Source organism: Lampris incognitus, chromosome 14, assembly GCF_029633865.1.
Source record: "Lampris incognitus isolate fLamInc1 chromosome 14, fLamInc1.hap2, whole genome shotgun sequence".
NCBI lineage: Eukaryota > Metazoa > Chordata > Actinopteri > Lampriformes > Lampridae > Lampris > Lampris incognitus.
This window is the reverse complement of record NC_079224.1, coordinates 30,342,761-30,463,850: the sequence shown is the minus strand read 5'-3', so window position 1 is coordinate 30,463,850 and position 121,090 is coordinate 30,342,761. Positions and strand designations below refer to the sequence as shown.

The window sequence follows — 121,090 nt, the reverse complement described above, 5'->3', positions numbered from 1 at the left end:
GACTGCGTGAAGACGGTCATGGCAAACGCCGAGAGGAAGGCCGAAAAAAAGTTAGCTTCGCACAGAAATCAAAATTGTTGGAGTGATTGAGACGAGAAAAAATGGGTTGGTTTCGTTTTTCTGTGACATTGTGGGTTTTGCAAATACCAAAAAGGGCAAAAATTAGTGGCGGCATGTGGCGCATGCTATGAATGCTGCCGCCTCAGAAAGTAGAACCATCTCCGAAATAACGTCATAATAGTAATAATAATCATTGCATTTGTATAGCGCGTTTTTAGACACCCAAAGCGCTTCACATTGAAGGGGGTAACTCACCTCAACCACCACCTACTGTGTGTAGCACCCACCTGGCTGCTACACATGCTATCTACTACTACTTTCGGCTGCTCCCGTTAGGGGTCGCTACAGCGGATCATCCGTTTCCATCTCTTCCTGTCCTCTGCATCTATCTTCAGCATCCTCCCAATATACCCGGCATCTCTCCTCCACGCATGTCCAGACCATCATCATCATTACGTTTCTTGCCTCTCTTGCTTTGTCTCCAAACCGGCCAACCTGAGCTGTCCCTCTAATATACATTCCTGGGCGTCTGGGTAGCGTAGCGGTCTATTCCGTTGCCTACCAACACGAGGATCGCCAGTTCGAATCCTTGCGTTACCTCCGGCTTGGTCGGGCGTCTCTACAGACACAATTTGCCGTGTCTGCGGGTGGGAAGCCGGATGTGGGTATGTGTCCTGGTCGCTGCACTAGCGCCTCCTCTGGTCGGTCGGGGCGTCTGTTCGGAGAGGGGGGAACTAGGAGGAATCGCGTGATCCTCCCACGCGCTACTTCCCCCTGGCAAACTGAGGAGAACTTGGAAAGTGAGAGGCTATCTGAGGAGTGGAGAAGATGCATACTTGTACTAGTTTTCAAGAAAAAGGGTGATGTGCAGAACTGTAGCAACTACAGAGGTATAAAGTTGATCAGCCACAGCATGAAGATTTGGGAAAGAGTAATAGAAGCTAGATTAAGAGGAGAGGAGATGATTAGCGAGCAGCAGTATGGTTTCATGCCACGAAAGAGCAACACAGACGCGATGTTTGCTTTGAGAATGTTGATTGAGAAGTACAGAGAAGGCCAGAAGGAGTTACATTGTGTCTGTAGTTAGAGAAAGCATATGACAGGGTGCCGAGAGAGGAGGTGTGGCATTGTATGAGGAAGTCGGGAGTTGCAGAGAAGTTAGTCTCGCGATACCAGACAATCGGAGATCTCCGCCTACCAATCGTCTGGGGATTTCTGTTAAAATTTATTTATGATTTTCTCCCAATTTAGTGGCCAATCCATCCCTATTTTAATTCAAACACCCACCCTCGTACTGCATGCGTTCGCCAACTGCATCTCTCCGGCCGGCAGTCTCGAAGGAGACCGCCTCCCCACTTTCGTGACAAGGCACCTCCAGGCCGAACCACTGTTTTTTCCGACACACGCAGAGACGCATTCACGTGACGAACACAAGCCGACTCCGCCCCCCTCCTGAAGACAGCGTTGCCAATGATTGCTGCTTCATCGAGTCCGGCCATAGTCGGATCTGACGAGACCGGGGCGCGAACCCCAGTCCCCAGTGGGCAACCGTCTGGGGATTTCTAAATGCAAGCTAGTTGCTAGAAAGGTAGAGGCTAGTTCCCATCGATGCAGAGAACGGTCAACTGAGCATGCGCAAGTACTCGTTGCCTCCGTTGTTTGGGTAGGTTAGGGTTAGGGCGGGGTTAGGGTTAAAGTTAGCTAATCAGACGCAGAGTAGGGGTGGGTCTTCCTAGAATCCTAGCGCCGGGATGCTACGCGGGGCGTGTGGAGGCATGGTAGAGGCATTTCGCGCATGCTCAGTTGACCGTTCTCTACTCAATTTCTGTTCTCTGCATCGATGGGAACTAGCCTCTACCTTGCTGGAACGGCGGCGAGAACGGCCGCTAACAAGCCTACGCCTTACTGCTACGCCCGTTACATTTTGTCAAGGCCACGCCATACCGGAAACTATGCGCTCTCCCCATCCTCCTCCGTCGGGAAACAAACTGGAGGTGTAGCGATTCACTTTGTAACGCGGAGAGAGCTTTTTAAAACACTGAAAATGGATGTCCCGAGTAACGTTAGATCATTTGATTCAGTTTTATCGAACGTGTGCTCAGGCCACAAAATTGGTGCAGTTAAGGATTTACAGCGGCTTTGTTTAAAACCTTTAAACCGGGACAAGAAAGACGTGTTTGCTTGTTTACCAACTGGTTACGGGAAAAGCTTGGGTCCAACAAGCCTGGTCAACTGTCTGCGACTTGTCCGCACAGGGGCAGAAATCTACGGTGCTGGTAATACGCCCTCTGCTGTCCATAATGGAGGAGCACGTGCAGTTGTTGAAAGCAAAAGGCATTCCTGCCACATACAAAGCGAGGACATGATGACCAGATCGCCGCCGGTGGTTCCGCCCTTGTGTTTGGCACACCAGAAACTTTTGTCGGCCAAGCGAAGTGGAGACGGCTTCCACAAACACCTTTATTTCGGGAGTGGCTGTTGACAAAGTATACACTGTAGTGCAATGGTGAGTTTGAAACCATAATTAATGTTAGCTGGCTGACTGTGTGTTGTTTGTCTAGTTTTCTTCGGTGACTGCGCCTGAGCCATCCTATAACGCAAGTGCGCTTACTTCTGCATGTCACCGCCCCAATGTGACGGCCCCGTCCTAAAGACTTTGGATTGGTTCTGCAATGAACGTTTTTTTTTAAAACTCTAATTCTTTCCACCCAGTTTTAGCAACGAAAGCTGGGAGAATGTCCTCAGTCTCTAGTTGAGCGAAGCGTTTAGAGACTGACTTGTGAGTCTACAGAGAAGTATGTAGGAGTGGTACGGGATATGTATGAGGGAAGTGTGACAATGGTGAGGTGTGTGGTTGGAATGACAAATGGGTTCAAGGTGGAGGTGGGATTACATCAAGGATCGGCTCTGAGCCCTTTCTTATTTGCAATGGCCAGGTTGACGGAAGAGATCAGGCAGTAGTCTCCGTGAACTATGATGTTTGCGGATGACATTGTGATCTGTAGCGAGAGTAGGGTGCAGGTTGAGGAGAGCCTGGAGAGGTGGAGGTGTGCACTGGAGAGAAGAGGAATGAAAGTCAGTAGGAGTAAGACGGAATACATATATGCCTGAATGAGAGGGAGGACAGTGGGACAGTGGAATGGTGAGGATGCAAGGAGTGGAGGTGACGAAGGCGCATGAGTGTAAATACTTGGAGTCAACTGTTCAAAGTAAACGGGGACTACAGAAGAGAGGTGAAGAAGAGAGTGCAGACAGGATGGAGTGGGTGGAGAAGAGTGTCAGAAGTGATTTGCGACAGAAGTGTACTAGCAAGAGTTAAAGGGAAGGTTTACAAAATGGTAGTGAGACCAGCTATGTTATATGGTTTGGAGACAGTGGCACTGCCGAAAAGACAGGAGGCGGAGCTGGAGGTGGCAGAATTGAAGATGCTAAGATTTTCGTTAGGGGTGACGAAGCAGGACAGGATTAGGTAAATATTGAATATATTAGAGGGGCAGCTCGGTTTGGAGACAAAGCAAGACAGGCAAGCCCGAGATGGTTTGGACATGTGTGGAGGAGAGATCAGTGGCATAACCAGGAATATTTTTGTAGGTGGGCCTGAGTGAAAATGGGTGGACCAAAATTTTCCAGCAATAATCCTTCAAACAAGACGCAAATTCGAACACATTACAGCAGTAAACACATAACACAGGTTTTTAGTACGCGACCAAGAAACATACTAAAACTTTAATAAAAACCCACTTAAACAAATACCACCCCAGTCATTCTCGCCAGGCTCTGCACAACCATTTAAACATCACTGAGGAAAACAGCCCGACTCGGTCTAAAAGATCATGATACAACATGTAAGCTATAGGCCTATAGTACACGTTTTACAGCACAATGTGTAGATGCCGAGGGCGAGCGTTGAAGATCGAGATTATTTCATCATAGTCCAAAGAGTCAGTAAGTTCCCTTTCAAAGGACAACAGGGATAGATTGTTGAGGCGTGCAGTTAGCATGGAAGATCTTAGACATGTTTTGATACGGCCTGTAGTGGAGAAGAGTCTTTCAACAGTACATGCAGTCAGGGGAATGGTGATCATTGTCCTTAACAGTCTGTTAATGTTTGGGAAAACGTCAGAGTTGCAGCTGTCCAGCACTTCAATGAGGGATGGGTAACACTGACCCCTCTCCACTTTACGACGCAGTGCCTGAATGAAAACGGTCCATTCCGAACCCTCAAATTTACCAAGTGCAATACAATGGAGTTTGCTAGCCTGATGTTTCGAGCATGCCTGGCGGAGGTGCTTCCAATCTACAAACCCGCTTCGAAAAAACGTGTTTTCCATATGGGGCTCGGGGAAATGCCTACACATTTTACAGAAAACAGCGTTCCTTGCTGAGCTGTATTCAAGCCACTTAAATTCTTCATACCACTTATGGGAAAAAGAACGTAATTTTCCTGAAATGTTGGTTGCGGGGAACACTAATTTAGGCGGCGTGGGTGGCTCATCCACAGCAGACAAATCTGACGGTGGCATGGTCAAGGGAATCGTCTCACCGTCGTCAGAGGGGGGAGGAGAAGCTGCCTGCAACGGAGAAGCTGTAGCCTCCTCTGTCGTTCTCTCCGGCGGTATCTCACTCTCATTGGGCGGCTCAGTCGGTGCTGGAGCAGGTGTGCTTTCCTCCTCTCCATCCGTGGCTTTTTAAAAAAGCGGAAGATTGAACTTTGTTTCGCCATTCCATAAGTTATGGCTAACTGTTGGCTACTGGCTAGTTAGCAGCAGTGAAAAATACAGAGCGTGATGGTATGCGCGCTCAGATTTTGCAGTTCTACGTACGTAAAAGGGGCCGGCCTACGTGCTTGTAAGCCAGCGTGATTGGGTGGGCCTGGGCTTGAAATGGGTGGGCCTGTGACAGGCCAGGCCCACCCGTGGTTACGCCCCTGGGAGAGATGCTGGGTATATTGGGAGAAGGATGCTGAATATGGAGCTGCCAGGCAAGAGGAAAAGAAGAAGGCCAAAGAGGAGGTTTATGGATGTGGTGAGAGAGGACATGCAGGTAGGTGGCTGGTGCGACAGGAAGATGCAGAGGACAGGAAGAGATGGAAACGGATGGTCCGCTTTGGTGACCCCTAACGGGAGCAGCCGAAAGATGATAATGTATGAAACTATGCACTCGTATCAGCCCGACTGAGGCATCGAAAATGGCATCCATGTAAACGTAATTTGTCCTACTGTTCATCTTATTTATGAGGATAAATTTCATAACTCGCAAGTATTGTTTAATAGTTACAGAACATATTTGTGGAGGGGTTGTTTTACAAAAACAGATATCTGCGTTTGTATTTATTATACTAAATAATGTTCGTGTGTGTGTGTGTGTGTGTGTGTGTGTGTGTGTGTGTGTGTGAGTGTGTGTGTGTGTGTGAGTGACTTATACTCCAGGGAGTATCAGTTCATTGTGAGAATAGCCTTTATCCGTTTCTGCAATTCAACTCTTCATATATGATACGTGAGGGGTAACATTTCCATTTATTTCTAACACAATATCAATTTCACGCCGTTCCCTGCGTTTCATCCTTCCGCCATAGGAGTCGCTGTTTCTCATTTCTTCACTTTCTGTGCGGTACGCATGGCTCAGCGTCCGTGGAGGACCGCGCATTCTCCCGTCCACTTTGTTTTTCGCACGTCCCAAAGTTTGCTTAGAAAGTGGCGTACGCCTTCTTTTGTCCGTACGCAACGTATAAATCAGCCCCTTGGTTTTCATGGCTGCCTTGGTGGTTGTTCTGTGATTGTGTGCATGGGTTTTGTTTTTGTTTTTTTATGTCAGGTATATGACTGCATGACGAGTCAAATCCCGTGTAAGATTTCAATTTTCTTTGAAAAGTAAAATGAGGGCTTGACAGGAGGTGGCCACATGGTGTTCATCTCGCTACACTGTTTGACTCGTCGGTGATCTCAGATTCTCAACCGGCGTTTTCTTTCCTCCCGTGTCCGCAGCGCTAAAGTCAGCCGGCCCCCCTCGAATAACTGAGGGCGTAGATCCGGTCTCTCCTACTCGGAGGAGCCGCTATGCTGCTGTGTTCTGTTGCGCACATAGCCAAACGCGGACAGCCACTGTCAAAGTAAGACGTGCAAGATTCCTGCGCAGTGCATTATATTATAGGCTACGGTGAAGGAGTGGGTGGTTTTTTTTGGGGGGGGGGGTTCTGGGATAAGACACCGCCTTGCGCTGATGACGCTTGCCAACAGGAGACATTTGGACATCCTATGTAACTCACATACCCACCAAGCAACAAATGGTCCGTCTACAGACGCGACCTAGTATCTGTTTCTGGAGTATGCACACGGGGACCGGGCGGCGCTGCTCCTCCGCAGATCCAACGGGAAGAAGGCGAAGAGCGAGCGATGTCATCTGTTGATGGGATCTGGAGTTAAGCGCATTATCATGCGCGACGACCACACGGCCGCCAGAGTACGATTTACAGGTAAGGTGCCGCGTGGCGATGGAGCGGGCGGTGCGCCGCGAGATGTGTTTGCGGGTGACGTTATGTGTCTGCGAGAGATGCTACGTGTGCAGGTTTGAGGGAAGAGGTCGAAGTCATTGGTATGCGGATGTGGTTTTGAGCGGTTGCTTAGAGACGCTGCATCCCGCGCATCTCTCCCCTCTCCCCCTTGGTGTAATTTTTCACGGAACAGTAATTGCAGCCTATAAGGCCTCTTGCCATCCATCACAGGCTGCTGCCTTTCAAATGCAGTTTTAAACACATCTTCAATAAAGCAGCGCTGCATGCTGCCCCCCCCCCGCCCCCGCTTCTTAATAGAGGCTCTGCTCTCTAGGAGTCGCTGTAATTCCACTTGTTGGTCATAGAGCTAAATCAGTTGCTTCTGAGAATGTTGGTCTCGGGTTGGTTATTGACACAATACATGTTGAATAATCACACTATCTTCCAGGTAACCAGCACGTGTGTGTTAAAAGACTATAGCATGTGATGGCTTCTAGTCATTGACGGGTCGTGCCGTGCTCTGCTGTCGCTGTGTTGATCAAAGAATCTTAACGATATGGTGCTCAAAACTGGACGTGATTGACAAAGGCTGCTCGGAGTTGTGTACCTTATGTGAGGCTGGGTCGCTTCATGTTAGCAAAGCATGCGTGGCCCCTTGTCTAAGGCCTTGAAAGGCGTGACTGCAAATGATTTACTGCAGAGCTCTTTTATTTCAGGAGGCCAAATATTGACAGGGCTGTTTGACTGACTGCACAGACTTGATGTTTCCTCCTCCCCTACCCACGTTTCACTGACACAATTAACTGTTAGTATTGACGCCATCACAGGCCTTTATCCATACACACATTAGTAAGCTGGACGCATTAGCTGCTTTGGGAGCCAGTCTGCAACAATCTGCTTAAATACTCCTGGTATTAGCATGGTCATGTCAAGCTGTGCACGTGTCTACCAGTGACTGAGCTTATGTTGGTTGGCTGCATGATGAGAGACTATTCTGTCCTCTTAAATAGAATAGAATAGAATAGAATAGAATAGAAACTAATATGATACAATAGAATAGGAGAGAAGAGGATAGAATAGAATATGATAGTATATAAAATAGAATAGAATATAGAGTAGAATAGGATAAGACTGACTACAATAGAATAGGATAGAAAACATAGAAAAGGATAAAGAGAATAGAATATGATAGAATGTGGAATAGTGCATAATAGATTAGAGTTAGGATAGAATGGAAGAGTAGAGTAGAATAGAATAGGATAGAATCATTTTATGATTCCAAAGGGAACTTCATATTTTGCAGCCAGTTTGAAGAAGATATTATGCTAGTAAGTTGTACAAACATGTTACACTAATAAATTACACTTCTATTATGTTGATTATGCACTAATAAATCATACAAAATGCTAATACAGAATAGGATTATACAAATATACTGATAAGTGATGCTCATAATTGTAATTATCATACATTACTTATAGTTATACTAGTTGATTTTACTACTACCATTATAGTTTTTGTACAAGGGTATTAAACTAATATACTATACTGCTAATATACAAATCTAATTCTAATATTATGTACTAATAAACTCACTTACTTGCTATTAACTATACTATTATACTATTAAATACCTTTTTAATAATATAAGATTATGTGAAAAACATACAAATATACATTCCATAAAAAATAAAAACAAACAGCAGTAACAGTTTGTTTTGTTATCTATTCTCTGTCATTTAGCAACCTCACATGTGTTGTAGCTCAAAGCTGTTGATGGATCTCTCAGTCTTAAATGGTAACAAAGTCAGCCAAGGTAAAAAAAAAGGGGGGGGGGCCTCTGCAGGCCCAGGTCTTTGCTTTGCTCTGTACACCGTGGATGTGGCTTTAACTGACCCAGATCTATTAAATGTAGACATGGGTTTTTTTTGTTTTGGGCGTATAGTTAGGTAGCACTATCACTTTTAATAGGGATCAGCAACAGTGTAGGGCTGGCAGGCAACGGGCCCGAGAGCCGCTTACTGGTGCTGGGGCCACGCCATATGTTTGCTTGGTCGCGTGTAGGAGGCAGTCACCCATGCCCTCGCCCCTCCTGACCCCGGCCATTCTAACTGGTTTCACCGGCTTACTGTGGCTTTAGCATCTGTGCAGTAAATTTAGGGCAGGGATGTTTGCTTGTCTGTCGAGTGGTTTAAACCAGTCAAACCAAGCTGTGATTTTTAGTTGCGCTGGTTCACGGTGCGGTGACACCATCTCCTCATGTCCAAGATGCGGCTGACATCCAGGAGTAGGGAGAGAAGAGAGCGGCAGCAGGATGAGGTAGGATGAAGGCCACGACGCTCTCCGCACAGAGAAGCGCCCTTATTTGGAAATTGCAGTCGGATGAAAGAGGAATTAATATTTGCCAGTCAATTAGTTTAATTTTGTCTTACTATTGGCAAGGCGGTGTTATTTGTATTTGTATGCTCACCTGTGTATTATTAAAACATGTTGGATGTACAGTAGGCATTTATAGATGAGCGCTAAAATATCTTTGCAGTGTTTGCAAGTGATGGATGCTCATATGTAGAAATTGACACAACATAAATGTGGACAAGAGTGATTTTGACGGAATCTGATCCTTCTCGCAGGTGAAATTTGAGGAGTGCGAAATGATTCCAAAATCAGGAAAATCTCCGGCAGACTCGAGGAAAGTTGTCAGCATCCACGAGTTTGCAGCACTTGCCAGATCCTCTTTAAACGGTACTGCTCTCTTGCACCCTTCCATGGGTGTCCACAAGGAGAGAAAAAAATCTGTCCGTCTCTTTCTCTCTGCTTTTTCCTCACAGTTCTGTAGATTATGACCTACCTTTAGATGTTAACGAGATCAGCGGGGGACTACATAACATTCCACCTTTCTGTGTCCAGGTATCTCCCAGGTGGTGAGGGACCATGTAACGAAGCCAACATCCCTCGCTCAGGGCCGGGTAGCACACCTCATAGAGTGGAAGGGTTGGCCAAAAACGTCCAACCCACCCCCGGCCCCCCAGTCCCACTTCAACTCCTACTGCCATCTGACTGAGGGGGAGAAGGAGGCCCGCTTCGCTGCAGGTATCCATCTCTGCGAATTTTGCTATCTGTCAGTTTGTGATGATACTTATCCAACCGTTCAGACAAGAGGTATTGGCAGCTGTTGTGGTAGATTATACTGCACATTTGACCAACTGCAAAAGCAGTGTGGTAGGTTTTCGTCTAAATTTGATTGTGTGTCTATCTGTGCACGTGTGCATGGTCTTGTTTAGCTTTGCTAAGCAACGATATCTTCTCCTGGCTACTGCCTTCTGTCATGCATCTAATCCCTAACCCCCATGTGTCAGAACTCAGATGTTAGCTCCGCCCGTCCTGCTGTCTCCTGAGTGACGGCATGTCATGCTAGCAGATGGTAGTCCATTAGAAACTCTCTAAAAACATTTCCTTGCCCAGTGATGGTGCAACCCCTCCTATTGTTTCACCGTGACTCATCCTCTGACTGCGGGGGATTGTGTACCGTGTCTGTAATGTTCATTGAATTTGGCTCTAGGTTGAAGTTGCCCGTGAACGCTGGTCCCAGACCAGATTCATAACTTACACTATATGTGACCCTAACCTATACCCAAACTTTACCTTCACCTCAACCACTAAAAATTAGTGCCCGACTTTAACCGAAATCAGTAAAACAATGGAAAACTGGTCCGGCGTCCATGGGCAACTTCACTCTTGACCTTGAATTTGTGTATGTCTTTCTGTCAGGAGTGGCTGAACAGTTTGCAATTGCTGAGGCCAAGCTGCGTGCCTGGGCATCTGTGGATGATGATGAGGAAGAGGAGGAAGACTCCAATGAGGAGGATTGCCAGTCCAATGAACAGACACCCACTTTCTCCAGCCAGAACACAGGTAGCGCCCCTACAAGCTGCATTCATTTCCTCCTGTTTACCTCATTACGCTCATTGCTGTCATCTTCTCTACATCCAACATCTAATCACTCAAACAACCCCCTCTTTCTTTCAATCCACCCCGTTCATCCCACCCTACCATTTCTCTCTCCACCGATCCATCTCCAGGTGTTCTGACTATTTCCTCCTCCCTCAGACATCGCCAAATCCAATCCCGTTTCTGGAGCGACATGCCAGGCTGAGATTGACAGTAGCGAGGCTCCACCCTCTGTGAGTCCCGTGAGCTCCAGCAGCAGCTGTGGCAGATCTGCATCTCACAGTGACCCACATTCACCTCAGACTAATTCACCTACTTTGCACGATGATCATATGAGCCCATTCCTGGAGGAGGAGGAAGAGGAGGAGGCAGAGGAGGAGCTGGTCGCTCACAAAGAGCATCTGGTTCCCCTGCAAGAGCATGGTGGCGAGGTCTGCATCCACCACAAATCTGAATGGAGACCCCGAGCCAGGAGCAGCAGGTTCGACTCCTGCTACTCCACCTCTCACTCCGAGTCACCCGGAGAGGAGGACGAAGAGGATGAGGAGGGGGATGGGAGCGTTTTCCACGAGGCTCGGGTGTGGCACTGCAGCCCGAGAGGCTTCTTCTCTGACAGGGCTTCCTCTGGAGTGGCGTCATTCGATGAGGAGGAAGAGAGGGACGAAATGGAAGGGAAGAAGGAAGACGAAGAGCATTTCATGTAATGTGTAAACCATCTTTCCCCCAGCGAGCCGATCCTTAATATAACATGACCTCATCTCCTCTCTCACATTGTGAACTTCTATTCATGTCTCCTTTAAACTGCTATTTCTCATTTTTTCCCCCCTCCCAAAACCTTCTCTCCTCCCTCTCCTCCCATCTTCTCTACTTGGACTCTGCTGTATTTCTGACATAATCAGTGCCACTCATGTGATGCTTCAAGCCTCTTTCCCCCTCCGTCAGCGGTACATATTAGGAAGTGGAGCCAGGTTGTAAAGATGTTGTTCAAACTCAGTTTTGTACATTTTTGTCGAAAAAGTTGCGTCGCTGTTGCATTGGTTTTTTTATTGACATTTTGTAGTGTTGTTTTTCTGGATCACACTGTGTTAATGTGGGGTGGGCTGTGTTTGATACTGAATGTCCTACATATATAAAATATGATTTTAGAAAAAGGATTGAATGCTGTCTTTTTCCAAAACCGTACACAAAAACACACACACACACACACACACACACACACACACACACACACACACACACACACACACACACACAGGGCATCAAGAAACACAACAATTCAACTTATATCTCAAAGATTTTTTTTTAAATTTAATCCTTCAACTGATGTACAAAAACAGTTTTATGTTCTCTGAAAAATAACAATGGCTGTTGATTTCAAATGCATAATTCTCCTATGTACATAGTGGTTATGTAGATTTCATCCTTGTTTTTTCCATATATACAATACGGGCCAGGGCCATATAAAGGGAGATACTACATACTTATTGCTTAACTAGATGCGCTGCAAGTTATCTTATACACGCTCTACATTAAACTCCTTGTACATCATCTTATATGGCGAGCAATACCTCACATCCTATATGCATACAAAATTAAGACAGGAGTAAATTATTGCACAAATGCTTACAGACTAAAATGAGCCATTGTATGCCGAGGTGATACCTCCCAAAACTGAAATATGGCTCAATGTGGTTTTCTGAAACTACTCGCTCCGGCGTAATTTACATCCGTGGGAAATTTGATATAGGTCATACTCAGGTTGTGACGAGGACTCACACACTTTGCTCTACAGCAGGTTTTGGGACTGTGGGCTTTAATGTGCTTCGTTAGATTGGCATTCCTAAACATTGCATTGGAGGCCAGGCTGGATTAAATGTTTTCTGTGCCATATATATAGGAGAAAATGTGTAACACGTTATGAAAATATCCCTTCTCCTGGTGGTAATATCTACAGGCCGTGTGCGTGTGTCTGAAAGTGTGACACACATTTGAGCGTATCAGTAATACACGTGTGTCTGTGTGCATGTGTGTACTTACATGTTATGTACAAATGCCGTGAGTATATCTTCTTCCGTCATGATCTGTTGTTATGCCGTCATCATCATGCTGGAAACAAGTTAAACGGCCCAGTTCACATAGCAGAGGATGTAACGGCATTTCACACATTTTTGATTTTGGCTGTTTGTGCAAACTATAAAATATGACAAGACTAACAACATATCTGCCCTTCAACAATAAGCCCCTTGAAGCCATACAAGGCTACATGTGCAGTACATCATATCAATGGTAATTACAATGTGCTTCGCCAATGTTCAGAGTTGTGTAGTACTGCCAAGTTTGGCTACCAAGTGCACCTCCTTAGAGGATAGGTTCCCGTTTCAGTTTTCACCTAGACCCCATTTAAAGCGCTTCCGGGCATCATCAGGAATAGTATGGACCAAAACGACCCGGATCGTTTTGGTCGATACGAGGGAACTTGACATTTGGCAGAATCTTCTTGCTTTTCAACACTGTTCAATTCGCCAAAAACTAAAATACCGGGTGTCTGGGTGGCGTGGCGCTCTATTCCATTGCCTACCAACATGGGGCTCGCCAGTTCGAATCCCCGTGTTACCTCCTGCTTGGCCGGGCGTCTCTACAGACACAGTTGGCCGTGTCTGCGGATGTAGGCACGTGTCCTGGTTGCTGCACCAGCGCCTCTTCTGTTGGGGCGCCTGTTCGGGGGGGGGGGGGGGATAGTGTGATCCTCCCACGCACTATGTCCCCCTGGTGAAACTCCTCACTGCCAGGTGAAAAGAAGCGGCTGGTGACTCCACATGTATCGGATGAGGCATGTGGTAGTCTGCAGTCCTCCCCGGATCGGCAGAGGGGGTGAAGCAGCGACCGGGACGGCTCGGAAGAGTGGGGTAATTGGCCAGATACAATTGGGGAGAAAAAAAGGGGGGGGGAATCAAACTAAAAACAAACAAACAAACAAACAAACAAAAACAAGAAACAAAATACTGTACATCGCTTTTTGCAGAAAAAACGGGATGCTTACGGTGCACTCATGCGCTTGAATATCTGATTTTGAAAAAATGGCCGCAAACCGTGCTTCCATTCACGTTTGAATGACTATTTTGCATTTCCGCAAAATATGTTTTTCTTGCTAAATGTGGAGCAATTGCTGGAAGTAGCTGACTGTGAGTCACTCCACGGGACCTCGTACAGAAGTGTGGAAGTTCACAAACAGTTGGGATATAATGCATCACACTGTAAAAAAAGAAAAAAGAAGCACAAAACAGACTATTTTCTTATTCAAAAAATATCCAGAACAAACAAAATAAAGGGAGATACCGGTGACTGTACCATGAGTTTCCTGTTTTTGAAAAGGAGCTTTATCATGGTTTGGGGGGGGGGGGGCTTAAACGATTTCCCCGCTGGATCGTGTTTAAAACCCAGTGAGGAAAAATCAGCAAAGTGTAAAATTTCTCAATACTGAGGCGATCAGTGACGTTCAAGTCTGTTTGATTGTAAATCAGGCAACATTTTAATGAGTTCTGGGTCCAAAAACAGGGAACCTATCCTTAAAGCTGCCATGGTCCAAGGCGTGAACCGCTATTTCTCACTTCTTCTTCTTTTTTTTTTTTGTCATGCCTTGTGCTCAGGAGAGCCCCATCCATTAGTTTAAATAGACACATCCTTCTCACCCCTTGTTTATAGGCTTTTCTTTCATTCTATCCTACTGTTCATCTGCCCATCTCCTTATCCTCCCTCTGTTTGGTTAAGGTCATGGTTAGAGGACACGGGTTTGGCATGGAGAATCAAATTAGGTTTAGGCTAAGTGTCCGGACAAGATTTGATTACAATAGGCAAAATGCCACAAGTCTCACTCTCTAACACATGCATGCATGCATGCATGCCGGCACGCACGCACCCATGCATGCACGCACGCGAGTACACACACACACACACACACACACACACACACACACACACACACACGTTTGTACTTCTATAGTTGTAAGGACCCCTCAATGATTACATTCACTACCCAGCCCCCAGCCCAAACCCCTAACCTTAACCCTTACCCTAACCTAATCCTAAATTAACCCCAATCCTGACCCTTAAATAGACCCTTGAGGTAGTGGGGACTAGCTAAAATGTCCTCACAAACATTGGACCTCCCACGTATAGCGATACACACAGCGCACATACCTGCACGCACACACACGTGCATGCACGCACACACACACACATTTTAACAAGTATTACAGTTTCAAACAATATCAAATTATGACATTTAAACTCGCTCACACACACGCACGTGCACACACACACACGTGCGCGCACACACACATTCACATAAATTGCAACAATAGTATAGACATAGATCTCTAGGCTGGAGTTGGAGGTGAGAGTGACCTCTACAAATGTAGAAACTTCAACAATCATGAGACGACTCTGTATGAAATCCTTAAGCGTCCATTGACCACACTGATCATTCCTCTTGATCATCAGTGTGGGAGGGACTTCCCTCGTTCTCATGTTCTGATTGGACCGTCTGGTCCTTGTTTCGGGACGGGCTTTCCTGTTCTTTCGGTGGCTCCGTTGGATCTGGCTCAGGAGAGTGGTTGGAGGGGTCATAGTCACAGGCCAGCTCTGATTCGTCAGTGTGGGACGGGCTGCACTCAAATGTAAATTCTGACTGGTCCTCTGTGAGAGAGGGGCTGTCCTGGAGCACCAATTCCGATGCCAGGTTTGTGGTGTCGCCAGTGCTGCTTTCAAACTCCAAATTCGACGTGTCTGAGATATTGACCGGGACCTCTTCATATGAAAGATCAGGCTGGTTTTCCATGTCGGGAGGAGTGGGTTCCCGTGGCAGCGAAAGTCCCCTGTGGCGGATCCAAAGCTTATGGAGTTCTGTCACCTCGGACACATTTGTGCTGTTCCCGCTGTCGCGGAAACTGGCCAGCGGGGGGCGCACCTTCACTCCCGTCACCGTCACAGAACCTTCTATGGCCTTGCGCAGCTGAAGAGGAGCGCAGGGGAAAAAACAGAAGGAGGCAGCACCGGTGAAATGGAAGAAATAAAGTAACGAGGGAGAACAAAGAGAAATGGATACAGGAAGGGAGAAAAGAAGGTGAACAGATGCGACCACCTTAGCATTCACTGCATACATAATACATTCCCTATCAGTCACCACTAAGGCCACATGAATAAGCAGTACCCACTACAGCAGACTGACTGGCCTTTCGTATGCTGATGTTTGGCCCACAGTATTCTAGTTACCTGACATGTCTCAATTCAAAAATAAAAAGAAAGCTATTCAGTCTTTGTTGATGCTTCTCTTTCACAGGTACACACACAAACACATTCACACACAAACAGTAACACACACAAAAACATTCACAGGCATACACACACACACACGCACAAAATCATGTTCACACACTCACACAAACATATTTACTTCTTTGAGAGACACCACTCCGACAAGGCGTCCGGTGCTGGTCACATAGGCGTGATCCAGACCCAGCAGAGAGAAGATAGTGTGAGTCTGTGGGGAACAAGAGAGATGGGTGAGAGAACGGGGGATACAGTGTACTCACCGCATGCACACAGTCACGAAGCGACAGGACAAGGCCGGGGACAATTCACAGATACATGGGGGCAGATCCGTACGACGGCAGAGCGGGTAAGCTAGCAATTACAGTTCTGATCAGAATCAGTCTATACTTAAAATACAGAACAGTGAAATTATAAACGGATACAGGACATAAACCATTAACATGCCATCTGACAGCCCCTTAAATCCAAAAGACCTTCACAGGTCACCAAGTGACCCTGGCACTGTTAGCAGTGCAAAGGGCTGTCAAATCACATCCGGATCCAATTTTTTCCGTATTTGTTGCCAATGGTGAAAACATGTAGGGTTTTTGGATCATGTTTGGCTATCATTCTGCTTTTAAAATGCATTGGTTACTATCAGTAAAAATGACATGACACGGCTATTACAGATTTCAACACATTAGGGAATTTTTAAGAACTGTTTTACAAACAACCGTGGTATGGATGTTACATCACCGGGCTGCAAGAGCTCACGCCGCTGGTTGAGAGGCAAATACTGCTTATGCTAAGCTAACGATGGCTAGCAGTTTCTAAACGCCGCTTCAAAACAGAGCAAAATCCACACCAATCCAGAAATGCACAAGAAAGCAATCCTCAAAAGTGAAAAGAGTCAACATTAGCGCTGGATGTAGTTAGAGGCAATTATTTTTAACCCTTATGCATTTTTACATTGGACGGAAATAGGGTTGGATCCATCCATTATCCAAACCGCTTATCCTGCTCTCAGGGTCACGGGGACGCAGGAGCCTATCCCAGCAGTCATTGGGCGGCAGGCGGGGAGACACCCTGGACAGGCCGCTAGTCCATCACAGGGAGGGTTGGCTCTGTAATCTCTTATTTGGGCATAACATCTTTCGTTTCTCCCTAGAGGTCTATATTATAAACCTCTAGGGAGAAACGAGTCTTATAGACTCTATAAAACTTGTGGTTTGATGCTACACCTTATGTAGTGACGTCTGCTCCACCAGCTGGAAGGGGGCGGGATCAATCTTGCAGTTCTTGAAATCCACTGGCTCATCCAGCTGCTGCTCCTCCCACTCTGCTATCTGGGGCAGGGGGGGGGGCAGGGGTGTCGTTAGTAACACTAAAACCGCAAACCGTGAAGATGTAATGCTCCGTTGTTGGTATTTTGGTCATCCTAGCTCTCACCTCTGTTGTTGTCATGTCGTCTTCCACTTCAGGGGAATCCTGAAAACAGACACAGACGTTGAGTCACTCACCCAAGTTAAACACACACATCTATCTGGACTATAGATGTTGACACTGGAGTGTAAGCAAATATACTACAAGGCACAAATACAACAACAGATGAAAGCCGCAAGTCGAGATAGCAAGACAGTTATTAAACAGTAAAACAATACGACAATGTACACAGGAGGAAAGAAAGACGTTTTCCTTTGTAAACAAAATGGCTTCCTCGGCATTATGATTCCAACGACAGTGCTTGAAGTGGAAATAAATAAGTGCTGGTGCTCCCCTTATTCACATGTTGGCGTGTGTAGCTGCCAGTGTTAGCAAATCATCATTCTGAAAAAGATACTAGGAGATGTTGCTGATGTTCACAGCATACATTTGTTTAATCGAGGGAGCGGCGCTAATGTTAGCTTGCCACTCGCAGCCTGCATTTAGTAACGTAGGATTTGACTTTCAAAGCTCCGTTGTGCCATCTTCTGACTGTTCATGTTCTCTTTGTGTTGCCCTTTTGCAGCCAGGCCAACATTATTGTAAGGTTAATGTAACATTACTTAGACTAGCTGCCAACGGAGGAAAAACAGGCAGGCAAGAACAGGGAGCGCCACGTAATGCCCCCAGTGCTCCTTGGGTAATGAAGTTTATTTAGGGCCATTATGACTCGCCTAGAGAACCTGATATGGAGAAGACAAAAAGGAGTCCCGGCAGCTTGTGAGAAGTGCCGATGCACAAGAAAAAGTCACAGTAAACCAAAGAGTAAAATGTGGGAGGGCCCACTTCGAGCACTGTGCAACAACAACACAACTGTAAACATCAAAAAATTAGATTTCATGGTCACCAACATGGAGAACCCCCGAAAAATAGATTTTTTTCAAACAAAAAGCATGGCCTGATAAAGCTATGACAGCAGTTTAGATTTAGTTTTGAATGAATGTTAGTTGCTTTACTAACTGTTTCAAAACTATGACCTAACCTCTGTCTCCAGGTTCCCAGCCCAAGCCCACCCCCCAACCCCATTCTCTGCAAAAGCCACAATAATGCTTTGGTTGGTAGCTGATGCACCACAAAGATTTCGGTCCGGCCCTCAACACTCGCGGTTACTAAGCAACAGTCTAGGCGGCAGACAATCTTACCGCCATGGAGATCCTCACTCGTTTAGGCTTGGGCTTTCTGTTTGCAGGGGGAGCCGGCCCAGCCGGGCTCTTACAGCCAGGGAGAGAAGGGATCAACATAATACAACATTAACACAGAATTAGGAAGAGATACCACACAGTCTACCCCTCATGTGGCCTTACTGCAACATTGGATCCCGGTCAGACTTCCACAGACGGAAGTGCCGCTAAAGTGAGCACAATGTTGCTGCGAGGGTAAATTTATTCATGCCAGGGATGAAAGTGAGCGTGATAGAAGCTCCAACAAGACCATCTTCTGATGTTGATGCAACATTGGGGTTCAGAGTGACTCGCCTCCCTGAGAGAGCGGCCGCCACTCGCAAAAGTGTTTACCCTTTATGGGGCAGCCAAATGCACAGTTATGGGCATTTTGGTCTCTATTCTCCAATGGCATGGACATTTTGGGGTCATATTATGCAGAATCTCCTGGAACTGTGGCCAACGTAGCCTCACAAATCTCACAGTGTTCATTTTTGCTACCATCATTGTAATGTTTCCATATCTTTTCCTTAGAATTACAACCATACCAACTCAACATGTATTGTGCAGTACTTCAGCATACGGGAAGTACGAAAGTTTGCCCACATTTCATTTCAAGCATAAAAACGCAAAGCGATTCATTCCGCTGTACTGTATATTTATAATTATTGGATCCACTTTTGCATTGTGAGAAAATGTCCAAGGATTCCCATGTTGATTTCTTCAACCTCCAGTCTGAAGCCTGAGGTCTACATTCACCAGAAAAATACACTGCTCAAAAAAATAAAGGGAACACATAAGCAATGCAATGTAGCTCCAAGTCAATCACACTTTTGAGATATCAACCTGTCCAGTTAGGAAGCAACACTGATTTGTGAATCAATTTCACCTGTTGGTAAATTGTCTAATTTCCACCAGGTGGAAATTAGACAATTTGCAAGACAACCCCTATAAAAGGAATGGATTTGCAGGTGGTGGCCACAGACCATTTGCCTGTCCTCATCTTTTCTGGCCGATCTTTGGTTAGTTTTTAATTTTGCTAGTGCCCTCACCACTAGAGGTGGCATGAGGCGGTATCTGCAACCTACAGAAGTTGCTCAGGTAGTGCAGCTCATCCAGGATGGCACATCAATGCGTGCTGTGGCAAGAAGATTTGATGTGTCTCCCAGCACAGTGTCCAGAGCATGGAGGAGGTACCAGGAGACAGGCCAGTACACCAGGAGACGTGGAGGGGGCCGCAGGAGGACAACAACCCCGCAGCAGGACCGCTATCTGGTCCTTTGTGCAAGGAGGAACAGGAGGAGCATTGCCGGAGCCCTACAAAACGACCTTCAACAGGCCACTAATGTGCAGGTTTCTGCTCAAACAGTGAGAAACAGAATGCATGAGGATGGTATGAGGGCCCGACGTCCACAATTGGGGCCTGTGCTCACAGCCCAACACCGTGCAGCCCGATTGACCTTTGCCAGAGAACATCTTGGTTGGCAGATTCGCCATTGGCGCCCTGTGCTCTTCACAGATGAGAGCAGGTTCACACTGAACACATGTGACAGACGTGAGAGAGTCTGGAGACGCTGTGGAGAACGTTCTGCTGCCTGCAACATCCTCCAGCATGACCGGTTTGGCGGTGGGTCAGTGATGGTCTGGGGAGGCATATCCTTGGAGGGCCGCACAGACCTCTACGTGCTAGCCAGAGGTACCATGACTGCCATTATGTACCGGGATGAGATCCTCAGACCCATTGTCAGACCATATGCTGGTGCAGTGGGCCCTGGGTTCCTGCTCATGCATGACAATGCTCGTCCTCATGTGGCCAGAGTGTGTCAGCAGTTCCTGTATGTCGAGGGCATTGATGCTATGGACTGGCCTGCACGTTCCCCAGACCTGAATCCAATCGAGCACCTCTGGGACATCATGTCTCGTACCATCCGCCAACGCGATGTCGCACCACAGACTGTCCAGGAGTTGACCGATGCCCTGATCCAGGTCTGGGAGGAGATCCCTCAGGAGACCATCCGTCGTCTCATCAGGAGCATGCCCAGACGTTGTAGGGAGTGCATACAGGCACGTGGAGGCCACACACACTACTGAGCCTCATTTTGAATCGTCTTGAAGAATTTCCACAGAAGTTGGATCAGCCTATGTTCTCATTCTCCACTTTGATTTTGAGTATGATTCTGAATCCAGACCTTAATGGGCTAATGATTTTGATTTCCATTGATCATTCTTAGGTTATTTTGCTCTAAACACATTCCTCTGTCTAATAAATAAAGATTTTCAGCTGAAATATTTCATTCATCGAGGTCTATATTGTGTTTTTAGGTGTTCCCTTTATTTTTTTGAGCAGTGTATGTCGTTTTCATGAAATTGTTTTGTTGCTTGCCCGTAAAAGGAGTAAACCAAACAACAACAAAAAACAAAGGCCACAGCGTGAGACAAACACAAAAACCAGCTATGGCACCTGATGGCGAATCCTGGCTGTTAGCACAGAGGGCAAACATACACTGGTGTATATGGTTCACATGTGCACTCTGTAAACCACATGCACACTTAAAACACACACACATTCTTCCTCTCTTTCTGTTAGGCTCACCTCCAGCAGCTCCGTCTCATGGTCAGCACAGGAGAGTGTCTGAGAACCTGGGGGTGAAATTACAAACATATAACCTGAGTTATGTATGTCTGTTTTTAAAATGGCGTACCCAATTTGCGCACTCTTTTTTTGTGTGGATTTTCCCTCCTTTTTCTTCCCAATTGTACTTGGCCAATTACCCAAGTCTTCCGAGTCATCCCAGTTGCTGCTCCACCCCCTCTGCCGATCCGGGAGGGCTGCAGACTACCACATGCCTCCTCTGATACATGTAGATTTGCCAGCCACTTCTTTTCACCTGACAGTGAGGAGTTTCACCAGGGAGACGTAGCACGTGGGAGGATCATGCTATTCCCCCCAGTTCCCCCTTCCCCTGAGCAGGCGCCCTGACCGACCAGAGGAGGCGCTAGTGCAGCGACCAGGACACATATCCACATTCGACTTCCCACCCACAGCCACGGCCAATTGTGTCTGTAGGGACGCCCGACCAAGCCGGAGGTAATGCGGGGATTCGAACAGGCAATCCCCATGTTGGCAGGCAACGGAATAGACTGCTATGCTACCCGGAGGCCCCACTTTGCGCATTCTAGCATCCTGCCATGGCATCCCTCTGTATATAACAGTGTGTGTGTGTGTTTCTGCAGCGAGTGCGAGTACTTACTATCGGGTGTCTCTGTGTCACTGATGGCAGTCACCGTTTTCAGGGCCGATTTCAGAGGAAGCTGAGCGTTGGACACGGTTGGGCTGAAGGAGGACGACTCCTCTGTGGAAATCTACATGGAAACAACATTAACAGAGGCAGCCAGGCACAAACAAAAGCACAAACGCACACGACGCACGCACGACCATGCACACATAGAGAAAAAGACGAGTACAAACAAGTGAAAACACTTCCATGCACATACACCAACATGACGGCACAGGTAAAGGCACAGACAGACACACAAAGGATATGTGTTAATGAGAGTGTCAAAAAAAGAGGGGGTGGTCTACAGTAAAACAAATGCTAAACCACTTACCGCAGTGTTATGCCAAAACCTATCTGTGCCATTACCTGCTGCTACATGCTTCACACATGCGCTGACTCCGCCCCATCCCAAACCCTGTCCCCTGCACCCCTCACACCTGTTGGGTGCTCACCAGGAAGCGGACCCCTTGGCGGGCACTGATGTTGGTGGTGGCGTTGATGTGGGCATGTGCGCAGGGCGAGCTGGGGGTACTGTCCGTGGCCAGGCTCGGCAGGTGATCATGGGTGCCGTTGTCCTGAGCGAGCTGTCGCAGATGCTCCAGCCTCCGCTGGCGCCCCAGCTGCAGGGAGAGCAGAGACTGGAGCTGGGAGCGCTCTATGGAGCCCAAGAGGATCATGGAATCTGACGGGGGTGCAGAGGGAGTGAGAGGAGGAGAAGCAGGTAGAATAAAAAGAAGATGGAGAATAGAAAGTAATGTAGAGAGGAGAGAGAAAAGAGCGACAAGAGGTCTATTAAGTAAGTAATTAGATGAAGGTTGATTGGAGCTCAAAGATGGCACAGCGCCCAAGGCTGGTAGAAAGGAAGTACTATAGGATAGGATAAATAACTGTCTCAACAGAACTGAGAGAATTGTGGAACTATATTTACCTGTTTTGCAGCACGTGCACACGAACACACATGCACACAGATTTGTTTTTCTGTATTTGTCAGGATCCTCTTTGACTACAATCGCTCCTTAGCCCTGAACCCTAATCTTATTCATCGGAACTACATGACTAACCACAACCTTTATCCTAACTTCCACATAATCCTAATTCTAAATCAAACCCAGCCGTAAACCTAAATTAGACCCTTGAAGAAATGAGGAACAGCCAAAATGTCCTCCCTTTTATTTATTTTTTTATTTTTTTGGAATTTTCACCCTCCCCCCCCCCCAATTGCATCCGTTCAATTACCCCACTCTTCCAAGCAATCCCAATCGCTACTCCATGTGGAACTAAGAGCATTTTTTACGTCTCAACCCCGGCTTGATGCATGCTCAATAATCCAGGTAAGAAAATCCAAGAATGTTGAATCAATTCATCTGGATACAACGTTTATAATAAACGTATCCGGATGAACTGATTCAACCTTCGTTGAGTCTCAACCCTGGAACAAATCATTCACTGATATAGGCTCCGTTTTTGCAGTGTACTTACCTCTGGACTCGACCAGGGCCAGCGTTTTGAGCTGACCGGTCAGCAGCACCTCCTGCAGGTCTCTATAGGAGGAGGTAAGGGTGATGAAGCGCACATCCCTGACCATGATGTCCTCCACACGGATATTGTACTTCCTAAAACGTCGAGGAGGGCAGCGTGGCAAGGTGACAGGTGGAGAGGAGATGAGAGGAAAGGTAGAGATTAGAGAGGAAGTGGTTAGGGAAGGAATCGGGGAGGAGGGGGGTGGGCGAACAATGACAAGATTGGAAACGAACAGCGAAAAGGGTAGTGGAAATAGAGAAGGGGAGGACTGTGAAAGTAATGAAAACAGGCAGCAGAGGGTGAAAGACGACTTAAAGGAAGACACGCCCTTTTGTAAAGAAGACAAGCGAACAAACAAGAACACAGGATCAGTCTAAAACGAAAGAGAGCAAAGCAATCCTCAGATTATAGAGAAAAGGGAGAATGGGTGGGAGGACGCATTAATTTACCTTTCATCCTATTGTTCCATCCAACCATCTGTCCATCAATGCACACATCCATCCAACCACGCTTCCATCTGGTGATTCATCTAACAATACTGGCAAGCAGGGGGCTGGTGAGGGCCAGCCAAACAGGTATGGGGACACACACACACACACACACACACACACACACACACACACACACACACACACACACACACACACACACACACACACACACACACACACACACACAAACTCACTCATGATGTCCCATGCCCAGTTCAGGCAAATAAGGCAGTTTCTTGATCCTGATGATGGAGTCGTAGAGGGAGGGTTGGAGGGACTGGGCCACAGCGTTCGCCAGTATCACTGCTATCATCACAGGCAAAATATGGGAGATCTGACCTGTCAGCTCAAACACTATGACTGCAGTGGATACAGTGTGGGTGACCGCTCCAGACAGCGCTGCGGCACCTGTACAGATTTATATATATGGAAATGGAAATACACATACATACCAAAATACACACACACACACAACCACACATACCATTATCAGATATTAGCTTTAGATATGTAACAAAACACATGCTCAACAGAAGTAAAAGAAAAACACGATTTGGTACGTGATAAAAATTTTAAACACTATAAAAAGTGTGTGGTATTAGGATATTTAATGAAACCCCAGATCCAAACAAGATTTTCCACAGGATGTCATTCCAAGTTCTTATCATTTTATACCATCATGCTGCACTAACCAATGAGTCACAGCCTTGGCCGATAATAGTTTTATGTCATTTCAGCCCAAAGTGGAATGTTCGGTATAAGTGGAATCCATTTTCATCAGTCACATTCTATGAGCTAGCATTAAGTGATGAAAACGGCATTAGCGCTGCAATGAGCAGATGGATTTGGAGCAACTGAGGACCACATACTCACCGACTACCGCATAACCACCGGGAACGATGGGATACACACTTCCATCAGCATGAATTCCATCAGGAAACATAGCTGCCATGATCTCTCCGACAAGCCTGCCGAACGCAGCACCTGCCCATCACAGGCAGAGATAGAGCAAGAAGTCATCTTTTTTTCTGTTTTTAGGGGGGGGGTTCCCCCTTTTTCTCCCCAATTGTATCTGGCCAATTACTCCACTCTTCTGAGCCATCCTGGCCGCTGCTCCACTCCCACTCTGCCAATCCGCAGAGGGCTGCAGAGTACCACCCACATGCCTCCTCCGATACATGTGGAGTCGCCAGCCACTTCTTCTCACCTCACAGTGAGGAGTTTCACCAGGTGGATAGCATGTGGGAGGATCACGCTGTTCCCCCCAGTCCCCACTTCCCCCCAAACAGGCGCCCCAGCCAACCAGAGGAGGCGCTAGTGCAGCGACCAGGACACAAACCCACAACCGGCTTCCCACCCACAGGCACAGCCAATTATGTCTGTAGGGACGCCCGACCAAGCTGAAGGTAACAGGGATTCGAACCTGCGATCCCCATGTTGGTAGGCAATGGAATAGACCGCCATGCTATCTGGACGCCCTTGAGAAGTCATTTTTTGGCTTTTGTGCTAGTAGGGCATCAATACTTCAACACAAACAGGGCAGTGGTGTTTTTACTTACCAATGAGGAAAACCGGCATGAAGGCCCCACATGGAACGGGCATGGTTGTAGCCAAAGCAGACATCCAGAACTGATACACAGGAAAAGACCCGTAGACAGAGAGGCAGAAAGAGGACAGTGTGTTGGCATTGGCTACAATTTTATTCAGATTTCACACATCCACTTCCTAAGCATATCAACGTATGACCAGGCCTACCTTCATGATGATGAAGAGGATAAGTGTGATGAAGACGTTGACCTGGGGGTGTTTCCAGGCATGGGAGTGGCTAATGTAGTCAAACTCCTCAGACACACCCTGACGGCACCACGTGTGGTTGTCAAACAAGGCCACCAGAGACTCGTGCTGTGTCAGCTGAGAACAGGAATAAACAGTTCTCTGTATCTCGAAAACATGCAGAAGTATCACGTCAAGTCAGAGCTACTGGGCTAACGATGGTCACATACATGGAATGAGACATGGTATGTTGCTCTAAGTTACAAATAACATAGACACATGCAATCAGCAAGATCAGAGATGTATAAATGATGTATAAGGTTAGAAAGAAGAAGAAAGCCACTTTATTTTTGTCATTGTACTGGTTACAATGAAATGTGTCTTCTACATTTAACCCATCCTATTGTGTAGGAGCAGTGGGCAGCTGCAGCGCCCAGGGACCAACTCCAGTTCTTCTTTCCATTGGCTTGCTCAGGGGTACAGACAGGAGTATTAACCCTAACTACCACAACTGTTGTTGTGGTAGTTGTCTAACCTCTCATACAACTCACCATATGCCTTTTCCTTTGCCTTCGCCACCTCTCTCTTCATGTTACACTGCATCTCCTTGTACTCCTGTCTACTTTCTTCATCTCTCTGTCTATCCCACTTCTTTGCCAACCTCTTCTCTGTATACTTTGCTGTACTTCCTCGTTCCACCACCAAGTCTCCTTGTCTTTCTTCCTCTGCCCTGATGACACACCAAGTACCTTCCTAGCTGTCTACCTCACTATTTCTGCAGTGCTTGCCTAGCCATCTGGTAACTCTACACTACCATCCAGTGCCTGTCTTAACTCCTCCCTGAACTCCACACAACAGTCTTCCTTCTTCAGCTTCCACCATTTGATCCTCATTGGCTCTGCCTTCACTCCCTTCTTCTTCTTGGTCTCCAAAGTCATCCTACAGACCACCATCTAATGCTGCCTAGCTACGTTCTCCCCGGTCACCACCTTGCAGTCGCCAATCCCTTTCAGATCGCGTCTTCTACATAAGATATAGTCCACCTGTGTGCACTTTCCTCCACTCTTGTATGTCACCCTGTGTTCCTCCCTCTTCTTGAAATATGTATTCACCACAGCCATTTCCATCCTTTTTGCAAAATCCACCACCATCCGTCCTTCCACATTTCTCTGCTTGACATCATACCTGCCCATCACCTCCTCATCACCTCTGTTCCCTTCACCAACATGCCCATTGAAGTCCGCTCCAATCACCGCTCTCTCGCCCTTGGGTACACTCTCTACCACTTCATCCAACTCACTCCAGAATTCTTCTTTCTCTTCCATCTCCCACCCAACTTGTGGGGCATATGCGCTGATAACATTAATCTATACATCTTCGATTTCCAGCTTCATACTCATCACTCTGTCCAACACTCTCTTCACCTTCAGCACACACTTGACATACTCTTCCGTCAGAATTACCCCTACCCCATTTCTCCTCACATTCTCAGTATTAACCCTAACATGCATGTCTTTTTGATGGTGGGAGGAAACCGGAGCACCCGGAGGAAACCCACGCAGACAGGGAGAACATGCAAACTCCACACAGAAAGGACCTGGGACGACCTGGGGTTCGAACCCAGGACCTTCTTGCTGTGAGGCAACAGTGCTACCACTGGACCACTGTGCCAATAGCTTAATATAACAGGTAGGAAAAGGTAACATGTAATAGGTATATAAGTAAATAATAAAATATAAAAGTAAAACATATAATAAGCATGATGTATGGGTGCAGAATGGGAAATAAGGGCGACATGCGTGAACTGAAATAAGTATACTGCCAAGCAGCTAATGGTTTAAAACCAGCAACAAATGGCTAGGCAACATTAACTTAACATAACTTTAAAAGGTCTTGTTTTCTGACCTGACCAGCCATGAACTGTCCAAGGCCTGGTGGGAAGGTGAGGGTGGAGACCAGCAGGGTGACCAGTGCAGGGTACACCAGGCGCCTGACAGGAAGAGATGGGCTGTGGGGTCATTAATGGGTGTGTTTGGCTCACCGTATATATGTGCTTGCTTTTGCTCTGCCCATGCACCAGCAGAAAAGGAAGTACACTTTTTTACTATTTTTATTATTCCCCGTGGGGCAATTCTTTCTCTGCATTTAACTCATCCTAGCTGTGTAGATAGGAGCAGTGGGCAGCCACCGTGCAGCACCCTGGGACCAACTCCAGTTCATCTTGCCATGCTTCGGTCAATGCATGTTTTTTTGATGGTGGGAGGAAACCGGAGCACCCGGAGAAAACCCATGTAGACATGGGGAGAACATGCAAACTCCACACAGAGGATAACCTGGGATGACCCCCAAAGTTGGACAACTCCGGGGTTCGAATCCAGGACCTTCTTGCTGTGAGGCAACAGCGCTAACCACTGGGCCACCGTGCCATACACCACAATGATGCTTAGAGTGAAACAGACCCCATTTACAGCAACCGCTTAAATAGGGATTTAGGTAGATTTAAGATAGTTGTAGGGCATGTAGGGCTAATTTTTTGTTGATTGACTTATCAATTAACTGAGTAATCATTTCAACACCAGATAGGTGTAAATTGGCAAATGAGGGATTTTGGCTACAAAGCAGGGCTTGGATTATTCTCATGTACTTCCCTAGATATTCTAGGGAAATCAGTTTCTTTAAATTAGGCGCATTCAATGTAGATAATGCTCGAAATATGTATGATGGTTAGCCTAATCCTGAAAGGAGATATTCTTATTTTATGCGTCTCTATTCTGTAAGCACGCCAACATCCAAGTTGAAATACCAGACAGCAGGTAGCGAGCTGGTAAGGATTTAGTGTTTTGCTCAAGGACACCTCAGCAGGGCGGATGCCTTCTCTGTCCATGACCTTCCTCGTGAAGGAACGTCTTCCTACTCACCACGACTTCCTATTGCAAACATGTGACACTTAAACAGTGTTGAAATGAACCCTTTTGCCCTATCTTGACACACTCACTGCACTGTACTACTTTTTTAATTTTTAATTTTACTAAACAAGGACCATGCACAAAAATCTCAAAATAAGAAAAGATGATTCATGTCAGATTTAGCTATTAGCTATTTTCTATCTGCAGTCCCTGGGCAGGTACACACAGAGCATCACCAGACACTAAAAACATTCATTTACATGCAAAACCATTATATGGTCTTTATCACACTAACAATTACAGAGACAAATCTACAAGCACACATCAACATATGAATACCAGCACATCCATCCAGCACAACTATAAAATTAAAATGCATTGCATCTGAAATTTTAATGACTGGTTTGAACGGGGTCACGGGGCCTCCGCGTGCTCAAGTGTGTATGATTACTTTACGGTGCTTAGATACTCACTTCCTGAGCAAGAACTTGTTAATGGTCTTTTGCTTCCTCATGCTCTCCACAATCAGTCGGTTCAGATAGACAAAGAGAGCGCCGCCGAACCCGCTAGCAATCCTAACGAAAGAAGCAGAACAAAAACTGTTTTTTTTTATTGAGCTACAGAAGGTGTTACCAGATGAGAATTGTGGGCTGACATGATTCCAGCTAACGTGCTAAGCATCTGGTATGACATACATCTAACTGACCTCTGACCAGCTAATTAACACCCACAGCCAGCAAAATGCTTTTTTTTGCTATGGGGCATCCGGGTAGCGTAGTTGTCTATTCCGTTGCCTACCAACACTGGGATCGCTGGTTCGAATCCCCGTGTTACCGCCGGCTTGGTCGCGCATCCCTACAGACACAACTGGCCGTGTCTGCAGATGGGAAGCCGGATGTGGGTATGTGTCCTGGTCGCTGCACTAGCGCCTCCTCTGGTCGGTCAGGGCGTCTGGTCGCGGGAGGGGGGGGGTAACGTGATCCTCCCACGTGCTACGTCCCCTGTCAAAACTCCTCACTGTCAGGTGAAAAGAAGTGGCTGACGACTCCACATGTATAGGAGGAGGCATGTGGTAGTCTGCAGCCCTCCCCGGATCAGCAGAGGGGGGTGGAGCAGCGACCGGAACGGCTCGGAAGAGTGGGGTAATTGGCCAAGTACAATTGGGGAGAAAAAAAGGGGGGGGTCATTTGGGGAAAGTTTAGCTTCATTTTCAAATGGAGTGAGAAGATGCATAAGACTCATGAGGGTTGTTGGCCGGGTACAATTAGGGAGAAAAAAAGAGGGAAATAAAAAAAAAATAAAAAAAACTTTTTGCCATGTCTGGTAATTCTGTCAGTTCTATTCGCAGGCACACAACCTTATGGTCATTCAAATGGGGGAAATCCACCTTTTTAGAGTACTGATTAGGGAGGTTAATTGTGAAGAAAAAAAAACACACAGAAGACTGGAGGATGTAGTTGAATAAAAGATCTCCTCTGTGGCTCAGTGTCCAGACTATTGTTGGGTCATCGATCAGCTTGATGTGGAGACTTGCACCCACTGACAAACACTCACCCCAAGATGGCAAACGCTGGCAACTCCTGAAGATCGAAGGGGAAGTCCAGACGGAAGCGGGTCTTAAACAGGGCTGTAATGGTTTCTGAGGAAAAAATAAAATAAAGATAATTCTCACTGAATCTGTGCTATATATATATAGCTAACGGAAGTCAACTGATTTTTTCAGGGGCTGTTAAAACCTGTTGGTACTTAAGTATGGTAAACCCTTCCTGTTTCTTTACTCAAAGCGGATTAAGGCAAACTCTTATTAAAATCTCTCTCTCTCATCTTTACCTTCCTCCTGGTTCCAAACTGCCAGGACTCTGAATATAAAGGCGCTGAAGGTGGCGGCAAAGAAGCCCCTCCAGTAGTTTCTCACCGCAAAAAATGTGGAGGTGACCTCAATGCTGAACAGGACACCTGCAGCAAATGCACACACACACACACACACACACACACACACACACACACACACACACACACACACACACACACACACACACACACACGCTCAAGAAAACACCTACACATGCATGTAAACGTGGTGTATGAACACACACAAATGAAGCAATACCTCTCACCTAATTGACCTCAGCATGATATTGTTGCACAGTAGTTGTTGTATTGTCTTACCACCAATAGGGGCAGCAAAGCAGCAGCCCACTCCCACTGCGCACGCAGCCGACAGCATCTCTGTGTTCCTCAACTCATTCTGTCCGACCAGAGTTAGACACACACACATACACACATACACATACACACACACACACACACACACACACACACACACACACACACACACACACACACACACACACACACACACACACACACACATATGCAACACCACCAAATACAAAATACACAAGTACTTTTCACAAAAAAAAAAACAATTCACAAACCGTTTACATATGCAAAAGGTTACTTTATCACTATGGTTACATTATTGCTTCTGACATTTGATGAAATGATAAGCAAAGCAGTGGGAAATGAGACGTCATAATCGAAAACCAGGACTTAAAGCTCAAACTGTGGGATGGGTTGTTTGTATGGAGCCATAGGCAACACAGATCGGTGTCTTGGTGTAATGGTTCACTGAACAACAGAATTGAACAGAGCACAGACAAATACGATGGCACCTATCTCTTTGTGCCTCGGTGATGGAAAGGCATGGGTTATTCATGTAGATGGGACTGGCAATAAACGAGCGACCTGACTCGTGCATTCATACCTTGTTTCCCTCAAAGGGTTCTTCCTTTTGCAGTGAAAGTGAAAAGAAAGAAACAACGTGAGTCAAGTTCACCTCCATGACAACATCGAAGTTTCTCTTTCTCCCTGCAGGACATCCAGTTAATTAACATATCCACACAAAATCATGTATGCAGAGAGCAGGCCTTTGGCGAACCAAGTCTTGATTCAACAGGTTGATTATAGCAATGTCCACATAATTGACTCCTTGACTACTTGAGTATTTCTAATGTCGCTGCCATGTCTCGGTCGTCCACTCTCCTCCTCCCGTCTTCCCCCGAATCGTAAGTTGCTGCTGTTTTCCATGCATGGAGGAGAGTTCTTCCACTGAAATAGTTTCTGTATAGTGTCCAGTGCAGTTAGACAGAGGCCCGGGAAGTGTCTCTCATGAGTGGGGGTGAGAGTGTACCCTATGGAATGGGAGAATGTCAAATAAACCCGAAAGACTTGTGCAACAATAATGTGTGTGCGTGTGTGTGTGTGTGTGTGTGTGTGTGTGTGTGTGTGTGTGTGTGTGTGTGTGTGTGTGTGTGTGTGTGTGTGTGTGTGTGTGCGTTCCTCTTTCCCCATATCTGTGTATGTGTGTGTGGTATGTGTGCATGTCGCTCACCATAAAGATCCCACCAAAAAGAGCCGCCATGAATTTACTCAAGAGAGCAGCGCACAGGCTTGCGACATGAACAAATGGGCCCTGAGATGGCGGAAGAGAAAACAGAGATAAAGACACGAGGAAACGAGTCAGTGAACAGCTGCACGAAGGCACGGTTTCATATTGAATGGAGCTCATTTCATTCAAGATTAGAGGACTTCAACCCCGTCACACGCACTACCCCTCTACAGGCCCGTCTAGAGGAACGGTATAAAAATATGTTGTCAAGCACACTCCAAAGGGCCCATAACATCAGTTGATACAAAGTGGCCATTTGGAGACTCAAACTGAGCATTTCTTGAGATCTGTCTATGCGTGTCCATAGTGAAAACAATGTGAAATGCTCAAATTCTGGTACCATACAACCAAATTTGAAGAGGAAACTGGTAACAGAAGTTATTTGAACTCAAATGTTGATTTCTGTTTTAAGTAACGACAAAATTAAATGTAAACTGTGTTTTGGGCATCGGCAACTCCACTTGAGTAACAATTGGGTCAAATGTGACCCTTCAGCAACAAACTACAAAGGGTTAACTTTCTGGAGAGACCATGATTATGCATGTGTTCAGAAGTGTCCAAGAGCTACTGCCATTTTAGTTTGGGTACATCATGTTAGGTCTTGGGCTCAGAAATCAAGCATGCATCTTTTTTTTTTGTTTTCCCCCTTTTTCTCCCACAGCGGATCATCCGTTTCCATCTCTTCCTGTCTTCTGCATCTTCCTCTGTCACACCAGCCACCTGCGTGTCCTCTCTCACCACATCCATAAACCTCCTCTTTGGCCTTCCTCTTTTCCTCTTCCCTAGCAGTTCCATATTCAGCATCCTTCTCCCAATATACCCAGCATCTCTCCTCTGCACATGTCCGAGCCATCTCAATCTTGCCTCTCTTGCTTTGTCTCCAAAGTGTCCCACCTGACCTGTCCCTCTAATATACTCGTTCCTAATCCTGTCCTTCTTCGTCACTGCCAATGAAAATCTTAGCATCTTCAACTCTGCCACCTCCAGCTCCACCTCCTGTCTTTTCATCAGTGCCATTGTCTCCAAACCATATAACATAGCTGGTCTCACAACCATCTTGTAAACCTTCCCTTTAACTCTTGCTGGTACCCTTCTGTCACAAATCACCCCTGACACTCTTCTCCACCCACTCCACCCTGCCTGCACTCTCTTTTTCACCTCTCTTCTGCACTCCCTGTTACTTTGTACAGTTAACCCCAAGTATTTAAACTCATATGCCTTCATCACCTCTACTCCTTGCATCCTCACCATTCCACTGCCTCCCTCTCATTCATGCATAGGTAATCTGTCTTGGTGCTACTGACTTTCATTCCTCTTCTCTCCAGTGCATACCACTTCTCCAGGCTCTCCTCAACCTGCACCCTACTCTTGCTACAGATCACAATGTCATCCGCAAACATCATAGTCCACTGAGACTCCTACCGGATCTCTTCCGTCAACCTGTCCATCACCATTGCAAACAAGAAAGGGCTCAGAGCCGATCCTTGATGTAATCCCACCTCGAACCCATCTGTCATTCCAACCGCACACCTCACCACTGTCACACTTCCCTCATACATATCCTGCACCACTCCTACATACTTCTCTGCAACTCCCGACTTCCTCATACAATACCACACCTCCTCTCTCGGCACCCTGTCATATGCTTTCTCTAAATCCACAAAGACACAATGTAACTCCTGGCCACCTCTATACTTCTCAATCAAGCAAATCATCAAAGCATGATGAAAATAGACGAGGCTAAAGTAAAAGTTGGAGCCTCCTACCTCCTTGCCCAGCGGCATCCCACTGCCCAGGGCACAGGTCAGACCGATGACTTTGGCCACAAACGTCTTAAAGGTCAGGTACTCCTTCAGTACCACCCCTCTTAAGATGGTCTTCATCTCAGGAATCCCTGAACCTATGGAGAAGGCAGAAAAGAAGGGCAAAGAAGGACAGAATAGCTAGCACAGCAAAGTGGAGAGGAAAAGTCAGGCTGGAGGGAGGCAGTTCAAAGAGATTGGGATGAGAAGAGGAAATTAGAAGAGCAAAGAGGTGTATCTGAAGAAACGACAAGCTGTTATAAGCTGATTGACTGTGATGCAGCCCTCTATATGAATATGTCCTTAGGGATTTATTTCATGGATTTCATAGAGGCCTGCTTTACATAGATTAACAATGTAGACTCAGGTATATGCTCAACGTATGTGACCTCTGAATAAATGTCCGTGTCCTTGCGAGCTTTATGAGTCATTACAGAACCAATTACATTATTCAAACATCAAAATGTGTGCATTAATTTCAGTACAGTGTGCATCCATATGAATATGCACGACATGGTAATGAGGTGTATGTGTGTGCGTTTATGTATGCATGTGTGGGTGCATGTGTGTGTGAACAAGTGTAAGTATGTATGTGTGTGTGTGTGTCTCCATGCAAGCATGTGTGTACATGTGTCTTACCCACAGCCTGTGGAGACAATATCTGTGTAAATCCTGCTGAGAATGTGATGAGCACTACAGGATAGGTGACCCAGGCAATGTACTGGAGAAGCATGTTACTGTCCAGTCCACCATACATCCACTTCTGTGCTGCACACACACACACACACACACACACACACACACACACACACACACACACACACACACACACACACACACACACACACACACACACACACACACACACACACACACACACACACACACCACAAATGCAACTACATAAGTAACTATGCCTTGGCACAACACACAAAGATTTGCAGTCATGCCACCTAAAAACCTGTTTTCCGCAGCAATCAAGGTTTATCAGCCATGAACAGATTACCCGGTTTGTCTTCTCATTTGTATTCCTGTCTTCTGTACCTTTCTCCCTTCCCCTGTCACCTTCTCATCATCATTGTCTATGCTTTCCCTTCATCCATCTTCGTTGGCTGAGGTTGGTGGCCGCTGTTATCACCCCAGCTTAGCTCCCTTCCTTTTACACCATATATTTCATATCCAATTATGGATTCACTTCATTACAGAATGGACTTGACACATTCCCATGACTTAGCACATTTCTTTTCTTTTTTTTCTCCGAATTGTACTTACCCCACTCTTCCGAGCTGTCCCGGTCACTGCTCCACCCCCTCTGCCAATCCGGGGAGGGCTGCAGACTACCACATGCCTCTTCCAATACATGTGGAGTCACCAGCCGCTTCTTTTCACCTGACAGTGAGGAGTTTCACCAGGGGGCCATAGCACGTGGGAGGATCACGCTATTCCCCCCAGTTCCCCCTCCGACTGACCAGAGGAGGTGCTAGTGCAGTGAACAGGATACATACCCACATCCCGCTTCCCACCCGTAGACACGGTCAATTGTGTCTGTAGGGACGCCCGACCAAGCCGAAGGTAACGCGGGGATTCGAGCCGTAGATCCCCGTGTTGGTAGGCAACGGAATAGACCGCTACGCTACCCGGACGCCCCCAGCTTAGCACATTCATGTCTGTCATTTCTTTCCACATATGTGCTTTTAGTCAACGTTATACACTATCGAAACGCTTAAATCAGGCTATGCACATCTTCTGGGGTGCACCTTTGGTGAAATGTATGAAATAAGTTGAGCTCTGGTTGAACTCACATTCGAGACCAATGGTAAAATACCCAATAAAAACCACACCTGTGACCACATAACTTGTTAATTAGAAAATCAATGAGCGTCCACTTTGTCAAGACTGTTCCCATTAACTTTACTGCATGTTTAATGAATAAATTATTATTGAAGTTATCCCTTCATTGCCGATTACTCCCTTTGGTGCCTGACAGCACCCTCTGTTTTTTTTAGACAGTTATTGAAACCTGGGATTTGTCATGGCTTCCAGCTTAGATCTTCCACGTTTAGTTTTACTCTTCTCTGCCCCCCCCCCCAACACACAATAAAACCAAGTCTCTCTCTTCTGTCCCTTTGTTCCTTCGTCTCTGTCCTACCTTCTTGGCAGAAGGCGATGGCATAGTCCATGACCCAGCTGACCAGAGCCATGAGTAACCCCAGCAGTATGAGGAAGATCCAGTCCTCCCCGACCCGCGACATCAGGAACTTCTGACAGCGAGATGCACACACTGAGAAACATGGGGAGAGATAAGCGTAAGGACTGAAAACGACCACTGAACTACCAAATGTCATGGCGGGAACAGGAATTGAGGACCCAAATGCAGATGTGGCAATAGGTTAAACAAAATCAAACAACGGTACATCAGTTCATCTGGACCCAACGTTTAGTGAGAGAAACGTTTCATCACTCATCTAAGTGACCTCTTCAGTCTCAACTGACTGCAGGTGTCCCCACCCTTATAAACAATACAGTGGCATAACGACTGAAACCAACGACCAGTTTCATATGCAAATTACCGTGACCATTAACTAGAATTACAATGGCCATGTGTACTATTCATAGAGGATTTGGGAATGTTTGCAATCACAGCATTGTAAGATGGCGACAGATGTACTCTTAAGCCCCCCCGGTTCAGGGATGGTCATTCCCTCTTAACATAGATGGCCTTTTTGACTCCCCATTCAAACCAGCGTTCCTCACTATCAAGGATGTGCACATCCTCATCCCTGAAAGAGTGGTCACTGGCCATAGTCCTGGCCTGATGCATTAGCTCTCCTGTGTTGTGCCATCCTCTTGGCCAGTGTCTGTTTGGTTTCTCCAATGTACAAGTTACGACAATTGTCCTGGCACTTAACAGCGTACACTTTATTGCTCTGTTTGTGCCAGGGGACCTGATCCTCGGGGTGGATCAATTTATGGCGCATCGTATTTTGGGGTTTGAACGCAACTGAGACGTGGTGTTTGGAAAATATGCATCTCAACTGTTCAGAAACTCCCGCCACATATGGAATCACCACTGGTTAGGCAGATGTTGTCTTTCTCATCTCTTCAATCAGCTGGTGCACTGTTTGGGCGTCTTCCTGACTTTGACAAACACCCAGTTAGGATGACCACACTTAACCAGGGCCTGTTTAATGTGGGATTTCTCCCTTTCCCCGGCCGCTGTGTTGGTGGGGATGCTGTCAGCTCAGTGGTACAGCGTCCTGATGACTCCTAGTTTGTGCTCCAGTGGATGATGAGAGTCAAACCTTAAGTACTGCTCAGTATGTGTTGGTTTGTGGTAAACATCAACAAGAAAATGTCCCCCATCACCAATTGCAATTTCACAGTCTAAGAAGGCTAACCTGTCATTTTTAACATCCTCCCTGGTGAACTTGATGTGGTTGTCCACAGTTAATGTGTTCGGTGAAATCTGGTACATCCTGAGATATAATTTTAACCCAGGTGTCATCCACAAATCTGAACCAATGGCTAGGCAGTGTCCCTGGATAGGACGTCAGAGCCCTCTTTTGCACTTCCTCCATATACAAGTTGGCCACTACAGGTGAGACTGGGGAACCCATAGCATACCCATGCCTCTGCCTATGTTATTGCCCCCTGTATGTGAAGTACGTGGACTGAAGACTCAGTTTCAGGAGCAGACACACTTGATCAGTGTGATAGCTGGATAGCTCAGGCTTTCCATGCCGGAGATTGAGGGTTTCAAACCCCGGTTGGGACAAGTATTTAGTAATAGTCAGTGGCTTAGATTCCTAATGCTATATAAGCCAGCTACTTCAGATATGAGTGAGAGTAACATGAATAAAGTTATAACATGCAGAGTGACCAGCCATGCATCTCTCTAGGAGCTGCCCCCTTCCACAGGGAGCGTCAGGGTCTTCCAAGTGTTTGGAGGGGGGGGGTACCTCAGTGCTTTGTCCCACCTGGAGGGAGGCAACTTTGAACGGGAAGAATGGAAGGCTGAGGTCACCTTTATGTAAGCAGGAAGAAAGACAGGCAGACAGACGGACATACCACCCCCCAATATATTGATTTTACCCTCTCACTCATGGCGGGAGGTCTGCGGATTTAAAGATGAGGGGGAACTACTGGAGAGATTACACTCCGGGAGTGGTGGAAATTTGGGTGTGAGGATCCTTTGGGGAAGGGGAGAAATCCCACATTAAACAGGCCCTGGTCAAGTGTGGCTATCCTAACGGGGAAGATGCCCAAACAGTGCACTAGCCGATCGAGGACAACAGCTGTCTAAGCATTAACCAGTGGTGATTCCGTATGTGGCGGGAGTGTTGGAAAAGTTGAGATGTGTGGTGGACACGTATTGGGGATAGAATTCACCCCAGGAACTAAGGGTTAAGTCATGGTTGCCCTGGCAGGTTAACGCAGGGTTAAGTTATGGTTGTTCAGCCAGTTTTCTGATTATTCTTGCCGCCTCCGCTCAGTCGAGCTGTGGTTTTGTTGTCTCTCTGATTTACCGTGGATTAAAGAAAGTTGCCTACATGGCTAAAGTGTGAACCTACGGTCTTCTCCGTTCCTTCGGCTCTACAGATGCATATTTTCCAAACACCACGTCTCAGTTGTCCAAAGGAATTGAATCAAGTGCAACTGGACTTGGTTATGTATCCGTGAAGACGTTTCATGCCTTTCTGACTAGACCAAGCTAGTCTGACTGGCTGGTGATGAAACTCAGATATTTAGCCTAAACATCGGAACACAAAAGAGCCATTGACATCGTTAGCTCTGATAACTACTCCAAAGAGGCTAAATATCTGAGTTTCATCACCAGCCAGTCAGACTAGCTTGGTCTAGTCAGAAAGGCACAAACTGATGAAGCCCCTTGGATGAGAGGCAAAATGTCTTCACGGATATATAACCAAGTCCAGTTGCACTTGATTCAATTCCTTTGGATAACTATGACCTGGATGAATGAGAACATTCATAGACACATCCCAGTTGCTTTCAAACCCCAAAACACGCTGTGCCAGAAATTGGTCCACCCCAAGGATTAGGTCCCCTGGCACAAACAGAGCAATATAGTGTACGCTGTTAAGTGCCAGGAGGATTGCCGTGACTTGCACATCAGGGAAACTAAACAGTCACTGGCCAAGAGGATGGCACAACACAGGAGAGCTAACACGTCAGGCCAGGACTCTGCAGTCTACACCCAACTACAAGCCAGTGGCCACTCTTTCAAGGTTGAGGATGTGCACATCCTTGATGGGGAAGAAAGCTGGTTTCAAAGTCAAAGAGGCCATCTATGTGTGTGTGTGTGTGGGGGGGGGGGGGGCTAAGAACATCTGTTGCCATCTTACCATGTTGTGGTTGCAAACATCCCCAAATCCTCTACACATGGCCATTGTAACTCTAGTTCATGGATGGGCAACATGATCCAGAAAGGGCCAGTTTGGGTACAGGTCTTTGTTTCAACCAAGCAGTTACACACCTGAGTCTACAAATCAAGGCCCTTAGCAAAGACTATAGACCCTTTTACGTGTTTTGCTAGACCTTTCCTGGCAACTCACAATACAACAAGATGACATTTTAAAAACGTAAATATCAATCGATCAAAAATCCACTTGCACTCAGCATTGGTTGGAGATGGAGATGTTGCCTCTTTTGCTGCCAAAATGCATGCATACTATGCGTGATGTAGGTCATAAAAGGGTCTATAGGTTAACTAATAGAATCAGGTGTGTAACTGCTTGGTTGGAACAAAGACCTGCACCCACACCGGCCCTTTCTGGATCATGTTGCCCATCCCTGCTCTAGTTAATGGTCACACCTATTTGCATATGAAACTGATCGTTGTTTTCAGTCATTATGCCACTATTGTTTATAAGGGTAGGGATACCTGCAGTCAGTTTAGACTGAAGAGGTCAATGTTTCTGTCAATTAATGTTGTGTCCAGATGAATTGATTCAACTTTCTTTGATTTTCTTACCTGGATTATTGAGCATGCATAACGACAGATTAAACAAAAGGTTTACTGATAGGAAACTTACCAAGAACATGGTCGAGACACTAACACGGTACAGACGTGCAATGCTCTGACAACCAAACTTAAATGCACAGAAACTTGATTGAATAATCAACGACAACTTTGGGGCATATGGGTAACAGGGGAAAACTGGACAGGACTCGGGACTGGGATGGTGTCGTCAGAGCAGGACAAGACATGAGACAAAACCAGGGCTAGAACCAGGAGCAGCCACGACACCAAAACTAGAGTGGCACGGAGAAAGACTAGGCAAAAAAATACACAAAGCTCAGACTGGGAAGGAGATAGATGAAGGGTTAATGGAGGTCGACAAAAAAAGTGGGGGTGCAGGAGGGACCACAATATGAAAACAGCAACAATTTTGGTTTCACATAACACTAAAGAAGAGTAAAGACTACAAAAAAATCCAACAGGTGAAGCAGATGGAAAAATAATTTCCATCTATCAGGTAGGGCCATTGAGTGAAAGAGCAGTTGCTATCTCAAAGTGGTTTTTATGGGGGGGAGGGGTGACGTTTGTGAGATAGAGTAAGAGAGAGGAAGAAGGACAGAGGCCATGTCATCTATCTTAAATATGGAGAATACAAAACAAAACCAAGCTAGGTCAGGGTTATAAATTCTACCAATACATTACAATCTATAACTCTGAGCTAGGTCAGCTAAAAGAAGCATCAACTGGACTCATTTCTTCTCTCTTGACTGTGGGCACCAAAACCTGGAATTCACTCCAAAATCCAGAGCATCCATAGATGTGTCTGTCCCTTGGGAGGCTAAAAATGTGCTCCTAACACATTTGCCGGATCCATATTTCACAAAAAAAAATTATTTTACATTTGAAGAGCTGCTGAAACATGATGGATTGCATGAGAGGGTTATGGTTGGGGGGGGGGGTAGACAGACAGTAGTTATTCAGGTCACGGGGGGATGCTGAGTTTCCCGGGGGCACTGGGGTACAATTGTGTTTATAACAGGGCAAGCTGCCTGCTAGCCAGGTCACCTGCCGGTTGGCGAGTTGCCCACAGAAACAAACACACAAGTGTGTGTGAGTGCACATGGACAATTCACACAAACATGTCCATGTGTGCCCGAAACGCCACACACGGCGGAAACACACAAGTAGAAATGAATTACTCCACACTTCAAATAGGTTTATTTCAAGACAAACACGAAAGTGGCATGTTTGACTCAACTTCCCTCACACGCTCTCTGATGCATGCAATGCAGCGATACACAGTCATGTGCCACAGAGGAGGGCCATGTGTTTGCAGGTTTTCATTCCTACCCAACACTACACTGTTGGATTTCCCAAATTAGCGCTCCCCGTATAATGGATGGTGTGTTAATTACTGAAATCAGCTAGTGTGGAGTTTAGTTGGATTAAAACACCTGCATACACATTGCCTTCTATCACACATGATATACAGTATTCATTTCTCAGCGTATGGCACATTCCTCTGCACAGCTTCCCTCTTATGTCATCTTCCTCTTTCTCTGCATACACACATTAAAACACACACTCATGCACACACACATACACACACACACAAACGGACCACACACACATACACACACTTTATCTGGCACCTATAAAGCAGTCTTTTGCCCAGTACTTCCATATGCCCCTTGGCTAGCACTCACATCCGCAGGCACAGCGGTGTGTGCACAGATGTCTTGTACCGAGCCCCATAATAAAATCACACTAATTACCAGATATTTTCTTCACCTCTGCTCGTCCTGCACCGCATCACCTGAGGCAAGCTAACAGGAAACCAAATCCCAACACACACGGAGGCATATACCTGTATCTACTATATAGATCTGTGTGGCGCTTTAACCGCACTGCAACCACACAACCACCGAATGAACGGCAAAAGGAGTAAAAAAAAAAGATTTCGCAAAGCACAATAGATCAATACACGCTGTGCTGGGGTTTTTTTAAGCAACTTTAAGACAGAAATCGGAGACAGGTTAGTCATAAACTTCCTGATAAATCAAGGTATGACGCACTCCGCCAGTCATGGAGTGCATGAAGCAACGAGACTGTGGTTCATTACGGTGCAACATTTCTATACGTAAAAGGAAGAAATCAAGAGGAAAAACACCGGCTTCACTGTTACAAACTCCAACCCAGCCCTGCACATATCTCTCCCAATGCATGGGTGGGATACACCCAGGCTCTCTCTCTCTCTCTCTGTCACGATCAGTAGCAAAGCTTTTGACTGTGTGTGTAGGCTGCATCATTCAAAAGCTATGGCTCTGGTTACGGAGCAGAACTGAGCCGCACACTCATCCTCCCACTCCCAGGGGTGATGATGTTCCCACACACAATCACACATGCAAATGCACACACACACACACACACACACACACACACACACACACACTGGTACAAGCACAGACTGATACACGCACACATTCAAGAAACACACTAATACACCCACTTCTACCAGCGGGAGGGTTCTGAGATGCAGGTAAGGGTGAGAATCTGTGGTTGAGTCCCAAACACATTACATAACTAGGTACCAGCAGATTCTAACCCCCATCTGGTCACCTGTGCAAAAAAAAATAATATATATATATATATATATATATATATATATATATTAAAAAAAATCATGTATTGCACACACAAATCTGCACCAACAGAAAAGCAGACACTCGCAGATAGACACGGACGTAGACACGGACACACATAGATACACACATATATAAATAGAACCTAAAAATCATTTTGGCTGATAATCTGAAAGTGATTGTTCTAAATGACTTCCATTACAGCGTGGCGGACAGGCTGGTATGATATAGTGTGGCTTCACCTATGGTGTAATCTATAAAGGTTTAATCAGCGCTCACAAGGGCAAAGAGACAAAGACAGAGAGATCTTGGAAAACAGCCACACTGACTCGCTTATCTGTGCAAGCACACATACAGTATATGCTCTCTCTCTCTCTCTCTCTCTCTCTCTCTCTCTCTCTCTCTCTCTCTCTCTCTGTCTCTCTCTCTGTCTCTCTCTCTCTCTTTCTGAAATTGTCAAAGGTTGTTTTTTTTTGGTAGCTAGCTGAAAGTAGAGACCCTAGCTTGGAAAAGCACACACACACACACACAAACACAGTCACAGTCTGCCTCTCTACTACTGTTGAGCGCATCAGTCTCAAGTGGACCTCTCTCCTGCTGTTGCAACTCTCTTGTTTCCAGTGATCTGGAAAGAGCAGACACAAAATAACGTGACAGCGGAGATCAGAGTTTTAGTCACACAAACACAAACGCACACGTACGCCCCTGAACACACTCACACCTATGAGGAAACACGTACACGCGTGCACACACGCAGACATGCGCTGGCAGCCAGCAGAGGGGGCTGACTCGACATTGAGACCACCCTGTCGGCTGGAGGTCATTGCTCAGATCAGTCGCGTTTCATCTTGTCCACATGTTCTCCTCCTCCCCCGAGTAAGCTAAGCACACCGGGGTACTTTAAAGAGTCCGTGTTTTCACACAAGTGCCACTCTTTGCTTACAACCCCTGCGGTGGGGGGGGGGGGCAGCTTTAGGCTTTACACGCGCACACCGGATCCTCGTTGGTGAGCGTTCATTACCTTTTTTTTGGTCCATTTCCGGTGTGGATTGAGGACCCTTTGTTCACAAACCTACCACTTTAATCACTGGCCATAGCGCAGAGAATTAGGATTCAGTTTGTTTGTTTGTTTTCTCTCCTTTGTTTGTTTGCTCGTTCGACGACCATCACTTACTTTGGCACTTAGCGCAGGGGTCTTTCTCATATTCCAGTAGATCCGCAGCACGGCTGCGGACGCTGGTGTTCCTCCGCAGCCCCCCGCCATCCCGCACTCCTCCATCCCGTAGACGGGCCGCCTCCTCCTTAGCATAGACACCCAGCTCTTGGGTGTACCGCCCATACATCTGTGTGTGTGTGTGTATATATGACAGAAAGAGAGAGGGGGGTTTATAAGGAACGCATTTATAGTGAAACTGCATTGCAATCATGAACAAAAAGTTAAGAATGGTGCAGCATATTAATTTTCCCATGAATTATATTTTTTATGCACCACCCCCACTAGAAATCGTAGGAGACATAGGTTCCAAGTTTGGTTTGTTGTAAATGAAAGAAGAACAAATAATCAATACGTTTACTGGGTGTATCTCACAATATCACAGTCATGTAATGACTTCTCTTCAGACAGATGAACAGCAAATAGGTTCCCCTGCCAGCTATGAACCGATTAATTGTGCTCAGGGCTGGCACACAATTGACTCCTAATGATGATGGGCGGAGCTTTCAGCGAACTGCGCAGAGTCAATCAAGTATAAAGCCTAGCAAGGGGGACATGGTGGTCACTGCCGTGACTCTGCCTGGTGTGTGGACAGCATCAACAGCACAATGGGGCCGCAAAACTCTCTGGTGGCTGTTGTAGTAGTTGCGGTTTTAGCTTCTGTTGTTACTGCACAGCAGAAACTTTCTTCACAGAGACCCAAGCTACATCAGAGGCCAAAACCCCCTTCCCCGCAGATGCCGAAGGCTCCTGTCCTTCCAGTTCCCACGGATAAGTGCCAAGTAGAGGAGGCCGATAGGCTCCAGTGTGGGTACCCTGGCATCACGGCAGAACAGTGCAAGACGATTGATTGTTGTTTTGCCGGGAACCAGTGCTTCTATGGAAAAGCAGGTATGTGCCTTGTTGCAGTAATTCTACATGTACCGAAACAAATGGGCTTGGTATGTGTGAGAGCCAACACGGTTGTTCTTACAATTTGTTTTCCAGTGACCGTACAGTGCACAAGAGATGGCCAATTTATAGTGGTTGTGGCCAGGGATGCCACTGTGCCCTACATCGACATAGATTCAGTCAGCCTGCTCGAATCAACCGATGCCTCCTGTAACCCTGCTGACATCACCGCTGCCTTTGCCATCTTTCAATTCTCTGTAACTGCATGTGGCACGCAAGTGACGGTGAGGTCCCCCCCCCCCCCTTTTTAAACTGGCATGTGTAAAATGGCTGTTTCTGGAAATAAAACTGGAAGGTTCTCTTCCTCTTGCAGGCACAAGAGGATTATGTGGTGTATGAGAACCATGTGTCTTCGTCATATGAAGTGGGAATGGGGCCCAGAGGCTCAATCACTAGGGATAGCCACTTTGAGTAGGTTTCCAGTATTGGGATTATTTGGGTGGCATCATGCTTTCAGAATTGCATGTTCTCCAGTCTTGACATGGAGGTAATTTTGTTTTTTTAATTCTCCAGGCTGTTGTTCCAGTGCATGTACTCCAGCACTGCTGTGGAAGCCCTTATCATGGAGGTGAATACTGTTCCTCCACCACTACCTGTAGCTGCTCTTGGACCCCTCAGAGTGGAACTCAAACTGGCCAATGGACAGTGCCGCAACAAAGGCTGTATAGAAGGTAAACTGCACAACTACTGCTAATTGGTGCCAAGAATACTTTAAATTAACTACTTCTCTCCTTCTAGAGAAGGATGCATATACCTCATTCTACACTGCATCAGACTACCCAGTTACCAAGGTCCTGAGGGAACCACTGTATGTTGAGGTGTCCATCTTGGAACGGACTGATCCCAACATTGTTCTCCTCCTGGAGCACTGCTGGGCCACCTCAACCCCCGATCCTGACGGCCTCCCACAGTGGGACATCCTGGTTGACGGGTAAGTAGGGTGGCTTTTTATTCTGCGTGACTTGCTGTTAATAACTTGAGTAATTTATTCTGACACAATCGCCAGGTGTCCCTACAAGGATGACCGTTACCTTACTACAGTGATACCTGTGGAAAGCTCCCATGGAATTGTGCTCCCCAACCACCACAAACGATTCAGTGTCAAGATGTTTGCATTTGTGGATCAAGACACCTTCACAACTCAAAACGACAAGGTAAAGCTCAGGGGATTTTTTTTTTAAGACTTGGGACTGAATTTTGGTTCACTGCCAATAATCCCTGCAACAATTTTCTTGTAGGTGTTCCTCCACTGTGCTACAGCTGTGTGCCATCCAAGCAGCACCACATCATGTGACCAGACCTGCCACAGGCGCCGGCGACGTGAGTTATTTGCCAGTCCCCCCCCCTACAAACTTCTTGTGTGTGTGTGTGTGTGTATATATAAAATATGCACGCTTGACTAGAATTCCTTGTTCCCCTACAGGACGACATGTTGCTGTAAAAGTTGCCCCAAACCAGACGGCATTGGTGTCGAGTGGGGAAGTGATCTTGACTGCTAAACCTCTCCTGTCATGAACTGGAGGAAACCACAGTCGTGCTAGTGACTATCCATTGATGGATTGAACTTGGATTTTAAAATAAAAAAAACTTTCATGGCATGGTAACAAACGTTTGTGTTAAATCCCCCCCCCCCAAAAAAATCAAGTCTTTAAAGCTATGGTCCATCAAAGATGCTGTTCTGTCTTGTAATACAAAACCCTTGTACCTGGCCAGTGCTGACTTATGAGGAGGCTGCATTACAAATGTTTATGTTCTTCATGCCCTGATGGAAGGCTAGCGACTTAGTTTTAACATGTATGGGGGGGGTAGTCCCAAATGAGCCATGTCGTTCATAATGGCTACTTTTCTGCATTAAAAACGCCTAAGATCTGCACCCCAGTTAAAATGTTTATTTTTGAGTATAGCCTATTGCAACTCCAGCTGCAATGCTCCTGGTTTCTATGTATGCTACAGTTCAAATCCCTCCTCCACTGTTGTGTGCACCAACGCTTCCACCCTCTCGTTGAGATGGGCATCACGATTTCTCCAGACTTTCCTGATTACATGAACGGGTGAAGCACAGAGCAGTTATGGGCTCAATCTGACAGACGAGGAGAGGGCTATGGTGTTGGCCTCTGCCACACTTCATCCTCCACCTGTCAGCAATGCATAAGCAGACAGTAGCAAAAGCAAGTCGTTTTATAGCCACTCGGCAAAATCCCAAAGGAAATGAGCCATGGATATGTGCTGACAAATGGGCAGAAGCTGTAGACAAGCGTGTCAGTGGAACAATGCTTTCGCCAGTTTTGCTGTCAATTGCATCTTTGCTACCACACGTCTTTGTAAAGCGAACTTAACACAATTTTGGCTCGTACAAGCCTGCTTCCTTCCAGAGACGAGATCAGAAATCGATTTGGAGGAAACGGTTTTGACACAGACTGCTACTGACAAATTGGTATACAATATATGCTTATGCTTGGCTCACATACACCAAATTTCTTTTCCTAATTATGTATAGTATATCCAGGTACACGTGCGCACTCGCAAACACTGACGAGGAGTGCTAGTGTTTCTTAGTCCTTCAAGGCGATCAGTTGCCATCTGGAGTACAGCCCCCCGGGATAATGGCAGGTGGGCCCTTGTAAGTTAAATTGGCTGTGATTAGTAACCTGTTTACCTCCCACAATACCATCTGCACCAGCGTTGGTTCACTTCCCACATAAGCTGACCCATCGGTAACCATTTAGTTCCCTCACTTACCCTTTCTACACAACCTCCCACACCGCGATCAGTTTACAATAACACCACGCTGTGCTAAGCATTTCCTGTTCTGTTCCCTGACACTAAAATGCAACTTTCCACTCAGGTTTATCATTCGGATTATAACCAGATCCACGTTTACTTTGGTACCTTACAAATTACCACCAGCTTCAAGGCTGCCATCTTATTTATTTATTTACCCCCCCCCCTTTTCTCCCCAATTGCACTTGGCCAATTACTCTATTTTTCCGAGCCGTCCCGGTCGCTGCTCCACCCTCTCTGCCGGTTCAGGGATGCCGGCTCCGATACATGTGGAGTCGCCAGCCGCTGCTTTTCACCTGACAGGAGTTTCGCCAGGGGAACGTAGCGCGTGGGAGGATCGCGCTAGTCCCCCCCCCCCCATCCGAACAGGCGCCCTGACCGACCAGAGGAGGCGCTGTTTCAGCGACCAGGACACATACCCACATCCGGCTTCCCACCCGCAGACACGGCCAATTGTGTTTGTAGGGACGCCCGACCAAGCCGGAGGTAACACGGGGATTCGAACCGGCGACGGAATAGAGCGCTACGCTACCCCGCCGCCCCAAGGCTGCCATCTTCACCAGCATGTCAGCTATAGCACTTTAACTGCTTTGCAACATTAATCTTCTTCTTTCGGCTTGTTCCGTGCTTCCCAGGGGGTCGCCACATCGGATTTTGTTAGTTTCTATCGGTACCCTGTGAGGGCACAGCACCGATGGCGGTCTTGTCAATCCGCGTAATGATTTGGCAAAATGTTACGTCGGATGCCCTTTCTGACACAACCACCAACCCTGTGGAGGGGGGCACAGGTAAAGCGCTGGATGCCATCCCACTATTCATGGGCCTGTCGCTTTGCTACGCTAATAGCTTACAAAATGTGTTGGCCTAACAATACAAGTGACATTAAAAGTTGTTTTTTTGTGAGCAGACAACAGGGACAAATGTTTCTTATACAGGCTTGAACACGTAAAATGTTCATCCTTGCTTCCTGTTTTTGTATTCATGATGCACATTTATGAGACAGTTTTTGGTAGAGATGGGTGTTGTCAGTCCTGAAACCCCTCAATCATGTGCACTGTACTGTGAAAAGCACACGGGGTGTGCGGAACCAAGGGAATATGGCGAGGGCTAACACAATTTGGCTAATATGAGCCCTCTAGAGACTCCAGGGACCAGATTGGAAATCGAATCAGAGGAGGAAATGAAATATTTGACTCATCCCGCTGTTGCATTACTATAGGTAACGGAAGGCTGGTTTTAGAACAGTTACCTATGAGTCACATCTCGCAAACGCACGTGCACGCGTGTGCGTGTAAGCCGGTGAACAGACCCGTGTGTTATGTATGCACACATCGACAGTGCTGCATTTGATTTGGTGCTGTTCTATTGTGCTGGGATCGATTGGTGATGCCTGCGGGCTCTGGGTTGTTTGATCGGGTCTGCCTTTGATGCTGTGTCAGTCTAAATAAAGAATGCCACGGAGAGGTTGTGTCGAGCGACAGCGCTGTGTCCTGACGTGATTTCTAAACTTAATATTGGCGACGAGGATGGCTGATATCTCCCACCCACCACCTGCCCCCTTCCTGGCATTACCTGGCGAGCCTCCGGTACCATGGACTCGCTGGCTACGTAGTTTTGAAAATTACATCATCGCCTCAGGGCTCGACGACGTGAGCCAGGCTAGGAAGACGGCTCTGTTGCTACACTGCTTGGGAGCAGAGGGTCATCGTGTGCTCGGGTCTCTGGGGAACGTCACAAGCTTTGCCGAAGCTGTGGGACTTATGAGCACCTATTTCGCTGCTCCACAGAGTGCCCTCCTTCGGCGATTTATATTCCGTCAGCGACACCAACTGCCTGGTGAGTCTGTGCGGCAGTACGTGGCTAATTTGCGAGGGCTAGCTAGCTCATGCAAGTTTGGCGCGCTTCAGGACGAGATGGTTCGCGACCAGCTAATCGAACACACCAACAACGCAAAGGTGCGTGAGACTCTCCTGCTGGAAAAAGACGATCTGCTGCTGTCCAGAGCAATTACCATCGCACTACAGGTTGAGGGAGCAGCTGAGTGTGCTGCTATGCTAAATACACAGCAAGTGGCCACCTCCAGTCAAGCTGCCAACGACTCCTCCCTCTACTCACGGCTGCCCCTCGGGACGCAACCCAGCCAGAGCGAGGCGGGCGCCGACTCCACTGGGGACGTCTTGCAACTGCAACGACGGCGTTCTCGGCCCCGCCCTCAACAGTCCTGTGGTAACTGTGGATCTCGGTCTCATGTTTCAAGGGCTCAGAACTGCCCTGCCCGTGGCCAGACATGCCGTAGCTGCGGTAAGCACAATCACTTTGCCAACGTCTGTCGATCTTCCCCGGCTGGGTCAGAGGGCCACACCCCCCAGTCTTCAACCGCCGTCATTCACAAGGTGAGCTCTGCGCCAGTGTCATTCAAATCATGCACAGTCAACATTAATGATGTGTGCATTCCCCTGCTGTTGGACACCGGTGCAAGTGTGTCTCTCCTGAATGTTGATACCTACAGTCAATTTTTCGGTTCACTGCCACTGTCCGCACCCTCAGCTGTCCTCTGTGGGTATGGTGACTCCAAAATCGATCTGGTTGGCTCTCTCCAACTGACTGTCCGCTATGGAACCAAGCTGGTGCCTAATGCAGTTTTTCATGTGGCACGCCGTGGGGCCAACCTGATGGGCCTGGACCTGTTCTCCGCTCTGGGGTTCTCCCTCTTAGACACAAGGGGGGCAGCAATCCTGACTGTCGCCACACCTTGGCAGCAGAAGTGGCCATCGCTGTTTATGGGGCTGGGCTGCCTCTCCGCCTTCACCCATCAACCTCTCCTCAACCCTGCTGTGAAATCTGTCATCCAACCACTGCGCCGCATCCCGTTGGCTCTCCGTGATGGGGTCTCCGCCGAGCTGCAACAACTGCTGGAAGCTGGCATCATTGAACCGGTGGACGCGTCACCTTGGGTCTCAAACCTCGTGGTGGCTAAGAAGAAGTCGGGGGGCCTGCGTGTCTGCGTCGATCTACGTGCAGTAAATAAGGCAGTGGTCCCTGATAAGTATCCACTGCCCACCTCAGAAGAACTCACTGCTCAGTTCTATGGCTCTGAGGTGTTCTCCAAGCTCGACCTCAGACAGGGGTACTTACAGGTGCCCCTCCACCCCAGCAGCCGAAACCTCACAGCCTTTGTGACACATGCAGGAGTGTTTCGCTACACCAGGATGCCTTTCGGTCTCAGCTCCGCCCCTAGCTGCTTCCAGAAAATCATGGTCTCCGTGCTGGCTGGCATACTGGGCGTGGCCATTTATCTGGACGATATAGTGGTACACGGGCCCACCAGTGAAATCCACGACAAGCGCCTTAACATGGTCTTCGCAGCCCTGTCCAAGCACAAGCTAACTCTCAATGCTGAGAAATGTGTCCTCTCTGTGCCAGCCATCGACTTCGTGGGGTTCCGGCTGTCAGCGAGCGGTGTAACTCCACTACAATCCAACGTGGACGCCATTCAGGCCATCCCTGAGCCCAGCTCGGCCGCCCAGGTCGCCCCTTCCTGGGTATGACAAGTTACTACCTGAGGTTTCTTCCCCAGTACTCTGCGACCACAGCCCCCCTGCGCCAGCTGCTGTGTAAGGACGAGCCATGGGTGTGGTCAAAGGCATGCAGTGACGCTGTGCGTGATCTCAAGACTCAACTGACTTCACCACCAGTGTTGGCTCACTTCACCATCTCCAGCTCCACCTTTGTGACCTGTGACGCATCAGCCACAGCGATAGGGGCTGTGCTGTCTCAAACCCAGAACAGTGTGGAGAAGCCCATTGCCTTCGCCTCCCGTGCCCTCAACCTGACCGAGCAGCGGTACTCCGTGGGTGAGCGTGAGGCGTTAGCCTGTATCTGGGCTTGTGAAAGGTGGCACCTCTACCTCTATGGCCGCTCCTTCACCCTCAGGACAGATCACCAGGCCCTGACAGCGCTGCTGTCCACATCTGGGACAGGCCACAAACCCCTGAGGCTGCACCGCTGGTCTGACCGCCTCCGCCAGTACAACTTCAGCCTGCAGTTCACCCCAGGCAGAGACAATGTTGTCGCCGACCTGCTCTCTCGCTCTGTCTCCACCCCAGCTCCACAGACGGACACTGACTGTGTGGAAAAGGACATTGTCCAAATGCTACACACACCCCTCCAGGCCACTGTCTCTCTGCAGGAGCTGAGGGCAGCCTCCGAACAGGACCCTGTCCTCTCCCAGCTCCGCACCTACATCCAGAACGGCTGGCCTCACAAGGTCCCAGAGGAGCTGGCTGCGTTCGCCCGAGTCAGACAGGAGCTCTCCTGCTGGAACGACACCTGCGTGGCACGTGGGTTTTGCACAGTGGTCCCAGCTGCTCTCCGTGCACGTGTTTTGAATACGGCGCATGAAGGCCACCTGGGCATTGTGAAACTGAAACAGCGCTGACGAGACCTGGTGTGGTGGCCGGGGATAGACAGAGATATTGAGGCTCTGGTGAAGGACTGTTCTGCCTGCCTTGTGAGTGGCAAGACTGGCCACCAGGCTCCCCCACCCCTGCAACCTCTCGCCTGGCCCTCTCAGCCCTGGGAACACCTGCAGTTGGACATTTGTGGTGAGATCCATGGAGTTCCCCACCACCAACGCTTCATGGTGGTCGCCTACGATCTACACTCAAAATGGCCTGAACTCACCACTTCCGGCACTGTGACCTCACAGATCATCATCGACTTCCTGGACTCTCTTTTCTCTCGCTGGGGCCTCCCAAAGGCCATCACCACTGACAACGGCCCTCAGCTGGTCTCTGCTGAGTTCACTGCTTATCTCGAAAGCAAGGGCATCCGTCATATACGCACTGCGTACTACCACCCCCAGGCCAATGGCGGCGTTGAACGTTTTCACCAGTCACTGAAGAACGGCCTCAGAGCACACATGGCCCAAGGGTGCTCTTTCACGCAGGCCATCCGTCACACTCTGCTGCACTATCGGGCCACACAGCACTCGACCACAGGCGTCTCCCCAGCCTCTCTCATGCTAGGCCGGGAACTGTGCATGCCCCTTGACAGGCTCCGCCCCTCCACACCTCAGGCACCTCCCTCTGGGGTCAGAGCCTCAGTAACTCGTCAGCAGACGCGGATGAAGCAACGGTTTGACCAGTCAAAACGAACCAGGGTGCCAGACATCAATGTGTCAGACTGGGTCAGGGTCCGCAGGCCCCACAGGGACAATAAAATGGCTTCATACTGGTCCTCTCCTCTCCAAGTCACCCGTCAGCTGGGCCCAGCCACTTACCTCCTCAGCGATGGCACTCGGTGGCACTCCAGTCGTCTACGGAAGGTGTCAGCTCCGCCACACACAGCTGGTGACACAACCATAGCCATTCCCTCAGCATGGCGAGACGCCCCGGGGCTTCATGCAGCTCCTACACGGGCCCCAGACATTTCTGGGCCTCAGCTCCCACTGCCATCTCCCTCCCCACCTCGGCCTGCCCAGCCTCAGGCCGCCCCGCGACCTGTTCGCACACGTTTACGCCCTGGCCACCTAGAGGACTTTGTGTCAACCTTTCATGTTTGAAATCCTGCCGGGGGGGGGGGGAATGTTATGTATGCACACATCGACAGTGCTGCATTTGATTTGGTGCTGTTCTATTGTGCTGGGATCGATTGGTGATGCCTGCGGGCTCTGGGTTGTTTGATCGGGTCTGCCTTTGATGCTGTGTCAGTCTAAATAAAGAATGCCACGGAGAGGTTGTGTCGAGCGACAGCGCTGTGTCCTGACGTGATTTCTAAACTTAATACCGTGCACTGGCACAAACCATACGCACGTACACACACTCGGGCCAAAATGATCCCGCGATCCAGCCAGCACCCCCAGCACCCTCACACCATGTTACGGCAACAGAGTCAGGCAAGACCAGGTACCAGGGAGTCTGAAGAATCGTCCTGACAGACTGTCATCCTGTCAAGTGCAGATTACAGGCCACTGCCGCTTGTTCTGCCTAATCTTAGACAAGCGCATGAGCAAGATATTTCTGTAGAAAAATATCCCTCAACGTGTGGGAGATTAAAAGAAACCTGAGTCACATCCCTAGCCAGTGAAATACCCAGCACACTGGAATGACTGTTTTTGTCTTCCTAACATAAATCATTTTCAGTACATTCAAGAAACAGTAAAAATAAAATAAAAAAATACATAGCAGGTGATTTAAATTCTCGGTATACACATTTACACGATCTGAAATGCTACGTAATGAGCAAGATTCCTGAGATAGCCAATAACTGCGGTGAATATACAAAACTGCTTTTGCGGTAACAATGTGTCACATTTATCAAATGGCAGATGACTAATTTTCAAAAAATTAAACTGTTAAAGGCATCACGTGAAATAGGGATGTTCAACTGCACGTGTCAGTTGAATTCTATGCTTTTCCCCTGCAGTGGCCCAGTGCAAGGTTTGCAGGTAATAGCCCTATTTGGAAGTGACAGGACCTGAAATGGACCCAAGCCCAGCTCCATGTAGGGGAGGGAAAAGAATGCTGACTACTAGGAACTAAACCCCCCTGAAGAGACAGAGCTTTTTCTACATGTCTCTGTTCGTATGTGTGTGTGTGTGTGTGTGAGTGAGAGAGAGAGAGAGAGAGAGAGAGAGAGAGAGAGAGAGAGAGAGAGAGAGAGAGAGAGAGAGAGAGAGAGAGAGAGAGAGAGAGAGAGAGAGAGAGTTTCTGTATGAGTGAGGGTGTGAGAAAGTCAGAGAGGTCTGGAAGGATAGATAGATAGATAGATAGATAGATAGATAGATAGATAGATAGATAGATAGATAGATAGATAGATAGATAGATAGATAGATAGATAGATCTATCTAGACCAGTGGTTCTCAACCTTTTTGGGGTCCTGGACCCCCTGCGTATTTTTGATCTACCCTGAGGACCCCTCCACCTGATCTTGGGGGAGGGGGGTTGCAATTTGATAGAAACAGTAGAAACTGCATTTTAAATTGCATTATAGCATTTATTCACTCTTTGGGGCAAAAATAAGAGCTTTCAGTTGTAACTTAGATATAGTTAACAAAACAGAATTCTTATGCAGTAACTTTCAGATATATGTAACAAAACAGAATATGTATTCAGTAACTTTCAGATATATGTAACAACAGAATTTTTATGCAGTAACTTTTAACAATGCAAACGGGAGCGAGATCTCTTATTAAAATACAATAAATTACACTTGTGAAACAGATGTAATTAGAGAAAAAAGTCCTGTTACCCTTTATAGTTTAGGTAGATAAAGGTCTCAGTCACATTTGAGTAAAATAAACCTATTTCTATAAATGCCATAGGATCTTTTTTTTAAAGATATTTTATTTTCACGGACCCCTTGCAATTACACCACGGACCACTAGGGGTCCGCGGACCCCCGGTTGAGAAACACTGATCTAGACCACTTCGCTTTGCTGCCTCGGGACGCCTGCTTGCCCCGTCGCTCAGAGGCCCCTGCTGCCGACCGACCCGGTCAGGGCTCTTTTCTGTCCTGGCCCCACAGTGGTGGAATGAACTCCCCACTGATGTCAGGACAGCGGAGTTGCTGCCCGTCTTTCAGCGCAGGTTGAAAACTCACCTCTTCAAGAACTACTACCCTGTTACTTGCTCTTAGCACTTATTATATTCCCTCATTTAAAAAAAAATTATTGTGCTTTTACTTTAGCACTGGTTTTGCTCTTGGCTGCTTGTTTAGAGAGAAGATGCACTTATGACCTCTGATGACTAGCAGTTCTCCTGATTTCCTACGTTAAATGCACTTATTGTAAGTCGCTTTGGATAAAAGCATCGGCTAAATGACTGTAATGTAATGTAATGTAATGTAATGTAATATAATAGATAGATACATAGATACATAGATACATAGATACATAGATAGGTGCGCCCACACCAATCAGCCAAAACTTTAAAACCACCTGAGGCCGCTGCCATCAGGGAATACCGTTTCCATGAAGGGGTGTACTTCGTCTGCAACAATGTGTAGGTAGGTGGTACATGTCAAAGAAACATCCACATGCATGACGGGACCCAAGATTTCCCAGCACAACATTGCACAGAGCATCACACTGCCTCCACCGGCTCGTCTTCTTCCCATAATGCATCCTGGTGCCACCTCTTCCCCAGGTAAACGACGCACATGCACCTGTTCATCCACATGATACAAAAGAAAACGTGATTCATCAGACCAGGCCCCCTTCTTCCATTGCTCCACGGTCCAGTTCTGATGTGCCCATTGTAGATACTTTCGGCGGTGGTCAGGGGTCATAATGGGCACTCTGACCGGTCTACAGCTACACAGCCCCATACACAGCAAATTGTGTAATTCTGTAAATTGTGTAAACACAACATCCATTGCACGTTGTCCATCTTGAGAGAGAGAGATCCCTCCTCTGTTAGTCTCCCTGAGGTTTCTTCCTATTTTTTCTCCTGTTGAAGGTTTTTTTTAGGGAGTTGTTCCTTATCCGACGTGAGGGTCTAAGGAAAGGATGTTGTGTTGCTGTAAAGCCCCTTGAGGCAAATTTGTAATTTGTGATATTGGGCTGTACAAATGAAATTGACTTGACTTGACTTGACAGCAAGCTGTGAAGTACTGTGTGTTCTGACACCTGTCTATCATAGCCAGCATTAACTTTTTCAGCAATTTGAGCTACATTAGCTCTTCTGTGGGATGGACCAGACGGGCTAGCCTTCACTCCCCATGTGCATCAGTGAACCTTGGGCACCCATGACCCTGTCGCTGGTTCAACAGTTGTTCCTCCTTGGACCACTTGTTGTAGGTACCAGTAGCAAACCATGGGGTCTGGCAGTGGGCCTTGAACGGCACAATGATATTGTCCATCCATCCATCCATTATCTGAACCGCTTATCCTGCTCTCAGGGCCACGGAGATGCTAGAGCCTATCCCAGCAGTCATTGGGCGGCAGGCGGGGAGACACCCTAGACAGGCCGCCAGGCCATCACACAGGGCCAACACTCACACACAGACGTTCATATCTAGGGACGATTTAGTATGGCCGATTCACCTGACCTACATGTCTTTGGACTATGGGAGAAAACCGGAGCTCCCAGAGGAAACCCACACAGACACGGTGAGAACATGCAAACTCCACAAAGAGGACGATCCGGGATGACCCCCAAGGTTGGACTACCCGGGGCTCGAACCCAGGACCTTCTTGCTGTGAGGCAACCGCGCTAACCACTGTGCCACCGTGCCACCAACACAACGCCAATGATATTGAAATCAGCCAAATTTTTGGGGTATTTTTTAATATGTGAACAGCTCCGACATACAGCTCTAACATATACACACACACACATACACACACATGCACGCACGCACGCACACGCACACACACACACACACACACATACACACAGCCAGTAACTCAGTGCCTCAAGATCCACCAAAATCAAATCCATTGGATATCAGATAGCCTTTGTCTCTCTCCATACCATGGACCTCCACACCATGGACAGCACTAGCATGTAGCATCATAAAACCTCTTCTTTACAAACTGACCACACCAAGTCAAAGCAATTCATGAGCAAAGAATAGAAATAACAATAAAATCAACCTTGCCATGAACAAAGTCGCAATACAACATATGCAAAATATGCCAAACCTTACGCCATAATATTGAGTATATTAGGCCTAACGTTACATGAGCAAAGTGTGGTATTAACCAGCGTACCATCACAATATGTAAAATGAATACACCAGCTTTGATTGAAGTAAATAATTAGGCAGCTGACCTTAGTCCATCTGTCAGTCCTTCTTTGTGAAGTGGGCAATGGCAGCATCATGCAGTTTGTCCTTGGATTTAAGTTCCATCAGAAGGCCTTTTTCTATGGACTTCAGTGCTAAAGCGCCCAGTCGATCCTGTTTCTGGTGTGCGTCTTGATGCACTGCAGAGCCGAGAAAGACCGCTCAACTGAAGAGGTGGATACGGGGATGGTCAACACCAGACAGGTGAGCTGATGAAGCATAGGCGAGAGAAGAGTGGGAGTTGGCCTTCCATTTCCAATCACTTGTTGCTTTCCCCGAAAGCACGTCTTGAGAAGGGTAATGCTAACAAGCTAGCTACAACATCGCTCTCGTCTCCTCCTGTAGCCATGCTTCGTAAACTTTGTCACAGCCGTCTGATACACAGACTAACGTTAGTGATGTGCGGTTCGATTGGTTTAAGCGAGCCAATAGATTTGGATCACCATGTGAGAGAGTCGGTCAATCACAAGTAATGACTCCTCAGCAATTGCACATCATTCTTTTATATGAGTGAGTCCGTATCTAGAAGTCCTAGGGCGATATTTTTTTGTCCCACCCACTACAACAGCAAAATATGATTGGCCGATTCACCTGTCACCTTCTAAAGAAACACACAAGCACAGGACTTCTAGCAGTCCTAACCAATGAGGGAGCCAGCCAGCTAACCCTTTTTCTGCCAAGAGACAACAGCAACAAAATCTGATGGGATAACTCGACTTTCATGGTTTCAGGGCAGTATCCCATACTGAAGCAAACTTGATAGAAACTAGGGGTAAAATTGGAATTAGAAGACAGAATTTTTATTAAATGAAAGATTTTAAATACAGCATTTAAAATGCTGATATGTTGGGCCCTCTCTGAAGCCCCAGAAGTCCCTAAGGGTTCCCCTCTGGGAGGTACTGACTACTGCATACCAGGAACACCCCACAAGACCTGCCGTTTTGGAGATGCTCTTACCCAGTCATCTAGCCATCACAATTTGGTCCTTGTCAAAGTCGCTCAGATCCTTACGCTTGCCCATTTTTCCTGCTTCCAACACATCAACTCTAAGAACTGACTGTTCACTTGCTGCCTATGATATCCCACCCCTTGACAGGTGCCATTGTAATGAGATAATCAATGTTATTCATGTACCTGTCAGTGGTTTTAATGTTTTGGCTGATTGGTGTGTACAGAGAGAAAGTGAGTGAGAGAGAAACAGAGGTTAAGGCAAAGACAGTTATTTCTCAAAGGCTTCCATAGCCACTGCAGCAATTGCTTGCCGACATACAGACACACATACACACAAACATCATGCGTATCGTATTTAAATGGTTATGCGGTGCCCTGCCGGGCGCACCCCCTCTTCAGGCTGATTGATCATGACTGTGATCCTTGAGGCAGCCAAATCCTGTGCTACCTGCTGTTTAGAGGACACGAGCACGTTGTCGCTAACATCTGCCCTGACAGAGTCTTACTACACACTCATGTAAGTACAACCACATGTGCACAAGTCAATAAACACCCACCCAACAATGCACATTAAGACCTGTGGAACAAACATGCCCACGCTCATGAGACAAAACGATCTGCGCACGCGCGCGCGCGCGCGCACACACACACACACACACACACACACACACACACACACACACACACACACACACACACACACACACACACACACACACAAATCTATGACACATACAGACAGACCTCCTACACCACTCCAAAAAGCTTTATTTGAAAAGCCAGCAGATGGAAAGCTCCAACACTAAGTGTTGATTGTGAGTCAACATAACACCGCCTGTCTCTCTCTCCTCTCTATCTGTTTTTCCTTTGTCTCTGCTCTGTCCTCTACCTGTTGCATCCCTCCATACCACAAGTCACTGAGGAGGCAGACAGCCACTGCCAGCTTTCCTAGCACGCACCGCATCCGTCAGCGGTTGCAGTCGGCTGTGACCCCCGCCCCCGTCCCGGCCTGCTCGCCGACTGTCAGCTGCCACTCACTTCTACTTTCATGTTGCATGTAGCTCATGTAGAAACAAATGTATAAAATGTATATTAAAGAAAAAGTCGTCACTTACCAGGGTGAAAACGGGAAGAAATGAAAGAAAGAAAAAAAAAGATACTCACTGGTATAGATAGCGTGTTGATGATTTTTGATTTGACTATACCCATCAGACAAAGGGTTCAAACGTTTAGTTAAGACTATAAAGGCATTTTAGTGATGACTGAAATAATATCAACAACAGCGCTACATTCAATATACTTGGAAAACACTGACAACAATGACTAGACTCTTTCAATGAACGACTGTATCAGTGATCGATGTTTAGATCATTCACCCCAGCATGATGTATTTGACTAACAAAATTCACGCCGATGCTCAAGTGATTTCAAAACTCCATCCATCCATCAATCCATCCATCCATCTATTATCCAAGCTGCTTATCCCAACCGGGGTCGCGGGATGCTGGAGCCTATTCCAGCAGTCATTGGGCAGCAGGCGGGGAGACCCCCTGGACAGGCCGCCAGTCCATCACAGGGCCCGCCCGCACACACACACACACACACACACACAATTTAGTACGGCCGATTCACCTGACCTACATGTCTTTGGACTATGGGAGGAAACTGAAGCACCCGGAGGAAACCCATGCAGACAAGGACCCCCAAGGTTGGACTACCCCGGGGCTCGAACCCAAGACCTTCTTGCTGTGAGGCGACTGCGCTAACCACTGCGCCACCTAGCCGCCAATTTTAAAACTCTTGCACCAAATATAGCAATAAGCTAAAGGGTTATTTTTGTCGCATTGTCTTGGCGAACACCACAGTGTGTCAGCTGCTGATTCTATAAAGGGGTTATTGTGAGAAATATATAAATAATGGAAGCAAATAGCATTTGAGACACAATAGCTGTCAAAGAAGAGATGACATTTCTGCGCTGTCACATGCTGGAGAAGTTATCAGGCAGGGCTTTACTGTTCTCTGTCTGGTCCAGGCCATCTCGTGTGTTCTACCGCGGCCCCTGCACTGCCAAACCCCGGAGTACACCCCTGCCAAACCCCGGTGCTCACCAGACCCAGTCTGACTGCACCGCCCGCAGCAATCTGAAAACCAATAAGACGTGGGGGTCATTTGTCAACCCTGGGATCCCATTGGAGACCACAGCTCGTTTGTTCCTTTTCTTTGATTTAAAAAAAAACCCTACACACTTCATCATTTGTCTGGTTGATATTTTGAGCTCTACGTGTGTGTGATATTGCGCAGCCCACAAGAGACAACAGATGGCTGCCTCTCAGCTCCGGTCAGGTACGTGATGATGAATAGAGGCGGTGCTGCTCGATATTTAGACAGTGTAAAGCGACAGAACGTACAAGGCACAGTAACACGTTTAGGTCTCTCTCTCTCTCTCTCTCTCTCTCTCTCTCTCTCTCTCTCACACACACACACACACACACACACACACACACACACACACACACACACACACACACACACACACACACGTGCCATCCAGTGGTAGACGATGGAGTGCGTTGCAGGCAGTGGACAATGAAGCCAAGCCATTGATCACAACACCGTTTCCACTGCGGTCAGAGGAGGAGGAGAGGGCAGACGGCACGTTTCTCAAAGAGATTCTGGCTGCCATCTTACATTACTATTGATCTTTTCACCGAGATGCAGAGCACACTGATCTTCACACCGAGAACAGCCCTGAGTCCCCTGAGACCAGCATACAGTGGTGCAAAGACCGACCGACACAGACAGGCAGACAAATCTCACACATTCACGGATGCACACATGCACACACACACACAGACACTTTTGACTCACGCTCTCTCTCTCTCTCTCTCTCTCTCTCTCTCTCTCTCTCTCTCTCTCTCTCTCTCTCTCTCTCCCTCTCCCTCTATCTCTGAATATAGATATCCTTGCATGTGTGAAGTGCTCGAGGGTATCACTGTCAATCCTGATATGGCATGAGTGGGGGAAACTGGTGCATGAGGCAATTAATATTCAGAAAGTCTCCACTTTTAGTTCGGAAGTAAAAGGGGCCGAGCTGGGAGAGAGAGAGAGAGAGAGAGAGAGAGAGAGAGAGAGAGAGAGAGAGAGAGAGAGAGAGAGAGAGAGAGAGAGAGAGAGAGAGCGCGAGAGAGAGAGAGAGATGGCAGAGTAATCGATGAGGGGCACGAGAAGGGACAAGATCCGCAGGATAGACCGGATAAGGAACAACATATTGCGTGATCGACATACATCGCGCTTCAGCAGTGGAATGGTTTATCCCACGCGCCTAGCTTTAATAATTTCTTAATGTTAGTCAATTAAGTTGCACAAACGCGATCTGTAGAGTGCAGCAAATGAATCTGAATGATAAAATAAAATCTAAACGAATCCGAAATAAAAACCCGAAAGGGGGGGATGGACAGCGACAGAGGCTATGCCATGATCGGTGAGTGACGCAACACCTGTGGATCAATGGTGGAATCCGTTAATAGATGGACACACGCAGAGACACACACGCGCGCGCGCGCGCGTGTGTGTCCACGTCCCCATATTGACTTTTGGCTTTTTGACTTTTGAATACATGTATAATCTAATTCATCCTCTGAAAGACAGAGGCAAAACGCACTGCAGCCATATTCATACTTGGGGAAAAAAAACAAATGCGCATAAAATGTTTACATGTCCTCCTACACTCGCCGCTGCAATCTATGACTCTTTTTTTGGTTTTTGTTTTTGCTTTATGGCTCTTATGCAACTCACCAAAGTTTGCTGATACTGGAGAGTCCGGTTTTCGGCTTTGTCCTTCACCATTGCCGCAATATCCTCGTGGAGCCGATACGGGACTCGCGGGAGTGCCGCTATCCTGGCGCTCAGATCGGTGGGAAGGAAGCGATGGCGTTATCGCAGCCCGGCGGAGCATGTGCTCACGGCGCTGACGCGTTTCTTAACATGTGCTACTCCTGCACCGCCACGGAGATCTGTGCCAGATGAGGAGCAAGCCGTCGCCTCCACGCACCGGTGCGGTGTGCTAACCCCCCCCCCCCCAACATCCTCCCCTTACACTTTGGTACAGTCGGTACAGTCGGAAGTTGACAGAGTTGGTGATATTGGATACCTCTTGCGGAGGTGTCTCTCAGTTTTCAGCTAAATAGCCCACTACGAACGACTGGCTGTCAGATGATCTCGGCGTTCCAGCAGACCTCTGCTGTCCAAGACACGACCTGTTTAGCAAGGTACGACGAGTTCACTACTCCTGTCTCACGGGTGACGCCAATTGTTCCGTCACCTTAACCACGCTTCCCTATTCGGCTGAACTACACACATGCACCGGTTTGAAATGTTGGAACATTGTTATGTGGTGGTTGCAGTCTCTGTGGACGAGGACGACGACAACCTTGGCGTTGTATGCGCGGAACAGATAGGGAGTCAGTGTCACGAAACACAAAATGGGGTCTGGGCTTTTCTGTGGAGGGGCTGTGGTTGTTTCCAGACTGTGCCTTATCAGGGTTTCCATACTGTGAATGATGTTGTGAGGGAATCCTTAAGGGGGAAAGTGTGTGTGTGTGTGTGCGCGCGCATACGTGCGCGTGTCTACTGATGGTCTGGTGAGAAGACTTCCCAGTACAACCCAGGTCCTGTATACGGCCTGACTTAATGGTACCCCATTTGTCATTTTGAGGATGAGAGGATGTCAGTGATATCTCTCCCCCACCCATTCATTTGAACACTCCTCTGATCTGCAGTTGCTGTGCGTGGCGTATGTGTTTGCACACACGTATGTGTATGCTTAGGCGCATGCTTTGTGTACATGATTGAATAAGCAATAAGCATGGCTTACAGAGCTTCCATAGAGTTTAGTTAAATTCGTTAGCACACAGAAACAGTATTGCACCGCAAGAGCACAAGAGAGATCAGGTGACTCTTTACACTCAGGCCACATATCATCTCCTTGCTTGCACCACAGACAGTCTGGTAGCATTAGCTAAACTGGCAGTCAAATAAATCACACTGAGAAACATGGCGCATGGCGCTGCCCTGGATCTTGTATAGGTGCTGTTCAAAAATCGAACATTACCAAACACCCATGTCCCTTATGGTTGCCAATATTCCTTGAGGTGAAAGGCCTGTGTTGTGTTTTTGTACTTCTCAAATCCAAAGAAAATCGTGCAAAGAAAACCACAAAAAAAACGACCCTCATCATTGCTTTCAGAAATAGCAAAAGTGTAGTGACATCACATTGCATATTTCAGCCGGTCAAATGCATGCAGGCCTTTGGGTATTAATGGCTTTGATTTTTGCAGGTTAAAAGACTTGACCCCCTGAAAGGAAAGCCTTTGATTGGCTGACAGATTAAAAAAAAAATCCTGCACAAGGCTGTACAGTCGTTCTCAACCCTTTTGGGGCCAGCGCCCCCCTATCCATTATCCAGGTCCCTTCCTGCCCCCCATCAATTAAAACGTAGGCTAATTGTCTTCCCCGAATAATAACGTTGATTATTATTCTGTGTTATAACATTAAAAAAGCATATCATTGATGCCAAATAACAGATTTGATTTAACTGGAAAATTGGAATATCATTACCAGGGAAGTCATGTGAATAGAAATTATATTTATGAGGGTTAAACAAATGCTGAAAAACAGGGAACAAGACGAACGAACAAGAGACAGAAGAAGAAGAAGGGTTTTTTTCTTTTTTTAGACACCCCCCCTTTTTTCCCTCCCCAGTTGTACTTGGCCAACTACCCTACTCTTCACATCCGCTTCCCACCCGCAGACACGGCAAAGAAGAAGAAGGTAGGGGTTCTGGCAGGGGAGTGCAGCAGCTACTGGTATAACAACGCTCGACGCTCGTCCGCCAGGGGAAATCGTCCTCGTCCACCGAGCGCGGAGCTTCGGGAGGGACGCACATGGAGCGATGAGGGAGGAAGGGGACACCCGCCTAGCCTGCCAGATCCGCCGAATCAACCCTAGCGATCAATGGGGTGACAGACGTCGCAGCCAGATCGCCCTCACATCCGAAGAACAAGGTGTTAAACAAATGCAACGGTTAGCCACCTTACTCCTAGCCCCCATGATACCTTGCGTAAATTATGGGCGCGATTTTCGGCGCGTCCTATCACTGAACCGGAACCGGCGTTTCCCATGGTTACGTTATGTTAACCGTCTTAGAGCGATTTGTACAGTGTCTCATTCATTCATGAAGATCTAACCAGCCAAATTAGCTAATGACGTGGGAACACAACCTCACGGAGCTCAAAAAGGGTGAAATAAGAATACCATTGCCGTCCGTAATAGATGGTTGGGAAGATGACGTGAAGAACTGGCCTCGTATCAAGTGCGGTAGCATTTTTTTTTAGCTATTTTGATGAGTCCGTTGCCTGTGATGGTAAGGCGATCAGCAATTTAAAAAGCTTGGAGGCGTATCAATATCGACACAGCAATAGGCACTTTTCCATAGGAAGAATTACACGAACTCCCAGGCTGGTGCGAACTACAGGTGGAACAACCCCGTAGTCGGCCCTTTCGAGTGTCGTCGTGTTTCCATAGCGATGTAGCAACCACCGGGCTCCAGAGTTGACGTCAACATTTTGCGACAGCTTTCACCGCGACGTAATTACAGCGTTGAACCTCGTCGGTGGCGTAGTAAGCTCGTCTGTGCATTTTTCGGCTGACTTCTCCATTTCGCTTGATCGACATTCTCTAGTGTTGCGCTTACTACCACACAGGTTCGTTGCTGGCTTATAAAAATGGCGCTTGTTGAACGCTGAAGTAGTAGGCTGGTTGCTTCCGACGTTCAACCAATCAGCGTCGAGCCCCGCCCAGCAGGTTTTCATGGCCGCTCAGAAGTACCTACCCCAGAGCAGGGACTACAGACGTTCCCGTAAAAGTCCCAGTAAGAGTCCCGGTCAGGGGTAGTTCCTCCAGTCTAGTGGAAACACGAGCAAAGCTACCGGCTCTCTAAAAGGTTCGGGTAGTTCCGCTGGTGGAAAATGACCTAAAGTCGGCCGGGTGTTATTTATTTAAGGATGTTGGAAACGACCTTGTCTACCTAAAAGCAGACATGGAGCCCAGTCAGAGCCTGCACGTATCTAATCATAAGGCCTGGGTGCCAGCATCAGCGACAGGCGACATCAGCGGGTTGCTCATGTATTGCAGGTCCAGGACGCTCTTGTAGTCATGCAGCAGCAATTCTATGGAAGGTCAGTAAAGTAATGACATGAAAAGACATGAAAAATTTGATTTTATTGTGATATTTTTACAAATTACTGAACCGAAAATTGTACTGTAATTAAATTAATTCACTGCTTAATATGTTGTTGTTGTGGCACACAACCTCAACTATCACAACTATGTAAATTTAGTCAAGTACTGTGCTTGAATACAATTTTGAGGTACTTATACGTCACTTGAGTATTTACATTTTATACTATACTATAGTATACTTAGTGCCACCTCAACCAACTACAACATTAAATGGTGTTGATGTTGATGGTGTTGTTGTCAAGCCACATGGGTTGGTTGCTCCTTTGGAGTAGCTGTGGTCCTCCATTACTGGGTCTGTCCACTGTGTTTGGGCATCATAAAAAGTCTTTGAAATAGGACCTGGCTCCTCAGAAACCTCCATCGCACCAAACTCATCTGCAGGTAATACATAAAGTGCATATTTGAGTCACAATATTTTTTTTTATTTAACCTTTATTTATACAGGCAATCCCGTCGATACAACGGGGTCTCATTTTCAAGAGAGACCTGCCCTGGAACAAACACAAACAATACAATACAACACTGACTTACAGACAGACAGGTTGATCAGAACAAAACGAAAAAAAACGAGATGTATTGCTTCAGTATCAATTCAAGCAGATTGAAAAGTACACAAAGATTGACAGAAATTAAATGTACACAAATTTAAAGTACAATGTTCAGATAATATGAACTAATGATTAGTTTATTGAATTATTTCTGAAGGATCTGTAAAGACAAATAATAATAACAAATTAGGGCCACTTTAAGCTTTAAACACTGTGCCTTACTTGTAGCTGTTCTCAGACTTCTCTTCTGCAAATAAGCACTCTAAACCAAGTGGTGTTGTATGGGGGAATAGGGTTGGCTAATCAGAATCTAACTTACACACAGACATCAGGATACATAGCCTAGATTTAATATTTTCAAAGTAAATATTCTGTATTTGTTGGTTAAAACAGGGAATGAAATTAGCACCTGCCAAATAAAGGGTAACGTTAAATATCCTTGACAAGTGAAAATGTCAGGTCACCTGCCTGCCACCATGGCAGACAGGTTTTTCTTATACTAATAATCTTTTTTTAAAACCATGCTTAAGTTAAGAATAGTCAGGGATAGTCAGATTCTGAAAATTGAAAAAACATGGTGTATCACATTAACTTACCTGTTGTTGTGACATGATGAGTCCTGAGCCGGCGTCTCTTCTTCTGAGGTGGCCTCTCGTAACCCAGAAAAAGTGTTGGTTAAGGGTTATCCAGCGTTGGCTTCTTATCAACAAAGTGAAACGAGCAAACATAAAGCGTTTGAGGGGGCTTTTTTGAGTTTAAGTTCTTCAGCCAATTTCTTTTTGCCTCGTCGTCTTGTGGGAGGCAATGGAAAGTGTACCATTGCTGACAGGAACAGTCTGATTTAGTTTTAGGCTTATGGTCGAAGCACTTCCGGTTTAAGCCACTCATGAAGTTTCTTCTGGTTGTACGTACAACCACGAACAGCACATGTTGTCCCCGAGCTCCGTAACGACATTGTATATGTAGGTTTGCAACTTTTATCGTCTTTTTTTAAACACGAACAGCAATAGCTAACGCTTCTTCAGCCAAATCTGCCGCCGGTCTACGATACTGCTTCCGCCGAACACCGGAAGTATTACCCATAATCGTTTCCACAGGGACCCCCCCCAGAAAACTCGTGGAGAAATTTGATGTTCAAACTTTAATTAGGTATCGTTATTGATCACATCCATCCATTTCATTCCATCCACCCATTTCCATCCATCCATCCATTATCCAAACCGCTTATCCTGCTGTCAGGGTCGCGGGGGTGCTGGAGCCTATCCCAGCAGTCATTGGGCGACAGGTAGGGAGACACTCTGGACAGGCCGCCAGGCCATCACATGGCTCACACACACACACACACACACACACACACACACACACACACACACACACACACACACACACACACACACACACACACACACACACAAATTGTTATTGATCAATTTTGTTATTTGTGACTATTTGTGACAAATTTGTTATTGATCACAAACAGCAGCAAATCAACAAGCAGTAATTTTGCGCCGGTGCGAAGCATCTTTATTGATTAACACGGTGTATCCTCTGGACTCTGAAGAAACGAATGCTTTCAAGAGGAAGAAACTCTTTAAGTTTCCTCCACGGGGGAATACCGAGGAAGAGAGCACCCATTTTAACTGAGTTGACACAGTAAACGCGGTGTTGGTGAAATTTTATCGATGATGCTCTGACGTCCCGTAAATTAGAGTTGTTGCTATGGAAACGATACACCGTTTCTTCTAGTCTGGGTGGAAACTGGCAGGTTCTAGAATGTTGCAGACCAAATTCTTCTGCAAGTAGTTGCAAGTTTCAACTCTTCTCGTGAATCTTTGGCGCAAACTCGCCTTAAACACCCCCCCCCCAAGAACGCCTCAATCTCAGTGCCCCCCTTTCAAAATATTGCTTCCCCCCGACGTTCTCTGAATGCCCCTGTTAAGAAACGCTACTGTAGATGAGATGATAAGCTGCTGGGAAAGCACCCAGTCCCAAGCAGACCATAGCCACTGGAATAGCTCGCTTTCACTTGAGGTGTGAATATCAATTGCATCCTTACTCATGCACCTCAAGTTCTACTGTATACCCCTTGGACATGAAGCTGGGTATCGCATGTCCATGTTATAACTGGGGTTAAGTCGTGTCATAGACTTGGCTGACTTCATTTTATCATTACTGTGAATGAAGCTGGCAGTCGCAGAAAGGCAGTGGTATTGTTGCCCCTACAGCGGAAGAACTGGGTGCTCTGCAGCCCCAAGCGAAGCACCAGCACACTGACCCACATCTCTCCATCTCAGCTGGGGTTTTCCAAAATAAACACCCACCTCTGACAGTAGCTTATTACATACATGAGAAAATATCAGAAAAAGTAGAAAAAACATCACTATCAGACTTCATCATGGTGTGTTGGTGTGTGTGCGTGTGTGTGTGTGTGTGTGTGTGTGTGTGTGTGTGTGTGTGTGTGTGTGTGTGTGTGTGTGTGTGTGTGTGTGTGTGTGTGTGTGTGTGTGTGTGTGTTTGTGTGTGCGTAGACCAGATTTTTCTAATGGGAACCAATGTCCCCATTTGTCATCATAAGTGTAATGATGTAAAAAATGTTTGTGTGTGTGCCTACATCTGCGTGCACGGATAAATACAGGCGAGTGCCAAGCGCCTTTAATGACTTTCAAGAAGGTCAAGAAAATCAAGACCCAATCTATTCCATCGTTTTGCACATAAAACTCAGCTGCTACTCGTGTGGAGAGGGTATAAAATAATTCAGTTGGCTTTCATGAGGAATATATGGGCATACCATTCCCGCAATGGAGACCATATAAAGACCTTGAGTCGCAATGATGTTCGGAGGCGCAACATCGATTCCTCCATACCGACCACCTGTGCCACCTTTCTGCGTTTGTTTCACAAGTTTTTTGGTTTTAAATGTCACAGCTGCTGACAGAACGGACAAAAACACTCGAGTTCTCGAGAAATGACCTCAGAGGGTGGCACTCTCCATCGGCGAATAATTGATCATCCAATCAGACCATCAATAAACATTTGCCCTTGAGCAAGAAGACACGGCCAAAGTTCAACCTCGAGAGACGAACGAGAGAGAGAGAGAGATGCATACTTACGGTTTCCCCCCCGGGCCGTGTCGCTCCTCTTCTTCTTCTTCTGTCCTCGTCGAGGCTTAGATCCCAAACCGTCAGCTGTGTCCCTCCATTGTGCCTTCGCGGAATAATGACTGAAAAGAGGATGCACAGCTAGCTACAGGTTGCAACACACACACACACACTCTCTTGGTGGGGGTGATCTGTTCCGGCGGGCAGGGTACACGGATCACAGCGGGATTCGCTCCATGCAGGTTAACGGAAGTCTCTGTCGTCAATTACCGGCCTGTTGCTGGTGATTTGTTGCGTGCAATCCATAACACAAAACACGGTGCCCAAAGTTGTTGACACCGCCTGTGCCTCTGGACAGACGGCAGCTGGCTGCCTCTGAGGACCGGGAGCGACACGGTCCCCCGTCTGCGTGTGTGACTGGGATTTTGGAGGCATACAAACTCTATATTAAGACGCCACAGTCCTCCCCCTCTCCCACCCCCACTTCAGGGTACCCGTTGTCGTGTCCGTGATGCAATGCGGGTATATAGCCTACTGTCAGTGCCCCGGTCCCCCTGTGTTCTCCTTGAGAGCAGAAAACAGGAGCTCAACGTACGCGGCGGATTTGTCTTCGTTAACGACGACCGAACTGTCAGCAGATAAAACACGATGCACGGAGAGAAGAAGAAGATCCGTGTCCACGGGCTCTCGCTCTCCCATTTCTTACCCCCCCCTCTCTCTCTCCCTCTCGCTCCCTCTCCCCCTCTCTCTGTCTGACTGTCTGTCTGTCTCTCAGACTCCCGTGGAATATCAGCGACACAAACGCACGCACCATACACGCGTGGAGGTGCACGCGCACACACGCACGCACACGCACACACTTTAGGTGACCTGAGGCGTAATCCGTTTTGAAGAATGCACAGGATTGATCATAAATGGGGGATCGTTGAATGGCCGTGTGTCGAGAGCACGGGTTTCTGAAATAAGAACAATTCCCTCTTGTCCTCTTGTCCGCGGTTGACAGCTAGCTGCTATGTGACGTTCTTCACCCGGCATTTTACACTGACTTGTATTACATTAGCGCGTCAATGCATGCTGCACCTGCGGCTCCAAGCCAATTCCACCCGATGGATGACCGTATCCGGAGTGACGAACATCACTTTTCCACCCGCAGAATTATTACACTGAGAAGACGCCCGCAGGTCACCTAATCAGGATGGCAATCCTTTCACCTTGTCGTCAGTTGTGTCATCGCACGTGTGGAGTAATTTACCCCCAAATAAAACTGAGATAATTTTCCGTTCATTATCTTAATGTAAAGCGCCTTGGATGTCCAAAAAAGCGCTATATAAATGTAATGATGATGATGATTATTATTATTATTGTTAAATCATAACTGCAAAAACACCCAACCCTTTTTCTTTTGGTCCAGTGAAAATAAACGCGGGAAAATACCAATGTTGACGTCAGCTAATACAAAAATATGATAAAGGAAGAGGTGCAACAGCTGAAATCAAACAAAGCTGGTTTATCTATCGCTCTCTTATTTCCTCTCTCTGTTGGTCATCGGCTACCCGTAAGCTGCTCGGTTTACTTAACGAAGGGGGGGGGGAATTGGGGCATGTGTGGGTCCTTTAAAAAAAAACTTGAAAAAAAGTTATCCCAAGTGAAGCCCTGCGAGATGACGGTCGATCGGTCCAATGAGAGCCATCGAAGTATTAAGAATCTAAAATTAACAGTTAAAACTATTTGGTAGCCTATATTCACTTGACTCTACGACAGCTGTGTAAATTGAGTATTACACAATGATGAATCATTAACCGGTCGCTCGGCGTGTTGTCTTTGGGCAGCTCTGCGGATCAGGAGCCCTGCTGATATGTCGGGTGCCGTCCGCCGATGACAACAACCAGACATGTACAGACACGGAGACGTTGACGTCTAATGGTGAGAGGACAACGAGACCAGGCGTTGCCTAGTAACAGCTGGACACCAAGTAAGTTGAAACGGGGGTGGGGGGGGGTGTATGGCAACGGTGGTTGTACTGCGGTTACTACGGTAGCGTGCTACCTTTGCCTTGGCGGGGACTCTACGACGAAGACTTTGTTTAGCGAGTAAACCGGTATTCAAACGGATGCAACAACGCTACAGCAATAAGAAAAGAAAAGAAAAGAAAAGAATGACACAGCTATGGCGGTGCAAGACACGGAGATTTCGTGGGCCCGTCGGTGATGATAAACGAAAGTATTCGGTTCTAAATCAATGTAAGCCCACATGATCTTTTTGCCACCCTTTCGCACCTGTACAAGGCAGGGAGGCGTCTCCTTTATTCCAGCAGTGGCGACGAGCCAAGATTGGTGGCGTTGTTTATTGCAGAAATGTGTGTCACACATATTTCGCAGTTTAATTGTAAAAGTGTAGTCAGGTTGTGTCATAAAAGGCAAGGTCCATTTAGCATACAGAGGAAGTTGTTGATTCAACATTAGTTTATGAATGAAAAATGAAAGCCACTTTATTCGACATTGTATTTTTACAATGAATTACAACCCATCCTATAGGAGCAGTGGGCAGCTGCAGCGCCCAGGGATCAACTCCACTTCTTCTTTCCATTGCCTTGCTCAGGGGCACAGACAGGCGTATTAACCCTAACATGCATGTCTTTTTGATGGTGAGAGGAAACCAGAGAACTTAGAGGAAACCCACGCAGACACGGGGAGAACATGCAAACTCCACACAAAAAGGACCTGGGATGGCCTGGGGTTTGAACCCAGGACCTTTTTGCTGCAAGGCAAGTCAGGCAACAGTACTAGTCACTGGGTCACCATGCTGCCGGTGTCGTACAAAAATACAGAAGGATGTAAAGTAGCTACAGAGGGGTGTGCACACATGTGCCACACAGCAGTGGTGTTAAAATCACAAGGAACAAATGTAGCTGGAGAGAGTAGTACATTGTGTTGGGATGAGTATAGCATGTTGGTTTGCAGAAGCATGGAGTGTCATGTCATAGTTTTTTTTCTGTGCATGTAGCGCAAACCTGTAATCACACTGAGCAATAGTTTGCATGATATTTTCATGTACATAAACAGATGTGGAATGTATGGCGATACAGAATAACTGTGGATTTAGAATTCAAAGCCGCGTGCCGTATTGTTTTTGCTGGTACAGCGGGGGGGGGGGCTGACTTGTGGAATATGTTTTGCTTATGACAGTCTCAGGGGCAGAATTGGACAAGGGCAATATGTGTCCTGAAAACACAAGCAGAGATTGCAAAGAACTATCAAGGCCAAAAAGAGTAGCAAAGATTCACTGTGTAGTATACACTACACATACTATATGAAGGGTTAAATTCTAGTGTAGCATTCACACAGTATATTAAAAAGGGTTAAACATTCATGATATACAGAGTATAGTGTGTACCACATTGCAGTGAAATGAAATGAAAATAAGAGAGAATTTGGCATTTAACAACAAGCTTTTGACTATAGGTGAATGTTGAGCAAGATAGCAATATGCATCTTTTTAATGAAATACTGTATCTATGCAAGCAAATAGTAAATGTCTATTTTATGCATATTTGGTCCAGGCATATACCATGCATGTGGTTGTCTTCATGGGTGGTTTATTGAAGGTCTAATTGGGCAGCACTGTTGCCCAGTGCCTCACAGCAAGAAGGACCTTGGGTTGAACCCCACGCTGTCCCAGGCCCTTTCTGTGTGGAGTTTGCATGTTCTCCCTTTGCACGGGTTTCCTCCAGTTGCTCTGGTTTCTTCACGCCATCCAAAAGACATGCATGTTAGGGTTAATACTCCTGTTTGTGTCCCTGACCAAGGCAATGATAAGAAGAACTGGAGTTGGTCCCCGGGCGCTGCAGCTGCCCACTGCTCCTAGCTACAGTGTGTGTTGAGATGGGTTAAATGCAGAGGATGAATTTCCCCACGGGGATTAATAAAGTACATCTTATCTTATCTAAGGCTTTATTCTTTAAAGGTCCACTAAGTTGTCCCCTATAGATTCCCCCAGACAGTTCTTCCTCTTTTAAAACAGACACTATGACACTGTTCTTGCATTTTACTGACACCCATCACTGTAGTTACCTGTCCAACAGAAAACAGGAAATTTGGGCGTCACTTGAAAATCCTCAGTCCAATTTCAGACCTTTCTGTCTTGAGGAGACCATGTCAATATTCACCCTCGTTTTTACGCCATCGCCTGTCTGGAAGTCTTTTTCTTTCGTCTTTTGTCCTCCCTTTTTAAGCCTGTTTGTGTCAGACTCTCATTGTGTCTGTCGGTAAGGTATATCGATGAGCCTCCATACTTGACTCGCAACGAGCAGACAAGGGACCTCCGTAAAGCTTCGACCAATGAGCAAAAAGCTCTTTGCCTTCTATGGCAGGTAAGCGTTTCTGATCACGTGGTCTGAACATGGCAGCGAACTTGGCAGCCTTCATTATTGGGGGACCCGTGCTGTATATGTATGTTGAATACAATTGGGGGACCCGTGCTGTATATGTATGTTGAATACAATGGCTTATTCTAGCTTATTTTAAACCTATGAAACATTTTGAGTCTTGGTCTACTGTGAGCCTACAATGTTTAAAACACATTTAATGAATATATATATAAATTTATTTTTAATATATCTATTCCTTTTTTGGCCTAACAATTTGCTTAGTGGTCCTTTAAGGATTTTTTTTTTTGGACAGGGTGGTTAGCACCGTCTCTCTGGCAGAAATTCATGTCATCCATTACAATATAGGCTCTCGGATTATCTTCTATCGATGTTGCCAGGCATGTCAAGAAGTCTTGAGTAGCATTTGCTGATCTGTATACATTGGTGATTGCTAATGTGTTTGAGGTAATGGAGGTTATTTGGAAGGTTGCATCGTTTGAAGTGACAAATCTTAAATATTCTAGAGGAAAGTATATTGTTTGGATTTTTCCACATCCTCTGCTTGTTGAAGTGTTTTTTGTTTTTTTTGTTTTTAATTTTTGCCCACTATCTTGTAGAACTGTGTAGGATTTTGAAGAGATGTGTTCCAGGACTCTTGCAACAATTTAACCTGGGCAAATATGAGATCCTTTTGAACTGTCATGTTCCTGATTATATCTATGGTTGAAGCAGACATGCACTTTGATTTGATCATGTCAATTTCTTCTCTGTCTATCCAGGTGTTGAAATGCATCTTACCATGGAGCAATTGTTTTCTTAGGAAGATATTTTAAAATGTGCATTTGAAAAATACATCAAACAATGTCACGGCATCACATTTTCAGGTTGGAAAAGACAATTTAAGGAAAAAAAATCTGCTTTTCAGGCTTTTTCATTGTGTGGTCCTGAGTTTTGAGTGCTGTGTAGGCCATACCAGTCTTAAAGGCAAATTGATTGCTGTGGCTGCTTAAAGTACAATGGCATGCTGTTCAGCATATTCATGGTTGAAGTTTAGACTTTTCTTTTTTCTTTTTCACAGTAATTATAATCAAACTTGACCATTTTGTAGCTAATTTCAACTGTATGGGTCTCATTTGAATCCAAGTACCTTACAAAATGCCCCATTGGTAAGGCTATCTGCAATATCTATATTGTATTTCAAGCATCATCTTTGACACCAATTTTTGAGTCTGAAGTTATAATGGTGTATTTTTGATGATACATGAGTAATCTTCCCTTGACTGAGAATTTGCCCAAATTCTGTTCAATACCGTGGCATTAGCATAGTTGACCTCATGGACAATTTTGTTTTCCCTGTCATTGTTTTCTGGTAGTTCAGAGCTGCCTGTGAGATATACACACAGGATCAATAGCATGTAGCATCTCCCATTTCACTTGTCTGGGAAAATTGAAGGCAAAAGGTCCAAGAGGAGGTTTATTTGAAGAGTGTCACCAAATACAATACCACTAACACCTCTAAGGGAAATATTACTTTGGAAAAAATCATTAAGTAGCCTGAAATGGAGCTGATATAGCATATCAGATTTGGCAAAGCTAATTTCATCAGTTAATATAAGCTGCATGTTTTCTAGCTGTTTTCTTCTTAAATATCTAGTTTTGTCTTAAATGGAGGAAAGCTTATTGTAGAAAGAGAGCTGGAAACAGACAGAATAGTTTGGCATTTGGTAATTAAAGCAACATTGTCTCTGAGAACCAGCTTTGTCATCTCTGCTGCTCATAAAAATCTTCTCCAGCATTTGCGATTGCACATCAGTGGTGTGGCTTTTTCCACTTCCTGCTCCACCATGGACTATCAGTAGTGGGGTAGTCTGCCAACAGTTATCATGTTTTCTTGCTCTCCGGTATTTCCGTGTGAATTCCAGGCCTTTGTCGAGCATAACTCTGTTTGTTGGCCAAAAGCTCTGATTTTGGCTTGGGCCCATCATTAGTTTGGAGGCCAAGCCTTCTGAAGGTCTTGTCACAAGTTGACTTGGGATTTCACACGTTGCTTTGGGACACCCCCCCCCCCATTCAGCTTCCTTGTTCTCTTGTTCACCAGTGCATCTAGACTTATTGTTGCCATTATTTGAAAAGAAAGATTCTGCTTCTTCTATGGTTTCTATTACTGCACCCAGATGTGGAATGGCTTTACCTTTAACATATTTATTTGCTTCTTGTTTTTTTCTTGTAGGAAGCATGGCATTTGCCAAAGTCATTTGGGGAAAGGTTAGCTTCATTTTCGAACGGGGTGAAAAGATGCATAAGACTCATGAGGGTTGTTGGTTTTATATTGATGAAACTGACAGACTTTTTTTTGGCCCTCAGTTTCATCCATTTGCAATGTGCTGGTATAGAGGTGTGCAGAAGGAAGTGCCTTTGAAAGATCTTCATCCGACTGGAGAGCTGATATTCATGAATGAAATTTTCTTCCTCTTAAGCGCTATACTCTTCTTCACCGCCAGAGGCAGACATCAGGCTGTGGTTTAGCATTAGTGCTCCATCTCAGGGGCTATATACATTGTCTCCTGTTTCTGCTATAAGCGGTTCAGATAATGGATGGATGGATGGATGGATGGATGGATGGATGTTTTGCTCGTCTTAAAATTCTTGGGGAGCTGATTTCCAGGGGTCACATCTTGGCACAAATTGAACATAATGTAATAGGCGGTAGAGTTCAATAACTCTATTTGTATATTTTTCTACAAGGGATTCTTTCCCAATTTAATATCCCCCTTCTTTTCCCTCAACCTCAATAGCTCCACCTATGAATGATGCCATCGCTTCTGAAATTTGATTCAAATATCTCCTTCTGTTTGGTGGAAAACCACTTGTAATAAAGGCTGTTGAATGATCTTGTTAACATCAACACTTTGCTCAAGATGACTGTTTTCATTAACTTTTTCTTTTGTAATTGAACCTTTACAATGCCAGTTTCATTTGGGGTCTGAGGTAACGTTTCTATGTTGCCCATAATATCTTGGGACGTTAGGATTTTAAGAATTTGTCCTATAAATTGAAGTCCATTTGGTCTTGGTGAGTTGGGAGGGCATTTGAAATTGAATGTTTCTTACATGAGAGTATTTTCCCATTTATTATTTAGGTCCACCAGGCCAAGCTTTTTCAAATGAGTAATGGCCACAATTTTTGTTTTGCATGATTCATGACATATTCAAAAATCTCTCTCAACACCTTGGGAGGATTAGTGTCAGGATCACCAATGATTTGTTGTAGAATGGCATGGGGATTGGCTTTTTGTTATTTTCAAGTTGTTTAGTATACCTTTGGACTTGCTTGTAAAACCTAATGCAGCTACATCAAACACAAACACCCCCACTGTGGCTCTAAGCTGCCAATTTATAACCAATTCTGATCTATTTACATTATGTGACACCAGTTTACTGTGGGGGTTTCTTTATTCAGGTTTATGTTTTTTGCTTCGGCCTCTATCCGGCTATGGGGTAGCAGTCTTGTTTTTTCTTTTTTCTTTTTAGAAAATAATAGAATCACTTTATTTTTCCAGTGGGAAATTCATATGTAGAGTTAGTAGCCAGACTGAAACAGATAAACAAAATATGCTAACACATTTTACATATCTATTATACTAATGAATAATATTAAGCTATAAATGAAAGCCATTTTATTCGACATTGTATTCTTACAATGAATTCTATTCTTACAATGAATTTGTTCTCTGCATTAATCCATCCTATTGTATAGGAGCAGTGGGTAGGACCAAATCCAGTTCTTCTTTCCATTGCCTTGGTCATGGGCTCAGACAGGAGTATTAACCCTAACATGCATGGCTTTTTGATAAGAGAGACAATTAATTGAATTTTGCAGGACAAAACTATCTTCCACCAGATGCAATGGATAATCCTTGGTGGAAAACAGAAGAGCTGAGAGAGAACTGAGAGCTGAGAGCTCACTTGCTTGAGGGACATGATCTTGCCAATAAATTAAGACTCTGGCACTGGCTGCCCAATAACAGAAATGGACAAACCCCCCAGTTTCTTGAACTTTTGTAAAGGAGTCTTGGAGATACGATGGGTTTTATGCCCCCAAATGAGTGGTTTTATTATTGAATCAATTTTTTTAAAGAATGACAATGAAAGCTTAATTGGAATATTTTGAAACAAGTACAAAAGCCTGGGAGTGACACCGTTTTAATCGCATTTATGTGCCATATAAGAGAAAGTTGCAAAGACCTCCAAAAATCAATCTCTTTCTTCAGCTTGTCTAACTGAACACAAAAATTGTTCTCAATTAAGAGCTTAGGATTTACGGGAATAGACAAGTCCAAGTAAGTGAAATGGTCTTTGGCAGATTTAAAGGGAAGAGTAGATCCAAATTTTCTGTAAGAGGAATGAATGCACTTTTCCTCCAATTACCCAAATATCAAGACAAGCTACCAAAACAACTGATTAAAGAGAAGATTGGATGGAGGGATGAAGAGGGGTCCAACAAGGAAATCAACAAATCGTCCTTGTAAAGAGATAATTTACATTGACTATCCCCACCTTAATTCCCTTGATAGCAGCATGCTGCTTTATACTAATAGCCAGAGGCTCAAGTGTTACATTGAACAACAGAGGACTGGCACGGCAGCCATGCCTCGTCCCACACTTAAGGTTAAAATATAATGAACCATTACCATTAGTAAGAATGACAGATGTAGGGCAAGGATAGAGCATCTAAATGAGTGATAAAAAAAATCACCAAAACCATAATGTGTAGTATTGATGATGATGATGATGATATGTAATGAGGGGGGTAGTGTAACGACCATGGATGTGTAGACTCGCCCTTAGCTAATGGGCCGGACCCTTTAGTTGACTGGTTAGCGCAGTCATCTGTGGTGTGGACGACCCGAGTTCGTGTCCCGGCTGCGACAGATTTCCGGCTGCCCCCTGAATTCGCTACAAATATATCTCCATTCAATCTGATCAAATGCCCTTTCTGCATCAAGTGAGATAACCCATGGCTTATCGTTTACTTTATGTTTTGCATACATTATATTAAATAATCTCCGGATGTTCAAAAGTGAAAATCTACCAGAATTTTGATCAGAAGGTATCAGGCCTTGTGGCTAGCATCTTTGCTACTACATTCTGATGAAAAGACTGAGGGGTCTGTAAGCCAGTTGATCTGAATCATCCCCCCTTTCTTAAGTAATAGACAAATATTGGCCTCATAAAATGATTGTGGAAAAATCTTGTTAACAACAGAATGTTTAATCATTCTGAATAACAAGGGGGTGATGAAATCACTGCAGGACTTAAAAAAACTCTGCACCGAACCCATCTGGGGCTGCAGTCTTATCGCATGGGAATGATTTTCCATCCATCCATTATCCAAACCACTTATCCTGCTCTCAGGGTCACGGGGATGCTGGAGCCTATCCCAGCAGTCATTGGGCTGCAGGTGAGGAGACACCCTGGACAGGCCGCCAAGCCATCACTGCCTCTTTAGTTTCTCGAACAGTAAAGTTGGTATCTAGATCAACCTTAGCAGATTCACTTACTTTAGGTCATTCAACAGAATCTAAGAATATCTCTATATCATCATCAGATGCTTTACAATTAGATGTATATAACTTTACACAGAGATCTCGGAAATAGCAATTTGTAGATAGCTTGAGGATTGGTTCAGATTTCCCCAGAGGAAGACTTAACTTTGAAAATGGACCTACTCGCCCGTGCCCCCCGCCACTGCCTGGCCAACAGTTTGCCCGGCTTGTTGTTCAATTCAAATCGCTTTTGTCTCAGCCCAAGTATTTGCTTATTGACCTGATCACTCAAGATGGTGTTATATCCGTTCCTTAATTCCATGACACAGCACAAATTCTTCATAGGCGGAGAGGATGTGTATGCCTTCTCTGCTTCAGAAAGCTGTACCTCTAGTTTGGCGGAGCATTTATGACTTTGCTTCATCTGGGAAGCTTTGTCAGCAATGATTTTGCCTCTTACCACGACTTTAAAAGATTCCCACAAAATAGAATCAGAAACATCACCGTTATCATGAACTGAGAGAAAGTCCTCCGTGGCTGCTTTCGTGAAATCTACTGTCTTGCAATAATGGAGGATTAAAGCGCCAGGAATAAAAATCTTTGGATAAAGACTAATCAGGAGACATGGTAGGAGGACTATGATCAGAAATGAAGATTCCCTGGTATGTCGTTTGTAATACATTTGAGGTCATTAATGAAATAATCACTCCGAGTGTATGTTTTATAACCATGTGAGGTGCTGTATTCTCCATACACCAACTAAGTTAAAGGATTTAATCAATCAGTCAAGTTACATTTTTATAGCGCTTTTCTAGCTGCAACAGCCCCTCAAAGTGCTTTACAATTAATTGATTCACACACATACACACACACACACACACACACACACACACACACACACACACACACACACACACACACACACACACACACACACACACAACTATATAGCTATAATTATAAACTATAACGCTTTTTTTCATGTAATAAATTAAACCCTAAAAGTTTTTGCAGTGCTGTGAATGATTCAAAGTGCCTACTGAGTTCATAGACGGAGGAGGATGTGTAGGTCGGCGGTCAAGATAGGGAACTAGAAAACGATTATAGCCACCTTCTAATCAAACTGGTAGAATTCAAATCTGGAAATAAATTGAAAACCTTCTGAAGGAGTCAGTCGTCCATTTTAGGACCATAAATGTAAAGACAGGTCATGTTAATGTTCCCTGAGACTGTCAGGTACCGACCCACCTACCAGAAGGGTCAGTACTGTGATGAGATAATTGAAATGGTACAGATTTTCTACACGGAACATTTGAGCTGAGTCTACTTTAATCAGAGGACGTATTATGTGGTTCATGTAAAAATACAACGTCAGTGGCGTCCGGGTGGCGTGGTGGTCTATTCCGTTGCCTCCCAACACGGAGATCGTCGGTTCGAATCCCCGTGTCACCTCCGGCGTGGTCGGGTGTCCCTGTGGACACAAGTGGCCGTGTCTGCGAGTGGGAAGCCGGATGTGGATATGTGTCCTGGTCGCTGCACTAGCGCCTCCTCTGGTCTGTTGGGGCACCTGTTTGGGGGGAGTGGGAACTGTGGGGAATAGCGTGATCCTCCCCACATACCACGTCCCCCCCGGTGAAACTCCTCACTGTCAGGTGAAAAGAAGCGGTTAGCGACTCCACATGTATCGGAGGAGGCATGTGGTAGTATGCAGCCTTCCCCGGATCGGCAGAGGGGGTGGAGCAGCGACCGGGACGGCTCGGAAGAATGGGTTCCAGGTTTTTCTTGGTGCTGGCATACAGTTTTATCCTTTGTGTGTTATTTTTTGCCCTGCTTTGTGTGTCCCTGTTTAACACATTGGATAGAAAACACACAACTCTACACCAGCAGTGTTTCCATCGATTTCAAGAATACCGCTGTTGATATCATATGTGTATCATATGTGTTCTTGTGCTCCAGCTTAGTTTTAGTCCCATTCGTTTGATCTTGATCTTCGTCAGTCTTCTTGGGGAAATGTGCGGTACTGAAGTTACACACGTCGCACAGAGGTTGTCACATTTCATGTTGGTTATCTTTATATGTATCCAGCAATTCCAGTGTCTCACTAAAGAATTAGACTCCCCTATTGATAGCCGTGCTCAGTGACGTGTGTGCGTAATTGCCATAAGCATTCCACAGTTTCCATGGAGCATCATTATCTTTTTTGAATGAATTGGCACAAATGGAAATAGCTACGTCACCCATATAATCCATATCCCAATTATCCGTTGTTTGGAAGGCGAGCCATTCATTTTCCAGTACCTTTTTTGTAGGTAAAATATTCACGAAATACGTTGACAATTGAATTTTTTGGGCTCACGCGTTATATTCTAAACTCTTCTTTAATCCTTTGGCATTCCTGTAGTTTGTGTCAGTTTATGGTATCAGTTATCGACAGAAAGGATTGGTCCTGTATGTATGGACAATTACCAAAACTGTTTCACGCTGTAGCAACGCGAGAATTCGTGTTCTCGCGTGGTTACACAGAGAGGGCGAGAGAGAGAGAGAGAGAGAAAGAAAGAGAGAGAGAGAGAGAGAGAGAGAGAGAGAGAGAGAGAGAGAGAGAGAGAGAAGAGAGAGAGAGAGAGAGAGAGAGAGAGAGAGAGAGAGAGAGAGAGAGAGAGTAGTCTATTATATGTGCGCTCCTCAGAGCCAGTCTTCATTATGTGCGCGTGTCTAAGATTGGAAAGAAAAAAACTAGAAATCTGTCAATGTCGGTGGTTAAATGAACTGCCTTTTCTTTGTGCACTAGCTCTTAAATTGTCCTGTAGTGTGTCCCCTGCAACCACAGAGATGCGGAGCTCTTTGTGAGAGCATTCCTTCACAGTGGATATATGTTCCATCAGTTGTCGTTTTTTTTTAATGGAACAAATGAACACAAATCCGGAGCAGCCGAGCGGGGCATGGCTTTAAGTGAGTAGGTCTTCTTTTTTTCCAATTTTTCCTCACTGAATATTCCGTTGATACCGATGCACGCCAAATAAACCAGTATTGGCGCAACACGGATTTTACAGCTACATTTTCTAATTTAACAAACACCGTCACAAGTGAATTACAAGAGTCAGCAGTTGGTATAGATATATTCGTGTGTCGACCCAGAGAATTAAATAGCAACCATATCACTGCCGAGACTTGTCAGTTGCAATTAGTATAAATGCGCAACGGGTAAATTATCGATAGTGCCGTGCGTAATGAGGGGATTCCAGTTTGCCTGGACAATACCAGAAACAACACCACATTCATACTTAGTGTCTAACTATGGATTAAGATAAGAAAGGTAAAGTTTTAGGGCCTTTCTCAAATGAAATAAGCAAGTCAGCTGTCCTAATGGAAGACGGGGAGGTTCGTCCCACCATTTTGGGGCCAGGTGCAGAAAAATGTGTGCTCAGAGTTCAGTCTAGTTGAAGTGACCGAGTAGAACCTGTTCATATGGGTTTGCAAAGGTGCAGCTCCTTGGACGGCCCATAAAGCCAGCAGCAAGACTTTAAACTGTATGCGAGCAACAACTTGGAGCTCATGTAAAGACAGGCGAGATGTGTGCGCGTCGGTACCGGTTGAAAACCAACCAACCAGACGTAATGAAAGCGATAATCAACGTGCGTCAATTGATGCGCTTTATTTGACGCTCCTATGGCGCAGACGGAGACCTCCAGTTTCAAGAGAGGAAACCCACAAAAAAAGCAGATGCGTTTTAGTCGCTGGGTCCTCTGGCGACGCTACAAAATCGAAACAAGTTCGGAACAGGAGCGTCAACACAGTTTGATGCGTCAGTTGCGCTGCAGGCCCGGCTCCAGAACAAAATGACTTAGAGTGCACCTGAAATTAGTGGGAGTGCACTAGTAGCTACGGTACGGGCCTGCAACAGCAATGGAAAAATAGTGTAGGTGTTACGGGTCCCGGGCGTGGTCCCCGATGAACAGATTATGCTGGAACACAGCTGGAAAAAGTTGTAAACAGTAGTAAGTGAATACAGCGTGTTGTTCCTTTTTCAGCAACAGGTTGCTTTCCAGTCAAAATGGCACCCGTACCCTCAAACTCCGGTCCCCATCCAAGCGTAGACCTGTGCAGTCGCAGACCTGCACAATTTCAATCACGGTCTTGCTGAGTGATCATGCAATACACTCAGAAAGATTTTTTTCTTTTCCTTTTTTCCCCAGCGGCAGGGTGACCTTAGCTTGCTCTCAGCTGCTACCAGGAGTTTTTAAATGACTGTTTAGTCTCAGTTGAGTAAGAGTTGCCAACTTTGATAACCTGGCCGGAGTGAGATTTTGCGCATGCTTTCGTTGCTTTCATTCTTCTCTCTGCCGTACAATTAATGTTAGACTGCTAACGTTTAGCTGTTTAGAGAGCATTTATTCAACACGGCGATAAGCATCACGCAACAATCAGAGAATAATTAAAGATGCATCCCCAGCAAACAAAGAAACGTCCCCAGCACGTCCCCTAAAGGTCCTCTCCGAACGTCCGGTAAATGTCATTATGTAGGATTTTCATTACCTCACGGGGACGTTATTGCAGGATCTCGAGTACATCACTGGGACGTTAGGGTGCACGTTAGTCCTCTAGACGTCCCCGGGACGTCACGGGGAGGTTATTGTGGGACGTTCAAAGAATGTCGCAGGGACATTACAGGGACATTAGAGGAAGGTCATCTAGACTTCCCCGGGACGTTAGGGGAAAGTCATTGTGGGGCGTTCAAAGGACGTCCCGATGACCTCACAGGGACGTTAGGAGAAAGTCTTTTAGACGTCCCCGGGATGTCACGCGGGACGCTCAAAGGATGTCCCGAGGACCTTACAGGGACGGTAGGGGAAAGTCTTATAGACGTCCCCGGGACGTCACGGGGATGTTATTGAGGGACATTCAAAGGACGTCCCGAGGACCTACAGGGACGTTATGGGAAAGTCTTTTAGACGTCCCAGTGATTGCGGGACGTTCAAAGGACGTCATGAGAACCTTACAGGGACATTAGGGGAAAGTCTTCTAGACGTCCCCGTGACGTAATTAAAACCCTACACAATGACATTTACCGGACGTTCGGAGAGGACCTTTAGGTGACGTGCTGGGGACGTTTTTTTTTGTTTTTTTTTGCTGGGTCTCCATGAAAACACCCACATAAAAGACCCAGTGTTTGAATACTCAGCTGTCTTCTAGAGTCAATGTCATTCGCTTGGTTTAACCATACCAGAAAGACTTTTACGTTCATCTCTGTTGCTGTCGCAATGTTTTGGCGCGAGATTTGCCTGAAAGTGTGAGACTCACACCAGATGTTGGCAATCCTGGACTTGAGTTTTGATGCTTCCTTATGACCGACATAAACAAATGAGACCATCAGTGAGAAGATTGGATATTTTTATTGAATGAGTCCAAATATTTGTGTCTAGGTCGGATTCCCCACAAAATGTGACAAAATCTGGATGCTTAGCAGTGGCGGCTGGTGTTAAAAAAAATGAGGGGGGGCGCAATTTACCTTGGCGCAGCACACTTGACATGTGCTTTAATGTCCACACAGTCACAGAGTTATTAAGAAGGACAATGTAGCCTATAGATTTTATCAGGGTTCGTAGACGGTGGATGATTGACAGTCGAGATGAGGCGTCGTGGTGGGTGTGGACATGATTGACACCACGAGAACTGTCCGATCACATTAGATCAAAAAACATTAAAACAATACCAATTCGCTGCCAATAAAAGTGGGAGTGTCTGGGGCGCACAGAACTGCGCCGAATGGAAAGTCTGAATAAACCAATTAGACAGCAGCCTCAGGTCACCTGCTCGCCAAAAGTTTGAGAGCTTACATCGTTTGGCCGGCGCCCCTCACCCAGGAAGTACATGTATTTAGACAGAAATCAACCAAATACCATTTGGAACCAATATTTAATGGCTGCTGACAGGCACTCACAGAATGAAAAACACTTTTATTTCACTATCATTTGCATTATCCAACTGAATTACATTTAACATGTTTAAGTAGATTTTCATGTCTTGATATTTGAAGGGGCGGCGCCCCAGCGCCCTGTACTGGTCAGCCGCCACTGATACTTAGCCACAATTAGAGATGCACCAGCCAATTGAAGGGAGAAGGACAACAGTTGCCTAGGCGTAAACTATAGTGGTGAGTCCGTATGTGGCGGGACAGTTGAGACGCGTATTTTCCAAACCCCGCGTCTCAGTTGCTTTCAAACCCCAAAACACGCTGCGCCAGAAACTGGTCCACCCCAGGGATTGGATCTCCCGGCACAAAGAGAGCAATATGGTGTACGTTGTTAAGTGCCGGAAGGATTGCCGTGACTTGTAAGTCAAGTCAAGTCAATTTTATTTGTATAGCCCAATATCACAAATTACAAATTTGCCAAACAGACGCTGACCAAGAGGATGGCACAACACAGGAGAGCTAACGCATCAGGCCAGGACTCAGCAGTCTACACCCATCTACAGGCTAGTGGCCGCTCTTTCAGGGATGAGGATGTGCACATCCTTTAGGGAGGGACGCTGGTTTGAACGGAGAGTCAAAGAGGCCATCTATGTCAAGAGAGAACAACCATCCGTGAACCGAGGGGGGTGGTAGGGGCTAAGAGTACATCTGTCGCCATCTTACAAGGCTATGATTGCAATCATTCCCCAGTCCTATGTGAATAGTACACCTGGCCATTGAAACTCTAGTTAATGCTCACGCCTATTGACATACATTTACATACATCTCGCAGCGGGCGGAAATATGCTCGGTTACACTGGTGGCAGCGGTGGGATCCGGAAGCGTGCAGATCCACATAAATCTGTTTGGAGCGCGGGAATAAAGAAGCGCGAGGGCGCACTTCCGGGAGAGGGTGACTACTGTAAACTACTAAAACGAGTCAGTGGGTGATATATTGCCCAGCAGGATCGGTCTCTTTTAGTCGAGCGGTTAGCGATATCGCTTCGTGGCGCAGTACAACTCTGGTTCGAATCCCGCAGCGGGCGAAAAATGTGTTAGGGTATTTACAGGTGTTGAACAGCGGCGGTTTTAAATTGTTTGAAAAATAGTATTAAACTTGTGAAAATGTTAATTTTGGTGTCAGTCGGTTCTTAACAGACATACTAACATATGCATTGCATTAATATCTCAACTGGGTATTCATCTTGACAGAAATAGAGTTTAAAAAACCATGGCCCATGGTCGTTCTACTAGTTTTTTAAGGTCCGGTCTACTAGTTTTTAAGTCCCGGTCGTTGTTTGAGGCTGTTTCAATGGTTGTTTTCAGTTCGTTTTTTACATACTGTGCTTCTTTGTGCAGGACTCCTGCTGCTCTGTATGGTAGCTTCTGAGGTGTGGGATGCTGCGACTAGACCCATAGACTTTGTGTGTGATAGAGAGTCCAGGAGGGCGATGAATGCTGTGACAGAGATTGAGACTGCACTGGTAAGGGCTGCAAACATTACTTGTTAAAGAGTCTGAACACCGCTGTTAAGGTCATTTTTCAACGCTCGTCTCGCTGTCTGTTATCGTGTCTCTCTACCCGCCTGTCTGCCAATCTCTCTGTCTCTCCTATATGCCCATACGCCTTGTCACATAATCCGTCTCCGCCTATGTGTGTGTCCTCTCCCCGCAGAGTTTTTGTGATGGTTTGATTACCCTCTCCTCACCATTTCAGCTGCCCTGCATCAAGGTCCACAAAGCATCATGGGAAAACAAATCTGTACGTCTTCACGCATGAGCTGAAAAAACAGCCATAGCTCTAGCACTTCTTGTTGACTCGTATCTTAGTATTTAATCTTTGTTTTTAATTAGTTCTTCTGCGTGCGTGCGTGCGTGTTTGTGCGCGCGCGTGTATGTTACAACAGCGTCAGGAGAAGAGAGGAGACATAGTTGCATCGTTGGAGCTTCTTCTCAGAGGTGTGGAAGCCGCGAGGAAACAGAGTCACTCGGGATGCGCCTTCTCTCTCCTGCAGCGGCTGGAGCACAGCATCAACAACTACTTGCGCATTCTCACACACTTGGAGCTGAACGTAAGAACCTCATCCGGTGATTAATTGACAGCTACATGCGGACGTGCGCTCCTGATCTTGTTCTGCCCCTCTCCTCTCTCTCTCCCTCTCTCTCCCTCTCGCATGCACACATACATGCACACACAAACAAAGATATCCTTAGTATTAGATTTAGTTAGAATAAATCACTAGGCTAACTGGCGCGATTCCAACCAATAATATGTTATAGGGGAAGGCTTGTTTATGTGTGGGGTTTTTTTGTGTTTTTTTTTTTGTCACTGCAGCCCTCATTTTGAGACAGTTTCCTATGAAGTATCCTGATTTCCCGTAACTCACTTGTCCACTGTCTGGTATATCTCTGCTTGGTAGCAGTGACCTTGTGTGACAACATGCCTTCCTTCCTCAGGACAAATAGAAGATAGGAGAGCATACTTACCCAATGAAACAGTCCTTAACAATTCGTGTAAGCAGCTAGTCAAACAAAAATACAATAGAGCTTCTGTTGGTAATACACAATCTCTGTGGCACATAATATTAACTATTTTTTTGTAAGTCAATGGAATTTGTTTTTGTCTTTGCTTTAGATGTAACTCTCTGACTGGCAGTGTGTATTCTTCTCGTGCCAGTTAATTTCTAACCCCCTCTATGCTCTTTTCTGATTCTTATTTTACTCTTTTTTATCTTTACTTTATTTCACTGTGTTTTATACAAGCATTGTATCATCCATAAGTAATCACAAAACACAAGTGTCAATTTACAGGTCATGGTACAGGTAGATTATCTTTTGGTAGTTACGAGTTTTTAAGTCCAATTAAGTCCTTCGTATGTATCTGGCCTCTCTCTCTCGCTCTCTCTCTCTCTCTCTCTCTCTCTCTCTCTCTCTCTCTCTCTCTCTCTCTCTCTCTCTCTCTCTCTCTCTCTCTCTCTCTCTCTCTCTCTCTCTCTCTCTCTCTCTCTCTCTCTCCCATCTTGACCAGCAGGGGACAGGGGAGAGTCCAGTGTTATCCTGCGTTCCTCAGACCACCCAGAGCCTGGCTACAGTCCTGTGGACCTACAGCCGACTGATCACTGGCAAACTGGAGTGGCTCATGGTTAATCTGGCTGACAGATGCTCAGCCCAATGAGAGACAATTTTCTTCCCAAAATGAGGAGATTAGTTCAAATCCATGGCTGTCACAGGTCAATTTAAGTGAAATTGTACTCCACTGAGGCAAAAATAGTAAACGTGGGAAGAATTTCTCCCTCACAAAATGTGTCTTCGGCAGGTTGAATTGTATGAGTAGAATTTAAAGCAGCAGTAGACAACTTTTTGGGGGGGCTTTGACTTATCATTATTAAACAATGTTGATTGCACAACGTTATGGCTATAGAATAATGACACCATCAGCATTTAGATTGGTTCCCTGTAAGCCTTGCTTTCACTATGCAATTCTGTCTGCCACCGGGTACGATCTTAAGGGGAAATGAAGGCTTGATTTGGGGCAAAAAGTGTGTCAACCATTGCGCAACCAAAATAGGAAGAGACATAGTTCTTTTGTTTTCCCCAGTAGTCATCCCCAGCAGCGGAAATAACGGATGGTGGAACAACCGAAGAAGTGACAGTGGAAACTCTACCGGCAAGAGAAAAGGAAACCCGTTGATGGGGGAGGCAAAGAGGTCAAGTGGGAGAGTGATAGACACAGAGGTAAACAAGAGTGAACCTTGGACGGGCATTCACTGAATGGAGAGAGCTGTTGTATTGAACTGTTTCCCCCTAGCCAGACGAAAGCGTTCACATGGAAACAGGTTAGCTATATCAGTTACGATTAGGTTAAAGTAAGCATTAGGTTAAGTTTAGGGTTAGGTTGAGGTTAGGTTAAGTTTAGGATTAGGCTGAGTTTAGGTTAAGATTGAGGTTAGGTTAAGTTTAGGATTGGGTTGAGGCTAGGTTAAGGTTAATAAAGAGTCCCGGTGTTGTATCGAACTCTGGCTAGGGGGAAACAGAGTTTGATACAATACCCGGGACTTGAGAGGGATACTTCCACGGGGAAACTTTGCAAGGGAAAAACATGAACCAAGGGCTGGGATGAGTTCGTAGAGAAAAGGACCGTGGGAGTAGAGTAGCCGCTACTGCGGGGAGGTTACAACACGAACTGTCAACGGGCACATGGGAGGCCACCAAACTTAAGCCCAGCCCTGATGACTAAGCCCGGCCCTGACAAGCCGGTTGGCTGCCGGCGCGGGGTGGGCGGGCCACGGCGCGGGGTGAGCGAGCCATAAGTTTCTTGCTTTGGAAAGTAGCCAGGCTGTTAATAAACGGAAAGTAATCCGGTTGTCTTTGCGACAGTGGTGCAACCAATAATACCACTTAGAAACGCTAGGGGGAGTCGAAAAGTTGTCTACTTCACTTTAAAATCACTCAGCGGAGTAGGCCACACGTGGATTTGTCCAGTAAAAAGTGTAAATACAATTCTCTCTGCTGGTCATTATGAGAAACTACAGCTGCTTCCTTTTGTTCCAGAGACTTGAAAGAGATGGACACAGCCATAAGATGTTAGAATGTTTTTGCAAGAAAATGTATGAGCAGAATGGATGAATTGAATAATGTTTAGTATAATTTCTGTATTGTTCATGAAATGAGACATGCATCAAATCTAGCTGAATCAAAATCATGCTCACCGATACTGAGCCTGAGCCAGCTTAAACAGTAGACCTAATATATCATTAGGTAGAAGTTAAAGCGTGAATGAATGGCACGTGGTTTCCCTTGCCTTGTCCTGAATTAAACAGAAGAATCTTGGTCCAGTTTTTTCAACAGAGGTGTTATATAACTTGGTGACTTTTTACCCACTTAAGTTTTGATTGTATTGTTCATGGTTGAGAAGATGATTTTGTGTTGCTGCCAGTTGGGAAGATTCTTGCTCTCGTAGAGGGTAGGCCTATCAAATGTCCACCCAGGTTTCTTTCATTTCAAGTGTGATTCCGCATTGGTAGTTATCGTAATAATGATGCATATTTGTAAGGGATTTATTGTGAGGAAGTTTAGCAGAAAAGGCACAACTGTCAGAAGTAATTTCTTTATACTGAAGATTAAAGTGAAGTACTAGGCTAAGCCCTCTACTAGGTTTACAGATTTGGTAAGCAGTAATAGACTGTCATTTTAGCTTGCATACTCATTTTACTCTACAGGATTGTAATATTACATCGAATGTGCATTAATACTTTCCCTAGCAAGAGTAGTACTTTTACATGACAATTCCAAAGGATAAAATGCAGAACCTAAATAATAAATCTGTAACTACACCTGTAATGAATGAAAGGTCACGTGTTTAACTTGACCTACTCACGGGTGTACGTGCAGTGCGTGTGACGTATACAGGAAGTGAGAAGCGCATGTTATGAAGGTTGTATGTCGGATGAACGCTAGTAAAAGCTACACAGTTAAGAACCTACGAAGTCGGCTCGTTCTTGAATTATTCTTATGTCAGTAAGACAAGGCGTCTACGGACATTACATGGTGTCAGAATAGTCTGTGTATCGGAACACGAGCGGTCATGCCGAAGTTTAATCCGCCGAGTGAATTCAAGTTTGACTGCCCCGTTGAATGGCCGGAGTGGAGACAACGGTTTTCGCGCTTCAGGCTCGCGACAAAGCTGGATAAAGACGACGGGGAGATTCAAGTGAGTTCGCTGATTTATGCAATGGGCAGCGAGGCTGAAAAGATATTCAGCTCGTTTGACTTCGCGGCGGAGGGTGATAAAGTGGACTATGATGTCGTACTGAAAAAGTTCGACGGCTACTTTATTCCCCGCCGTAACATCATACATGAGAGGGCGTGCTTCTATCAACGTAGCCAGCAGCCAGGAGAGACAGCGGAGATGTACATCCGGACATTGTATGAGTTGTCTGAACACTGCGAGTTTGGGGACAAGAGGGATGAACATATCAGAGATCGTCTGGTAGTGGGCATAAAAGATAAGGTGCTCTCCCGTCAGTTCCAGCTCACAGCGGACCTTAATCTGGTGAAAGTCATTGAACAAGTGCGCCAGGCGGAGGCAATAACAAGGCAGCTCAGCCTCCAAGCTAACCAACCAGAGGCCCAGCTGGCTAACGTCAATGTTGTCCGACGGCGGGACGGACGCCAAAACAAAAAGGGCGGACAGCGTCATGGTGGCGGCAGTCCTGCAACCAACAAAGTAGATGAATGCGGGAGGTGCGGCAAGACGCAGCACACCGATGAGCGGAAGTGTCCGGCAACGAGCAGTAAGTGCAACAAGTGTCATAAAAAGGGACATTGGGAGCGTGTATGTCACTCTAAAGCGGTGAGAGAAGTCACTGAAGAGGTTAAACAGCTGTACTTTCTGGGAGAAGTTGGCAAAGAGAGCAGTCAGGAAGATTGGACTGTTAGTTTAACAATAAGTGATGTACCAATAACCTTTAAAATTGACACGGGGGCTGACGCTACTGTTATCAACCAAGGGACATTTAAAAAGCTGAAGCCAAACATAAAACTGGGACCTCCTGACACATGCTTCATAAGCCCAGGTGGAAACATCAGCTGCATAGGACAGTTTCAAGCCACAACCAACTACAAGGAGAAACAATACTCCTTTCCAGTGTATGTGATCAAGGGGAGAGGCAGCTGTCTGCTGAGTCGTCCAGAGGCAGTGGAGATGGGTCTAGTGAAGCGGATGAATGAGGTCAGTGGAGTTTTCGGTTCAAGTGGACTGCTGAAAACAGACCCAGTGAAAATAGCTCTGGTGGAGGGTGCCCAGCCATACGCGGTGCATACAGCCAGACGGATACCGCTGCCACTTGTACCACTGGTTAAGAAAGAACTGCAGCGCATGGAAAATGAGGGCATTATTGAAAAAGTGACTCAGCCCACAGAATGGTGCGCCGCTATGGTGCCGGTGCTGAAACCGAACAAGAAAGAGGTTCGCTGCTGCGCTGACCTCAGGAGGCTGAATCGAGCGGTGAAACGTGAGAAATACGTGCTGCCCACTATGGAGGAAATAATGCCAAGGCTCGCAGGGTCAAAGTTCTTCACAACGTTGGATGCAGCAAGTGGGTTTTACCAGATCCCCTTGCATGAAGACAGCAGGGGGCTCACCACTTTCATCACCCCATTTGGGAGGTATGCTTTCTGCCGCCTTCCATTTGGTATAACGAGTGCTCCAGAGATTTTCCAGAGAAAGATGGCGGAAACTCTGACCGGGCTAGAGGGCACAGAGGTGTACATGGATGACATCCCTATACATGGAGAGACTGAGGAAATCCATGACCGGCGCCTAGCAGAGGCGCTGGGGGTCATTGAAACAGCAGGTCTCAAACTGAACCAAGCGAAATGCAAGTTCAAACAGAAACAAGTCCGCTTCCTTGGTCATATCATCAACGAGGCAGGCATCAGACCTGACCCGGACAAAGTGGCCGGAATAGAGAACTTTCCTCAGCCCCAGAACGTGACGGAGCTCAAGAGGTTCCTCGGGATGGTGAACTATTTGGCAAAATACGTCCCAGAGCTGTCCACTGTAGGTCAGCCGCTTTATGGACTGCTTAAAGCAACGACAGAGTGGCTGTGGGGACCTGCACAGAACACAGCATTCCAAGACCTTAAAGCAGCACTCGCCACCGCCCCGGTACTCACCTTTTACGACGTCACTAAGGCTACGGTGGTGTCAGCAGATGCCAGCAGCTACGGGCTGGGAGGCGTTCTGCTCCAGCAGCACGGGGAACACTGGAAGCCCGTGGCCTACTGCTCCCGACGGCTGAGTGACGCAGAGACAAGGTACGCACAGATCGAGAAAGAGTGCTTAGCCAGCGTCTGGGCATGTGAAAGGTTCGAGAAGTACTTGTTTGGGCTTGACAATTTCAGACTTGTCACCGATCATAAACCACTAGTGCCTCTCATGAACAGCAAAGACTTGGATAATGTGCCCATTAGGTGCCAGAGACTGTTAATGAGGCTGATGCGTTTCAATGCAGTGGCTGAATACGCACCAGGCAAAACTTTAGCTGTGGCTGATGCACTCTCCAGAGGCCCAGAGCAGTGCTACGGAGATGGTGCTTCTCATGATGATGTTGCAGCGCACATTGATGCCATCGTGTGCCAGGTGCCTGCCACACCTCAAAGGATGCAGGAGATAAAACAGAGCACGGATGGGGATCTGCAGCTCCAGACAGTGTTGGGCTTCATCAGACACGGCTGGCCTGAGTATGTCGATAAAGTGCCGGAGACAGTCAGAGACTTTTATCAGGTGAGAGGGGAGTTATCTGAGGTAGATGGTTTAGTCATCAGAGGCAGTCGTATCGTCATTCCCACAGAGATGAGGGAGGTGATCTTAGACAGAATACACGACGGGCACCAGGGGATAGTTAAGTGCAGAGAGAGAGCTAGCCAGTCAGTGTGGTGGCCCAAAATGACAGAGCACATTACAACAAAGATACAGCAATGTCAATTCTGCAGAGAACACAAGAACACACAGAGAAAAGAGCCTTTAATGTCAAGTGAGCTCCCATCCAGACCATGGCAGAAAGTTGGCATAGACCTGTGTGAGTACAAAAAGCAAAACTACTTGATAGTGTCTGACTATTATTCCAGGTTTTTGGAGATTCTAAATCTACCAACAACTACTAGCAGTCAGGTTGTAGCTAGGCTGAAGGCTACATTTGCACGTTTTGGTATCCCTGAAATTGTAGTTAGTGATAATGGGCCACAGCTAGTTTCAGAAGAGATGAGGAGGTTCAGTGAGGATTATGATTTCATCCATGTGACTTCAAGCCCACACTACCCCCAGAGTAATGGACAGGCAGAGAGGGCTGTTCAGATAGCCAAAAGCATATTAAGGCAGGAAGACCCCCTCCTCGCCCTGTTGACATACAGAGCTACACCCTCTTCTTCCACTGGAGCCAGTCCAGCGGAATTGCTCATGGGTAGGAGACTCAGAACCACCTTACCCACATTGCAGCATAACCTGAAACCGGCCTGGCCTAAAGAGGAACTGATCAAAACCGCTGACGCCGCAGCCAAATCGAGGCAGGCTTTCTACTACAACCGCAGGAACGGCGTGCGGACACTGCGCCCACTGAACTCGGGTGACGCAGTACTCACCAAACTTGATGGACAGAAAACATGGACAATGCCAGCAGTTGTTCACAGTCAGAGCTCCACTCCCAGATCCTACATAGTGGAGACAGCTCAAGGTGAACATTACAGAAGGAACAGGCGCCACCTGTTGGCCACACCCAAAACACTCACCTTTGTCAGCAGGGATCCTGACCATGTCACTCCAGGGGAGAGTGGAAACATGGATGAGTCCCGAGCAGCAGAAATGCCAACTTCCACACCATATGTTACTCGCTCTGGCAGGGTGAGCAAGCCTGCAATCCGGCTGGATTTGTGAGGCGTATGGACTTGTGTACTGTGGGGGATTTTTTATTTTTTTTGTGAAAAGGGGGGTGATATACAGGTTAGAAAATCATCTTAGAGGGGGAGATGTAATGAATGAAAGGTCACGTGTTTAACTTGACCTACTCACGGGTGTACGTGCAGTGCGTGTGACGTATACAGGAAGTGAGAAGCGCATGTTATGAAGGTTGTATGTCGGATGAACGCTAGTAAAAGCTACACAGTTAAGAACCTACGAAGTCGGCTCGTTCTTGAATTATTCTTATGTCAGTAAGACAAGGCGTCTACGGACATTACAACACCCAAAGTTTTTCTTCTGGTACAGACAAAACTACGTTCCGACTGACGTTTGACTAGTGTTTTATTGTCTTCTTTCACAACTTGAAACACCGTGAAAAACTGAAGTGAAATAAATATTACATTTTATCATATTATCAGTGCAAAACGAGTCCTGTTGGCCAATAGCCATTTCTTAGCAAGTGTCCATGAGGATTTAGTTAGCCATGTAGCTTACCAACTAAAACTAGCATCAATGCCCTCTTGAAACTTGCATTCACATTAACTTGTGAAACAATAAATGAATTACACAAAGGTAGGATGATCAACAAACAATCACGTGTGCGTCTTCTGACCATAAATTTGGGAGTCAATACTATATTTTAACGTCGCACTGATATTCTTCTTTTGCAAAGTACTCCGTGTGTAACTTCAGATGGTTCCGGCATTGTACGCATTTCCGCTCAAATTAGTTAACTTGATCACATGACCAGCACCTTGCCTATTCAACGTAGCTCACTTATCTGAACAGTATGTGCCATTATTATCCAAAACATTGTGAAACCAAAAGTTATATTTACAAATATTATTTACAATATGGTTACACAACAACACTTATTCTACTAAACAAACTATTTCCTCTGGAAAGGTTTTTTTTAAGATATTGTAAACTACGGCCGAGCGGTTAGTTATGTCGCCTTGTGGTGCAGTACACCCGTATCGAATCCCGCACTGGGCAAGAAAATAACCGGTTACATTGGTGGCAGCGGTGGGATCCGGAAGTGTGCAGATCCTCAGAAGTCTCTTCGGAGCGCGGAATGACAAAGCGCGAGGGCGCGCTTCCGGGGAGGGTGACCACTGTAAACTACTAATAAGACACGTTAGTCCCTAGCAATCGAGTCTGACCCTTTAGCCGAGCGGTTAGTGATGTAGCCTTGTGGTGCAGTACACACCGTATCAAATCCCGCACCGGGTAAGAATATAACCGGTTACAATATTAAGAAAGGAGCACATTTTCCTGCTACAGCTACAAAATCATTTAGACACGAGGGCCAGTTTACCTACACGAGCCCAACCTAGTCACATCTTGCAGTGGGATCAAATCGTGAAATCGGTGTGGCTCGTTTGCGTCCAGTCGGAGATTTTTTTTTAACATCAGATTTCAACATGGATAATGACGATTAAAACTTTTATAACATATTCCAAGAAATAAACTTGTCTCGTTTCATATATCACACACCGCTTATTTTCTCTAAGAGTGTGTACGAGCCCGAGTTCGTGTATTAAAAATGGTCGACAAATTAGCAGTTGACGCTGATTGGGTGAGCCAAATGTTGGTCCGCCAACGTCATCATTTCAATGGTCATACCTGCGCAAGGTGGGCTGCGTAGATTGGGACCGGGGAGGTGTGCAGGTGGGTGGAATTGGTTTTGAGGAATACTGATCCGGGTCAAATGCTGGCGAGAGGAAGCGTCACTAATTCGGGGTGAGCAGTGCGGCGCTCATCGGTGAAACTGTGATGGTCGTTTGGACACCAGAGAGCTCGTAACAGTAATCGTGGCCAAGTTACAATGGCAGAGAAGACGCCACTTCTCCATTACCGACTCAGCACCCCCTCCGCCGCCACCTCCGCCACCACGGAATCCGACAGCGCGTCCGGTCCGCCAGGAGTCACGGTGGAAAAAGATGGCCGACGCGCAAGGGCTGAACCCGTTAAAAAGCTCGGAGTGGTTTTCGGAGTGGTTATTCCGACTTTACTGTCCATGTTCAGCGTCGTGGTCTTCCTCCGAATTGGTGAGTTATATGGCTGTTTGGCAAACTAGCTCGCAGTGCTATAGCAGTGTTGGGCGGATATGGAAAACATATCACGACAGTCGGAGGGAATCTTTACACGACGTCCTTTATAACACGACATCTGCTTGCATATGTAAAAATACCATGTTTAAAAAGTCGACTGAGGCTCATCGCATTGAATTGTTTGGTAATGTAAAGTGTTATATCCAGTGTCGGCGCTACGGGGGGGGGCACTGGCCGGGCCTCGCCCCCCCAAATGGAAGTTGTGCCCCCCCCCGCCAATTACCCAGTGATGATGTGAAAATTAGTACTTAAACATCATATAAAAATTAAATTCATGCACATAGCACATTTAAATACATAATCAATAATAATAATAATCAATGAAATAAAATGCTTGAATTTCGTGATTGTGGAGGAGTGGGGTTAGCAGGACATCGGAGCGGAACATCACTGTGATTTTGTCCATTCAGGTGGTAATTGCGTGTGACACACAGGGCTGTTTGCTGCGAGTAAGCTCACGCGATCTGCTTGTAGCGTCTGTGCGCGAATGGAAAACAACGGGGGAAAAGAGCAGAGCACAAGTAAGGATTCTAAGCGCACATTCGAAGGTTAATTTAGCAAATAATAATAAAAAATTCACAATCGAAGAATATTCAAATATAGAACGTAAATTTGACAGCCTTAATGCTCATGCCCCCCCGTGAAAACCGTAGGCGCCGACACTAGTTATAATCAAACCACAACTAATCTGCGCGTCCGGGTAGCCTAGCGCTCTATTCTGTTGCCTACCAACATGGGGATCGCCGGTTCGAGTCCCCGTGTTACCACCGGCTTGGTCGGGCGTCATTGGCCGTGTCTTGAGGGTAGGAAGCCGGATGTGGGCGTGTGTCCTGGCCGCTGCACTAGCGCCTCCTGTGGCCGGTCGGGGCGCCTGCTCGGTATGTCCCCTTGGCGAAACTCCTCAATGTCAGGTGAAAAGAAGCATATATCGGAGGAGGCATGTGGTAGTCTGCAGTCCTCCCCGGATCGGCAGAGGGGTTGGAGCAGCGACCGGGACGGCTCGGAAGAGTGGGGTAATTGGCCAGATACAATTGGGGAGAAAGGGGGGGAGGGGAATCCAAAAAAACAAAACCCAAAACTAGTTTTCAAATAATGGTTCGTCGAATATTTCAGACCATATTTTATGAGAAAATTTAGGCCATAGCTTCCCATTCTCGTTGATCTAGACAACAAAATTGTGTATCGCAATATCGGGCTATAATACCCAAATTTCAACACAGTATGCTACAATACCATTGAAAGACAATAAATTAATGAATAGGCAATTGAATGATTGCACAGTGCTACTATACAGTTGAAATAGTGCTGAAGTAGATGTATATCAATATCACTTAACCAGCTCATTTTTGTCTCATGTCATGCAGGTGATACATTTTGCAAGATATTTTTCCTCTTTGTCTTCAAGGGTTTGTGGTAGGCCATGCAGGAATATATGAAGCCATTGCCATGTTCCTGGTGGCATACTTCATCATCATTATGACTGTTCTCTCCGTCTGTGCCATCTCTACCAACGGAGCGCTAGATGCTGGTGGTGCCTACTGTATCCTTCATCAACACATGGCGACTTAACAGATGAGTCACAAAGTCTGTGTCAGATTTGTTTCACCCAGGATTAAGACTGGGTAGTAAATGACCATCCCTGTTTCGTGTGCTCTGCATACTTCTATCCTGATGTTTAATTATGATTTCTCCTCCGTGTTTTCACTTTATGCATGTGGCAGGTGCACAGCTGTCCTGCTGTGACTAAGGAATTTATTGAACTAGTGAGACTTTACCCCGAGCAATATTTGTTCTTTTTCCAATTAGTTATCAATGCAAGCCTAACTTGGTATTTTTTATGTTCCTTAATGGACATCCCCAGACATGATCAGTCGAGCCCTAGGTCCAGAGTTTGGCGGCAGCATTGGGATTATGTTTTTCTTTGCCAATGTCTGTGGCAGTGCCCTCTATGTTCTGGGTCTGGTTGAAGCCATAGTCTCCAACTTTGGCGTACCAGACGGTAGGATATATTGATAACTTTGCAGGAGATCTTAGGGTGTGTGTATGTGTGTTTGCCTATATTTTAATCAAACATTTCCTTTCCATCTCTAGAAGGAGCAGCGATTGTGTCACATTCCCATATGGTGTTACCGACTGGATACTGGTGGTCTCTGCTCTATGGCACTGTCTTGCTTTTCCTTTGTCTCATAGTCTGCCTGGTAGGTCTCCTCACTGGCATTTCTAATTGGGGTACTTTCATCCGACCAATCCCTGTAGAATGTTGTTTTATGAAAATAGAGGTGAATTTGGGCCTTTGGGATTCTGTTTCCGGACAATTGTATTTCACCTTGTTATTTACACTTGCAGTCTCAGAGTGAATTCAGTGATTCCATATCACACATCCTGCATCAAATTAATCGGTTTTCTCATTTCAGGTGGGGGCCCATATCTATGCCAAAGCCACTTTTGTCATCTTCATCATCGTCGTGACCGTCCTGATTTCCATCTTCATTAGTTTCTTCATTGTGGGGCCTAGGGTTGTGACCTTACCTGATGTTTCTGTCATTAACATTACTGGCCCGACCACAGCCAATTACACAGGCCTCCTGCTTCGTACCCTAGAGAGCAACTTATGGCGTAGGTGTTGCATTATCACTTGTGTCATTGTATCGATCGAGGATTTTGGATTTTTGTAAGCTGAGAAACACACAGTTTAAACTAACTGGTGGTAAGAAACCAGTAAACTCGACCTTGATTCTTATATTAAAAGATTCCTCTATTCCAAGTGTCTGTCTGAGGGAACGGTTTTTACTGACCCCAGTATGCTGGATACTCCTGGTGCCTGCCTTTTTTTAATGACCGACCTCCTCCTGCTGCTTTCAGCTGACTACACGGTGGACTATACCACTGGCGCCATGATGAGTTTTGCCACAGTGTTTGCTGTCATGTTCAATGGCTGCACTGGTATCATGGCTGGCTCCAACATGTCGGGTGAGAGCCATGATCAGCTAATATGAGACATTTGGTGAAGGGCAGTAAGAGTTCTAGTCTTCAGAGTGTGTGTGTGGTACTGAGATGACATTATCTCCATTTTTGTGCATCTTGGGAAAGGCATATACTGTTGGTCTGTTTTTGATTTTCTTATTTGATATGGCTGACATTCTTACTCTTATCCTTTTTTACATGTTGCTCAGGAGACCTGAAAAACCCAAGCTATTCCATCCCAAGAGGAACCCTTGCTGCTGTTTTCACAACCTTCATCACATACAATCTCCTCAGTGTGCTGTCGGCTTCAACCTGCGACCGGTTAGCAATACATTGTTTGCTACATGCACAAAACCTCTCAGACGTCAAACAAGGAAGATGTGCCAGTGTCTGAGCATACTGCTCACAATATTATTGGCTCCAAAATTTCATGCTTTTGGTCAGTAAATAACTAGCTATTTTTTAAGGATCAAAAATGAAAATATTGGGCGTCTGGGTAGCATAGCGGTCTATTCCATTGCCTACCAACACGTGGATCGCCAATTCGAATTCCCGTGTTACCTCCGGCTTGGCCGGGCATCCCTACAGACACAATTGGCTGTGTGTGCGGGTGAGAAGCCGGATGTGGGTATGTGTCCTGGTCGGTGCACTAGCGCCTCCTCTGGTTGGTCCGGGCATCTGTTCAGGGGGGAGGGGGAACTGGGGGGATTAGCGTGATCCTCCCATGTGCTATGTCCCCTTGGCGAAACTCCTCACTGTCAGGTGAAAAGAAGCGGCTAGCAACTTCACGTGTATCGGAGGAAGCATGTGGTAGTCTGCAGCCCTCCCCGGATCAGCAGAGGGGGTGGAGCAGCAACCGGGATGGCTCGGAAGAGTGGGGTAATTTGACGGGTACAATTGGGGAGAAAAAGGGGGGAAAATCCACAAAAAATGCATGATTTGGTATGCTTTGTTGCTTCTTTGAGCGGTTGAATGTCTTTGACGTATCTTTTTCTGTACACCGATCAAAGATTACATGGCATGAAGATGGTTCACACTGTGAATTTGTGGAAGCCTGCACGATATTGTAAACACATCAGAAACCACATGTTGCCTTTAGTCTGCTTCTCCAGAGAGACTACAGCTTCCTGGGGGACATCAATATTTGGCAGCCGCTGGTAACAGTTGGCATCTATTCCTCCACCATGTCTGCCGCCATGAGTAACCTCATAGGAGCTTCCAGGATCCTCTACGCCCTGTCCAAAGATGACCTGTTCGGTGAGACCCCTGATGACGTCTAACTGTCCCCACTACTTAATGTTTACAGATTGTATTACGACCTTACAAACCGGATAGCAAGAAGACAATGTTGTTTGTTTTGGTTTTTTGTTTTGTTTTTTTAGTCTGGGTGCTAATGATGTTAGCCTCACAAATCTTGACTTAAACTCAAAAGTTCCATTTTCAGTATGTGTGATATGCAAGAATCAGGAACATTGATTTGTCATTTCATTTCATGCACTTGTGTACATGAAATGAAACGAAATATCGTTGCCCACAGCAGTGCAACACAAAAACAAAAACACATCCAAATGACAAAAAAAAGACTACAAAAACGCATATATCCAACATATCCAAAAAAACAAAAAAAAATTCACTGTCCAAGAGAGCGAACGCCAGCCAGGATGACTGTCAGAACTGCTGGTCTGCATGGGCTAGGAGTTAGCTTAGCCTGCCCCGCTCCCACATCCTGTCAGACTGCCCTCGGTGGTTCCTCTTCAGGAACAGCTCCGGGCAGGTCCCTGGGCCCACCGGATGCGGCAGACCAGGCTCTCCCAGCTGATCCAATGCCAGCTCTCTGAGCCAAACACCGTCGACACCCCTCACCACACTCCACATGACGTCACCAAAAACAAGTCAACGTCAGGTGAGGCCGCCACCAGACCGCCCTTGGCGTTATCAGAACTGCCGGTCTGCATGGGCTAGCAGTTAGCTTAGCCTGCCCCCCTTCCGCATCCTGTCAGTCTGCCCTCGGTGCTTCCTCTTTGGGCGCCGCTCCGGGCAGGGCCGTGGTCCCTGGATACAGTATACACGCGTGAACAAAGCGTTATATGTGGGCTAGCTTTGTGAGCCTATAATATTGTCTCTATTCAGCATGTTTGCTTTTTAAGGGACCCCCCCCCTGCATGTTTACTAGGTTAAAAATCAGAATCAACTACGCATATCTCAACACCCAAATGTTAGCTATTTGTGAAACAACTGTGGCAGTAGCAGTCGTCCTGCTAAAATTTGCCAGATCGCCTTTTTTTTAGTGTGTGTATGTGTGTGTTGGGGGGGAGGGGGTTGTTAATATCCTCATGTTGTATTTTCACAATGCAGACACGTAAATTTGAAATGCATAATGACACAAACGGGCTTCCAAGTGTTGACCTTATCAAAATAAACAAACATGTAGTTTTTGATTTCAAGATCATGGCTGATTCACTTCTTGTTGATCAGACTGGGAGCACTGATGAGAATTTAGAACTACATTGACCTTGCTGCTTTTGGTAATTGACATGAGTTATGTCTAAAGGTGGCATCCTGGCTCCAGCAAGGAAGACCTCTCACAGTGGGAACCCGTGGGCCTCGGTGCTCATTTCCTGGATCCTTGTTCAGGTAAAATGTGTGCCTGCCGTCATTCTCATAACTATGTACAAGTTTAAGATTTACTATTCAGCCAAAACGGCTGTGCTCTTGGAATAGCTCCGGCCTAAACCTGTCAAATCATTTTAGGGTTTCGGCCCTTTCAAATAATGGCTGTAAATCATTTTACCGCTAGATGGTGCTGTTTTCGGGGAAATTGAACACCATCGCCGGTATTGTAACAATCTTCTTCTTGATGGTCTATGCTGCTGTGGATTTGGCCTGTTTGGCTCTGGAATGGGCATCAGCACCCAACTTCAGGTACAACGTGTTTATGGCGAGTCCCAAAAAAAATTGTTTGTTTCAATTGTATTCGTCAGAAATGTCTATACTACAATATTTGATATTGTATTGAGAATCAAGCAATATCTTATCCTCATTTGCTGTTGATTTGTCACGTTAGTTCAAATCTGAACCAAGGCTTGATTTTTATTTCACGTTGTCTGATTGTTTTCATTATTCATCTATTTATTTTAGGCCTTCGTTCCGTTTTTTCACCTGGCACACCTGTGTTTTGGGCATCCTGGGCTGCCTGGTTATGATGTTCCTGATCAATGCCATCTATGCTTTTGCCAGCATAGCCTTCATGCTGCTGCTCCTAATGATTATCCACTATCTGTGCCCCACCAGCGACTGGGGCTACATCAGTCAGGCCCTCATCTTTCACCAGGTACACACACTCATAATGAAATTACCTCAGTCCTATCCTTCATTTCTATTTGACTAACACAGTTTTGCACAGGTGCGCAAGTACCTGCTCATGCTAGATGTGCGCAAGGACCATGTGAAGTTCTGGAGACCCCAGGTGCTGCTGATGGTGGCAAACCCTCGCAGCAACACGGGCCTTATCACATTCATCAATGACCTGAAAAAAAGTGGTCTTTATGTGCTGGGACATGTCCACCTGGGACTACTGGGTAAGCATGGTCTGGGTAGCTGAGAGCTGGGTTCTTGGGTTGTAGCAATCGTATTCAAAAGTTCATGCTTCTTGTTTTATAACTCACATTTAATTGAAAACAAACAATCAAGAAGCAATATTAAAGGGACATATTTGTGCTTTTGCGTGTTTTAGTCCATGAGCCACAAATGGCATATACTTTATATTACACCCAACCATTTTTCTAAGCATACTGTAGTGTTTGTGATTTTTGAATAAATGTTTCTTACCTTCAAGGGAGACATTGGTTACCAATCGTTTCAGTACAGTGTGACAATCATCTTATGGACACATGAAACCTGCTCGTGATAGGCAATCCATCAGTATAAGTTCTGATGGTTATTCTGTTAGTTATGCTATTATTGCAGGACAATGCAGTTGAAAGCACTGATTATGAAAAGTCCTCTGGGTTGTGCGTTCAGCACATCCCGCATTTTAAGTCGGCTACTCAGCAGTATGGCATTCACAAGTTGTCATAAAATCAAATCCAGAAGATAAAACAATCAAATGGAAACATTGTGAAAAGGATAATGTGAATTTGGTAGCTTCTTGCATTAAAAAGGCTGCTGTATGGCTGCTGACTCACACATATCAGATGTCCAAGCGAACTGGAAGGCACCACCTGGAAGCATTTCACAACAACCCGAGCTTTCAACTACATTGTACCACAACAATAATGCAACTTTGACAAAAAGTTGTCAAAATTTTCACTGTGATGGATTATCCATCTCAAGCAAGTTTCAAGTCTCTGCAAGCTGATTTTCATACGGTACTAAAATGAATGGTAGCCAATGACCCCAACCAATGGTTCCTATATCCAAAAACTCTCACTATGGTACGCTTCTGAAAATGGTCAGGAATAATGCAAGATGTTAGGTAACTAAAGACATAATATAGTCATGCTCATCCTGGTTCTTCTGAGAAGTGAACTTTATTCTCTTATTCATGGCTTTTTTTAATCCTGCCTTCTAGTTTAGATGTTGGCTTTCTAGCAAAGGCCAAAGGGTCTTGTTCAAATACTGCCATTCACCTTGACCACATCTCAAATGAAAAACTACACATCCTCTCCTCCAGTGTCACGTTGGTCTTTTTAAAAAATTTCTGGCGTGGCTGTTTAATTGTGCAAAAAGCTATACAGCCTCTTCTGCCATGTAAAGTAGAGTGCAAAGAAAGAAATATACCCACGACGTGAAGTACTAATGCATGTGCTTCAATGGTAATCTAAGTAATGATATTTAACATCCCGTCTCTTCCAGATGGATTGCCCTCTGACCCCTTACAGAGCCGATATGACTCCTGGCTGTCTCTGGTGGACCATCTCAACATCAAAGCCTTCGTCAACCTCACACTGTCTGACTCTGTCCGACATGGGGTCCAAAATTTGCTGTTCATCACAGGCTTCGGTCAGGAGATTCTTTTATTGCTTTTGTCTGTAGAGCCCCACTTCGGTATGTTGGCATGTGACAATAATGAACACTGTCTGTCTTAAACACAAACTTGCCATATCTGTCTGTCTAGGTGGAATGAGACCAAACACACTTGTCCTGGGTTTCTATGATGACTGCACCCCACAAGACCAACTCCAAGGAAAAATCCTTCTGTCCACAGGCGATGGCTTGGATGCAGTAAGCCCAACCAGGGACTCCAGAGAGCAACGAACACCCTTCTTCCCAAATCTGAGGAGTGCAGAGGAAACCAAAGACCTCCAGGTGGAAGAATACGTATCTGTGGTTGCGGACACAGTAAAAATGGGCAAGAATGTGACACTGGCTCGTTATTTTGACCAGTTCAACCGGGAAGAGGTCTTGGGTTCAGGGCGTAAAGTTGGTGGTCAGCGTAGCAAGACGGGCCCGTTTGTTGATGTGTGGCCACTCAATCTCCTCCGACCAGACAATAGTGGTTACGTCGACACCTGCTCACTGTTCCTGCTACAGCTGGCCTGTGTGCTTCAGGAGTCCCGCCCCTGGAACCAGACGCGACTTCGCCTTTTCTTGTGCGTGGAAGCTGGTTGGAGCCTGCGGAAAGAGGAGGAGGCAAAACTCCGGCTGATGCTGAAAGAGCTGAGGATTTCTGCTCGGGTGAAGATGGTGGCGTGGGACCAGGTAGTGGCATTGCACTGGCAGAGACAGGCGGAAACTGAGACTGGGAACCAGGAATGTGAAGGAGAGGTCGAGAGGCGGGTGGAGGAGGGGGGGCGAGACCAGCCAAATGAAGAAGACGAAGGTATCCAAACGTTTCCCAACAATGCTGCCCAGCTGACAGATGAGTACATCTGTGCGGTCAATGATCTGATTCGTCAACATGGAGCTCCACCCCCTGCTGTGCGTTTCCTGTACCTGCCGCGCCCACCTGCAGATACAAGCCGTTATTGTGCCTACCTGCACCAGCTGGACCTATTAACCCGAGACCTGGGACCTACACTCCTCATCCATGGAGTTACTCCTGTCGTTACCACTGACCTCTAGCCCCTCACCTTTAAACTCCAAGCCCATCACTCCCCTGACTCCCATGTCATCGTGCATGGATCATACCTATCAACCTCAAAAGACCTCAGTTCTTCACTACTTATCCAACTGGTGTAAGATCTGGGGCCTGCGGTACCATGTCTCTGCCGTCAGAGTTTCAGGCCTATTTTTGTCTCTTGGATATGTCGCTATTTAGACTTGAAAATGGATAATCAAGGCTGGTCCAAGGCAGGGGTGGAGGGATAAGTATAGGAGTTCCCTCTAACAATAAAATCTGCCTGTGGTTTGGCATAACTGTAAGAATCTAATAGCAGGGAGGTGTTTGTTTACCATTGAAGTTTAATTTGCACTTGTTAATGCTTTATCACCTTTTGAAATTTGTGTATTTTGTAGCTGCAAATAGAAAAATAAATGAATGTTTACCAATGTTGAATGAGATGTCAGAGTCCCTTGTGCTAGTTGACTGAGCGTATGTGGAGAAACTTGGCTTGGATGTGAGGAGGAAAGAGCACAAGTGGTGAGAGCTGGTCTTTCATTCGGAAGATTGAGTTAATTCTGATGATTGAGTTTATTATATAAACGTGATAACCTGCTGATCACATTTATCAACCTGAATGTGCCGAAGAAGCCTTCAGGAGGCTCTCAGGAAAGCTCTACACCCACTATTATGCTCATCAGACACACACTTACCAAATAGCCCAGTATCTATACTTGGAACTAACCCTTATTCCACGATAATACAGCCCATCATTTGTAACCTTGTTAGTTGTCGAAACAACAATAGGTCAATTTGATGGCTGACCTGGCCGGCTATAAACAGACTTAGCCCGGATATGTTCCCAAAATGACAGAAGGAAGACACAAGGCCAATGGCTCATTCATGACTACATCCTCACGATTTGGCTATATATAGGCAGCTGCATGTTACGTATCATCCTCACTATGTGTTATTTCTCTGTGTGAGTTTTGTGCCTGGCTCTGCCCGCTGTGTGGATGAAGGCTCTACTCTTTATTTCCAGGGGTTTTTTGTAATCGTCGGATGAGGATACTGTTCTGTGGTGAAGACTGGGGTTGATGCCTCATTCGTTTCTGCATATATTATCCTAGCTATCACTATATCCCAAATTAGGCCTTCAGAGTCTCTTACTTGACTTGTGCTTAGAATTGTTTCACAAAGCGTAGGTTTTAAAGTGTTTGCATGAAGCGTTTTACTTTCACTATCCGTTACCACGTTGTCTATCGTGGCCACTCGACATCTATTGCACGCCTGTCCATCCGAGAAGAGGAATCCCTCCTCTTGATCCTCTTCCAGAGGTTTCCCTCATGTTTTCCAGTGTGGGGGGTTTTCCACATCCCAAAGCGGGGACTAAATATAGGAGGTGCTGTTTGCTGTCTGTATCTGTCCGTTTTCACTGTGGGAAAATAAAGCCCCTAGATACGGTTACTGTTACTGAGGGACATATAAATCCACTTGAACCGACTTGACATTCTGGTTTAAAAAAAAAAGGAACACGTGTCAGAATTGAGTCCTACACAGTAAACTCCTGCAGAGGGAGACATAGTCTTTGTATATGCTACGGCATTCATGGCTCGAGAGCTTCAACTTTGTGCTGTAGTTATAGCACTTATGCCCAAAAGCTAAGTTTAAAAAAGCCAATTAAAGGAATGCTTAACAAAATGGATCAATACGAAAATACTCGAGCTATTTAATCCAATTTCTGGGCTCAATATTCAGTGGAAAAGAAAACGGTACTCGTTTTAGGTATACACTCTCTGACTAGTTTGTTATACTGAACTTGTCAGTCCTTAAAGCAACGATGTTTCTCTAAAGAAGAACCACAAAGGAAGGTTTCTTTGCATCATTAAGAATATGTGTGAATGAGGAAGTGAAAATGGGAATATTTCTTAAATAAATCAGATCCTTGATTATATTATCAGGATATACAGATGGGTGACAAAAGAAAAACCTGAATGCTTGACCCCTACAGTGAGGGGGTCCAGAGGCTCTGTTATGCTGTGGGGGGCATTTTCCTGGCATGGTTTGGGTCCACTTGTCCCCTTAGAGGGAAGGGTCACTGCAAATCAATACAAAGTTATTCTGAGTGATCACCTTTATCCTATGATGACACATTTCTATCCTGATGGGAGTGGTTTCTTCCAAGATGACAATGCCCCCATCCACAGGGCACAAGGGGTCACTGAATGGTTTGATGAGGATGAAAATGATGTAAATCACATGCTATGGCCTTCACAGCCACCAGATCTCAACCCAACTGAACACCTATGGGAGATTTTGAACCAACGTGTTAGACAGCGCTCTCCACCACCATTGTCAAAACACCAAATGAGGGAATATCTTTTGGAAGAATGGTATTTTATCCCTCTGGTCCAGTGCTGCATAAGAATATGTTCAGTGACGCGTTGTACATCTACCTAATATCTATTGCCTTGTGGAACGGCTTCCAGCAGGAAACGGTGGCACTATACCTCATCAAGGAGAAGCAATGCAATCTGTGTCACATCACAAGTTCCCTTGGTTTGCATGTAGGCGTTATCACACCCACCTACATAAAGTTGACTGTCTGCACATATGTTGGGGTTGTGGTAACCGCATGAGGGAAATTAGCTCCAAATACTATGAAGGGATACCATGTACATATCTATGCAATACAGCTAAATGAAAACGTAACAGTATATGAAAGAATGATCAAGCTACTCACCCCCCCTTTTTCCCTCCCCAGTTCTATCCGGCCGATTACCCCACTCTTCCGAGCCGTCCCGGTCGCTGCTCCACCCCCTCTGTTGATCCGGGGAGGGCTGCAGACTACCTCCGATACAGGTGGAGTCGCCAGGCGCTGCTTTTCACCTGACAGTGAGGAGTACCGCCAGGGGGACGTAACGCGTGGGAGGATCACACTACTCCCCCCTGAACAGGCGCTCCGACCGAGCAGAGGAGGCGCTAGTGCAGCGACCAGACACCTACCCACATCCGGCTTCCCATCCGCAGACACGGCCAACTGTGTGTGTAGGGACGCCCGACCAAGCCGGAGGTAACACTGGGATTCGAACCGGCAATCCCAGTGTTGGTAGGCGACAGAATAGACCGCTACGCTACCCGGATGCCCCCAAGCTACTCATTTTAAATGAAAAAAAGCTTTTATTATAGCCAGGCGTACATGAATGAGCACCTGAGTGTACACGTCCTCTGCTGTAGTACTGAGGGTTTATCCCGCGCTTCCTCCGCCTGTATGCTGGCAAATGGAAGGTTGAAGCGTCTGATTCATTTCTGATTAGTCACTGGTTGTGCAAGTGAGGAGAGATGCAGGTTTAGTAAAAATGCTGGACTTTGAATATATTCTGTACTAAGGCTGGGCAATAATCCAAAAGTATAGTTTTTCCTCTTTCAATAGAATTGTATAGTATCGGATATTGTCATATCGTGATACATGATATAGTTGTCTAACTTAATGACGATAATCTAACAATGTAGTACTGAAATTTTTCACAAAATGAGGTCTGAAATATTTCAGGGAGCGTCATTTGAAAACTAGTTTGATCAAACAGTTTGATCAAACAGTTCAGTGTGACGAATCCTCTGTTGGATTCTTAAACATGGTATCGTGCAAAACTTCCTACGGTTATTGTTGTAGCGAATTGTGTGTGTGTGGGGGGCAACCGGGACGCGAACCCGCGTCTGTCACACCACGGGCGACTATGTTAACCAGTCGACTAAAGGGTCCGACCCGTTAGCCAAGGGCTAGCGAGAGTCTATTCATCCTTGATCGTTACACTAACCCCCTCGTTCGGGAAGCACGTCCCCCGCGCTTCAGCATATACCAGCACCCTCACGCGTCTGGGCGCACGCGCTTCCGATGGCTTCACGGTCTCACCATCCCACCTCTGACACCTACTACTACTTTCGGCTGCTCCCGTTAGGGGTGACCACAGCGGATCATCCGTTTCCATTTCTTCCTGTCTTCTGCATCTTCCTCTGTCACACCAGCCACCTGCATGTCTTCCCTCACCACATCCATAAACCTCCTCTTTGGCCTTCCTCTTTTCCTCTTCCCTGGTAGCTCCATATTCAGCATCCTTCTCCCAATATACCCAGCATCTCTCCTCCACACATGTCCAAGTCATCTCAATCTTGCCTCTCTTGCTTTGTCTCCAAACCGTCCAACCTGGGCTGTCCCTCTGATATAATCATTCCTAATCCTGTCCTTCTTCGTCACTCCCAGTGAAAATCTTAGCATCTTCAACTCTGCCACCTCCAGCTCCGCCGCCTGTCTTTTCACCAGTGCCACTGTCTCCAAACCATATAACATAGCTGGTCTCACAACCATCCTGTAAACCTTCCCTTTAACTCTTGCTGGTACCCTTCTGTGGCAAATTACTCCTGACACTCTTCTCCACCCACTCCACCTTGCCTGCACTCTCTTCGTCACCTCTCTCCTGAACTCCACGTTACTTTGGACAGTTGACCCCAAGTATTTAAACTCATATGCCTTCATCACCTCCACTCCTTGCATCCTGACCATTCCACTGTCCTCCCTCTCATTCATGCATAGGTATTCCGTCTTGCTCCTACTGACTTTCATTCCTCTTCTTTCCAGTGCATACCTCCACCTCTCCAGACTGTCCTCAACCTGCACCCTACTCTAGCTACAGATCACGATGTCATCCGTGAACATCATCGCCCATTGAGACTCCTGCCTGATCTTGTCTGTCAACCTGTCCATCACAATTGCAAACAAGAAAGGGCTCAGAGCTGATCCCTGATGTAATCCCACCCCCACCTTGAACCCATCTGTCATTCCAACCGCACACCTCACCATTGTCACACTTCCCTCATACATATCCTGCACCACTCCTACATACTTCTCTGCAACTCCCGACTTCCTCATACAAAATCACACCTCCTGTCTCGGCACCCTGTCGTACGCTTTCTCTAAATCTACAGACACAATGTAACTCCTTCTGGCCTTCTCTATACTTCTCAATCAACATTCTCAAAGCAAACATTGCATCTGTGGTGCTCTTTCATGGCATGAAACCATACTGCTGCTTGCTAATCGTCACCTCTCCTCTTAACCTAGCTTCTATTACTCTTTCCCATATCTTCATGCTGTGGCTGATCAACTTCATACCTCTGTAGTTGCTACAGTTCTGCACATCGCCCTTATTCTTGAAAATTGGTACCAGCAGACTTCTTCTCCCCTCCTCGGGCATCCTCTCACTTTCCAAGATTGTGTTAAACAATCTAGTTAAAAACTCCACTGCCATCTCTCCTAAACATCTCCATGCCTCCACAGCTATGACATCAGGATCAACTGCCTTTCCACTCTTCATCCTCTTCATAGCCGCCCTCACTTCCTCCTTGCTAATCCACTGAACTTCCTGATTCACGATCCCTACATCATCCAACCTTCTCTCTCTCTCATTTTCTTCATTAATCAGCCCCACAAAGTACTCATTCCACCTTCTCAGCACACTCTCCTTGCTTGTCAGCACATTTCCATCTCTATCCTTGATCACCGTAACTTGATGTACATCCTTTGCATCTCGGTCCCTCTGTCTAGCCAATCGGTACAAGTCCTTTTCTCCTTCCTTAGTGTCTAACCCGTCATACAACTCACCATACGCCTTTTCCTCTCTCTTTGCTTTACGCTGCGTCTCCTTGTCCTTCTGTCTACTTTCATCTCTCTAACTATCCCACTTCTTCTTTGTCAACCTCTTCCTCTGTATAATTTGCTGTACTTCCTCATTCCACCACCAAGTCTCCTTGTCTTCCTTCCTCTGTCCTGATGACACACCATGTACCTTCCTAGCTGTCTCACTCACTGTTTCTGCAGTGGTTGCCCAGCCATCCGGCAAAATTTCACTACCACCCAGTGCCTGTCTTAACTCCTGCCTGAACTCCACACAACAGTCTTCCTTCTTCAACTTCCACCATTTGATCTTCGGCTCTGCCTTCACTCGCTTCCTCTTCTTGGTCTCCAAAGTCATCCTACAGACCACCATCCGATGCTGCCTAGCTACGTTCTCCCCTGTCACCACCTTGCAGTCTCCAATCCCTTTTAGATCGCGCCTTCTACATAAGATATAGTCCACCTGTGTGCACTTTCTCCTGTACGTCACCCTGTGTTCCGCCCTCTTCTTGAAATATGTATTCACCACCGCCACTTCCATCCTTTTTGCAAAATCCACCACCATCTATCCTTCCACATTGCTCTCCTTGACACCATACCTACCCATCACCTCCTCATCACCTCTGTTCCCTTCACCAACATGTCCATTGAAGTCCACTCCAATCACCACTCTCCTCTTTGGATACCCTCTCCACCATGTCATCCAGCTCACTCCAGAATTCTTCTTTCTCCTCCATCTCACACCACATCTCACATCATATGCGCTGATAACATTCAGAAATACACCTTCGATTTCCAGCTTCATACTCATCACTCTGTCTGACACTCTCTTCACCTCCAGCACACTCTTGACATGCGCTTCCTTCAGAATTACCCCTACCCCATTTCTCCTCCCATTCGCACCATGGTAGAAGAGTTTGAACCCACCTCCGATACTCTTGGCCTTACTCCCCTTCCGCCTGCTCTCTTGCACACACAGTATGCCTACCTTTCTTCTTTCCATCATATCAGCCAGCTTTCTCTCTTTACCAGTCATAGTGCCAACATTCAAAGTTCTGACTCTCACCTCCACACTCCTACCTTTCCTCCTCTCTCGCTGCCTCTGGACATGCCCCCCCCCCCTTCTCCTGAGGATGCACAAGCCAGTGCATTCTTAGTGCCGGTACCAAGCCCAACAGTACCATAGTTTCCACTGGCACCCTGCTGGTTAACAGTACCGGTGGTGGTCGTTGGTAACCCGGGCCTCGACCTATTCAGTATGGAAATCTTATTTATGAGCCGCATATTTGATTTGGCAAAGATTTTACACCTGATGCCCTTCCTGACGCAACCCTCCCCATTTATCCGGGCTTGGTACCGGCACTAAGAATGCACTGGCTTGTGCATCCTCAGTGGCTGCATGGGTTATCCCACCTCTGACACCAGTGTAGCGAATTCGGGGGGCAGCTGGAAACCGCCGCAGCCGGGACGCGAACCCAGGTCTCCCGCACCATGGGCGTTAACCAGTCAACTAAAGGGTCCGACCCATTAGCCAAGAGCTAGCGAGTCGACGTATCTGTGATCGTTACAATATTATCCATATTTCCTAGCACTATTCTGGACCTGCACCTCTGATTTAAGGTAGCACTCGTGTTATACCAGTGTTTCCATTGAGAGATATGCTGTCACAGGGAAGATGCATTAGCGCCTATCGAGGAAGTAGGGATGTTTATCATCCTTGTATTCAATATGAAGTATTGAAAACAAAATGAAACACATGTAATCTTGCAATTTTCCTCCACATCTCTTGTGATAGTTATGTTACAATACTTTTTCGAAAATACTGACAAAAGAATGACAACTAACAACTAACAACTTTTTTTTGTATTATTTTTCTATTTCCACTCTAAATCATCCGTGGAACAAAGCAAGTTTCAACCCAAACAAAAAGACAGAAAAATATGTTTACTGTGTCTTCTTAGGATGACACATTTTGCAAGGCGTCAAGCTGACTGACCTTCAGGACCTGCTGGTTTTCTATCTGCAGTGTCACTAGTTATAGTGACTACCTGCTGTTTCAGGTCTAAAATCGCCCTGTTTAGATGACTAGGATAACTGAATACTCAGGCAACACCGCCCAAATGATGAGCCTTTTATGAAATATGATAGAAAAAAATCCATGTTTACGAACCCCATTTCAGCTGATTTGCTTTCATTAATTCGCCTACTAACTTTTGGAGTACATCTTTTGGAGGAAGTCCACTACGTTTTTTTCTACTCGTCGTCGCCATGCTTGCATCAATACTCTTACACACATTCTTTTAAAAAAAACGTCCACAGAATATTCATATTCCCTCCCCAGTTCCCCCTGGACAGGCGCCTCGACCAACCAGAGGAGGCGCTAGCGCAGCCACCAGGACATACCCACATCCGGCTTCCCACCCGACGCCCGACCAAACCGGAGGTAACACGAGGATTGAAACCGGCGATCCCGTGTTGGTAGGCAACAGAATAGACCGCCACGCTACCGGACGCCCAGTTTCCCCCCCTTTTTTTTTTGTTGCGTTTAATTTCCAAAATAACGCTCTCTCTTTATCGTCTGGAAATGTGAGACCAGCATCTATAAGCCACCCACACTAGTGACGCCATTTCCCCTCCACATAAAGGCACGGCTGAAGAAAAGTGAAAGCTGGCAGCAAATGTTCCATTCTGGAAATCCCATTACAGTGTTATTATGGTCTTTTCAGGCGGTAAGCGACACTCCGTCTGAATCCGCGGGGTCACAATGCGCTCCTCATGTGAATAGGCAGACAGGCGCTCCGTGAATAAACGCCAGGCACTATACGTGTGGTAACCATGGAAACGGCTTCTGCGCACTACCGCGCCCCTGCTAGTACAACTGTATTTTCTTTATAGACTAGAGCAACATATTGTAACGACCATGAATGAGTAGACATGTTAGCCCGTTGGCTAACGGGTCGGGTCCTTCAGTTGACTGGTTAGCGCAGTCGCTCCGGGTTCGCGTCCTGGCTGCGGCGGTTCTCGGCTGCCCCCTGAATTTGCTACATTGGTGTCAGAAGTGAGATGGTGAGACCGTAAGGCCATCGGAAGCATGCTGGAGCGCGGGGTTGCGCTTCCCGAAAGAGGGGGGGTAGTGTAACGACCACGGATGACTAGACTTGGAAGCCCTTGGCTAATGGGTTGGACCCTTTAGTTGACTGGTTAGCGTAGTCGCCCGTGGTGCGGGAGGCCCGGGTTCGCGTCCCGGTTGCGGCAGTGCCTGGCTGCCCCCTGAATTCGTTGCAATAATAAAATCTATTCTCTAGAGATATTGAAAGAACATAACTAACTCATACACGGTAAGGATCAGTCTCTCGTCCATTTTGTGGGGTGACACTGCGCACCGCGTAGAAAAAGGTTCAAGATAATTCAATCTCTGGCGTCTGCATGAGACTAGCACGACCACGACAGTTTCACAGGATTTCGCGCCTCCTTACCTGCCCCACTCGCCTCACATTGAAAATGAATCGCTCCCTGTCTGAGATGACCATTACTCTCATCTTTGCGAGGGCGAAACATATATGCAGGTCATGAAGCTGCACTGGGGCCTACAACAGTTTAGTGGCCGCACGCGCAGACCCCTCCTCATCTCACCACTATCGTAGTGTAACGTGCATGGATAAGTAGACACGTTGGTCCTTGACTTACCGGTCGGACCCTTTAGTTGACTGGTTAACGTTGTCGCTTGCAGAGTGGGAGACACGGGTTCGCGTCCCGACTGTGGCGACGGTCTCCCAGAGTGTCCCCCAAATTCGCTATATTGGTATCAGAAGTGGGATGGTAAAACCGTGAGGTCATCAGAAGCGCGTGCGCCCAGAAGCGTGAGAGAGCTGATATGCTGAAGCGGGGGGACGCGCTTCCCGAAGGAGGGGTGTAGAGTAACGTGCATGGATAAGTAGACACGTTGGTCCTTGACTAACGGGTCGGACCCTTTAGTCGACTGGTTAACGTCGTCGCTTAAGGAGCGGGAGACACGGGTTCGCGTCCCGGGTGTGGCGGTTCCCGGACTGCCCCCCGAATTTGCTACAGTATCAAAGCTCTCGAGCCCTGACTCTACGGTGCACGGGGTATGTTCGAAACTGTGCAGTGTGCCCGCGCATATATGGACATGCGTACTGCTGTGTAGCAAAGTCCACACAGAGTTACCTAGCTGGCGAAGCGTCAAGACTTAACACCTTGCTATTGTAACGGGGGCAGTCCTATGCAGTTCTATGCTGGTCAGCCTGCTGCATGCCCGTCACTCTCATCATTAGCTCTGCGTTGTGTTCTAGTTGGGTGGGGCCCCAGGTGTTGTGGGGGGCCCTCAGTCTCTCATCATCATCATCATCATCATGATCAAGGAAGGAGCGGGGACACACAGGACTCTATTTGGCCCACCTTGCCATTTATTTTGGTTTCAAACCCTTCGACAACCGTCCAGTCCTCCAGCGGGAGCGGTGTTTCTTACGGACGTGGGGGTCGAAGTTCAACCACTGCCCGGAGTCCACTCGTGTGCGTTAGAAGTAGAACCCGTCCAAGTATTTTATCCCACAGCTTGCAGTATCTTCTTACAGGGATACTCAAGGTTACGTTCTCCTCAACCAGCAAAACTGTCCCACGGTAAGAAACACGTGTGGCTCGGCTCGATTGCTGCTTGAGACTCCTCCCACAAAACAAAAATGGCCTCTCCCGCGTTCCCTCTTCCGTGTACCCACAAGACCTCTCTCTTAAAGCGACAGTACAGGTACATGACGGTCGTTATAAAACATACATTAAAGTAAATAATGACATAAAATAAAATGTAGTAAACACAAATAACAGCACACAGACAGGATTTGGTGATATTTCATACTCAACCAAAATAAAATAAAAACATTAATTTTAACCTGGTTACACTATGTGGCTCCTCTTCTACAGCACGGCGGTCTGTTTTCCTAGTTTCTTTTTAGGCGTCATTGTGCGGTGCTCTTGGTCGTTTTAAAGCTGCGTGCTTTGTGTTGTCTGACTGTGATGGGCAGGCCGGGGCCCACTTTGACCATCCTGCATTGGGGCCCGACGCTGACTCGTTACGCTGCTGCATGTGTGGCTGTTCTTCTGAACAGACTGCATTGATGCCGTGCATGTAACCAAGCCCCCTGCAGAGCTTTAAAAGTGACGTGGTCCAAAGCCCCGTTGCTGTGGAAATGACTGACTGTTGCTCATGGCGGCGAGGAGAAAACAGAGTTTTTTGTTTTTTTTTGCGGGAATGAAGCCTCCCTTTTTTAGCCACACGTATATTATTATCATAGTGATAATAGTATTAAGGTTTTGGTGACCTAGATTTGCTATAGATATTGGCTATTACATAAAAACAGTGTTTGGGTGTTGATCACAAACACTTCTGCATTGGTTGTTGTTGTTTTGTGTTTTTTTTTCTTCAGAGGACTTAGTCTCATGATTTGGCCAACAAAAACAAACAAATAAATCCCAATGTCCCAGTGTATACGGGACACTGTGCTGTAGGAGATGCCGTCCGTCGGATGAGACGTTAAACTGAGGTCCTGAGTCATTGTGGGCATAAAGATCCCATGGTACTGATAAAGAGTAGGGTGTCCTCTGGTGTCCTGGCAAAATTGCCAACCTAGTTCTCTCCATCTGGCCACCTAATCATCCCTCCATGTAATTGGCTCAATGATTCCTCCCTCTCCACCTCAGGCTGATGTGTGGTGAGCGTTCTGGTGCAAAATGGCTGCCGTGCATCACCCAGGTGGGTGCTACACATTGGGGGTGGTTGATGTGAGTTTCTCCCCTTCAGTATGAAGCGCTTTGGGTGTCTAGATAAAGTGCTGTATAAATGTAATCCATTATTTATTTATTTGTTTTAATTTTTTTATTGTGGGCCGGTGAGGGACGACCTCACACAAATCTCTTATCTCTGTTGGAAATGTGTTACTCTGCCAGTTTTAAATGCCAGTGATACTGATAATCATGTATGCTGCCAGCAGATTCGGCCTTGGTGGATATCACAGACTCTACCGGGGTGGCTCTTGTTATCAAACAGTAAGTAGAGTAGTAATGATGTCGTCTACAAAGCCTATCTGCGTCATTCTCACCCCTCACTGTCGGGGGGGGGGGGGCAAGGAGGGAGGGCACTTACACCTAATTTCAAGATGCCCTACATTTGGGGAGAGTGGCCTCCAGAAGAGAAAAGTCGTCCGTGATGGGCGTGAATGACGTTGAGGCAATGACTTTGTGTGTGCGTCACTGGATGCACACAATAAAGTCTCCAAAGTTCCCGTGTTTACAGTAGTTAGAGAATTGTCTCAACTGGAAGTGGCTTATGATTCCCGTCGGTTATTCGCCCTTACATTTTTCTGATAATATGAAATGAGGAGTTTAAAGGCCATTTTAAAGGCCAGTGGGAGGGTTTTTCTTTTTCTTCAGGATAAAATACAGTTGTTTCACGTTTTGCCCTATGAATTTCAGCTGCGTTTGATATTTTAGAATAAAAAAAGACACATTTCGGTGAATCAAACATTGCTTTTGTCTTTCATTATCAGTGCAACTAAAGTAAGCCAAACTGAACAGAACTTTAAGTGATTGCAACATATTTGCTATTTTAAAATACTTTAAAGTCAAGCTGCTGTAATAAAAAAAGAATAATCTATGAATATACAGATTATAAGGAGGCAATTGTGTCGCCGTGAAAATGAACGAATGTTTCACCCTGAGCCTCAGCATATATATTTCACAATTCAAGAGTCATAATTCAAATATTCCGAAAACTAGAGCTACTTCAATCACATTTTATTTATTCATTTATTTATTTTCCCTCCTTTTCGCTCAATTGTGTTTGGTCAATTACCCCTCTCTTCCGAGCCGTCCTGGTCGCTGCTCCACCCCCTCTGCCAATCCGGGGAGGGCTGCAGACTACCACATGCCTCCTCCAATACACGTGGAGTCGCCAGCCGCTTCTTTTCACCTGACAGTGAGGAGTTTCACCAGGGGGACGTAGCACGTGGGAGGATCACGCCATTCCCCTCAGTTCCCCCCTCCCCCGGAACAAGCGCCCCGACCGACCAGAGGAGGCGCTAGTGCAGCGACCATGACATACCCACATCCGGCTCCCCACCCACAGACATGGCCAATTGTGTCTGTAGGGACGCTCGACCAAGCCGGAGGTAACACGGAGATTCAATCCGGCGATCCCCGTGTTGGTAGGCAACGGAATAGACCGCTACGCCACCCGGATGCCCCGTTGTTATTCTATGTTAAGTACTGAGAGAGAAACTGGAGTCAAATTCCATGTGCAAACCTACATGGCCAATAAGCATGATTCTGGTTCTGATTCTAAAAGGCCTCTGGGTTGGTCTGGGTGAATGAGAATATGAGTGCATGTGTGACTGCAGCCTGGGTGTCTTAATGTATACATGTGCTACCAGCTATTATGGATACACATGCTTGGCATGGGACAAACCAGATTTCTCGCCTGCCCTCTACACATTGCTTCGGTTGGAAGCGAAGGGAAGGTGGCCAAAACCGGCCAAGACTGGCAGGTCTTCCTTCCATCTGGTGTTCCGCTGCCTTTACGTATGGATCACACTCAAGACACAGGGCCCTCCTGTCATTTCAGAAAACACTAGAAAATGTGTCCTTCGAAGTCCTGCGGATGAAGACTTCTTTTACGTATGCGCCCTATTCTTTTTGTTAACAGCTATGTTTTCACCATAAACAATCAGATTTTTTCAATCTCCCAATGGGAAGACGAACACTCAGAACGTTTGGTCTGTATGTCTTGGACGTGAAAACTATTCTTTTTTTTTTAGTGGAAAAAAACAAAGACAAGGGAGGAGAGACCTAAACATCTCATTTGCAGCTGGATGAGGCATAATGTTTTGGAGGGTATAGCACAAAACAAAAAAGCATTAGGTAATTTCATGTATGAAGCCAGGCTCTACTGCACAGTGTTCACATGTCTGGAAGTGCACTTGCAGGTGACGTATTACGCCGGTAACTAAACATCCTGAGCTGAAAATTTACAAACGATAATAGAAACTTTAGGTTCTTTAATGTCCACAAATTGGTGCAGAGCAGAAACAGCTGTGTGTGAAGTGGGGACACGTGTCTTAATGAGGGCCACTGATTGGTTAAAAATACGCTGTTCCTTAACCTGGTTTTATTGGTTTAAGTTGCCCGAAGTCTCCTCCTGGATTAAATTTATTCAGATCTGTGAAGAGCAGGATGGGAGGGGTCAGCAATGACCCTGCCTGTGAGTTTCCTATAGAGGTGCTGGGAAGCAGAACGCTTTCGACTGATGGTCTTCTCCACCAACCAGATAATGGGCTGAAGTCTGGCTCTGTCCAATGAGATGGCTGACCCAATTCAAACACGGAACATATGGATGCCTAATACTAAGGTAACTTGTAACAAGTGGAAAAACCGAGAAAAAATAACACAAAAGATAGATGAGATAAGATGTGGAATTAAAACTGGATTCTGGAGCCAGTAATTTGCGAAAAATGAACAAACGTCCAAGGTGTTTTCTAATTTACTGATCATTTTAGGTATGGCTTGTTTGAAGTCACGTGATTCTGACGACGCGCGAGATTCAGATGGAGGGCCGGAAGTGAAAAGCGGAACGGACGAGGTGGGTACAAACACCAAAAAGCAAAGAAAACAACTTTAGCGAAACAAAGTAAGGAAACAGTTAAGCTACATAAACATGGCCACATGAAATTACTTTACCTTTGACGACGTGGTCACTGCACACACGCGCATTATCCGACTCCGCTCCTCCCGACGGCAGACGGCGGTTCGCACGCCATTTTTTTCCGACGTTTTCTGTCAATTTCTCGTATTTCCACCCCTCGTGAACAAAAGCTTTCGGTTCCTCGATAAACACTCCTCGTAGTTTCTCGGTTTAATCGACGTGAGCAAGCGGCATTTTGAGAATTTGCGACAGTGCTTCCTGTGTAGAAAATCACTTCCTGCCCCCCCACTACAGTTCGCGCGTCATATGCAAACAAGCTATTGAGTAAGGAAAACAATATAAAGTTTGTATCCCTAAATATCTATGTGCAATGCCTATTCAATGCTCTGTAGGTCAACATTGTTAGCTACTGTTCAATTATTTGTGCAGTACTTCTGGGATATTAACGAGGTTACACCCAATCGATATAGGAAATGTTGTGACTGCAGCACAGCCTAATGATATTAACCTTCTATGTTCAGCATTTAACATGCATTGAAACTGTACACATCTGCCAAATGATATTTGCCTTGGTTATTTTTATTTGTAGTTTTAATGACATTAACAACTGCAACACATAAATAGGTCCATGCTGGTGAAATATAATTTAGATGTTTTGAGTTAAATAGTTTGTTACTATTGGATCTTTCATCATGTAATGCTGCCTTGTCTGTGTGGCATCCTTTCCCTGCGTGGCACGGCTCTGCATGGAGCAGGTGGTGAAATGTGTCACAGCAACACAGCGCATGAATTAACAGGGGCCAGTCTGTGGCGTAGGGAAGATGTTAGTCACTCGCCAATTTCCTGGTGCTGATGTATGGAGGCACATGTTGTCTGTCAGTGAGCCGGATGATCTTTTATTTTTGGACTGTCGTTGGGATCGCGGTGGGATGCATTGTCCGAGTGGACTTCATCTGTAACTCATGTCAGCTTCATGCTACAGGCCAAACCATCGTTTGACTCATGAAGAGTTTTGAGAGGGGGAAGTCAGTCATAGACTTAACGGAGGGCCAACTTGCTTTTTGTTACTTTTTACTCTTTTTTTTTTTTTTTGCTACTGATGCACCCTTCATGAAACAGAGTATGTACTGTATTAATTTTCTTTAATCTGAAAATGATAAAAGCACAGCCATAGTTTTTTGTCAAAATTTTTTTTTTTAATTTTCCCCTTTTTTCTTCCCAGTTGTATCCGGCCAAATACCCCACTCTTCCGAGCCGTCCTGGTCGCTGCTCCACCCCCTCTGCCGACCCGGGGAGGGCTGCAGACTACCACATGCCTCCTCCCATACATTTGGAGTCACCAGCCGCTTCTTT

At 46.3% G+C, this 121,090-nt stretch overlaps 4 protein-coding genes across 4 annotated transcripts; 3 read left to right on the top strand and 1 right to left on the bottom strand.

The window, feature by feature from the left end:
* Positions 1–8,809: 8,809 nt before the first annotated feature.
* fam131aa (family with sequence similarity 131 member Aa) lies at positions 8,810–11,240 on the top strand. Its single transcript, XM_056293749.1, has 5 exons — positions 8,810–8,869; positions 9,181–9,292; positions 9,458–9,640; positions 10,319–10,462; positions 10,658–11,240. The coding sequence occupies exons 1-5, from the start codon at positions 8,810–8,812 to the stop codon at positions 11,200–11,202; spliced, it is 1,044 nt and encodes a 347-aa protein (XP_056149724.1). The 3' UTR covers positions 11,203–11,240.
* A 3,646-nt stretch (positions 11,241–14,886) lies between these two features.
* clcn2a (chloride channel, voltage-sensitive 2a) lies at positions 14,887–119,841 on the bottom strand. The gene is made up of 25 exons (XM_056293120.1): positions 119,773–119,841; positions 43,469–43,637; positions 35,822–35,953; positions 34,312–34,440; positions 33,637–33,770; positions 31,814–31,894; positions 31,187–31,210; positions 30,589–30,667; positions 30,250–30,375; positions 29,974–30,058; positions 28,893–28,994; positions 27,419–27,503; positions 25,496–25,651; positions 25,300–25,369; positions 24,614–24,724; positions 23,935–24,148; positions 23,208–23,341; positions 22,181–22,410; positions 21,702–21,813; positions 21,044–21,090; positions 18,433–18,501; positions 17,258–17,296; positions 17,050–17,154; positions 15,951–16,037; positions 14,887–15,509 (listed from the first exon to the last, which is right to left on the bottom strand). The coding sequence occupies exons 1-25, from the start codon at positions 119,803–119,805 to the stop codon at positions 14,979–14,981; spliced, it is 3,084 nt and encodes a 1,027-aa protein (XP_056149095.1). The 5' UTR covers positions 119,806–119,841; the 3' UTR covers positions 14,887–14,978.
* LOC130123844 (zona pellucida sperm-binding protein 4-like) lies at positions 44,245–45,973 on the top strand. The gene is made up of 8 exons (XM_056293152.1): positions 44,245–44,398; positions 44,495–44,682; positions 44,772–44,869; positions 44,972–45,129; positions 45,197–45,389; positions 45,465–45,612; positions 45,697–45,778; positions 45,882–45,973. Exons 1-8 carry the CDS (start codon positions 44,245–44,247, stop codon positions 45,971–45,973), a joined length of 1,113 nt encoding a protein of 370 aa, XP_056149127.1.
* LOC130123843 (solute carrier family 12 member 9-like) lies at positions 96,070–105,695 on the top strand. The gene is made up of 14 exons (XM_056293151.1): positions 96,070–96,292; positions 97,761–97,895; positions 98,217–98,354; positions 98,447–98,553; positions 98,770–98,971; positions 99,218–99,325; positions 99,529–99,640; positions 100,419–100,576; positions 101,871–101,953; positions 102,117–102,241; positions 102,458–102,650; positions 102,723–102,897; positions 104,174–104,320; positions 104,436–105,695. The coding sequence occupies exons 1-14, from the start codon at positions 96,070–96,072 to the stop codon at positions 105,380–105,382; spliced, it is 2,853 nt and encodes a 950-aa protein (XP_056149126.1). The 3' UTR covers positions 105,383–105,695.
* Positions 119,842–121,090: the final 1,249 nt, after the last annotated feature.

What these genes read in the sequence shown, in the direction of transcription:
- LOC130123843 (XM_056293151.1), top strand. Translation starts at nt 96,070, where the DNA reads ATGGCAGAGAAGACGCCACTTCTCCATTACCGACTCAGCACCCCCTCC. An exon ending in GGCTGGCTCCAACATGTCGG is followed by an intron (nt 99,326 to 99,528) that starts GTGAGAGCCATG and finishes CATGTTGCTCAG; the next exon opens with GAGACCTGAAAAACCCAAGC. An exon ending in GCTGTTCATCACAGGCTTCG is followed by an intron (nt 104,321 to 104,435) that starts GTCAGGAGATTC and finishes CTGTCTGTCTAG; the next exon opens with GTGGAATGAGACCAAACACA.
- fam131aa (XM_056293749.1), top strand. Translation starts at nt 8,810, where the DNA reads ATGTCCAAGATGCGGCTGACATCCAGGAGTAGGGAGAGAAGAGAGCGG. An exon ending in GAGAGCGGCAGCAGGATGAG is followed by an intron (nt 8,870 to 9,180) that starts GTAGGATGAAGG and finishes TCCTTCTCGCAG; the next exon opens with GTGAAATTTGAGGAGTGCGA. An exon ending in TGCCAGATCCTCTTTAAACG is followed by an intron (nt 9,293 to 9,457) that starts GTACTGCTCTCT and finishes TTCTGTGTCCAG; the next exon opens with GTATCTCCCAGGTGGTGAGG.
- LOC130123844 (XM_056293152.1), top strand. Translation starts at nt 44,245, where the DNA reads ATGCCGAAGGCTCCTGTCCTTCCAGTTCCCACGGATAAGTGCCAAGTA. An exon ending in CATGTGGCACGCAAGTGACG is followed by an intron (nt 44,683 to 44,771) that starts GTGAGGTCCCCC and finishes TTCCTCTTGCAG; the next exon opens with GCACAAGAGGATTATGTGGT. An exon ending in TCACAACTCAAAACGACAAG is followed by an intron (nt 45,613 to 45,696) that starts GTAAAGCTCAGG and finishes ATTTTCTTGTAG; the next exon opens with GTGTTCCTCCACTGTGCTAC.
- clcn2a (XM_056293120.1), bottom strand. Translation starts at nt 119,805, where the DNA reads ATGCGCGTGTGTGCAGTGACCACGTCGTCAAAG. An exon ending in ATTGTCTCCACAGGCTGTGG is followed by an intron (nt 33,771 to 34,311) that starts GTAAGACACATG and finishes CCTTCTCCATAG; the next exon opens with GTTCAGGGATTCCTGAGATG. An exon ending in GACAGTTCATGGCTGGTCAG is followed by an intron (nt 25,652 to 27,418) that starts GTCAGAAAACAA and finishes TCCTGTTCTCAG; the next exon opens with CTGACACAGCACGAGTCTCT.